Source organism: Dendropsophus ebraccatus, chromosome 9 (genome assembly GCF_027789765.1).
Source record: "Dendropsophus ebraccatus isolate aDenEbr1 chromosome 9, aDenEbr1.pat, whole genome shotgun sequence".
In the NCBI taxonomy this organism is placed as follows: Eukaryota; Metazoa; Chordata; class Amphibia; order Anura; family Hylidae; genus Dendropsophus; species Dendropsophus ebraccatus.
The window spans coordinates 78155833-78281508 of NC_091462.1; the positions used below are offsets into that span (position 1 = coordinate 78155833).

Genomic DNA, 125676 nt, shown 5'->3' on the forward strand with positions numbered 1-125676 from the left:
TCAATATAACAGCCGTTGTTTTAAAATAACAGCAAATATTTGCCATTAAATGGCGGCCATCCACTCAATTTCAACATTGTGTGAACAGATCCTTGCTGTGTTTTTAATCCACTCCTGGTTTTGGTTGCAATATGAGGACCACAATACTGACTGAAATATACGTAGTGTGAACCCAGCCTATAAAGATTTTTGTGCAAATTTGCAATATGCATGAATAACGCAATGAGGCCATGTAACATTTTTTGACACAAAAAAATAATTAAGTTTTTTATTTCTTTTTTTATTTGTTTATGAACAACCGTGTTCACATACAGTATTAGGCTATGTTCACACAATGTATTTTTTTGTATTTCTACGGCTGCTGTCGCCGATTGCAACAACGGCCGTGGTAAATACAAAAAAATACATTGGCTTGCCTTCTATGGGATCCCGGCTGGAGCGTATATACATAGTACACGCTTCGGCCGGGATCCCTTGCAGCGCCGCAAAGAACTGACATATCAGTTTTCTGCAAAAGCAAAAGCACATCCAGAAAGTTTTTTTTAACCCTTTAGGGAAGTCACAGAAATAAAAGCTAAGTGTGTAAGAAATTTGAAATTAGAAATTTTCTGTGCAGAGATTTTATTGTAATTCAATATTTTTCATAATTATAAACCCATTACCAGAGAAATGCACTGCAATACTGATTGCCCCGTTTCTGCAGTTTATAGAAATACCCCATATGTGGCCCTATTGCGCTGTTTGACGCAACCACAAGCCTCCGATACAAAGGAGCGCCTAGTGAATTTCAATGGCTCAGTTATATTTGGTCATTTTTGACTGTACCACTTCAGGTTGGCAGAGGCTCTGGGGTGCCAAAATACTGGAAACTCCCCACAAGGGACCTCATTCTGGAAACTACACCCCTCAAGGAATGTAACAAGGGGTGCGGTGAGCATCTGGACCCCACAGGTGTTTCACAGATTTTCAGAACAATGTGGCGTGAAAAAAGAAATTTTTTTTTTTTACACTGAAACGTTGTTCTAGCCTTCAATTTTTAATTTTCACAAAGGGATACAAGGAAAAAAAACACAAAAAAACGTGTAGCGCAGTTTCTCCCGAGTACAGAAATACCCCACATGTGGACATAAAGTGCCAAGCGGGCGCAGGACGAGCGTCCAAAGGGAAGGAGCGCCAATTGGCTTTTGGAAGCTGGATTTCACTGGAATGGATTTCAAGGGTCATGTCGCATTTACAGAGCCCTCATGCTGCCAAAACACTGGAAACCCCCCACAAGGGACCCCATTCTGGAAACTACACCCCTCAAGGAATCTAACAAGGGGTTCAGTGAGGATATGGACCCCACTGGTGACGGGCACAAATGTGGAACAATGTGACGTGAAAGTAAAAAAATTCATTTTTTCACTTTCACGGCACAAATGTGCCTGTTATCAAGGGGTCCATATCCTCACTGCACCCCTTGTTAGGTTCCTTGAGGGGTGTAGTTTCCAGAAGGGGGTCACTTGTGGGGGGGTTCCAGTGTTTTGGCAGCACGAGGGCTCTGTAAATGCGACATGGCCCATGAAATTCATTCCAGTGAAATCCAGCTTCCAAAATCCAAATGGCGCTCCTTCCCTTCGGAGGCTTGCCCTGCACCCACATGGCGCTTTATGTCCACATGTGGGGTATTTACGGACTCGGGGGAAATTGCTCTAAACATTTTGTGTGTTTTTTTCTCTTTTAACCCCTTGTGAAAATGAAAAATTCAAGGCTAAACCAACATTATAGTGTAAAAAAATGTAATATTTCATTTTCACGCCACATTGTTCCACATTTGTTCCCGTCACCAGTGGGGTCCATATGCTCACTACACCCCTTGTTACATTCCCTGAGGGGTGTATTTTTCATAATGGGGTCACTTTTTCTCGGACAGCACCAATCACCATTGATTTCCGGGGCCCCGGGTCACCGATGACCCGGGAACCGGAAAATCGCTGTAGTTGGCTGATTTGAATAAATCAGCCAATTACAGCGATCGTCAGCACGGGGGGTGTAATCCACCCCCCGTGCCGACAAGCTACGATGGTCTGCTGTGTATTACAGCAGCCATCGTTACCGGATCGCCGTGTGTTTACACACAGCGATCCGGTAGACATCGGGCGTAAGTGTACGCCCGTTTGAGTTAAGTACCACGCTGCGGGGGCGAACACTTACGCCCGATGTCGTTAAGGGGTTAAAGACACACCCAAAGGCCAATTACTCCATCTAAACTAAAATAATGTACCAACAGATGTTATTGCACTGACGGGTGGCCAAACAGCAAAATAATGGAAGTAATTTTTTCTTTTAAAAACCACATTGATTTTTTTTTCCATGACAAAGTCTGGAGTGCTGCAGTCATCTTTCGTATTTAGTGGGAACATAGCTATGCAGTGATTCCTTTTCTTAAGAATAATCCAAACTAATATATAAAACACATATTCAGTAACATACAATAAGTGTAATGTTATAAAGTAGCATTGACTTGAATGAATACAGTTAAAAAGAATAATTAAAAAAATATATTATAATAATTAAAAAAAATAACAGTAGGTTAAAAGAAGCTGGAATAGCTATTTCTGCATTAGTTATAGAACACATGCTGTGGAAAAATGAAGGCTTGCATTTCTCTGAAACAACCTTAAAAAAAGCATGACCTAAATGAGTGATGCCAAAATGAACATTTCTTGGAGGTTTGCTAGGCATTCCTGATTGGATGTAGACTGAGCTTAAAGAAGCAGTGTCACAAAAAAAATTTCCGACATGTCGGATAAACATTTTGATCGGCCGAGGTCTGGGTGTTCACACCATGACCAATTAGGAATACGAGTTAGGAGAAGTTTCTCTCCCGGTACTTTGTCCCATGACCACATAATGGAGCCTGTCTCTTCACACTGTCACAGAGCAGAGGGAGGATTGCCCGGTAGTGTGGTCGTCCCTATGCTAAATCTACTGACTGACCAATTAATAACTTTTTTTCTCTGACAATTTTTTTTTTGTGACTTTAAAATGTCTTAAAAATATGGGTTTAAATGTTTTGGAGACATAACTTTGGTAAAAGCAGCTAAAATGTCCCTTTCCGGGGATAAGCTTAATTTGAGTGCCTTATGTCTCTAGAATTTTTACAACACCTGGAGCCTATTAGAATAATTCTATTCCTGGAAAACGCCTTTAATCCTCCATCACTGCTCCGGTGTACTATGTGCTCTCCAAATAATTTTTTCCGTTCCATTCTCTGGTCACCCTGAAAGTTTATTATTAAAGTGTTTCCTCTCTATACAAGGTGCATTAGTTATAATTGACAGTAAAAAGGTTTCACCAAAGGTAAATCTCTACTCTATCCTTCTTAATGTACATAAAGATGTAGTAAATTGTCCCCTGCTTTGTATTCTTATGTCATGCAGAGGTCACATGCATGTTTTAATTACTCTGCTTTAATTATAAAGTGATTCATAAAAATGCTAAACAACAAAGGGAAGAGGCAGTTCACAGAAAGTGCTCCATTAGGGTGAACCTTCCCTTACTAGATACAAATGTTTAACTTTGTAATCCTTACTCAAATTCACAGCTTTTATTTGACAAAGTCTGAAGGATATTGACTTTTGTATATACACGGCAACATTTGTATTTACCAGTCTGTGATCTTTACTGTTTTTATCTTTTGGTAGACGATAGTATGTCAACAGAGAAGAAATATGGTACAAAAGAAGCAAAAAAGGCAGGCACCAGTGAGAATAAACATTGTTCTGGCTGGGACGAAAATATGTGGAGGTTTTATGTTGTTCTTTAGGCCATGTTCACACAATGTAAGTTGTGTATTAATCACGGCTGTGACTAACACACAACTTACATGCACTGCAGTTAGAGGAAATCCCGGCTGGAGTGTATACACAAAGGGGAGATTTATCAAACATGGTGTAAAGTGAAACTGGCTCATTTGTCCCTAGCAACCAATCAGATTACACATTTCTTTCCTCATAGATTCTTTGGAAAATGAAAGGTGATCGGTTGCAGGGGAAACTGAGGGGTTGCTAGGGGAAACTGGTCCAGTTTCACTTTACACCACCTTGATAAATGTCCCCCATAGTATAGACTCTTTCTGGGATTGCTAGCGGCCATACAAAAAACTGACATGTCAGTTTTGTGCGGCCGCTATTCATTAAATAGCGGCCGCACAAGCCTGACAGATCATGCAATGGAGAGTGCGGTCCCGTTGTGTTCAATGGTGAATTGGGATGCGGCGCACACAGATGTGCCCGCATCCCAATTCAGCACAAATAAAGATCATCTGGCCGGTACTGCAGTACCAGCGGGGATGATATTCACTAACACCGGCCGTTCTGTAACCTGGCCGGACACTCAAGTTTAGCTTGTGCCTAAAAACATTTAAACCCATATTATAAGAACAATTAAGGCTCAGCCTAGATCCAATCAGGAATGCCTAGAAAACCACCCGGAAATGTTCATTTTGGGCATCATTTATATACAGTAGGTCTTGCTTCTTTTACGATTGTTTTGAAAGAATACAAGCCTTCATTATTCATCAGCATGTATTCTATGACTAATGCATCAATAGCTTGTGTAATTTATAACATTATATAAGCTGTCTGTTCTTGAATATTTGTTATATATTGTAAGGGAAAGGTTTTAAATCTTAAAACATGTTGTCTTTGTACGAATAATTCTATTTTCAACTATACCATCTTAGGTCTAACCTCAAGGCATAATGACCAGGAAAAAAATTTGGCACCCCCGTATACCAGGTACCTTCCAAACGCTCTCTCCTTATACTATTCGTTGTTTGAATTACCAATCCACGGTTTTGGATATCAGCTCAATGGCAGCAGCATCCTATTCCTTTAAAAAGGCCATATCTGATGTTGTTCATGGAGCATCTTATTATTAATAATGGCACATTGTATGCACCCTATTGTCCTGTATTTTTTCAGAGTTTTACTGAACTTTCACCTACTGTGGCAGATTTACTAAAACTCGTGTTGCTTATAATAAGCAATGACAGCACAGCTTTAATTTTTTTCCCAAAGCAGAGGAAAGGGTAACTATCACATTTAAAAAAATTCCGACATATCATAGTAAAATGCAAGATGTTTGGATTGATTGGGCCCAGGTCCTGAGACTCTGAGACACACATTATGTGCATTTCTGTATGAGGAGTGCTGAGCAGTGTCGAGTAGACACCAAAAGGCACAGTCCTTAGGCCAGCGCCATGACAGAAGTTTTTCAAGGTGAAAGCTTATCTCTGATTTTTCATGCACCAAGGTCAGGTTTACTCTTAGTTTTGATAATTCATCCCTGAGTGTCTTGACCTTTAACCCTTTGAGGACCAGGCCCAAAATGACCCAGTGGACCGCGCAAATTTTGATCTTAGTGCTTTCGTTTTTCCCTCCTCCCCTTCTAAGAGCTCTAGCACTCTCAGTTTTCTATCTACAAGCCATGTAAGTGCTTGTTTTTTACAGGAATAGTTGTACTTTGTAATGGCGTCATTCATTTTACCATAACATGTATGATGGAATTCCAAATATATTATTTATGAAGATATAAATAGGTGAAATCGTAAGAAAGAATGCAATATGGTAACGTTTGGGGGGTTCCTGTGTCTACGTAATGCACTATATGGTAACAGCGACATGACACTATTACTCTATAGGTCAGTCCGAACACAACCATATGCAGGTTACACAGATTCTCTAATGTTATATATATTTTTTTTTATGAAATCCTTTTTTTTGGCAATTAAATATTAATAAAATGGGCCTATTGTGACGCTTATAACGGTTTTATTTTTTCACCTATGGGGCTGTATGGGGTGTCATTTTTTCCGCCATGATCTCTAGTTTTTATTAATACCATATTTGTGAAGATCGGACGTTTTGATCACTTTTTATTGATTTTTTTTAATATATAATGTAACATAAAATCGGTAATCTGCGCACTTTTTCCCCTCTTTTCGTGTACGCCGTTCACCGTTCGCAATGACGCTTGTTATATTTTAATAGATCGGACAATTACGCACGCTACGGTATATTATATGTTTATCTATTTATTTATTTTTATATGTTTTATTTATATAATGGGAAAGGGGGGTGATTTAGACTTTTATTGGGGGAGGGGTTTTGGGGTTGTGTGTTAGTGTTTTGAACTTTTTTTTTTTACACTTTTGAAGTCCCTTTGGGGGACTTGTACATACATTAGTTTGATTTATACACTGATGATTGCTATGCCATAGGTGCAGGCTCAGTGTAGCAGATCGCCGATCGGACCGCATGGAGGCAGGTAAGAGACCTCCAGCAGTCCGTTTCAACGATCGGGACCCCCGCAGTCACACTGCGGGGGTCCCGATCGGTAAGTGACAGGGGACTCCCCCTGTCACTTACACTTAAACGCTGCGGTCGCGCCACGATCGCGGCGTTTAAGGGGTTAATGACACGCGGCAGCGCGATCGCTGCAGCGTGTCATTACCGGTGAGGTCCCGGCTGCTCACTGCAGCCGGCCCCCACCTCCTATGAAGCGCGCTCCGCTCCGGAGCGCGCTTCATAGCGGGAATACCACCCATGACGTAAGGTTATGTCATGGGTCGTCTGGGGACAGACTTCCATGACGTAACCCTACGTCCAGGGTCGTCTAGGGGTTAAAGTGTCACTGTCGTGAATTTTTTTTTTGCAGAAATCAATAGTCCAGGCGATTTTAAGAAACTTTGTAATTGGGTTTATTATCCGAAAAATGCATTTTTATCATGAAAAAGCAGTTTGAAGCTCTCCCCCCTGTCTTCATTGTTCTCCTATGGAGAGAGCTAAACAAAAGACCAAAACAGGACAACAAAGAGTTAATCTACAAATCCCTCACCCATTATCTGTTCTGACCATCACCAGTGACCTGTCTGAGCTTGGATTACAGCTGTCACCCAGCTCCCTGCCTGTAATCCTCTGTTATCTGCTTTCTGCTGCCGGCTAACTCCCTCCTTCCTCCTCCCCCCTCCCCTCTCCCTAGAACAGACAGGGTACGTCTCCTGCAACAAGTCACAATTTTCTGATTTTTCAGAGTGGATGAAAAAGAGGAAGGAGGGGGGGACCTGGGAAAAGGCTTTTTACATGCAGATAATGGCAGATTTGGCTAATAAACCCAATTACAAAGTTTCTTAAAATCGCCTGGACTATTGATTTCTGCAAAAAAAAAAAAAATACGACAGTGACTCTTTAACTATATGCCCTTCCTGCCTTAAAGTGTCCCTGTCATTAGAAAAAAAACTTTTGACACATCGCAGAGACATACCAAAACATTTCTCCTTACCAGGCTACTGGCAGATATTTTAAAGGGTTATTCTGACCGCAACATGCTTATCAAGTTAAAGGAGAAGTCCGGAGAAAGTGTTTGTATTGTAATTGCCCCCCCCCCCCCAAAGTTATACAAATCACCGATATAAACTTATTATCAGCCAGACCACTGCTTTTAGAACAGAATGGTGGCCGGTAACCTAGACAATGAGCTGTCTACAATGGTAAGAAAAAAGCAGCATATCAGGAAAAGGAGGCAAGTTTGCTAAATTAATGCATCCAAAAAATATTTAAAGGAGAGGTCTGGCGAAAAATTTTATTAAAGCATTTTATTGCCCCCCAAAAGTTATATAAATCACCAATATACACCTATTAAGGAAAGTGCACATAAAGTGCTTTTTTCCCTGCACTTACTACTGCATCAAGGCTTCACTTCCTGGATAACATGGTGATGTCACTTCCTGGATAACATGGTGATGTCACTTCCTGGATAACATGGTGCCCCTCCCAGAGCTGTGCGGGCTGTGGCTGCTGGAGAGGATGATGGCAGGGGGACACTGAGGGACACAGGGCACTGGAGGGACACTGAGCATCCCTCTGCCATCATCCTCTCCAGCAGCCACAGCCCTCACAGCTCTAGGAGTCGGGTCGTGACATCGCCATTTTATCCAGGAAGTGAAGCCTTGATGCAGTAGTAAGTGCAGGGAAAAAAGCACTTTATGTGCACTTCCCTTAATAGGTGTATATTGGTGATTTATATAACTTTTGCGGGGCAATAAAATGCTTTAATAAAATTTTTCGCCAGACCTTTCCTTTAAATATTTTTATAAATGCATTAATTTAGCAAACTTGCCTCCTTCTCCTGATATGCTGCTTTTCTTACCATTGTGGACAGCTCATTGTCTATTTTTTTATAATATATATTAATATGTATACTATATCGATATATATACACCAGTTAGGCTACTGTTTTTAGAGCAGAGCGGTGGTCGGTATTCTAGACAATGAGCTGTCAACAATGGTAAGAAAAAGCATTTACAACAATATTTACCTTGACAAGTCCTAAAACTATAACTATATAAGTTTAGATGGGAATATCCCTTTAATGTGTCTGATGTAATTCTTCTGTAATGTTTCATTCTAATGCATCAACTGTTAAACCTGTTTCTTCCACATCCCTGTTAATAAATATACGTGTTTGATTCCACTATAAAAGAGTTGTGTTTTTTTTATTTGTTTAGTTTTAACACTGAGCAGGGATTTGGGTGAGAGAACACTCCTTTACTACTCAAGATATAGGTGCCAGCAATGAATGTGAGAATGTTCACATGGACATAGCTATTGGAGGCTGGAGTTACATAACTGGGATTTGTTAAAATTGAATAGGAAAAGCTGAACGCTGCTCAGTTTCACCAGAAATAAGTTAGCATGGCCTTCATAAATGGGTGTACCTGTAGGGGGTGCCGCAGAACCTGAGGTCATGGTGTCTCACTGAAGTCATGGTATTTGAGAGAGGATCACATGTGAAGATACTATTATAATAAACAATATTTGGGGGACCTTGAGCAGCTTTTACACTAGGAACCAATAGCTACAAGTTATACCAGACATATATAATTACTCACTGCCCAATGTAAATCACCTACACATGTGATACTGTGTTATAAATTATCAAGTGCTTTAGTAAAATAAAACTTTGACTGGTTCTGTGACATCATTTCCATCATTAAACACCTCCTAATTACTTTCAGATTGACAAAACTCAATGTTTTCTTACATACATAATATCACACTGTGCCGTGCTGAGCCCTGAGAAGGTGAAACACGTCGGCTCTAGCTTACCACCTCCTTCCTTCCAATCTTATCAGACAGCCTGTAGGCTGCTTTCTCTAGATCATTACAAAAGAAGATGGATATGATTTTCTCTAAAATATAAAATGTGCTGGACGGGAAACTTATTCTTTTGACATAATAACACAGCTAGAGAAATGTGGTGGAAAATGTGTGCATAGTTTTTTAACCTCTCAATTAGTTTTGCAAAAGTGTTGCCAAAAAGAATCATTTCCACCAGTGACTAGCTCAACATTGTATTTTACAACCAATTGCTTTCTAGACTCCCCCTGAAAGTCAAACATAATTGACCTCCCAAGTTGTGGTCCTGATGGGGTTGATCTGGCTCACGTTAGGCTGCTACTGACAATGCTTCTTACTGAGACATTACTGCAGGGGGCTGCAGCCAGCAGACGTGGTCTCTGGAAACTCATTTTTCTTATTATAAAATCAATATATTTGCAGTACAAACCTAAGGTATTCATTATAATACCAGCATAAAAAACCACAGCATTCTCATATCCATTTGTATAAACACTCATATGAATCATTTTTATCAGCAGCATAATATCCGGTAAAGCTAAAAGCAGATTTTTGTCAAACGCTCAGACTCCTAAGAGTTATAATGTAAAGTACTATCTACATAGCCTGTATACAATCATGTGAATGAGCTGTTAATGGAATACATAGAGCCCCATAACCTCTGTGTATTTACGTAACGGCTCATGCACACAGCTGCACTACAGATCCATGCTGTGCAAATCTATAGGTCTATGTTACGCCTCCATGTGGGGTTCCATTTTTTATAGAGGGACATAGATGTTTTTCTAGGATTCTGTGAGAAAAATGCCCCTCTGCAATAGACATTTCTAAGGAAGAAGATGGTGCCCATCCAGTGGCACAAAGAGTGTCTATGGGTATATATTCAGACCTATAGGATCTATGTGTCACTGTATACTGTCTGCATATAAGTTTAATAAAAGCTACGCTTGTCATAAAGTGTAAAGTTGATTATCTGTATTTTAGAGGTATGTCAATGTTTAACTTAATACACTACATATGGGACATCACAATTCATAAAATAAAATTACTTGGGATTGATATTGTATATAATTTCACCTCTGGAGGAACAATTTCAGTAAGACTGATGGAATGTGTTGTGCAGTGTCCTTGGGGGCGGATTCTTTCTTATTCTAAATAATTGTTTCATGCTCCGCCCCCTCATTCTCTGCACTTGGAGTAACATTGTCTATCAGGTTTTCCAAACAGTGTTTCCCTCTTGGGACAGCCAAATTGCTGGTTTAACACATGGCAGTTTTTTTTTTTAACTGCTATTGCCAAAACCAGAAAGATTCAAAGTAATGGGTAAAATAAAGGAAGCTCTTATATTTTTCTTACCTACTGAATCAACTTTTGGCTTTGCCTGAAAAACTGCAGTGGCAGTTAAAAACAAACAACCAAAAAACATTCCACGTGTGAAGCCAACACCGTATATTTTAGTCTTTTTAACAGGTCTAACCTTTTAATTGAGGGAAAATATTTTTTTGGGACAAGAAATGCTGCCACCTGCTACTTTTAGTCTAGACCAACCATTTACTTGGAATGTTGGTCATTATAAGAAATTATATAATCATATATCTATGGGTTTTGTATTCACATTTTGTTCTCTAGTCTTCTCTTAGTTATCAAGGTCACTAAGGCTACAATGATGTTTCTCAATGTAAGAAAGGTTGAGCATTATTTCCATTCCCACACCAGATTTATGGAAACTAAAAGTATATTTTAAAGTTTGGAACAAGATAAATGCCAGTTGCATCACATATTATAGGTATAAATAGAAATCAAAAAAATTTAATCTAATTTCTAACATGAAATCATTTGGTTGAAATGGTCCATAATCCCCCCCAAATTTGCAGACCTCAGCCTAACACTCCTACGCTACTACAATGATGTCACTTCCTCATTCTCCATAGCAGTATACTTGATACAATGAATTTACATCCTTTCAACAAAAGCTATAGTAATTACTCATTTCATAAGACAGGAACGTCTGACTTTCCTACAATTAGCCTAATGTCAGATAGGATTTCACAAGCTTAGTGTAAGTGCAATACTAAGGAGATCCTTAAATGTAACTGAGGTGAAGTCATTATTTCTGTAAAACTTAAACTTACCCAAGATTAGTGAAAATGTCATTTATGATGACGAATAAGTAGTAATAACAGGGACTTCCAGATATCTATCTTACCATAGCATTCTCATTTACTATAACCAACTTAGGAGTTTTTCAGATAAAAGCTTAAGAATAAGATATGGCTTCATGACCACCATGCTCTAAAGTCCTATGAAGAGAACAGTTAGGTTACTTGATATGACCAGATTCACAACTTGTTCATTCGATCCTTAAAGTGTCCCTGTCACTTAAAAATAAACTTTTGACATGTCACAACAACATGCCAAAAGTGCCAAAATGGTTAAATAAATAGAGTAAAAGGCTGTACGTTTCTCACCCCGACTCACTATGCTCTCCATTGAATAGAGACTGTTTCCTGTTGCAAGATGGAATAGGCAGCAAGCGGGGAAGTGTAAGACTTAGCCTCATGCTTCTTCTGGTTCTAACTAAGGATTGATACAGGAGCTAGAACACTAAGACCCCAACCTTGCTCCTTTCTCTGGAAAAAAGCTCAAGTCAACCTTGAGTTGAATCAACTCACTGAAGAAGCCTACAGTGAGTATTGTCACCTTGATTCACAATTTCCATTGATCAGTACTGCTCTACAATGTCCTCAATGCTGCTGCTTCTTGAGGTGTGTTACTGAGATATAAGTGGGTGGATAAACCCCTTTATGTGTGTGTGCATTATATGGGAGACATCAGAGAGGCTATGCTCCAATTACTAGCTTAGGAACAACTGAAAATCAGAAATGCAGTCTGCATTGCAGAAATATGATGAAAATGACCCTGAAGAAAAGGCTTGCTGTCTTGAACCACTGAGCACAACCTGGCACCCCGATCCACCATACCGCACTGATAAATCTGATGAAAATGCCATATTCTGCAACATACAATGGCCAGAATTAGTGCTGCTCCTCATGTTCAGACGCAATACAGCTTATCCTAAAAAAAAATTCCTGGAATGACAACTACTCTTACTCTTTCTCTCATTGGCTATTAATTGGGTAATCCTCGAAAAGGAAGGAAACAAGACAAGATAAATCTTAAATAAATCCTTCAGGAGACAGACAGAAAGATATCATTGTTCACAATTGTAATTGTTCACTGTAAGATTTATCATAGTAAAGAAATTTATATATTTTTATGTTTAGCCCAAATTTTTATTTGAGGAATTCAAAAAATCTAAACAGCATATCAAGAACCAGTTTATCAAGACTTATCACGAAAACTCTGGTGGCTAAAGCCAACTACTTTATAATCTCAGCTAATAAGGGGTTTACAATTCAGTAAGTCTATAATATACACTATTTTGGCTAAAAGAATGTGGACATCTGACCATTTTATCTACACAAGCTTGTTGAGCATCTGATTCTGAAAACCTTGAGTGTTAATAAGTGGTTGGGCTCACTTTTGCAGTTTTTCGGCTTCCATTATTCTGGGATGGTCTTTCTCAAGATTATGCAGAGTGTCTGGACATTTGTGCTCATTCAACAAAACTACCATTTAGAAGGTCAGTTAATTGTCTAAAATGTCTTTGTATGTATAAAGTCCAAACCATGAATACAGCCCAACAGCATTACCTCCACCAAATTTTACAATAGGCGCTATACATTTTGGAAGATTGGGTTCTCCAGGAATCCGCCAAACCCCGCTTTGCCCAGAATCCCTGGGCCGCCACACAGATATTTTACATATGCAGACCAAACATTATATTTTGGAGTATTACTATTATACAACATAGAAATAAGAAGACATAGGTCATGAATTAAATAAATTTAAATGAGAATTATCATATATTGACAATTGCTAATATAACAGGTGCTGCAATGCCATCATTTTATTAACATGGTTTGATGTATGTCCACAAATGTCTTTTGATGTATCATGTCAACAGACACATGTGAAATGTTTTGATCAGTTAGGATTTGGGTGCTGAGACCCATGTCAATTGCTAGAATAGGCAGGGAGAAATATTCCCCCTACCCATTCCATGAGATGGACTCCTTGGACTTTCTATGGACCAATCTCCTACAGTCAGAAGGAAGGCATTTGACATGTCAAAAGTTTTTGAAATAACAGTAACACTTTAAAGTTAACTGCAGGACAGAACTTTATAGATGCAGTTCTGGGACACAAGACCACAGTATGTAACGTTACAATTAGGGATGAGCAAACCGAAACGTTACGAACCAGATTCGTTACGAACTTTGCAAAAAGTTTGTGACGAAGTTCCTTAAAATCGCAACGGCGTCGCAAAACTGTACTTTAATCAGAGAATAGAACAGGCTACAAGGGATTATTACTCCTATAATCCTTTGTATCCTGTTATTATGTGAATATCAAGGTGTGTGACATCACTCCAGGAACAGGAAGTGCCTGAGCGTCCATGTTCTTTCTCATTGTGTGTCTAGACTGCAGAGAGAGAGGAGGTGTACGTTAGGCAGAGAGGGAAAACACATAGATTACATATCAAAACAACTGGATAAGTACAGGGAGAGATAGAGAAGGAGTATATATTGTTTGTGAGAGAAGCCGGAGAGAGGAAGATAAAAAAAATAAAAAAATCGCAAGATCCAGGGAAAGCTTGATAAGCTCATACATAGTGAAAGAGGCTGAGAAATCAAGAGTTAGGTAGAAAGAGGGAGAGATAGCCATCTAACTCAAAAATCGTGATATCTAGGGAGAGATAGGGAGATAAAAAAAAGAAATAGGGAGAGAAAAGTGAGAAGAGTCACTCAGGACACGTAGCATTGAACCAGCTACTGTTCCGTGACAGAGAGGAGATGCTAGACGTTTGTTTGTTTGTGATCAGCTGTTGTAGGTGACGCTAAGTCAGCGCCTCACAAAAGCTGTCCGTTTGTGCTCTGCTGGTTGCCGTTAACCCCGGCTAGCTGCCCGCAACAAAAAAGTTAAAAAAAAAACCTTTAAAAAAAAAATTGGTTTGTTTGTTATCAGCTGTTCTAGGTGACGCTAAGTCAGCGCCTTACAAAAGCTGTCCGTTTGTGCTCTGCTGGTTGCCGTCAAACCCCTCTAGCCACCCGCAACCAAAAAAGTTTAAAAAAAAAAACCTTAAAAAAAAAAAAAAAGTTTGTTTGTTTGTTTCTTTGTGATCAGCTGTTCTATTTGAGGCGAAGTCAGCGCCCCACAAAAGCTGTCCGTTTGTGCTCTGTTGGTTGCTGTCAAACCCCTCTAGCCACCCGCAACCAAAAAAGTAAAAAAAAAAACCTTAAAAAAAAAAAAAAGTTTGTTTGTTTGTGATCAGCTGTTCTATTTGAAGCGAAGTCAGCGCCCCACAAAAGCTATCCGTTTGTGCTCTGCTGGTTGCTGTCAAACCCCTCTAGCCACCCGCAACCAAAAAAGTAAAAAAAAAAAAAAAAACCTTCACAAAAAATAAAAAGTTTGTTTGTTTGTTTGTGATCAGCTGTTCTATTTAAGGCGAAGTCAGCGCCCCACAAAAGCTGTCCGTTTGTGCTCTGCTGGTTGCCGTCAAACCCCTCTAGCCACCCGCAACCAAAAAAGTAAAAAAAAAAACTTAAAAAAAAAACAAAACTTGTTTTATTTGTTTGTGATCAGCTGTTCTATTTGAGGCGAAGTCAGCGCCCCACAAAAGCTGTCCGTTTGTGCTCTGCTGGTTGCCGTCAAACCCCTCTAGCCACCCGCAACCAAAAAAGTAAAAAAAAAAAAACTTAAAAAAATAAATAAAAAAAAGTTGGTTTGTTTGTTTGTTTGTGATCAGCTGTTCTTGTTTAGGCGAAGTCAGCGCCCCACAAAAGCTGTCCATTTGTGCTCTGCTGGTTGCTGTCAAACCCCTCTAGCCACCCGCAACCAAAAAAGTTAAAAAAAAACCTTCAAAAAAATAAAATAAAAAAAAGTTGGTTTGTTTGTTTGTTTGTTTGTGATCAGCTGTTCTATTTGAGGCGAAGTCAGCGCCCCACAAAAGCTGTCCGTTTGTGCTCTGCTGGTTGCTGTCAAACCCCTCTAGCCACCCGCAACCAAAAAAGTAAAAAAAAAAAAAAAAAAAAAAAAAAAAAAAAAAAAATTAGTTTTTTTGAGATAACCTGTAAATTTCTGCTTTGCTGGGTGCCTCCAACCCACAAAGCAATAGTCACTGAAAATTTGTGCCTTCTGCCCAATAGATTATTTCTTTTTCAAAATTTACACAAACCAAAGAACCATGTCCAAGCGTCCTACTTCCAGCACTTCCCAGGCAAGGACTGCAATGGCAGGCGGTGAGGGTAGGAGAAGTGGCAGCACCAGGCCCGGCGGCAGCAGGGGCAACAGGCGTGGCAGCAGGGTGCAGCTACCCCAGACACCCAGTGGTTCTGTAAGAACCACACAGCCAGCGGTTCTAGATTGGCTTAGCCAATCCTCCACTTCCACCGCCCAAAGCTCCCAAACGAGGTCGGCTGGATCATCCGACACCACCCTTACATGGGACGGTCAGCGAAAGTCCTCTGCCCCGTCCCCTGTTATTACTATGCCACCCACCTCTGAGGCACCGTCTGCCAGGGAACTGTTGGCAAATCTTGATCTGCCTTTGGATTCTCTACCACTTTTTAGTGATGATGATGATGAGGAGGAGGTAGTCCACCAAAGGCAGCAGGTGGAACGTGCAGAGACTGCAGAGGAGGTGGTGGCTGTAAGCCAGGGAGGGGCTTGAGATCCTGTTCCAGCCAATGGAGGACAGTAGCAGTGGTGGGGATGATGATGTCGCCGATCGGACGTGGCGCCCCCAAGCACCATTATCCTCAGCCTCATCAGGGGAGTAAAGTGAGGTGCTACCGAAGCAGCAACATCCCACTGTTGCAAGGAAGCGAGGCACAAGAGGGAGGGGTAGAAGACAACCTACCAGGCAAAGTCCCTTACCTCCAAGCCTTGGTCCTGAGAGGGGACCCTCAGGCAGCAGTGGCAGCCAACAGGCCGCAAGACCCCCCGTGGCTAGCAGCAAACCACGGTCTTCTGTCGTCTGGCAGTTCTTTCGGCTGAGGACAGATAAGCACATCGCTCTGTGCCTGCTGTGCAACTAGAGGGTCAGTCGTGGCAGGGGTGATAATCTTGGGACAACATTCATGAGGAAGCACATGGAAAGGCAACACCAACAGGCCTGGAAAAAACGTGACCCCCAATACCACCTCCTGTCAGGATGCACCATACACTGCAGATCCCATCATGCAGCATCCTGTCACTGCAACTCAGGCCTCGTCAGCCTCAGATGCCAGCAGCTGCACAGTCTCACTGCCATGTACACCCCTAATAAGGCAGCAATCTCTGACCGAGTCCATTGGCAAACATAAGGTGTACTCCAGCAGCCATCCCATGGCACAGAAACTGGCCGGACACCTGGTTAAGCTGCTGGTGCTTCAGTCCCTGCAGCCCTCCACCACCACTGCAGTCCAACCTGACACAGTGTCTTACCACCGATGTCAGGCCCGCCGCTCTCAGGCTGTCCTCCATTTGGTGAACCTGGGTCAACGAAGCCACAGTGGGCAGGAGCTCCTCCGGACCATCAGGGAGGAGATAGCTGAATGGCTCACCCCACGTCGACTAACGGTGGGAAGTGTCGTAGCGGACAACGGGAGGAACATTGTCTCTGCAGTTCAGCGGGGAGGGCTGACTCATAGACCTTGTATGGCACATGTGATCAACCTCATAGTGCACAGGTTTCTCCGATCATTTCATGCACTACATGACCTTCTGAGGATGTGACGTAGAGTGTGCAAACATTTCAGCCACTCCTACGCTGCAAGGAACACCCTGCTCAGAATACAGAGACAGCGCGGCATGCCCCAACATCGGCTAATCTGCGACATGCCAACCCACTGGAATTCTGCCCTCCATATGCTCGACTGCCTGTACGAGCAAAGGTCAGCCGTAACAGACTACCTCATGGGGCAGCTTCACGCCACACTGCGACTTCCAAGTAACACACTGGCAGTTAATGCATGAAGTCTGCCAATTGTTGAGCAACATCATCAGCGGGATTCCCAGGCCACAACTCCAAGGCTGAACATCGCTTTGAGCCCAGAGCTGGATGAAGTGCAGATGGAGGTTGAGGAGGAGGAAGATGTCTACGCCCAGCCATTCCGCACACCGCCACCTGGCTTCTCTGCCTCTCCATCACAGGAGGAGATGGAGGATGAGGTGGTAGAGGAAGAGGAGGAAGACCCCAGCAGACCCTGGAACTACACCGAGGACAGTGGAGAGGAGAGGCGGTCATTGTCCTTGGTGCAGATGGCAACGTGTCTGCGGGAGTGTCTGCGGAATGACAGCCGGATTGTGGACATCCGCCAGAGGGACCAATACTGGCTGGCCACCCTGTTGGACCCTCGCTTCCGCCGCAAAATGGCAGAGTTATTCCCGCCATCACAGAGGGAGGCTAAAATGGTGTACTACAGGGACATGCTCACCAGTCAGTTGGTCTCAACTTACCTGCGAGACCAGCCAGGTTCCCAGACAACATCCTCTGGGGGGGAACCAGCGCGCTCCACTCCCACCACCACTAGTGGAGGCATCAGAAGTCGCTACCGCCTGCAAGCCCTCATGAGCGATTTCATGCAGCCAGCTGGTGAAGAAAGGACACAGCACTGGACTCATGGCATGGACCAGCATAAGCTCAGCCACCAGGTCACTGCCTACCTTGATTCTACCCTGCCCCAAAGTGTCACCGACCCCGTGCAGTACTGGGCAGAAAAACTCGAGATTTGGCCTCAACTGGCAGAGTTTGCCTTGGCTCTGCTGTCCTGCCCAGTCAGTAGTGTGGCGTCAGAGAGGGTATTTAGTGCGGCGGGTAACATCATAACACCTCAAAGAACGAGGCTCTCTTGCCACAGTGTGGAGATGCTCACTTTTGTTAAGATGAATCGTGCCTGGATTACATCGGATTATACCACCCCCCTGCCTGATGTGAATGACTAAGTCATCAGTCACCCGTCTTGCATGGCAATCCGTGTGTCCAAGAAATTGACCTTGATATCCTAAATATGTGCCCAACGTAAAAATCCGTAATTTAACTTATTAAGTAATGTTCCCCCCTTAGACCCCAAATTTTTTTTTTAAAAAAATCACCTTAAAAATTCACAACTTAATTCGGATACATTTGAAATAGCAGATCCCCATTTCCAAATTTGATGCCCATGGTGTGTTGGCCATTTAACATCTCCACACCAGATTAATGCCTTGCACCAGTGCACCGTCCAACCCATACCCCAAGAACAGTAGCAAGCCTAAAATAATCCCCATGACTATGCTTCAAAAAGTGTGGATTTCACCTTTTGTGAACTATAGCCGTGGGGTTCCATCCCTGACACCCGTGCCAAGGAACACTACTCATCGTTCTGTGAGTGGGTACTAACTGTTCTTGAGGTATTTTGTGGATATCATAAGAGTAGTGAAATCTTGCGCCGCAAATCCCGATGGGGTTTTTCTGTGTGCAAATTATTTCACGCCTGCAGTCACGCGTGGAATAAGGCTGTCTATGGGGTATATATCACGGAGGCTGCTGTCCTTCAACTGTGATATAAAAAAACCACCACAGTTAGTTACAGCAACAAAGAGTTGCTGAAAGGCAGCTTAACCTTATTTACGGGTGCCTTTACAATGGGAGGCTTTTTTGTGGTTCCCTGCTGGCTAAAATCCACAGCGCATCGTTGGCTGATTTTATGCCACCTTCAGTACTATGGGGCTGGGCGCAAATACCCAGTTCAGCGCAGAACTGCGTATGTCGGGCCGGCACCCTAGTACTGAATGCCATTTGGTGAACGGTATAAAAAGGCCCTGTGGATTTTACTCAGCAGACCCGCAGCCACATGTGAAGGTACCCATAGGGTGAGTTTTTTTGGGAGTGACAAAAGCGAGGGTGGGAGGTCACTCCCATACCCCATCAGGGGTTTTTCCCCTGCCCACTTTAAAAGATAAGTCCAGGCAATCAATAACTTTCTGTACCCTTACTTGACCCAGAAACTTATTAATTGACCGGACTTATCCTTTAAGCCAGCTGGTGACAGCACTTAAAAAACACAAAAGCATACATCCATTGTATTGGACGCTACACCCGGTTAGGACATCAAACTGGTGTTAAGAAAAAATAAATAAATACATGTGTATCGCCAACAGCCATAGGCCCAGATTCAACAGGTTTGACACCAGAGTAGTTGCGTCAATCTGTAAAGCAAGTGCCAGTGAGGTGTCAATTTAATGAAAATTTGACACGTATTTTTGGATAATGGAACTGGGGTAAAGCCTTCTTGAATCTGTACTTTTTTAAATGTCCTTTCTTCACCTCATGCATTCTGAGGGTAAGGTTCTTATTTTACCGTATCCGTATCCTGCTAGACTAGGTGTAATGTTAGAGGGGGTGTTTTTTAACGTTGACTGTCCTGTGCTGAACTCTACATTAACATGTTGTCATGTTTAAAGAATGATTTTTACACACATTCATATCCTTAGCTTCAAACTTTAGTTGTCTGTACTAGGTCCTTCTGGGTCCAAAAGAATACTACTCCTACTAATGCCCCCACAGTCAATTGTCTATTTGGAAACATACTGGGTGGAAGCTGCCTTCTCAACTTGTATGTTTGTAACAATACTAGCCTAAGAGCCATCAACTGCTGCCTTCTCCTGGTCCTCAACTGGTCTGTTTTAAATAATACTGACATGGAATCAATCAAATGCTGCCTCCTCCTCCTCCTCAAGTAGCCGCTCCTCAATAATACTGGCCTGGAATTGATCAACTGCTGCCTCCTCCAGCTGCTCAAGTAGTCTGTTTTTAATTATACTGGGCTGGAATCGATCAACTGCTGCCTCCTCGTCCTCAATTAGCCTCTCCTCCATAATCCTGGCCTGGAATAGATAAACTGCTGCTGCCTCCTCCTCAAGTAGCCTCTCCTCGATAATACTGGCCTGGAATCAATCAACCGCTGCCTACTCCTGCTGCTCAAGTTGTCTGTTTTTATGTATACTGGCCTGTAATCGATCAACTGCTGCCTCCTCCTGCTCTTCTATTAGTCTCTTTTTAATTAGACTGGCCTGGAATCGATCAACTGCTGCCTGCTCCTCATCAAGTAGCCTCTCCTTGATAATCCTGGCCTGGAATCGATCAACTTCTGCCTGCTCCGTCTCAAGTAGTCTCTCCTCGATAAGACTGGCCTGGAATCGATCAACTGCTGCCTGCTCTTCATCAAGTAGCCTCTCCTCGATAATACTGGCCTGGAATCAATCAACTGCTGACTCTTCCTGCTGCTCAAGTTGTCTGTTTTTAAGTATACTGGCCTGTAATCGATCAACTGCTGCCTCATCCTCCTCAAGTAGCCTCTCCTCGATTATACTGGCCTGGAATCAATCAACTGCTGCCTCCTCCTGCTCTTCTAGTAGTCTCTTTTTAATTATACTGGCCTGTAATCGATCAACTGCTGCCTCATCCTCCTCAAGTAGCCTCTCCTCGATTATACTGGCCTGGAATCAATCAACTGCTGCCTCCTCCTGCTCATCTAGTAGTCTCATTAGACTGGCCTGGAATCGATCAACTGCTGCCTGCTCCTCATTAAGTAGCCTCTCCTCGATAATACTGGCCTGGAATCGATCAACTGCTGCCTGCTCCTCCTCAAGTAGCCTCTCCTTAATAAGACTGTCCTGGAATCGATCAACTGCTGCCTGTTCCTCATCAAGTAGCCTCTCCTTGATAATCCTGGCTTGAAATCGATCAACTGCTGCCTGCTCCTCCTCAAGTAGCCTCTCCTCGATAAGACTGGCCTGGAATCGATCAACTGCTGCCTGCTCCTCATCAAGTAGTCTCTCCTTGATAATCCAGGCCTTGAATGGATCAACTGCTGCCTGCTCCTCATCAAGTAGCCTTTTCTTGATAATCCTTGCCTGGAATCGATCAACTGCTGCCTCATCCTCCTCAAGTAGCCTCTCCTCAATAATACTGGCCTGGAATCGATCAACTGCTGCCTCATCCTCCTCAAGTAGCCTCTCCTTGATAAGACTGGCCTGGAATCGATAAACTGCTGCTGCCTCCTCCTCCTCAAGTAGCCTCTCCTCAATAATACTGGCCTGGAATCGATCAACTGCTGCCTCCTCCGCAAGTAGCCTCTCCTCACTAATACTGGACTGGAATCAATCAACTGCTGCCTCCTCCTGCTGCTCAACTTGTCTCTTCTCAACAATACTGGACTGAGAGGCGAGCAATCTACTGCTGCCTCCTCCTGGTTCTCGACTTGTCTCTTATCAACAATACTGGCCTGGGTGCAATCAAGTGCTGCCGCATCCTCCTTGTAAACTTTTTTTTCCAATATTTTTTTTCACTATTTTGGCATTTTTATTCAGTATATTTTATTAATTTTATTCCTATTATTATTTTTTTTTTTTTTTTTTCCTCATTAGTTTTGGAATTTTTTTCCCCCACTTTTTTCATTGTAATAGCAACTGCAACTAAACGAAACTATACCCTATCACACTCCCACTATTGTAGCTGCAATTATTCAGCCGTAAGAGCAAGGTTCGTTTTCGGTTCGGTTCGGACTGATCCGAAATTCACGAAAGTTCGCCGGATCGAACCGAACCGAACTTTTCAAAAGTTAGCTCATCCCTAGTTACAATACTTAAATTGGTGAAAAAAATTTGGCCACAGTTCCCTTTGCTTTTAACCATTTTACTGAATATATATACACTTATACACTTTGACAAGTGCTTTAGGGTATTCCTTTCAGAGGAAACGATTCTTTTTCTTCTGTGCTCCCCTCCCACAGAAAGAATAAGTCATCAATATATCTCTTATAGAGCGTTATTTTTTTCTTATAGAGTAGGTGAATTTTATTGAAATTCTAGTTGAAATTTTCAGTTCGTAATCCATCTCTTTCTTTTTGTCGACCCTGACAGGGAAAATATAGTTGGTAATTTCTTGTCCATTGAGCTTTCATGGCCCTGGCAAACCCAAAAAGAAGAATTTGACAGAGAGGTTGAGGGTCGTTGGACATTGTTCTTAAGGAATCAGTTTTGTAGGAATGGGACACTCACTTTGTCCCCTGACTGGTTGGTGTTTCAAATCCCGTGTAGTTTAATGCAGCAATCAATGTAGTCTATATACATTTGTGCCCTACTTCTTGCTAAGCTGACAAATATATGTAGGGACAGATGGAAGGAAGCAAAGTGCCACAAAGTCCATTATAAAGCCTCTGGTTGTGTGTTATATTTGCCTTTGTACAGTGTGACTTTGTGTACTGTTTGTATACTGTGAATTATTTTTGTAAATAGATAGTGCTAGAGCTGAGAATTGGTTATCACATATACCCCAAACGCTTTCAGAACCCTCTGGGGGGAAGGTGAAGTTAACCTAGCACAGCCCCTAAACATAAAGGAATTCACAGTGAGTTGGGTTCAATTCTCTCTTTTGATCAGACCAAGTTTAAAGGAGAGGACTATGGGATGTTTAGCCAATGAGAAGTTGAAAGAAGGCTTCACAACTGCAATTTAGGAGCCACATAAACTTCTGACCTGGCCTAGTGCAGTTGTGTCTATTACATGAAGAATAAATAACACATCTGCATCCCACAGTTGGGAATTGCTACACCAAAAAAAGCGAGAGACAAGAAAGAAAAAAACTGTGAGCCAATAGAGATCTGAAAAGAGAAACATGACTACTACAAAAAGGCTAAAAAAGCAGAGAGAAGCAACTCCTTCAGCCTAAACCAAGCCTGCCTGAACCAGTGTTAAAGGTTTGTGTCTCTATTTTGGAAGTGCTACATCTTTCATGTGAACATAACTGTACATTATCATTATTTGAAGTTAACCCAAGGGCCCCAGGGGACAACTATAACCATCACAAGAAGTACATCCCCTTCTCTGCAATTGGGAGGTCTGATGGAAGCACTCCAGCTACCGTGACCACTGTGACCCAGACTGTGACAACTACCCTCATTGTTTCCCCTAAAAACATGTCCCCAGTATGCTTCTTAGAGCTGCTGCACATATATTAGTGCAAAAACGCAAAATCAGACTACATAGAGTTAATTTGTTGTCTGTAACCATGTAGACACATCAGTCTGCATAGGAAATACAAAACTAAAGGAAACGTCCACAATTTCCTATTGGATAACATAAGTTTGTCCAACTACCACATCATGCATTTCATATTGTCATTTTGGTAGTTTACAAATGCTTAAAATAAATCTTTATTAAATTATCACAATTTGCTTCTTAAAAATACATGTATTTTACATATATATGTAAAATACATATATAATATGTTATATTATTATCCAAATTAAAGAATTATATCAAACCTCAGAAATATTTGTTCTCAGCAATGTTCTGCAAGTTTCCATACTTTCATATCCAGGAAGAGCGCTTTACACGTATCCAAGTGAGAAACTCAGTCATTGTTTTTCCACAAAGGAAGTAGAAAGTTCCGGGCTCTAAAAGTCTGTTTTTTTTGATCGCTCATACAAAGGGATTATGCTAATACAGCTACATTAGATCCTTGAATTCTATCAATTAAAATGTAACCTACTTTAAAGTTGGCTGAACAAATGCAGGGCCAATGTTTAAGGGATTATTCATATAGTATAATTTTTCTATATACTGTTCCTATAATATGATGCAATAGCATAGGGTATCAAATGAATTGAGGTGTCAGAGGTCAGGCCCCCACTGATCATAAAGGAATGGCACATTCTAGGAATATGGCATCACTTTTTTAGATGGAATAACCCTGTATCTGAATCTAGTCCTTAGATGGTCAAGTATAATGGAACTACCGGCATTACTATGTGAGACAATTACATTTACTGAAAGATCATGACAAAAGATAGTTTTGATGTGGCATAGATGTTCCTGTAAGGGTATGTGCAAACTAAAGAACCCAGAGGGATCACCCACCGCAGATTCCGCAGCTCGCCCCCGCTCATGACCGCATGCATCTCCTTCTGTGCCATTGACTTCATTCTAAGCACAGACAGATTCCGCCGTCCACCCGAAGAATGAACCTGTTGATTCTTTGGGTGTATCTGCCTGACCATAGAATGGAGTCTATGGAACCAGGGGAGATGCGCATGGCTGCGAGCAGGGGCGAGCTGCAGAATCCGTGGTGGGTGATCCTCCCGTATTCATCAATGTGTACATACCCTTACAAAGGAGAAGTTAAGGTAGGAGCATCATAGGACCTTTGTATAGGAGAAATGCTCACTGGTCCTCTTTAAAAAGGATTTTCAAGTCTATATCATGGTGCATACCGTGTTTGTGCTATAAGTTGTCTGTAAGGCAGTCCAAGATGCACCAATTTTGTGAGTGTGCAATAATTTTACTTTGACTGAAATATGAAACAACATTCTTATTAAATCTCCATTTTCCCTTCCAAAAAGGAACTGGTGTACATGCCTTAGTACATTTACTCCATTATCTATATGACTAGCTCATCAGTGAGACGAAAACTAGCAGGAGCCAAAGTATTGCAAATGCCAAAAACAGCAGGCACTAACATGCCATGCCCTACATTACCAAGACGAAACATAGTATGCTATATAAAAACAGAATACAGGAGTGTTCACTAAAAAATTCAACAATGTTCCCTCATGTGCACATGTCAATTGCCATAGACAGAAGTTAGTGACTTGTGATGTACATCTTATTTTGAGGCTATGTACACACCATAAAATAAAGGTAACAAAATGTCCGTTTCTTCAATATAATAATTGAAGTCAATGAAAAATTGGCTGGCAGTGTACACACCATATAGAACAACGTCTGTAAGTGATTATGACCATCACAATAATGAACATGCTTGTTATTTACTACCAGCTTTTGCAAAATACAGCCGTATTTTATTTCACTTGTTCAAACATTGTTTTTTTTACCACTCAAAATTCTGGCCTTATTTTGATATTTTATTTTAGGGCCCTATTACACGTAAAGTTTATCCGCCGTACTTGGCTGATTACGGGTCGTTCCAGACGATAATTGTTTCGTGTAATAGCTCATGCTGAATAAAGTGGATCACGTTTGCTTAAGTGATCTCTAGATCATCCGGGCAGCCCATAGAAGATAGTGGCAGTCTGCTGCTGCCGCTTCTGTTGCACATATATATAGTTATACAATCTGCATGTATCCGCCATGGATTTTTCTTGCCCTTATATATACATCATCACAGGTTCCAGAAGATAACCGATCTGTTTGAATCTAGATTTATTTGTCACAGATTTTCAGTATGGAATGTGCTTCCAAAATCTACAACAAATCCACCATATCTGAGCATGATCCTACTCACAAGATCGACCGTTTGCATAACTATAACACACAACATGCCAAAGGAAAAGAAGCATATTTTAACCATGAGATGAAGAGCCGAACACAGCTTTAATTTTTATCAGATGTCTTAGATTAGATATGATTGGGGCTGAAGCATATGTTTGTCTGGTTGGCCAAGGTTCTGTAGCAGTGAAGCAAATGTTAAAGGGAATATCCAGCGAAAATCTTTTTCTTTCATATCAACTGGTTTCAGAAAGTTATATAGATTTGTTATTTACATCTACTTAAAAATATCAAATCTTCCAGTACTTATCTGCTGCTGTATGTCCTGCAGGAAGTGGTGTTTTCTTTTCAGTCTGACACAGTGCTCTCTGCTGACATCTCTGTCCGAGACAGGAACTGTCCAGAGCAGTAGCAAATCTCCACAGCAAACCTGTACTGGACAGTTCCTGTCATGGACAGAGGTTGCAGCAGAGAGCACAGTGTCAGACTGAAAAGAAAACATTTCCTGTAGGACAAACAGCAGCTGATAAGTATGGAAAGACTGGAGATTTTTAAATAGAAGTAAATTACAAATCTATATAACTTTCTGAAATCATTTGATCTGAAAGAAAAAGATTTATGCTGGATAACCCCTTTGACCTAGAGGAATACATTGAGACATGATCACATTTGATGCATATTTACAGTGCAGATTCTGCTTCATAAAACCAAAGAAAATTACAGTACAAAACACAAGGTTTTAAAGACAACAAACAAATCTAGTAGAAAATTTCCACATGGAAAAAGAACAGGTTGTGGATTTTTAGGTCTGCAGTAGGTTCATTCTGTTAAGGAAATTGCACAAATCTTCGCCGCGCTTTTCAACCTAATGTACAGGGCTTAAATCAGCAGTGAATCCAAAGATCTGCTTTCATTTGTCATATTGCTCTGATAAAATAAAACCTAAGCTCTGACTGGCTGCTATGGTCAAACCAGACAGTTTTTGTCTTCAGACCAATTGATAAATTTTCAGCTATTTTTAGGTTTGCAGGGGGGTTTTTTCAGCATTTTTTTTTTATTATTTTCGATCCATTTTCTGCCCTTTGAAGATAATAATACTCCAAAAAATCTTTGAATGTAGTCTAAAGGACTTTTTATATGCTTTAAAATATATTGTTATCATCCGCACATTTTCCTATGTACACAGATGTGTGGCCGATAGCAAAGAAAACTGACAGTACAAATATGCATACATCTGTGCTGTCAGTTTCACGTTACACAAGCAGTGCATACTTATCATCAGCACTGCTGTATGATTCAGCATCCTGCTCTCTGGCTCTACCATCCTGCTGTATCTTCAGGCCTCTGCCTTCTCCAGAATGATTGACAGCAGGAGGAGGTGGGGGGCCTTAAGATACAGCAGGACGGAGAGCATGATGCCAGATCACACAGCAGCACACCCAGTATGTATGCACTACTTGTGTGATATATGCATATCTGTGCAGTCAGTTTCCATAGCCACATTGACAATACAAGGATAGTTTGTAATAACTGTGCTGTAGAAAGGCACTGCAAACGAGCGCCAATCTCACTGATTGACAATCGGATGCATCCTTGCTCGGTCCCATGTGAAAGTTCTTCAAACTCAGTATTTTGGACCCACTCCTAGCTTTGGTAAAACTACTGAACAAAATAAGGCAGTTTTTTGCTGGACAGGTGTATTGTACAGTTTGACATTTTTTTTTCTTTTTTATTTACATAAAAAAAAAATTGTGCAATTAAATTACAGCTCAAAAATGGTGTGTGAGCTTCACTCGGTGTTTGTGGCAGTGTTTGTTGCAGATTTTTATTTTTGGGGGGCAGAATGGATTCTGCAAGGAGGATAACCATCCATCCTTCCTTTATTATTCTTCTTAAATTGAGATGAGCGAATTTACAATAAATTTGGCTTGTATCCTAGTTTTGTAGGCAGCTGCATCCATCTTCTTTAAGTGTACCCGTCTGTATAAAAAACTTTTGACATGGCATAGAGACATGTAAAAACTTTTGATTAGTCCGGGTCTGAGTGTTCAGACCTGTACCGATTAGGAGATAAGAGCAGGGAGAAGACCGGAGCTGCAGCACATCCTCTCCCCGTATTGAGTTTTTAAAAAAAAGTTGCGGGCTCCATAGGATCCCATTATAAGGCTGACTCTTTTTTTTTAACTCAGAATGAAGAGTGGACGCGCTGCAGCTCCGGTCTTCTCCCGGCTCAATCTCCCAATCGGTTTGGGTCTGAACACTTAGACCCGGGCCGATCAAAACTTTTGACATGTCTCAATGACAGGTACACTTTCAGCCACCAGTCAAATGCCAAGCATTTAGGGTTTCGCTTATCCAAACTTACTGTAAAATCCCTTATCTTTACTTTTAAATTGACTTTTGGCTTTGTCTCATAAAACTCAATGACAGGATATCTTCATATGTTGCTGCTGTGCCAGTTTTCTGGTGTACGGACCCGAAGCATATGGTTTTATTACATACCCTGTGCTGCGGTAATTTGTGCTAATACCACTTGCAGTATTTGTCATGTGGCACAAACACAGTACAACCACTACTGTCTCAATGTCCCCTTACTTTACCAGTAAATGTAATAACTTTTTACTTTTGACAATTTTTACTATTTTGTCCTCTATTTTAGCAGAAAACCAAATATTTCATTCATACCCCTGTACCATATTGTCCACAAGTTAGATGCTGTAATTCCTATTTTACAGATCCACATGACAACACCCTCCTATTCGCCATGTCACATTCCTCAGCAGCGCACTAGAAAGACATTTTCTTTGTGAAAGTTTATAGCTTCACTTTCCAGATTTTTCAGTAAAATGCGTCCTTTAGCTTCAACAGTGTAGAGGGAGGATACAGATGGCAAGCAGCCTGTGTCTTGGAGCAAATATCAGACATCCAAGCTCTTGTGAATATAATTGGAAGGAATTCTGTGCAACATGTGATTAGGAATAAAGCAGAAGAGATGGAAGGGCTCTATTCAGCAGTAGAATTATTTTCAAGGGTAAAATTGGGGTTATGTGTAACAATATTCTCTATTGATTGAGGACACAAATATTACTGGAAGTTTGTTATATTGGACTGCTGGTCTGGAATGGTATATGATAGCTACTTGGCTTGAGTTGCCTCCTAAAACACTAAATACATGCAGTGGCACTGCCAGTCTGTGAAGATTCTGATCTCCTAAATCTGCTCTGGTTACTTGTAAGTGTTAGTACTGAGAAGTGGATGCGCCTAGCAGTAACAATAGCAACAGACCACCCAATGTCAGAAAACGGAGCATGCGGCCGGCCTGACAGGGGAGCCGACAGCGTCCCTAGCTATCGGCTTGGTTGGTTGCTAGGGGCTTGGCTGATGGCATCTCTAGCAGCCGGTCTGGTTGCTGGGGCGAGGGGGCGCTTACTTTGTTGAAACCGCGGCCAGGGATTCACCGCCCCCGGCTGATCGGCAAAGGTGCAGTGCATTACAGTGATGGTAACTGACAGCTGTCAGAATGTTGCAGGACCTGGATGGCACCTGGGGCTCAGACTCCAGGCTCCCTAAGTATCCTCCCCTATGGTATATTCCTTGCCTGCGATAGTGCCTAGTTTAGTAGTGTATCTTGACCTAGCATTCGTATTCCGGTTACCTGACTTCTGCTATTGACCCTTTGACTACCCCTTGGACACGATTTTGTACTTCACTGCTCGGTTGGTTTTTGACTTACTCCACACTGACGAGGGGCAAAAACCCCGAAACGGCTGTCTGTGGATGGAAGCCTGCCTTGGCAAGCCCTTGTCATGATCGCAATACTCGCACCTTGAGTTAGACATTGACAAAAATGGGCCACCCTGGTGTTTCCCTGTTTATGTTCCAATACTCGCAACCGAGTGGGACTTAAGGGGCTATTTATCAGGGTGGTGTGGTGCTCTCCCTATCATGGAGGCACCCCGTGGCAACAGGCTAGTGATATCTGGCTATCCCGTGTTTTGAGACTCGCAACTGAGGCTCCACGGACTCCTGTTTTGCATATTTTAATTTTTTGGGGCATCAGTGGAGACTCTTGATTGAGTACTTCATTGGATTTTTTTTTTCCCTGTTCTCCTTGAGTTCAGTGATAACTGTGCTTTGTTGGTCGATTTGCTATTGCCCCAACTAGCCAGAATCCTACTCCACACTGACGAGGGGCAAAAACCCCGAAACGGCTGTCTGTGGATGGAAGCCTGCCTTGGCAAGCCCTTGTCATGGTCGCAATACTCGCACCTTGAGATAGACATTGACAAAAATGGGCCACCCTGGTGTTTCCCTGTTTATGTTCCAATACTCGCAACCGAGTGGGACTTAAGGGGCTATTTATCAGGGTGGTGTGGTGCTCTCCCTATCATGGAGGCACCCCGTGGCAACAGGCTAGTGATATCTGGCTATCCCGTGTTTTGAGACTCGCAACTGAGGCTCCACGGACTCCTGTTTTGCATGGTTTTTGACTTAGACTTCTGACTCTCCCTTTATTGTGTTGTGTATTGTCTTGTTTTGTTCTGTGTTGCACTTTAGTTAGATCAGGGACTGCCGTGCAGTTGTCCCTTGCTGCTTAGAGCATCTGAGGCAAGAAGGTAGGGACAGAAGGGTTGGGTGCCAGTGCCAGGGCTATCCTAACACCCAAACTCACAGATTGGAGCCACTAAATCCTGAACTAGGTGTTGGGTAGAAAATCAGTGGTTCTAATATGTCCAAAAAACCTGCACAGTCTACACAGCCACACATCTGCTTGCTGGACTACATGGTAGTATAGCCTGCATCTGCATAGTGTGAATACTGGTATTAGTTGTGCTGGCCATTTTCTTGTTTGTTTTTTGTCTAGTTTTTCTTGACAAATGCATGTAAATTAAGACTTTTTATGATGCGTGCAGAAACAGCTGTTTTTCAAAGAATTTATTGTGGAATCGATACATTGCACATGATAAGTGAATAAACAAGCCATATTTCACCATATCGAGGTGCAGCCTGCCTGTATCTTGATTGTATACTTCAGAGAGGATCCTTCAGCCCGGCTGCCCAGAAGTGGTGCACCCATGTAGGCTATAAGCTTTTTTTGGCTACAAGTCGTCACCAGGCCATTCAGGGGATTTCTAAGTTTTTATAACCATAGGTAGATGATTAGTCAGGGTATGTTTATTTTTCTGAACATCAGCTGACATCAATGACTACACAAAGTCAAATATATACCACTCCTTTAACTATGCAAATGTCATCTGGCAACTGTACTCAGAGCAAGCCAAGGAGCAAATTATTGTATGCCAGCAGACGCACTGACTAGAACACACATAAAGGAATTCTTCTTTTGAAGTTACCTTGTCATGTGTCAAGAACGTTTAGCGTACAATAAGAATATGTGAGCAAGGAAAGTGAATTTTCTATCGACAATAGGCTTTGTTTGCATACTTTGCTCTCCTACACCTGTGTATACTCAATTTATGCTCCAGTTATAATTTATCATTAGGTCTCTGTCTCACTCCAGAATTATGGACCTGCCTATATCAACCAATTACAGTGCAGGTTTCATTTTTCAGAAGCAAGATGTGAGATTGGTTGGTGTGGGGCAATTAATCAAGTCTCAGATCTGCCAGATGTACCAGATCTGGTATATTTTTGTTGCTATTTCCCATGAAGATGACCTGTGGTCAGTTAAAAAAAAAAACCCTAAACAAGTTTTTATATCACTTTGTAGTCTCTGGTACCCTGTTTTTAACGTTCATTTTATTTTGTTGCTATGCCCCTTCCAAGATATAGGGATTTTTCATATTTGGTGGTATATTTGCACCTTGTAGCCAAGTGGACATGAACTGTGTCTGATTTATGTCCACTCCACCTCATGCTCCCCCAGTCTATTTCAGACCCCACAACCTCATATCTCTTAAGTCTTATTCACACCCTAAGGCTATGTCCACACTACATAAAAGTACAGCCGTTGTTGCCGATGACAGTACTTTGTGCGGTGTGTAGCCTTATCTTCTGTGGGATCTCGGCCGGAGCGTATACACATCGCATACGCTCCGGCCGGGATCCCGTACGGGGCCGCAAAGAACTGACATGTCAGTTTTCTGCGGCCACAATTCAGTGAATTGTGGCCGTAGAAAACCCTGTCAGTTCACACAATGAAGCGAGCTGCTCCGGCCGCTTGCTTCATTGTGTGCAGTGGCAAATTCTGATGCAGGCGTGCGCTGATGCACTGCAGTACCGGCCGGCATGATCTTAGCAGAGACCGGCCGTTCCGTGACCGGTCCGATCAGTAGTGTGAACATAGCCTAAGGCTCATATTTTCCCCTCTGAGCCTGATTCACACCCTCTGCCTCATATTTACCCCTGAGCCTGATTAACACCTTTTTAGTAAAGTTTACACCTAACTGTCCTGGAGTTCTAGAAAACATGGATACAGCCGTATGATATATCCATGTTTTCCAGGCAGCCTTCTTCAGCCACCGGTAATCAAATGCTGCACACTTGTGTTTAGATAAACCAGAGCATGCTCAAGGTTCGTTCATCTCTATCCTTTACACATATAGAAACCAGTTTTCCAGAACTGGATCCAACTTTTTCCAGCACCCAGAGCGGCACTCCAGCGGCATTAAAAGGCAGCAGGACCGATAAGCTGACTGCAGAGCTAACAAAGTAATTCGATATTATTTCATTATTTCCTCAGGCCACAGACCTTCAGGATTTTACATTGGAATGATTAGAACATTATCCCGTTAATGTCCCTGTTCCATTGTTGATTAAAGGTAGAAAGGAGGTCAAGAGGCACCTTATGGGCTGTATATGGCCAACTGTGGAGGAATATCCTGAAGGAAACACTGACCACTGGTTTCTGTGAAGCTAACAGTGTGGGGTCAAAGTTTAGTATGAAATCTCTAAAAGGTCAAGTGTCCTTACCATCAGATGTCAACAGTAGCCATAAAACTTTACTGTGCAAACCATAACCACCACCCTTTTTGTGTCTTTTAAGGTAAACTGAAACTATAATGTTTTTTCTACTACTGTGAGTAAAGTAGCGGGACGAATAAGAGTATTTTTTATCTTGGGGAGAGCATCAAAAAGACATGTGGAGAAATAGAGGCCATTTATGCTTCACTGAGAGTTCTGGGGAAAAGCATATGCAAAGCAGCTCTCAGATTCCGCATTTAGGCCATGTTCACATGGGGTTTGAACATCTGCCATTGTTTGACACGGCTGTGTCGAATAACAGCCAATGTCTTACATGGTCACCCAGTTGATTGGCCGGATGAACATAATTTGTTTTTAATTGGAATATGGGCGCGTTCGAATGCGCCCACACTCCAATTTACCATTGACCACAGTGTAAAGTATGGCCGGGAGCTGTACTCTATACTGTGGGGGAGATTTATCAAACATGGTGTAAAGTGAAACTGGCTCTGTTGCCCCTAGCAACCAATCAGATTCCACCTTTCATTCCTTACAGACTCTTTGAAAAATGAAAGGTGGAATCTGATTGGTTGCTAGGGGCAACTGAGCCAGTTTCACTTTACACCATGTTTGATAAATCTTTGTGAGTGAGCCTATTTTCTACAGCCGCTGTTCACTGACCTGTCAATTATTTTCTGTGGCCGCAAAGAACAGCGGCCGTAGTATAGACAGCATTTTTAGAATACGACTGTTGTTCCATACACTTTAATGTAATCACACAGTTAATAAACAACAGCCGTTGATGCAACCTGCAACAACGGCCTTTGTTGATTGCAAAAATACAGTGTGTGAACATGGCCTTAAAGGGAAGTCATGATATCTGTTGAGCTGTCACAGTCTGTGACACATTCTTTAAAGGGGAGTCCACTAACCACTTGAAACATAATGTTACCAATATCTATCACTACATTCTATAACACTTTACCTCATTTGATCATAAGCACAAATTGTTAGTACATGATTCAGAATGCAATCGGGCTAGCTTAACAAGTTATAATCACATCATTACATTTACAACTAAAGATAAATCAAGGCACAAGTGTAACACGGTAAGTCATGCAATCTATAAACTCTTTCCGTCACTTTTTATTGCTGGCCCTGCTGTCATGTGTTACATTGATGAGTAGACGTGATACAGAGGTTCCTAAGGGCAAGAGGTAAAGGCTTTACACATGCGGAAATTGGATTACATATTCTCCCTTGTGAATTTAATCAAGTCAAAATAAACAGCAGCATTCACAAAGTGAGAATGAAGAAGTAGGGATGGGCACATCAGCTGTTACTAGAGTATATGTCCCTTGAGAACATAATAATTCTAAAGAAATGTTACTAATAATAATAATAATAATATAAAGTAGTATATCTTCTTTATAACTGTAAAAGCCTAATTCCCCATGCAGTGACTTTGAATGCAGTGAATTGTGGCTGTAGGAAACCCTGTCAGTTCACACAATGAAGCAAGCGGGTCAGACTATGGCAATTTCTGATGCGAGCGCGTGCTGATGCACCTGCATCAGAACACTACGGCTATAAAGATCATCTGGCCGGTACTGCAGTACCGGCCAGAATGATCTTTGCAGAGACTGGCCGTTCCATGACCCGGCCGGGTTACGGAACGGCCGGTCTCACACGTTGTGTGAACATAGCCTAAAGATGTTTTAGAAACATGTTTTGATCAGTTAATTGTCTGGGTGATCTAACCCCCACCAGTCATAGGATAAAGCCAGGGGATGCTCTTGGCTCATTACTTCAATGAAAATGAATTAAGACAGACTGGTGACGAAGTGGGGGGGAATAGAGAGAAAAGAACTATTTAAGGGTGGTAAGAAAAAGAAGAATGATGATTGTCCCATGTTTATCTCGACATACGATGCCCATTCCAGGATGGTTGAGAATGTGATCCGCCGCTATTGGAAAATGATGAAACGGGATAAGAAATATGGCCGGATCTTTGATAAACCTCCTAGGTTTGTGTACAGAAGAGGTAAGACCTTGGCCAATCATCTGGTTCGAGCTGACATGAAAAAACACAGGGTATCTAGACAGATGTTCCTGCGGACGGCTAAACAGGGGACGTTTCCATGTAGGAATCGTCAAAACTGTAGCTCCATTATACGGGGCAATGAGTTTCGACATCCTAGGAGGGGGACCCCTGTGCCTTTAAAAGGGAGACATTCGTGTGACAGTAAAAAGGTAATTTACTTACTAAAGTGTCCCTGCGGGATGGCATACGTAGGGCAGACCATGAGGACAGTGAAAATTAGACTCAACGAACACCGTGCGGCGATCAGGAGAGCATCAACTAATGGGGAGGCTATTACATGTAAATATGGTGAGACCGGTGTGGCTAGACACTTTGCCGAGTCCAGACATAGTGTCAGTGAACTTAAATGGACTATTTTAGAAGAGATACAGGGCGCCAATGACGAAGAGGTTAAGTTAAGACTACTAAAGAGAGAGGTGTATTGGATTCAGACACTGGAGACACTTAACCCTCTGGGACTAAATGAGCAATGTAATTTTAACATGTTCTTATGATATTTCCAACTTTTCTGTAAGTTTTTAGTCAGAGCTAAATCCAGACAGTTAGGGAACCACGAAATGTATCAAAATGTAATGATTATGTAAAGTTGATATCCCATGTGTCTGTATTTTGTTATAGTGGAAGTGATCTCGCGAGACTTCCCTTGTATTTCATGTGGTGGTGGGACTGCACAGTTCATGCTTGAAAAAGAGTGAATACACTCGAAACGTCGCAGCATGTGAACGCGGACGTCAAGACCCAGCTCCGAGAGGACCGTATGAGCTCCATGTGAGCCGTGGACTTTTATCTATTTATCTCTTCCCCGTTTACAAGCGACTTTTTGCACCAGAGGTGAAAATGTTTACAACATGTATGATATGAAAATTTGCACATAAAAAGCAAAGAAAAAGTCGCAATCGCATCTGTGTGTGTGTTTACATTGGACTTGGCTCATTACTTTACTTTTTGGCTTACAGAAGGAAATGCTCTCCTGCAAAGAGGTAGTCATCCGGGGAGAGTAGAACACACAGACTCTGACTAATCAAAATTTTTGACATGTCACTAAGTGTCAGTGCCTATTTAAGTTATGTACTAAACCCTTTTTGCACACATATAGCTCCCTGGAATTAATGGGGCTTTAAATAAACACTATTTGAACTAGGTTTCCTAGCAAACATTTCTGTTAGGGTGAGTAAGCACCATTGGAGTAACATGTGATTACTGATGTGGTCATAGGAACTTCTACCTGCTTTACAATGTGCCTTTAAGCCATAAGCAGCATGAGAAGACAGATGACGCTGTAAGACACTGTATACTGAGAGGGAGTCTTAACATTGTGTAGCAAATAAAGTGGGGAAAATAAATATTTCATAAAATGCCAATTTTAAGGTTTTTATATTAACAAAGAATAGAGAGGTCTGTAATTTTTATCGTAGGTACACTTGACCGGCGGTAGACAGAATCTATAAAATAATTCCAGAAAATAACATTGTATGATTTTGAAATTATTAATTTGCATTTTATTGCATGAAAGTATTTGATCCCCCACCATCAGCAAGAATCCTGGCTCTCACAGACCTGTTAATTTTTCTTTAAAAAGCTCCTCCTACTCTGCACTCATTACCTGTAATAATTGCCCCTGTTTGAACTCATTACTTGAGTAAAACACATGTCCAAACACACTCAATTACACTCCAGCCTTCTTACCATGGCCAAGATTAAAGAGATGTCTATGGGACAAAATTGTAGACCTGCCCAAGGCTGGGATGGGCTGCAGGACAATAGGTAAGCAGCTTGGTGTGATGGCAACAACTCTTGACACAATTATTAGAAAATGGAAGAAACACAAGATGATTATCAATCTTCCTCAGTCTGAGGCTCCATGCAAGATCTCACCTTGTGGGGTAAGGATGATTCTAAAAAAGGCTTAGGAATCAAACCAGAATTACGCAGGAAACCTGAAAGATCTGGAGAAGATCTGTATGGAGGAGTGGGACAAAATCTTTGCTGCAGTGTGTGCAAACTTGGTAAAGAACTACAGGAAATGTCTGACTTCTATAATTGCAAACAAAGGTTTCTGTACCAAATATTAAGTTCTATTTTCTTATTGTATCAAATATTTATTTCATGCAATAAAATGCAAAAGATTTATTTCTAAGTCATACATTTTTATAGACTCTGTCTCTCACGGGTGAAATGTTCCTGTATTAAAAATTATAGACCTCTCCATTCTCTGTAGGTGGGAAAATGTGCAAAATTAGCAGTGTACCAAATACAGTACTTATTTTCCCCACTGTATATATGAGCAACGAGTCAGCCGCTTGTTTGCTGAAAATTACAGATTGAAATGTTGATAGGTGCAGACATTGCAGGAGAGAATTGTGACGTGCACCACACCAGTAAAGGAAACTTGGAACAGGAATTTGATGATTATTAGATTTCTTTGTCTCTGTACATTTACTTATAGGCGCACCATAGGGGATTATTTTTACTATTGGGGACACCATTGACAATAGGACCACTTTGGAAGAGTATTATTACTATTGCAGACATAATCATTTAAGGAGAAGTCTGGCAAAAATTTTTATTAAAGTATTGTATTGCCCCCCAAAAGTTATACAAATCACCAATATACACTTATACACATAAAGTGCTTTTTTTCCCTGCACTTACTACTGCATCAAGGCTTCACTTCCTGGATAACATGGGGATGTCACTTCCTGGATAAAATGGCGATGTCACGACCCGACTCCCAGAGCTCTGCGGGCTGTGGCTGCTGGAGAGGATGATGGTAGTGGGACACTGAGGGACACAGGGCACTGGAGGGACACTGAGCATCCCTCTGCCACCATCCTCTCCAGCAGCCACAGCCCGCACAGCTCTGGAAGTCAGGTCGTGACATCTCAATTTTATCCAGGAAGTGACATCACCATGTTATCCAGGAAGTGAGACTGCCATGTTATCCAGGAAGTGAAGCCTTGATGCAGTAGTAAGTGCAGGGAAAAAAAGCACTTTATAAGCATTTACCGTAATAAGTGTATATTGGTGATTTATATAACTTTTGGGGGGCGATACAATACTTTAATAAAAACTTTTGCCAGACTTCTCCTTTAACCCCTTAAGGACAGAGCCTGAAATGGCCTTAAGGACAGAGACAAATTTTATGAATATGACCAGTGTCACTTTATTCATTAATAACTTGCTTTTACCTATCCGGCTGATTCTGAGATTGTTTTCTCGTGACATATTGTACTTTACATTTCTGGTAAAATGGAGTTGATACTCATAACGAATCTTTATGAAAAACACCAAAATAACGTGAAAAATTGTGAAAAAATGCATTTTTCCAATTTTGAAACCTTTCTGCTTATACAGAAAATGGTTAAGCCACATAAATTATATATTAAATAGCATTAGCAACATGTCTACTTTATGTTGGCGGCATTTATTAAACTATATTTAATTTTTTTTAGATAATAGGAAGCTTAAAACATTAGCAGCAATTTTTCAAATTTTCTGTAAAATTTCAAAATCAGATATTTTTAGGGACCTGTTCAGGTTCAAAGTGTATTTGAGGGGCCTGTATGTTAGAAAGCCTCACAAAGCACCCCATTTCAAAACTGCACCCCCCCAAACTCTGCAAATGCACATCCAGAAAGTTTTTTAACCCTTTAGGGGAGTCACAGAAATAAAAGCGAAGTGTGTAAGAAATTTGAAAATTTTTATTTTCTGTGCAGAGATTTTATTGTAATCCAATATCTTTCATAATGATAAACCTATTACCAGAGAAATGCACCCCAATAATTATTGCCCCGTTTCTGCAGTTTATAGAAATACCCCATATGTGGCCCTATTGTGCTATTTGACGCAACCACAAGCCTCAGATATAAGGGAGCGCCTAGTGAATTTCAAGGCCTCCGTTATATTTGGTCATTTTTGACCGTACCACTTCAGGTTGGCAGAGGCTCTGGGGTGCCAAAACCTAAAAAACACCCCTAAAGTGACACCATTTAGAAAACTGCACCCCTCAAGGAATGTAACAAGGGGTGCGGTGAGCATTTGGACCCCACAGGTGCTTCGCAGATTTTCAGAACATTGTGGTGTAAAAAAGGAAAAATTCTATTTTTTACACTAAAATGTTGTTCTAGCCTTCATTTTTCATTTTTACAAGGGGATAAAAGAAAATAAAACACCAAACATGTAGCGCAGTTTAACCCGAGTACAGAAATACCCCACATGTGGACATAAAGTGCCAAGCGGGCGCAGGACGGGCCTCCAAAGGGAAGGAGCGCCAATTGGCCTTTGCAAGCTGGATTTTACTGGAATGGATTTCAAGGGTCATGTCGCATTTACAGAGCCCTCGTGCTGCCAAAACACTGGAAACCCCCCACAAGTGACCCCATTCTGGAAACTACACCCCTCAAGGAATCTAACAAGGAGTTCAGTAAGCATATGGACCCCACTGGTGACGGGCACAAATGTGAAACAATGTGACGTGAAAGGGAAAAATTTCATTTTTTCCCTTTCACGGCACAAATGTGGCCATCATCAAGGGGTCCATATCCTCACTGCACCCCTTGTTAGATTCCTTGAGGGGTGTAGTTTCCAGAATGGGGTCACTTGTGGGGGGTTTCCAGTGTTTTGGCAGCACGAGGACTCTGTAAATGCGACATGGCGTTCATCATCCATTCTGGCCACATCCAGCCTGCAAAATCCAAATGGCGCTCTTTCCCTTCGGAGGCTTGCCCTGCACCCACATGGCGCTTTATGTCCACATGTGGGGTATTTACGGACTCAGGGGGAATTGCTCTACACATTTTGTGTGGTTTTTTCTCTTTTAACCCCTTGTGAAAATGAAAAATTTAAGGCTAAACCAACATTATAGTGTAAAAAATGTAATATTTCATTTTCACGCCATATTATTCCACATTTGTGCCCGTCACCAGTGGGGTCCATATGCTCACTACACCCCTTGTTACATTCCCTGCCGGGTGTAGTTTCCATAATGGGGTCACTTGTGGGGGGGTTCAACTGTCTTGGCAACACAGGGGCCTTTAAAATGCAACATGGCCCCTCGAAATCCATTCCAGCCAAATCCAGCCTCAAAAAGCCAAATGGCGCTCCTTCCCTTTGGAGGCTTACCCTGCACCCGCATGGCGCTTTATGTCCACATGTGGGGTATTTCCGTACTCAGGGGAAATTGCTCTACACATTTAGTGTTTTTTTTATCTTTTAACCCGTTGTGAAAATGAAAAAATCAGGACAAGATCAATGATTTAGTGTAAAAATTAAACATTTTTTACACTAAATGTTGGTCTAGCCTTGATTTTTTCCTTTTCCACAAGGGGTTAAAATAGAAAGTGAACACAAAACGTGTAGGGTAATTTCCCCTGAGTACGAAAATACCCCACATATGGATATAATGTGCTATATGCCCAGAGGGCAAGCCACCAAAGGGACAGAGCGCCATTTAGAGGCTGGAATGGAGGATGGAGGCCATGTCGCAATTAAAAAGCTCCTGTGCTGCCAGGACAGTAGAAACCCCCCACAAGTGACCCCATTATGGAAACTACACCCCATAAGGAATCCAACAAGGGGGTACAGTGAGCATATGGACCCCACTGGTGACGGGCACATAAGTGGAACATGTGCCATGAAAATAAAAAATACATTTTTTTCATTTTCACGGCCCAAATGTGGCCGTCATCAGGGGGCCATATCCCCACTGCCCCCCTCGTTAGATTCCTTATGGGGTGTAGTTTCAAGAATGGGGTCACTTGTGGGGGGTTTCTACTGTCCTGGCCGCACAGAGGCTTTGTAATTGCATCATGGTATCCTCTATTGGGAATGGCGGCCATACCTATTTAGTTGGGGAAAAGGGACAATTATTAATTTATTTGGGGGTATTAGGCCAATTATTAGTTTATAAGGTTGAAAATGACAGGTGTCCATCAAATTCAACCTGTGTTGATCCAGAGGAAGGCAAAAAACCCTCGTGAGGCAGACGACAGTAGCCTCATCACAGGGGAAAAATTCCTTCCTGACTCCATAATGGCAATTAGAATAGTCCCTGGATCAACGTGACCCCTGAAATAGGAATAATTGACAGAATTTAGATAATGTAGAACTCGGATGACGTGTGGTGCGCCTTGAAGCGATCCAGTATGCAGAGGCCGGGGGGATCAGGAAGGACACCATTTTCCAGTGTGACATCTGTCCTGATCCCCACGGCCTCTGCATACTGGATCGCTTCAAGGCGCACCTGTTACGCCACACTCTGCACTTCTTCTGGGGTCTCCTGTTTTCCAGTGTGGGGGACGTCACCTGGAAAATGTTGCCCTGGTGCGATACGGGGTCCTTCATATCCAGAAGCGCTGGGTTCGCTCCATGGCTGCTAAATATTAGGGCTTTATTACTGCTTCTGATATTTTCGGATTGTGCCGCAAGCTACAGTAGCTCGGGCAGCGAGGGACCGGAAGAAGGGGTGCTGGTATAAAAGTTATCCCCGTACAGGTGGTAAACTTTATCCAGCAGTGGGAAGATCAGTTCCCGATATCCACGATCTCCCCACTAACTCGGAGGATGGGGGGGGGGGCATCTGGGGGCTGGATTTGGGTGTCCCTTCCTTCATACACTCTAAGGGTACGTGCAAACTGCGGAATGGCGAAGGATAACCCTTTGTGCATTCCGCAGCTGGCACCCGCCGGTGGACGGATGGAGGCGCGCGTCTCCGCTCGTGTCACACTCCATTATATGCACGGGCGGATTCTGCCCTCTGTCCAAAGAATGAACGTGTTCATTCTTTGGACGGACGACGGAATCTGCCCGTGCATAGAATGGAGTCTTTAACACGGGTGGAGACTGCACAAAGGGTTATCCTTCGCCATTCCGCAGTGTGCATGTACCCTGGATCTGTAAGTGTACCCTGAGGTACGCTCAATGAGTTTGTAGAATTTCACGCCATACCGTGATCTCGTATTGGGACGGTACTGGCGGAAAAGACATGTCTGGGGGGCAGTGTACGCTACGCTACCCCCAGACACGTCACTGGATGATGAGGATGAATGAAGGAAAGAAGGATCCCCCCATTCATCCTCACATGGCTGTTTCGGTGTCGGAGGCAATAATAACGTATGCGTCCGACGCCGAAAACACCCTGTGGGCCATCTTTATACGGGGATTAGTATATGGGGTATGTAAATGTGTAGTGGTGTAGTGTAGTGTAAAACTTTATTCCATGTAGTGTGGTGTAGTGTAGTGTTTTTTACGTGTTTTTTTGACAGTAAGAAAAAATATCCCTACGCCAAGAAAGGAGCTGCTGATAAATGCCGCACTTATGTGCGGCACTTATCAGCAGACAGTGGCGGTAGGATATAGGGGGGAGAAACGCCCCTACGCCAAAAAGGAGGAGTTGCTGATCAGCGGCGCACTTACATGCGATGCTGATCAGCACTTAGCGGCGTTAGGGCGCAAAAAAAGAAAAAAAAATTGGGAAAAAAAAATATATATATCTTTTTAACCCAAAGCAACTGATCAGTGAATGATATTCACTGATCAGACGCTAGGGGGCAGTAGAGCGACGCTGCCGGAGATTGCCGAGGACCCGAGCGTTTCCGAAGATTTCCGACGCTGGACGACCGATCCCGGAAGTGAAGAGAAGAAGACGCGAGGACGGCGCGGACCGCAGAGGGGTGCAGAATCCGACAAAACTGTTTTTTTACAGTTTGATCGCCATGATGGGCCGGCCGGTACTTGCCGGCCTATCACGGCGATCGTGGGGGTGGCATCGGCGCCATCTTTCCCCAGTACACTAATGGCAATTGGTGCTATCTCGGACAGCACCAATCGCCATTGCTTTCCGGGTCACCGGGTCACCGATGACCCGGAAAGCTGTTTTTAGCTGCTATATGCTGATCTGTATTGATCAGCATATAGCAGCGATCGTCGGCATGGGAGGGGTTAATCACCCCCCGTGCCGACGAGCAGAGATGGCCTGCTATACATTATAGCAGGCCATCTTCCCTGACCGCTGTGTGTGAACACACAGCGATCGGGGAAACATCGGGCGTAATTATACACCCGTTTGCGTTAAAGCCCACCCTGCGGGGGCGTATACTTACGCCTGATGTCGTAAGGGGTTAATGGGGGAATTTATACTGTTAGGGAACTAGGGAACAAATATTGCTAATGGATCTCTCTGGGGCATTTTGCTTTAAGATAATAATTTGTCAGGTGCACATTTCTCCATGTAAATGGAATGTGCTGCCAACAGTGTTGACAAGCAACAATCCCCTAAATAACTGTAGATCATAACCATCTCTTGACCATCTATTATCACTCATCGTTCATATAGCACATCCCGACGGGGAGATTTAGTTGTGAATTTGGGGAGTATGATAGTATAGTGTGAAAACCATGATGTCTGCGGAGTAAACTCAACAGAGATGATTCTTCTCTAGAAGAAGCATCAATTGCAGTCTGGACCAGTAGAGAGGCTGAGCAGTAGATCGTAGGTCCAAAGACCTCTTGTCTGAAAATGTGTATATGTCCATGAAGGAGCTGGATGGGTTCTTTACCGACTCTTATTCATATCACGTGAACAACACTAAGGTGACTGCTCAGGGTTTCTCAATTTTTTTTTTTCGAAGTGACATAATTCTTATCCTCTCTTATTATATGTTCTTAAAACTTTCTGACATAATCTGGCACGCGTCATTGATGGTATCTGTGTGTTTAATGCTTCTGAATAAGTAGTAAGTTTTTCCATTCTTGTGTATTAAAGCTGTCATGAATGACAATTATGGAATTTTATTGCTAGAATTCATTTTGCTTTATTTGAATATCAGTAGTTGAAACCTTTTAAAATTTTTTCATTGATGTGTCTGTTGTTTATGTTTTATGCCTAAAAAGCAATTGGGCAAAAGACATTGCGGGAGAAAAATGAAAGGTGGAATCTGATTGGTTGCTAGGCGCAACTAAGACAATTCTACTTTACACCATTGTATTTTGGTCCTGTTTGGAGGTATATATGAATTACTGTGCAAAGAAGTTTTAGAGGGGTATGTATTATTTGCGCAATAATTTTTACAGTTGTGCACTTCTCAAGTGCTGGTGCGGTCCTTGCGCAATATTTATTATTAGGAGCATGGGCCTTGATAAATCTTGCACAATTATTTTCTTTTTGGCTAACAGCTTGACGGAAAAAACTAAGGTCTAACTGGAGTACAGCTGCGCAGCTACTTTTGAGCAAAACAAAAATATTGTACATGATTTAAAAAGTAGCTAACATAAAATTGTTCCCCCACCATGCTCCAAGCAAAAAAAAAAAGCCACAGCTAGCATAAACTGCTCAAAAATAACACAAACTGATTTATAAATGATGCGTAAAATTTTACGACCTTTGCAAAAAAAACAATATACACCAGAATAATCGTGTAAAAACAATGATACATGGGCCCCTTTGTTTTGTTTGTTTTTTGTCTTTTTTTTTTGCATTGAGAACACCAGTGAAAAAAACTGTGAAATGTATTTTTCAAGACATTGGTCATGTGGATATAATACATGAATAAGTGTAGGGCTGTTATGCAATAAAATTAATTTTATCCCAAATGATTGTGTTTTAGAATTCTTATATATGCTAACATATGATTTTTCTGACACAGTATGGCAATAGGGCAACGCTTTGTGTGCCCTAACACCAGGAGTATATTTTTTTATTATCCCTTTGATCAGTGCTCATTCACTGAACCTACAGTATTAGGCTGGGTTCACACTATGTATATTTCACACTTTTCAGTAATTGAATGGCCAGGACAGCATGAACAATCTCTAGATCATTCATGTGGCCCTTTGGTTTAAATACCCATTGGCCGCACAGACGTCACATGGGAATTTACTTGTTGGTCGGCCGATTGCTGGCCCTATTATACTGTTTGGGCCGATTATAGGCTTGTGTAAGAGGGTCTGTAAAATACAGATAACCTCTGGGTCTTTTCTAGTGCTGACTGCATAGCAGTCCCCAAGTCACTGAGCATGCTTCAAGGAGACCTGGCAGCCTAATCAATGAATGATTCCCCTTTGGTCATGTGGGCAAGGATACAGAGGAGCTCTTAGTGAAAAAAAAATGACGTAATAATTCTAGACACTGTGATATTCCAATGTTATTCCTCCCAGAAATATTTTTCCCTCTGCCAATGTAGTGTGTCCTTCCACACTTGTGTACTGACACATCCCAATGACAAATGAATGACAAACTCCGGCCGGGATTTACGCATGTTGCGACCGGCTACGGACGGTCCGCGAACTTACGCCCGTAAGCTACGTACGCTTCCCGAGCGGCGTACGTAGCGATCTGACAGCGGTATTTTACTTGGATATCTTCGGCTAGCCCCGGACACCCCACAGAAAGTGTAAAAAAGAAGAAATCACCACTCCGTACGGGACCGCATGTTACGCTACGGGCGTAAGTTACAGCATTTCCGTCCCGAAACAATAGTCTGGTTCATTTTTTACGGCGCCGAATACGATCCGGGCGTAAGTTCTTACTTAGTGTGAACTGTGCAGCCGTAGATCGTATACTTTCCATTGTACGCAAACTACGTAAATCTCCGGCCGCTTATTCAGGAACACACTACGGCCGGAAACTTACGTAGTGTGAACCTAGCCTTAAACATTGACACTTTAAGACAACGTTCACACAATGTATATTTTGAATTAATTATGGCCGTTGTTGCAATTTGCAACCACGGCCGTGATTAATTCAAAAGATACTATGCATTGAAAATTAACGAAATCCCGGCCAGAGTGTTTACACATTACTCATTGCACATTGCAAGTGGCCGCACGGAAAACTGACATGTCAGGGTCACAAAACGACCGGTGTCATACAGCGTGTGAACCCGGCTCAAAACTGTAAAGAACATTCAATAGGTATACATTATGAACCTCCTTCGATGCTATGGAACAGGCGTGACCACTTATGTTAATGTTATTACCCCACTTGAGTTCATCTTTTCATTCAAGTCACCTTCATTTCTGCCAGTGATAGGCCAGCTACAGCCAATACAATATATATGACAATATAGACGACTCCATTTCCTTTCCCATTCTTTCTTTATTGTTTGGAATATAGCAAACATTTCCAGCATTACAGTCATTTATGAATGGAAGCGGTTGTACATATAGCCATGGACAAAGCCTGTTTTGACATTGAAGTAGTATCATGTTTAACATGCTGCCAGCTAATCTCCATATTTCATGTATCAGGTTGTTTTTTCAGATATATAAAGGAAAGCTATGTAAAGTGATCTTTCAGTGACGGAGGAATCATCAAATCCCTTCAGGTCAGAAACGAGCGTGCATTATCATAACAGTACGGCACAGATCTGGAGTTTCTATAGTGAGGTGGGGCATGCTGAAGGTCATTTGTGCATTCAGTTTGCTAACTCTGCAGTTTCAGAAAAGTTTTCATTCAGTCATGGCGTTGAAATCTCAAGGCTATGGGGGACATTTATTAAGTCCGACGTTTTTTACACCAGACTTAAAAATGTCCTCGCATCTCCGGTGCTACGGGGATTTATGTAGAGGCGGACTGCCTCTACATAAATCCCGTGCGCTCCGGTGGGCACAGCCGAAAACCTACGCCAGCTGAGGACTGGAGTAGGTTTTCGGCATATCTTTAGGCGGAACGGATGGTGAATCGCGCGGACTCTGAGTCCGCCACCTCCGTTCCGCTGCCTTCACACCCCCTCCCTGCCCCCCGGCGTACCCAGCGGAAAGTGCCGATTTGTGAATATTTTATTCGCAAATCGGCCATTTGCGAACAAAATAATGTGCAAATCGGCACTTTCCGCCGAAAAACCCCTGTACGCCCGTTGATACATGTCCCCCTATGGCTTTATTCACATCTGAAGCAGATTCACATGACAGATTCTATTAGGTTTGATAGGTTGAATAGAACAGCTTGCATCATGTTTTAGTGGTAACTACTATGCAAAAGATCCAGCAACGTGTAGTTGTGTAAGTAAAACAACCTAATGGAAACCATGACATTGAGTGTGAACAAAGCCTAAACCATTGTATTGCGCTTCTCTCAAAATAAATTTCACAAACATTTAATGCATTGTTATGTCACCATTTTTGCCTTCCAATTTAGAAAAAAAGCTACACCTTTTAGGCCATGTTTAAACTAAGTATAACACCGGCCATTCTGTGACCCGGCCGGATCACAGAACAGAAACTGCAACAACGGCCGTGAGTTATACAACACATACGTTGTGAGAACATGGCCTTAATTTGCGCATCCTTAAAATTCAGAGCACAATACAAAGCACACTATAGATGCACTATGGATGATTTTTTTTGCAGATAAAAATTTGCAGATCATGAGTTTAAATCCTTGAAAAATACTGATGTGAGAATGTGGCCTCGACTTTGTTTTTGAGAGACTGAGGCTACATTCACACATTCTGAACGTTTGTCCTTAATTGCAGATCCACAATTAGGGACAAATTTAGGGCCCATTCATTTCAATTGGGCTGTTCCCACTGTCCATAGTTTTACGGATCTGTAATCCGCAAAAATTGCTGCTGCAAAAATGACTGAAAAGCTCTAGTATGGACCATAATTGTGGCATGAATTGTCCTATAAAAGTCTATGGAAGAGTCCTTAATTTTTGTACGTAAATCTGTAAAAAGATAGCCACTTTCCCCCTCCTCTAGATCCAGTGTGAAATTGACTCTGCCTTCAAAGTGTATAACCTCATAGTTAAAGTGTTGCTGTCTTTATAACTTTCAAAATCTAAAAAAAACTGTGGATGAGACATATAGCATGTTTGCAATTTACATAACTTATTTTTTGTTCACCTACAGTTATTTTGTGCTTCCTTGGATGCTTCCAATTGGGACCCCTGGTAATAAACATAACCTCAGGATACTCCACAGACTTCCTTCAACTTCCTTTAAGAAGATCCCTGCAGCTAAGCTTACTCTTGAGAAGCATAAAGGCTCTAGAAGTATCTAGAACATCTTATAGTTAGATATAGTTAGAGGAAATCCTTATATCAGAGCAAATATCAGTAGTGATGAGTAGCATGCTCGTCCGAGCTTGGTACTCGTTAGAGTATAAGGTACACAAAGGTGCTCGTTACTCGGACGAGCATTTTACGATACTCGAGAAAATGGCATCATCCTTTTCCTGCAAGTTTGGGCGCAATTTCTCAGCCAATCAACATGCAGGAGACTCTTTGGTACATCGTGCGATGACGTGGGACCCATACATGTCGAAAGCAGCGATTGGTTGGCCACATCAGATGACCCGGGCATAAAAAAATTTGGGGCGGCGGTGCTCTAATGCATGCTGGAAGAGATTAGGGACATAGCTGCTGATTGTCAGGGAGAGCGTTAGATTTAGTGTTCCTGTAGGCAGGGATACTAGTCAAAGAACCCAACAGCCCTTGTAAGGTCTTAAAATATTTATTTTTTTGAAGTACTCCAGACTGCTGGCTGGGACTTGCAGTGCAGCTACAATGATCTTAGCTGCATACTGTGGTGATCAACTGCTGGCAGAGAGTGTTAGGAAGGGAATTAGCGTTCCTGTAGGCAGGGATACTAGACAAAGAACGCAACAGCCCTTGTAAGGGCTTAAAATTTTTATTTTGTTTCGAGTACCCCAGACCGCTGGCTGGGACTTGCAGTGCAGCTACCATGATCTTAGCTGCACACTGTGGTGATCGACTGCTGGCAGAAAGGGGACAGCAGGTGCTGCATGAAGTTCATAAATCCATGTTTGGAGTCCATGGGGGACATGTATCATCTGGCGTATCTTTGATTTTCGTCTGAAAGTGCCGTTTTGCAAATATTTTATTCGCAAAAAGGCCATTTTGTGAATAAAATATTCGCAAAAACTGCACTTTCCGCCTGGTACGCCGGGGGGGGGGGGCAGGGAGGGGGTGTGGAGGGGGCGTGGAGGGGGCGGAACAGGGGCGCGGACTCAAAGATTCATTATTTTTTCTCTTAAAGTTACGCCGAAAACCTACTCCAGCCCTCAGCTAGCGTAGGTTTTCGGCCGTGCGCACTGGAGCGCACAGGATTTATGTAGAGGCAGTCCGCCTCTACATAAATCTTGGTAGCGCCGGAGATGCGGGGACATTTTTAAGTCCGGCGTAAAAAACGTCGGACTTAATAAATGTCCCCCCATGTCTTTGTGTGTTGCGTCTTCTATCCTCCAGTGCCGGTCACATGATCACATCACATGCTTCGTGGCGACCACATGACCGGATCGCGCGAGACTCGCTACGTAAACTGCGTAACTCCGGAGTTACGTCTATTCACAGAATCAGTTAGTTCAACCTGGCATACATCTATGTCTTAAAAGGACGTAGATACCAATCTCTGGGCTCGGATTACTCCTCAGAGTGACTTAGTCACAGCAAAGTGCGCAAGTGCATATTCACACACGACTTAGTATAAAAATCAACGTATGTACATGCATGGAATATATAACCATAATAATACATTTAAAACTCTATAATAATGTAAACATCTCTTGGTTGTTACTCTTATCTATCAAATGGAAACACATATACAAAAGAATATATATATAAATGTTAACAAGCAAAAAGAAGTATATTAAAAGCATTAGAAAACTACATACCTGTATTTCTGTGCATTCATACATTCATCTGTATGAAAAGAATACAATATATATTAGAAAATTACGAGAAATTAGATGTTTTACTTTCTTTCACAGGTGTTCTATCGTTTTGTTCAAACCTTACGGTATAAGTGTCTGCAATTTATCAATCCAGAAGGATTCTCGTTTGTTCAACCATGCTGTTCTGTCTATGGAGCCTTCTGGGATCTGTTCAATCGGGTATACTCAAATCTTATTAAAAATTTTTGCGTGTTCTGTCAGCAGGTGTCTAGACACACTATGTTTGATAAACCCTTTTTTGACATTACAACGATGGTTATTTAGTCTTTTGTGGAGGGGCTGTGTTGTTCTACCCATATACTGTAGCCCGCACTCACAGTGAAGTAGGTATATTACAAAGTCTGAAGAACAATCTAAATGATGTTTAATAGAAAATTCTTCCCCAGTCACAGATTATATAAATTTTCTCTCTCCATCTGCGATATTCGTGCAACACAACCACATTTTTTGTTGCAATTAAAGATACCTGCTTCTGTTTTAGTTTTTTGCTGTGTCAGAGTTTGCATATTTAAGGTGCTGACCCTGCTTGGTGCTATAATATTACGAATGGTAGTACCCCTGCGGAAGGTGCTTTTTGGTTTGGCAGGTAGCAATTTTTTTTAAAAAAAAAACAAACATCTGTTTTTAAAATATGCCAATGTCTTTCCAAAATTGCTCTAATAAAATGGTTGTTATCATTAAAACTAGTGAGAAAATTAATAAAAATTGTGCCTGATTCTTCTTGTTTCTTTTTAGATATCAGAAGTTCACTCTGCTGCTTCTTTATGTTTTTCTTGTAGGCCTCTTGGATCAGCTTTCTAGGATATCCTTTTTCCTTAAATTTATTTTCCAATAGTGAATAGAGGTGAGCGAACCGGGTTCGGGTTCGAGTCGATCTGAACACGAACGATCGGCATTTGATTAGCGGGGGCTGCTGAACTTCGATAAAGCTCTAAGGTTGTCTGGAAAACATGGATACAGCCAATGACTATATCCATGTTTTCCACATAGCCTTAGGGTTTTATCCAACTTCAGCAGCCACCGCTAATCAAATGCCGAAAGTTCGGGTTCAGATCGACTCGAGCATACTCCAGGTTCGCTCATCTCTAATAGTGAAGCTTGTTTTTTATAATCCTCCACTCTAGTGCAGTTCTTTTTAACACGATGGAATTGGCTATAGGGGATATTCCTCATCCATTTTCCATAATGGCCCCTGGTGTAGTCAAGAAAACTGTTGGAATCCACCTTCTTAAAATTTGTACTCGTATTAATACTACCATGTTCATGACTTATTACTAAATCTAAAAAAATAATATTCTGACTCAAAGCATGGAGAAAATAGGAGGCCCCAATCATTTATATTCAGATGTTCAATAAAATCTTCATAGCACTGGTGTCGCCCCTCCACAGGATAAAAAGATCATCAATATATCTCTTGTAATAAATAATGTGTTTAAAAAATCAGGGGGACCGCATAATGAATAGGGACTCGAACCGCACCATAAATAAATTTGCATAACTGGGCGCGGCCCGGGTCCCCATCGCGGTACCCCTGGTCTGATGATAGACACCTTCCTGAAAAGCAAAAAACATTGTGATTTAAAACAAAACGCATCCCTTTCACTAAGAATTGAATTTGAGTATCCTCCAAAGAACCATTCTTTTGCAGGTAAAATTCCATAGCTTCCAGCCCTCGGTCATGTTCTATATTTGAATATAGTGATGTAACATCAAGTGTAAGAAAAATAAAATCGCTCTCCCATTCGATCTCTACTAGGTCTTTGATCAATGCTGTAGAGTCCTTTAAAAAAGAAGGTCATTTTACCACTTCAGTTTGCAAAAATAGGTCCACATAATGAGATAAATTCCCTGTCAAACTACCTATCCCTGCTATTATGGGGCGTCCAGAAGGATTTTCTAACTTTTTGTAGACTTTGGGGAGGTGATAAAAAAATGGAATCTTAGGATTATTCACCATTAAAAAATTATTTTCTTGCTTGTTTAAAAGACCATTATTAAAACCCTCTTCAATTAGAGAGGTGTATTCCTTTTCAAATTCCTTGTGGGGATTAGCAGAGAGTCTTTTATAATATTTGTCATCCTCTAAAATTCTCAATGCTTTCCCAATATAATCATGACGATTCTGAATCACTATACTACCTCCCTTGTCCGCCTCCCGTATAGTTATTTGTTTCTTCTTACATAAATTTTTTAGAGCAATTTTTTCATCTTGTTTCAAATTCTCTTGTGATTGTGTTTGATACGAAACTTTTTTAAACATGTTTTTTTTTTTTTAAATTGCTACCGGGCAAATCAAAAATCACCTTCCGCAGGGGTACTACCATTTGTAATATTATAGCACCAAGCAGGGTCAGCACCTTAAATATGCAAACTCTGACACAGCAAAAAACTAAAACAGAAGCAGGTATCTTTAAGTGCAACAAAAAAATGTGTTTGTGTTGCACGAATATCGCAGATGGAGAGAGAAAATTTATATAATCTGTGACTGGGGAAGAATTTTCTATTAAACATCATTTAGATTTTTCTTCAGACTTTGTAATATACCTACTTCACTGTGATTACGGGCTACAGTATGTGGGTAGAACAACACAGCCCCTCCACAAAAGACTAAATAACCATCGTTGTAGACACCTGCTGACAGAACACGCAAATTTTTTTAATAAGATTTGAGTATACCCGATTGAACAGATCCCAGAAGGCTCCATAGACAGAACAGCACGGTTGAACAAACGAGAATCCTTCTGGATTGATAAATTGCAGACACTTATACCGGAAGGTTTGAATGAAACGATAAAACACCTGTGAAAGAAAGTAAAACATCTAATTTCTCGTAATTTTTTTAATATATATTGTATTTTTTTCATACAGATGAATGTATGAATGCACAGAAATACAGGTATGTAGTTTTTTTTTGCTCTAATTAATGCTTGTCCCAATTTACCTATAATAATTATATATTTTTTTAATTGATTTTTAATATATATATATATATATATATATATATATATATGTTTTCTAATGCTTTTAATATACTTTTTTTTGCTTGTTTAAATTTATATATATATTCTTTTGTATATGCGTTTCCATTTGATAGATAAGAGTAACAGCCGAAAGATGTTTACATTATTATAGAGTTTTAAGTGTATTATTATGGTTATATATTCCATGCATGTACATACGTTGTTTTTTATGCTAAGTCGTGTGTGAATATGCACTCTGAGGAGTAATCTGAGCCCAGAGATTGGTATGTACGTCCTTTTAAGACATAGATGTATGCCAGGTTGAACTAACTGATTCTGTGAATAGACGTAACTCCGGAGTTACGCAGTTTACGTAGCGAGTCTCACGCGATCCAGTCATGTGGTCGCCACGGAGCATGTGATGTGATCATGTGACCGGCACTGGAGGATAGACAGCACAACACACAAAGACATGGACTCCAAACATGGATTTATGAACTTCATGGTCATTTTCTGCAAGGTACCAATGTACTGTAGTCTTATTCCATTCTTTTCTGGCCTAGAGGACAATGAGACTTATTAGAGAACAGTTACTAATCATTTTGGACGGACATTTGACCTCACCCACCCGGAAGTGGTTGAGATCCATTAGAGTTATTATCTGTATATAAGAGTGCCTGTTGTGTATACCTACATGCCTGAGGAAGGCTCTGCCCTATTATAGAGCCGAAACGCGTTGCTCCTAATAAATTTTCCCCATAATATACCGCCTATAGTTATATACTAGGCGGCATCTGCTACCACTGTGTATGCCCCCGGACTCATCCAAGGGTTATCCAGTCCCAGACGGCTACTGCTGGGAAACCTCTACATTTATTCTGCATCTCCTGGCTTGACCTTGAGACACCCAGAGCTGGCAGCGGTGAGCTCCTTAAAGCCTACAATAGAGTTGTGTCTATGCTTAGCAGAACTCGCCCAGGTGAGCATATTGCTGTTCACCATTTGTAGCCTTCACTGACCTGTGCTTGGATACTACACTAGAAAGCGCCCCGATCTCTCCTTTTCTTTTACATTGTATTGCTGTGATTTGTATTACAGCTGCCTAGAACCTCACTGCTCATTGTCCCATGTAAAAGGTGGCGTACACCATATAGCACCACTTACACACATGCTCTATACGACAACCTCCAAAAACTAGTCTGACCAGTATCTGTTGTCATCCACAGCCAGTCTGCAGGGTTGCTTTCTTTTGTTAGTGCAGCCATGCCTCAGAGACATCCATGCATGCTGCCCCTGCTGTTTCCTGTTAATTTCCGTGGTGTTTACATCATTTTCTGAGGTTGACAGGTTTTCATGCAACCTTCCCTGGACCAAGCTTGGACCGTTACGGACGATAATCGTCCGGTGGAATAGAGTGCAACGATCAGCCGACATCGTTCATGTCGGCTGATCGTTGCAGTCGCTTGTTTTTCAACATGTTGAAAAACAAGCGACTGATATAGCAGCGATCTGCTGCCGTCGCTCCGTTGAATAGGAGCATCGGCAGCAGACGCTGCTGTATCCTATGGGCTGCCCGGACGATCAGCGATCCCCCGGGCAGCCCCCCCGCAGCTCCCCGCTCGCTGTAGTCGCGCTGAATAGCGGCGGCAGCGAGCGGGTAACGAGGAGCAAACGAGCGCTGAGAGCGCTCGTTTGCTCCTCTAAACGACCTGTGGAATAGGGGCATTAATATCAGACATTTATTCAATAGTGCTCTTTGTCCCCAAACTGTCTGGAGATTGAGGAATGATAATAGACCTCCAGTATCTTAACTGCTTCATATGAAGAAGAGATTCTGTATGGAGACCTTCTGCTGGACTTAAAGGATGACTATCCATATGTGTTACATGCACATAAAAATCCTGAAGATCACAGTCCATCTGGTAAACAGCAACAGTTTACTGACCATTCCCAATATCCCGTACATCTTTACAAAGGATATAGTGGCAGTTATGGAAGTTCTTAGACTAGACTAGAGGGTCTAGACTAGAGGATCTCCAGTACTACGGTATATCTAGACAATGGGCTCATAAAGGTTTCCTTAGAGGGCGTATATCACTTTGCTTGGTTACTTGGGTTCGGAGTAGACTCACTCCATCCAGATTACCCATACTCCATCCTCATAAAGGAGGGAAGGTGCGATAAAAGCTGCAAAATTTCTGTTATTTCAACAGACTTTAATCAGAGCCCTTATGAAGATGTTAGGTCTCATGTCAGAAACCACGGATCTGGATCCAAAGGCTCTGTGGCACCTTCTTCCTCTTCAGTCAGAAGTTTTAGGCATTGGTTGAAATGAGAACTATGTGGGGTTGGATAAGAAGCGCTCCCTGTCACCAAAGACTTGTCATTTCCTCAAATGGTTGAGGATGCTGAAAGAGAGGAAGTCCATGATTCAACACTGTTGTTAGATCTTGTTAACAATCAACACATCCCCTTTAGGCTTGGATACCCGTTAGAAGAAATACCAGTACAATGTGCTTAGAGTCTTCTGGAGAAGCTTCTACCTCCAAATCTGAGAGAAGTCAGAGCTATTTACCTTACTCTCCTCTTTTCACAACATTGGTAAGAGGCAAGGCAACCAAATTCTAGAAATGGGAATTTGGAGTCTTCAGAAGAACTGGCTTTCTTTGCCACCTTAGCACTGGAGCATAATTCTTTTTTTTTTTTACATTCTAAGGGCCCGTTCACACTACATAATCAGCACCGTAATTCCTATGCTATCTGTTTGAATGGGAGGGCTTGCGTGCCTCTGTTCTCCGCACCTCTCCGCTCAAAGAATTGACGTATCAAACAGACAGGATTCCGCATGGAATTTCGTTGCCAATTCCGTAGTGGGAAGGGGCCCTTAACGTGCAGACAGATATATGAAAGCTAATATTTGTTTGCTTGACCTAACAATGGTTAGGGGCATGAATTGCAATATACTACTTACTTTTACTCCCATGGTTCCTACATTCAAACCTATACTATCCTTCCTTGGAGGAGAAACAAACAATTCATTCTCTCAACCTTTCCAGATGCCTTGGAATTTACCTTGAGAAATATAGTGAGGTTTGAAAGGGATGAAATGTCTGCAATCTGTTTGCAGGGAAAAATAAGAGTCTTAAAGCAAATGTACCACTTAGATCATTAAAAGAAATCATACTACTTTTTCATACTAACTTGTCAGTGTCGGCACATACATCCTGGTGGTGGCAGTCCATTTTTCAAACTGCTGTTGTGTTCCTGCTGTTTGCGCCGGTTTCTGATATGCAAATCGGGCCATGGCACCTCCAGTGTACCAACATCACTCCCCTCTGTGATGAGGCCAGAATTGATTCTTGTGGTGGGAGGTCACAAAGGGGAGGGAATATGGGTACACTGGGGACACCGGGCCCACCTCCAGTGCAAAGAGTGGCCCCATATCCGAGACTAGCACAGAAGTAAGAACCGGGACAAGGTAGTATGACATTTTATTTTTCAATGATCTAAGTGGTACACTTGCTTTAAGGCTTTTAAACAAACTTTACAGAGATGTTTCTTTTTTTAATGCCCAGAAAACAGAAATAGTGAACACTATGGGGGGAATCTGTCAAGCACGCCAGTCTTAAATTAGGTCCTGCCCCTTTTTTCCTGGCTGGATAGTAGATTTGGGTCATGAAGGCCTAAATCATGGTAAATGAGGCGCCTCCTGCCCGCCTCAAAGTCCCCCCCGCCAGTCTATTGGGTGAGTAGGGTATACGGCAGGTGTACACCAGGGAGAAGGGGTGAATTTGCACCTTCACCCTGGCGTCTTGGGCGTGAATTCCGTAAATGTCCCCCTATAAGTGTACCCAGGAGCAACTCCATTGTTGCAAGAGTACAGTGCTCAAAGTCAGTAAAATGGGTATAGAAATATGGAAAAGTGGATGAACTTCATGTGACACATATGTAATCAATGGGTAGGCATAATAGGTAAGTATCATGGTACTATAGCAAGATCACAAATCTGGAGAACCACATCAAATATGCATCAACAGTATTTAATTAGCATTAATTATGTGTTTTTACTGCAATTTTGATGCAATTCTGCCATGAATTGTGCAAAAGCGGTAAAATAGCACTATTTTTGTCAAAATTTGGCAGAATCACATGAAAATGAAGAAGAATCTCTTGCTGCCCTTACGTTTATGTACATAAGACTAATTTTCTGGTGTATATATACCGCATATTGACCCTAAACATAGAATAAGCCTATGGAAATACACTAATTGCATTACATCCAGGTGTTTTCATGACCTATTACTGTAGGTTGTGCAAATGTGTAAAAAAAAATGAGTACAAGTTAGTACAAGACCCCCAAACCTTGATAGTACTAAAACCTGTTTTATTTTCTAGTTCATGAAAGTGCAGCAGCGGTGACATTTCTTTCCCAGATTGCCACATATGATACAAAGATGTTGCTTGAGGGAATGAACACTTTGGATGAACGTTTGAAAACTTACAGTTGAACTTCCAACCTGAAAGCACAACTAGCCCTCTATCTACTAACATTGCGTAGATTTCCAGCATAAAACTTTCAATATCTCTTTGTAGGTGGCAGCGCCAGAACAAAAACAAATACTCCAGCCTCCCGACTGGAGACTGGATATGTGTGTGTTTTTCTCCCCATCTGTTTTGCTTTGCTTGGGTGGAGTTTAGCTGAAGTCAATTGGATACATAGTGATCCTACGTGTTTAAGGTTGGAAGATTGGGCTGTGTGCATTTTTTGAATTTGAACTCTGCTGCGGGGTGGGAAATATATCCTCCAACAAGTTTTTTTGTAGCTTGCTTTATATAGACAGAGTGGAATCTATATTTTTTTCTCCACACCCATGTTACGTGTGATCTCATAATCCAGGCATAGGAGAGAAGGGGAGGGAACTAGTGTGGTGTGAGGGAGAGGTTCAAAACAAGTCCCAGATTCATACAAACTAGCAGCTGTACTCTACTTCTAGACTTGTCTCTTCTGCAAAATCTGCAAGGACCTATCCCCTCGCAAAAGAAGTTCCCAAAAGTAACAGGTGAGTAAAGCTTCATTTTTTTTTAAAGGACGGATAGCAGCAAAGAGCACCTGAGCTGCGAGTGGAGTCTGAGCAAACATCTGCTTGTTTGTTCCTGGTAGAATGTTTACTTAGAATGTTAGTAAAACCGCAGAACAAGGTGACCATAGAGACCTTTCTTATTCCTGTGACAATGTCATTTATAGTGACTTCTTATACTTTGTAGAAATATACTGTAACTACATGGGTAGAAAAAAGAGACACCTTCCAATATGCTGGCAAAAAGTTTGTTGCACGTCTACATTCTACATGCAAAGCTTTACAATGTACTGTAAGCAGGTATAAAAGTAACTTTGTAGGGACTAAATGTAAGCAGGGACGCGGCACATGCTGAGCTCTGAGGGTCTTTCTTTGTTATTCTTCCCGTTTACTTTCAGGGAACACTTTAGTAGCTTGGAGTTGTTGAAGTCCACATAATAACCTATCTCCTGCGATGCCTCAGGGGATGAGGGAGGGGCGTCAGCCTAATGAGGAATGTGCCTGAGGATGGATTTGGTCATTGCAATTGAAACCTTAAGTCAAACTCTTTTAACTCCTTAAGATACAGGTTTAAATAGTGACATGCTGGGAGGCTTAGACCTGGTGGAACAAACTGATCTTTGATTCTGTTTTCTATTAAAGAGTAAATCATTCTCCTGTAGTATCTAACACGGGACTCACAGCTACAGTTTATGTTTTAAACTTGTTCCAAGCTCCCTCCATCTTCGTCATATAGGTGTGGCTGTCCTTTTCTCCTTTTCTCTTTCTCTCTTTTTTTTTATTAATTGAGGAAAATGTTCCACCTAGTGGTGTAACTTTTTATTCATTGGTAGATTTTGGAAAGTGACAGGGTATTTACAAATATGTGACACATGGAAGGCTTAGATGTGATGTTTTAAGATTTCAAATATTTAACCCATTTGTGTTTTTCACCGCCCTGTACCAGTGATTTCCAATCATAATTCTGGTTAGGGGATCCATAGTAGTAAGCAGCGGCAAAAGCAGCCAAGGTTGTAGGATGCTACCTTCCCTCACACCTGGGGTTCTGCACAGAATACTTGTTAATGGCAGATGTATGCAACTGTATAGGCATGTTAGACACTTCAAACCTATATGCCAAGAGTATGCCCCAAATGCGATGTGAGCCTTCTGCTATTACTCCAGGATGACTGAAACTCAATGGAATATTGATTAAGAGATGCTTCACTACAAAGTTTCCATAAGGCAATGCTGGTGCACTGGTGGACATCTCCTTCTGCAAACCTTGGAGACAAAAGAAACTTTTTAGGAATTCCTTTTCTCTCTAAAGTTGCATGCAGGCTTTAGCACATTAGTAACCTGACTCCTGGGATATGCAAGGGCTACAGAATTGTTGTTTCAGCACAAGATGTTGAAAGGATCATTGATGATGGGAGATATATCTCAGTGACCTGACGCCTTATGCAGTGTTTTGCAGCTGGAGGGGATAGGAAAGGTGATAAATACATTAGGAAAGCTGTTTAGCAGTGTTATAGGTCATAATACATTACCTTGTTCTTCTTTATAGATGAACAGGGTTAATTGATGTCATATATTTCCTGATACACTGGTTGGGCTGGGTAGATGTTTGTTGGGTTTCCCTGTACAGACAAGTTTAAAACTACTCGTAGGTGGCTGAGAACTTTGCCACTTACTATTCTTTTATGTAGATGTATTGCATAAATCTTATAGACGTGACACATCATGTTTCTTTCTCACCAAGGCCTTGCTGAATGATGTTAGGAATGATAGGTGGATCTGAATTTATAGCCGGATTTTTTCCTTTATCACTGTAAGAATATAGCAATATTGTATTTTGTGACATCGGAATACCTGGATATTAGACTGGTCTCCTATGCATAGTATAGGATGGCATATATTGGCTCATTCTAAACCAGGGATGGGGAACCTTCAGCCCTCCAGCTGTTGCAAAACTACAATTCCCATCATGCCTGGACAGCCGAAGCTAAAGCTTCGGCTGTCCAGGCATGATGGGAATTGTAGTTTTGCTACAGCTTGAGGGGCGAAGGCTTTTAGATGTCTCTGGGATTTTCTGTTCCCTACAAAATACAAAAATACTGTATTATAAGTAGGTTTCCATATCATTTACCTTAGCTTTTCTGTGTGACTGTGCTGTATGCCTGGAGTTAGAAGGAGAGCTCTGCTGGGTGGGGCCTGAAGTGCATGAATACATTCTCTCTATAGAGCTGAATCATATTCCAGTACTGTATGAATAGATAAGGGCGCTAATAAGCCACTAGTTGTAACACATCAAAACCTGATTTGCTTGTCTTTATGAATGCCTTCTCTCATGTGAAATCTTGCTTTAAGCAGAATGAAGGGTTTACTGTCTCTATCATGTTAAACATACCATGCTTACCAAAAGAGTTTGGCTGCAATTCTGTACAATCCCTTTACACCCATCCTCCATCATCTACAGGCCACTGCAGTACAACAAATAGGGTTCCTGTCCCTAGATAGTTTAGTATTTTACATGGTAGTGAACATATGGTGCCAGTAAACATTGCCAAGACTTGTCGGTTATAGTTTTGTTGAGCAATCTGATCAGTAGAAAAGAGTGAACTAAACCTGTCACATCTGGATTTGGCCCAAACTTTACAAAAAGTTTGGTTTATCCTATACACGGATTTTGGGCAGTTTGTTTTGGCCAAACCTGTCAAAACATTGTTGCACCGTTGCATCCACATGGCAGAAAGGAGTAGTAGGATCACATGACCTTACGGTAATTCATAATGCCTTGCAAACAGCTCTCTCAGCCATAGGGGTCAACCACCCACTATAAAAGCTTATGCTCATAGCTTCACCAGCTATGTTATTTTTGCATCTATTTTCACTACAAAGTATTTTCTTGTAGTTCAAAAGTGGTTGTAAAAATGTAGTCCGCACAGGATATTTCACCACTTTTTTGCACTCTTTCAATTCAGTTGCTTTCTCCAATTGGATAATTTTTGGTCCACTTAGAAAAACATCAGCATCCGAAATCAAAATCCTTTTTGGAACGTTTTTATTTTTAAAAGCATCAAAAATCCAGTAGTGCAGTTTGTCTTTTACCTGAAGCGATAAATGTTGCTATAACTTTGATATTAGGTTTTCCAGGAAATATTCACTTTTCCCCTATACACAAGATAAGGGAAAAGTAGGAGGTCACGTGGGGGGGTCTGACTTCTGTACCCCTCGCTGGTCTCTGTATCTGGACCTGGCTTTTGTGTAATGAATACAGGTGCAAGTGACCCGCAGCACTATTTATTCCTATGGAGTGACGGGAAGAGCCCAGTTCGCCAGAAGAGCGCTGTACTTGGCTCTTTCCATTGGCTCTATAGGAAGGAATAAAGCCATGGGTCACACGCTATTCATAACAGAGCCAGCAGGACCCGATACGGACATAGTCGGGGGCTACAGAGGTCGGACCCCTTGTGATCTCCTAATTTTTCCCAGAATACCCCTTTGCCTTTGGCTTAGGTGTTACACATGAGTTTTAGAGCTATTGGTGAAGTTCAGTGAACCAGACAAATCAAAGTCGGCTTGCTGGATTTGAAATATATAGAAACTGGGGCCAAATAGCTTTGCATAGCGCTGTGAAATGGTGACCTCTCTTATGGCAGGAATGTGCACCTCAACAAGGTGAGACCTATAATTGTGGCTCTCTCTTGAAGGTCAAAGTTCATTCAAATGGAAAGTAAGTTGTCTGTTGACGCCACCAGGTATTAGTAGAAAGTGGTTTACTGGGTGGAGCTTAATTGGTCTATTAGCTCTTAAAGTAACAAGGAAAAGTAACAATAATTGCTGATGGCTTATACAGAGCTGCCCTTTAATCAGATTAAGTCCAGTTTTGCTAGGATTTGTGCAGATTCTTTAAATCAGGGTTGATGATATTTTGGGTAATACATGTGTAGTTATATAAGGCTCTGAGAAAACGGCTTCAGGGCTCATATATACAAGCGATTACAGCTATATATGAGCCCTGAGTTCTATAGAACTGTGCTATTACACCCATAGACATCATCTTGATCATTCTGCACCTGCAAATTCTTCTGAATTCATACAGAACTGTGGTAATGCTTTATATTACAGAGGTGTTCTCTGCAACAAAATGTATATCTAAGTGAGATAATCTTCATAATATGGTGCCATAGTGAGACACCATATAGTAATACTGAATGCTGTATAGTGTGCCTGGCACTTTAGACTCTGATCCAAAAAATAACACATTATAGTTTATTGGTGTCCACTGTGCAATGGATCCATCATTTAAATGTCTCCTATGCATCTACTGATTAAAGGAACAGAAAAATAGGACTCACAATGTCAAGGTAAAATCAACCTTAGGCTGGTATAGCTAGCACCTCCAGCAAGTTAAGCTGGACATCTTATGTGTGAATAAACACAGAGACTTCACTTGCTTCAAATACGTGAGTGCCGGGATTTATTTCTTCTATACATCTTATAGATAAAACACTGTAAGGCTATGTTCACACAACGTATATTTTTGTAAAACCACGGCCGTTGGTGTACATAGCAACAACGGCCGTGATTATTACGAAAATATATGTTACCTTGCCGTCTATGGGATCCCGGCCAGAGCGTATACACATAGTATACGCTCCGGACAGGATCCCTAGCAGTGCCGCAAACAACTGATGTCTTTTTTTGGGGGTCGCTATTCATTAAAAAGCGGCCGCAGAAAAACCTGTCAGTTCACACAATGGAGCGAGCGGCTCCGGACGCACGCTTAATAGTGTGCTGTTGGGAGTCCTGATGTGGGCGTGCACGCATCAGAACTCTATGGCGCTAAAAATCATCCGGCCAGTAGTGCAGTACCAGCCGGGATGATCTTTTTAGAGACCGGCCGGGTCACGGAACAGCCGGTCTCATACGTTGTGTGAACATAGCCTAACACTGTATTCTATTACAAAAAAAGGAACTATTCTCACTCCTTTAGTCCTCACAGCAATCAGGGGATGTAGCCATACTGTGCCCATATGCCCATGTTATTACTATAGCCAGTCCCATGCCTTGGCTAAGACTAAAGGGGTTAGCATAGCTTCTGTGTTTTCTTCATCTATACTTTATACTTTTTAGCATGTGTTTGCTAACATACCATGTAAGTAGTAGTACTATTAGTAGTAGTAGTAGTAGTAGTAGTGAGTCACAGCTGTCTATGAAGTTATGAATGAACAGTCATGAGCTCCAGTCATGAGCTTTAGATTTCCCCTTTGGCTTTGTAATGAATGTGGGCTTTTCCTTAGAGGTTAGTGGAATTTTATCACAATTCCTTTTGGCATCTGTTCAAGTATGAGTGATGATTCCCAGGCTCATTCATCACTACATTTTCCCTTGTGCTCAGATTTCCTAAAGCATGTATGCGATGCCCTGGCCCCTGGGGGCCACTTCCGCAGTGCTGGTGTTATGAGCGGGCAATGACCGGGGCAGCTGCAGGGGTTATACTGGTCACGGTATAGGCCTGAGGGCGGCACAGCTGTAGGACCGGTCTGTGGAATCTGCGGGTGATGATGGGCATGCGATTCTTCGCTGCACTTAGTCAGGGCACCAGTTAGTGGACACCAATGCCAGGGTTCAGTAACAGCGGTTTTATTATAGATGAGGTAACTAGTAGCAACAGTTCTGTCCGGATGCAACCGGGTATATAGCAGGCTTTGACAAATAAGGCAGGAGTGGTGCTGCATAGGCTGTGAGAATACGTGCCGGATGATGGGAGTAGGAGTATGAGAGGAATAGCGTTGCTGGGTGGATTAGCTTGAGAATAATACTTGCTGTGAATCCTTGCAGCGATGATGAGAGATAACGGAATGACACCCAGAAGAGAGAGAAGAATCCGGACACTTGAGCAGGCAGATACAGCCGAAGACTTGAATATAGCAGAGCATCTGATCCACACTTCTAGTGGTGAAGTGGGAGCTGCAGAGAAGAAGCCCAACTCCTCTGAGGCAGGAGAGGGACGACACACATCCTCCTTGCTTGGAAGCAGGGGGAAGACTCCCTTGTTAGGAGGAAGTGGGAGGTCACATGGTTGCTCCTGGCCAGAGCTAGTCGGCCATTGGAGGAACCATGGTTACAGGTCACGTGATCAACAGCCTTGCATACCACTGTACACTGTAATAATACACAGAAATACATGAGAATACACATGAAAATGCACAATACCAGAGAATACTAGGGGAAACCAGCAGCAGTTGCAGTGCAAACACTTACCAGAACAGGCATTGACACAGCAAGAGAAATGGCCATAATAGGAGTAGTAGTCTGCATGTTCTGGGACACTGCATACCTCCCTAGCAAATTTGAGCCGACCTCGGCGAATCTAGAAGGCAGCAAACATGAATAGACTGGACAATCAAACAACAGGAATGAATGATGAGAGTGAGTGTGAGGAGGTGTGTGTTTCCCACGCCCAAGGCACAGGTGTGAAGAGAGAGAGAATGAGAAACCCTAGTGGCAGGACTTCACCTAGGGGTGCCTAACGTACTCTGGCGACCAGGTAGCTAGTGCGTGAACCATCTGACGTGTAAGCCAGGACAACTTAACTGCTGGCGGGTGACCCTCCATATTCCAGCCAGTTAGACAGTAGGTTTTCTGTTAAATGTGTTACCCTACTGGAAGAGAACTGTGAAGACCTGTGTACTACCTTGGCGTGTTTGTGAAATGTCTTGGATACCTGGAAGAGAAAAGAACAAAATAATAAAAGCAAACATACATGGGGAGCTCCCTTTCATACCACTCAATCACACACACAAGCACTCCACAGGCCAAACACACGAAAAGATATCCAAGGTGCGATATGTATGGACCAGGGTGAAGGTTAGGTATGACTATGTGTGATAACTACTGTGTTGGGACAAGACAGAGGCGAACAAATACTGGAAACAAAAGGAAGGGAAACACAAAAGACAACAAATAATGCGAGGTCTTGAGGAGAACTGTCTCACATGAATCTGAATGAAACCTGAGAGAAATCTGAATGAAAATCTGAGGAAAATCTGAATGAAAATCTGAGAAAAATCTGCATACGAACTGGCTCAACTAAATCTTTCCAGCTATAGATATGATAATAATACACAATACTGAGACTGGATGAGAAAATACACTCCTACATAAACTGAACTTTCTCTGAGGTATATGTAACCTGACTTCTCTTACTCAGAGGAGGAGCTATCTGACTTAGACACTGGAAAATATACAGTTTTACAAAAGAGGCACTCTACTCTGAGGCAATCTATGTAACCTTTTGCTTACTCAGAGGAGGAAATACAAAGACTCCGATAACACTGGAATGCAATGGTAGAAAAAAGTGCAATAATGAAATAAGTGCAATAATACCCTGTGTGGAACACACAATCACAGGAAAGTGCATTAGGAAGGAATGGGTTAAGTGTCTCTGTTAGGTAGAGTCTCTTTTAGGCAATTAGACATCGTCCATGTAAAAGGCTCTGGGACAGGCACTAAAGAACCTTTTGTTATGGTAAGTGTCCATCAGCTCATGGCTGGTTAGTACAGGGAACTTGGTTAGGAGGACCAGGCACGAACCTTGAACGTTGCAGGAACTGGAACAAAATGGTGAAACAGCACACAAAAAAACAGTCATAGAACTCAGCCCTTGGGAGGATATTTAACAGAAATGTCCTGGAGGACCCCAAGTGGCACCCCTCTTTTTCTCCCAGGGATAATACCGGGAGGAAGCCGGAGCAGGAGCATCATCTGCTGCGGTGGTGACCACGAGGCTAGGGGTCACGGTGGTCACAGGAGACACAGTAGGGGCTACGGTGGTCACAGGAGAGACAGTAGGGGCCACATGGTAGGTAGTGGTGGTGGAGGAGACAGCGGCTTTAGCCACAGCAGCGGGGCGGTTCCCGGGAGTAGTGGACCCCGAGGGCTGTGATGAGGCCCGGATAGAGCCCAGGGGCTGAAAATCTTCCCAATCCTCCTCCCAGTCTTCAGAGGGAGTAGGAAGAAAAGGCCGTTGTACAGGGTTAATAGGCCGGGTGATGGCAGCGGCCCAGGGACCCTTCTTGGAGCCCACTAGGGTGTACTCCACGACTTCACCAGCCGAGAGTTTGTTCAACCATGCAGGGTTGTAGCCCCGACTGACGGCCCGTCGATTTACCAGGACCAGGAGGCCATTGAAGGCATCCATAATGAGACCGTATCCCCGCTTCTGATCGAACTTGGTGACTGTCCCCCTGCGCCGTTCCAGTGGTACCTCTCCAGGCCGGGGTCTTTCTAGCTTCCTAATGAAGACCCGCTCCGTCTCAGCACTGGATTCAGCATATGGGGTATAGGGATGGCCCCACAGGGAAGCATACTCGGGATACGGGACAGCAGGGGATCCTTCCGGCACTAGGCCAGACTTGGCAGGCATGGCCCCCTGGGTAGTAGGTGACTGAGCCGTAGTGGGAGTGGAGGCCTTGGTCACCGGAGGCAGGCGGGAGAGGGCTTGCTGAATCTCGTCCGCTATTTTCTTTATAATGGGGTCATCACCAAACACCCACCGCGGCAGGGAAGGCGTCTCTGGCCCGGGGAGTCGCCAGGGGCTGGAGAAACAGGAGGCCTTCGGGGCGATCCCTTTGCTAGGGCCTGGTAACGGGGTGTCCGGAGGCCCGGTACTCACTATCTCGTCGCCTTCAGGCGAAGTCGATCCTCCGGTGGAGAATGCTAGACTGGATCCGCTGGAACGATCCTGCTCCGGTGACAAGCTGCAGGCGGAGGATGCACCAGGCGCCGGATGACCGGGCTCGGAACAGGCAGACCGGTCAGACTCCGATATCACGGAACTCCAGCTGTCGTCGTCCGACGGTAGTGGCACTAGCAGACAGGCCGGGTCCAGCTCGGGCAAGCAGGACGGAAATTCCGGTAGCACCGCAGCGGCAGCTGTACACATGTCTTCCGTACTCGCCGCCATCTTGCTTTCCAGTGCCCGGATCTTGTAGCTGGAAGGGGAGGAGCGAGAGGGCAGAAAGCTCGACTCTCCAATCTGCCCAGCAACTGTGACGTCAGTGGAAGCGGCCGGCCAATCAGGAGAGACACAGTCATTATCAATGGCGCCAAGCAATTCCCGCTTCTCGGCCGCATGGCAGTTAACCCCCTCGTCACTGGGGGATGGCGCAGGTAGAAATAACAGCAAGAAGCGGCCATTTTGTGTACAGTCCCAGCCGTGCAGCGACTCAGTTATCAGAACTCCCATGGCAATTTTAGCACAGTCTCTGGAGACGATATTAAACTGTAGATCTGGTACACCGCGTGGCGGGTAGATCCTGTTCGTGACGCCAAAAATGCGATGCCCTGGCCCCTGGGGGCCACTTCCGCAGTGCTGGTGTTATGAGCGGGCAATGACCGGGGCAGCTGCAGGGGTTATACTGGTCACGGTATAGGCCTGAGGGCGGCACAGCTGTAGGACCGGTCTGTGGAATCTGCGGGTGATGATGGGCATGCGATTCTTCGCTGCACTTAGTCAGGGCACCAGTTAGTGGACACCAATGCCAGGGTTCAGTAACAGCGGTTTTATTATAGATGAGGTAACTAGTAGCAACAGTTCTGTCCGGATGCAACCGGGTATATAGCAGGCTTTGACAAATAAGGCAGGAGTGGTGCTGCATAGGCTGTGAGAATACGTGCCGGATGATGGGAGTAGGAGTATGAGAGGAATAGCGTTGCTGGGTGGATTAGCTTGAGAATAATACTTGCTGTGAATCCTTGCAGCGATGATGAGAGATAACGGAATGACACCCAGAAGAGAGAGAAGAATCCGGACACTTGAGCAGGCAGATACAGCCGAAGACTTGAATATAGCAGAGCATCTGATCCACACTTCTAGTGGTGAAGTGGGAGCTGCAGAGAAGAAGCCCAACTCCTCTGAGGCAGGAGAGGGACGACACACATCCTCCTTGCTTGGAAGCAGGGGGAAGACTCCCTTGTTAGGAGGAAGTGGGAGGTCACATGGTTGCTCCTGGCCAGAGCTAGTCGGCCATTGGAGGAACCATGGTTACAGGTCACGTGATCAACAGCCTTGCATACCACTGTACACTGTAATAATACACAGAAATACATGAGAATACACATGAAAATGCACAATACCAGAGAATACTAGGGGAAACCAGCAGCAGTTGCAGTGCAAACACTTACCAGAACAGGCATTGACACAGCAAGAGAAATGGCCATAATAGGAGTAGTAGTCTGCATGTTCTGGGACACTGCATGTAGATGTACCTTGCAAAAGGATTTAGCAAAATCATGGAAAGATGATATTGAGGTTTTTCCTTCCATGTTTTTTCTGCTTTGTTTTTCACCTGTCAAATTACATGATAAGGATCTGTTCATTGATGTTTTATTTATTGTGTGTGCCTGGTGAGGATCCTAAGGGGGCAGTATATGATATATGGGTCCTCTCGGTAAATCCTTGTGTCATGGACTATGTCATGGACTCTGTTGATCTTTTTTATGTGCTCAGCCTGGGGGAAAACATGAACAAACCATATACTTACCTTCCTCGCTGTCACCATTGCCATTCCTAGAGAGCTAGGCATGTCATACAGCGCCTCTTCTGTTTGCAAATACACGTGCATTGTCTGCCAATCAGCAGCTGAGGTGGGAAATCACAGAGGCCGCGTCTAAGTAGAAGAAATACTTCTCTGACAGACTTTACTGATAAAAAGTGTCCATAACGAATGGTCTTATACATGTAAAAAAAAAGTCACATTTTAATGCTCATTTGTGCAAAAACACCTGACTTTTTCTAAAGTGTTGAGCATAGCATTAAAAAGGATGTGGTCAAGATGGGCCACTAGTATTACTGTAATATACACCAGCATCCTAGCACAAATCATAATGAAAAATGGACGTTCAGACGTTGGACGTTCAGTTCAGACCTAACGTTGACTTCCCTGCAGTATGCACTGCCTGTGCTGCATGGGGCCAGCACCCCTTAAAAAATCTGTGTAAATGATGATCAGTTGAGAGTTCTTAGACTGGCCTGAGATAGGCCAGTCTTGGCAAATTCACCCTATTTTTATATTAGATTTTTGGCTTTTTGGGGGTTTTATTACCCCCACCACACCATTATGTTACCTAGCATCCTTGTGGGAGAAGTCTGGCAGATTATAAAGCCTGGCAGCCGGCAGGGGGAAATTGATAGCAAGTATTAATTTACCTTTCCCTGTGCCTGTGGTGAGCTGTGGGACCGGCCCCGGGACCCCGCTGGGATTTGGAATCTTCGGTGCCAACATGTCACAACCCAGCTGATGGACTAGGCGGGACGCTGCTCCAGTCACTGATTGTCTGGGCGGACAGTCCATCAGCCGTGGGTATGGGGAGAGGTAAGTAAGTACTTGTAATCAATTTCCCCCCTGCCCCGCTGGCTGTATTTATAGTCCGCTGGACTTCTCCTTTAACCAAATTAACTTTGAGCATATCTGTTAGCAACTGAGAAAAGTTAAGATTATTTCCCACTTATATATCTCACAAATCCATAATAATGTACAGTACGTGCAAAGATGTGCTTGGTAGACAACTATGATCAAAGTTTACTATAGAAATTAGAAAGCCGCATTCGGTCAAGTAAATCTGTAAAACCCTTGATCAGAACAGAAAGAGCGTCTACTTGACCTTTCTCAATGACATATTTGTGCTGTCATAGAGTTCAGGATTGTTATTCTGGCGTTATGTAATATGATAAAATGTTTATATGAGCCCAGCTAAGTAATGGGAAGCTAATGACAGCTACAGTTGTTCTTGGAAACCGGTAGTTAGCGTTTCCATTATGGCTTTGTATTTTGATTTAAGGCTTCTTAAAAGTGTAATGCTTTCCGCATATTGTTCTGATTGGTTTGTTCACTTTCACTCCACAGGAAGGAAATATGGCGAACACTTGCGGATAGATTTGTTTAGGATAAATGAAATAGGCTACATCCTGCTTTTTTAATCTTGTAAGAAAACATCAGAGCTGTGCTTGTATTCCACTTGAAGGGTCACTCTACGTAATAGACTTCACCTGTGAAAATAACGTGCTGCTTGAGAATGATGGCTGCTACGAGTCTCTAGAGCGGGCTGGGAATTGAAAATATAATTGCCATGTCTATTATGTTCCCACATGGGTTATGAAATGGATACTGGTGTTTAGAAGGCATGTCAGGGCCGGAATGTGATGACCTTTGAAGACATTTGACATTGATGATAATATTTATAGAATCTTGCACTATAATTTTGATTTTTGAAGCTTAGAGTTACTTGACAGTATGCAGATGTTTCTATCATTTTATTTTCTGTCTGTCATCCATTGACCTCAATAGCAAAGAAAAAGGGATCATAATGAAATAGATTCACTGGCCGTCTTTGTTTCCGCTTCTGCAATGATGATGTATTGTTCTGACTGTGGCAACCAGTCGCCGGCTGCAGACGTGATCTCAATAGGGCTAAATAGTCCCCGCCGTGTCCAGAGATTGGCTGCTTCTATCACACGTCATCCCTGCAGCTGTGTAAATAATCACCATCTAGGGATCAGAGGAGGATTGGAAGGAGGAGGAAGATGACTTTATTATTTTTTTGTAATGCATATACATTTCTTCAGGAATTTTTTTTACAAGCCTTGAAAACCCATTTAAGAGTTTACTGTCATTGTAGTTGCTTTCTTGGGCTCACTATGATGGGGCTAAAACATCTGTTCAGAGTTAACCAAAGGTGCCAACTTATGAAAGCGAGATGTAGAAGACTTTATCATTACTCCTGGCCTCCACATACTGAGCATGTACTGTATGGGCATTTCTAAACAATGGTTTGGTGCCAGGGGCGGATTAACTTTACCATAGGCCCCGGGCTGTTGACCAAGCTTGGGCCCCCCCACCCCACTGTAACTATGGCAGCACTAGCCTGGTGTGCATAGTACAAGATAGATAATGTCATGATGCCCTGATTTGTGCAAAATTGCGGTAAAAAGACAATCATGGCAGAACTGTAGCCAGGAGACAATACACCCCTGAAAGTATAGGTCTTTTTGGGTGGCCATGGGCCCCCCAAGAGCTCAGGGCCCCAGGTTCCGCCAGAAAAGGACCTATTATAATCTTCTACTGTTTGGTGCAAGAACAGTGCAAACTATCTTACCCCAGTGGGTTTCAGAATCCCATTAAAGTGGTTTTCTGGTGCCTCATAATTTTTCAGTATGGTGTTAGGCTAGTATAAGAAAAAAAAATTGTGCTCACCTACCCCAGTCCCCACCACACCCATCAAGACAATGTCCATACTCTGTTTAACATCACTTCCTGCTTTAGTTTCAACATGAAGAAAAAGCCAGCCATTTAGAAATCAATAAAGGAAACACTACAATTCTGAACTGTATCCCATGTTACAAAATGGTAAATGAGCAGCGTTGTCATCAGTCACCCTGGTAGTTGTAAGGAAAAACTCCATCGGGTGACCATGAAAATACAGGCAGTGTGGCCTCTGATACAGGAAGTCTTTACAGAAAGGCAAAATGCACAACACAAGGAGGCAGGTACTGGATTATTTTTAGACTAGAAGATGGAAGGTTGTGTCTATATAATCTATATAGAACCATGAATGCCTATATAAGCATGCATAAGGATCCAATTATAGATCATCTGTACATTATTTCTTAAAGGTAAAAATAGCTAGTTGTCTTCTTTTTTCTAGAAAGAAGAAAAGCAGTAAAGCAGTTCCAATTTTTTTTATGCAATTGCTTTAATCAAACGCATAGAACGACCATACTTTATTCCTTTAAGGATACAAATGCACTAAACCTGTCTCTTATAGTCTAACTCATTTAAAGTAAAAGTACCATTTTTTATACTACCTTGTCGGTGCCAGCGCATACATCCTGGTGGCATAATACGTTTTTAAAACTGCCGCCGGTTCTCGTCAGTTTCTGATGTGCTAATCGAGCCACTCTATGAACTGGAGCCTGGACCAGCGCCCCTAGTGAACTGATATCCATTCCGCTCTCAGAGGCGGCCAGACTTGATTCTTATAAGGGCGTGTCACAGAGGGGATATCGGTGTATGGAGGCACCAGGCCTATGGTGCATAGAGCGGCCTTTTTAGCATATTAGAAAGCGTCGCCACTGGGATGTACAGTATACGCCGGTGCCAAGGTAGTACATTCACTTTAAGTATATTGTAGCTATCAGATGCTATTTGCCTTTTTATCTTAATTGCAGTCACAGAGGTAAAGATTAGGGATGAGTGCGACTTGAGCATGTTCGATCGCATTTCAACACCGGTGGGTGAAGAATTTGGAAGTCCAAGAAAACTTGAATACAGCCATATGCTGAACAATTGCACAGCATAACAGCATAATATAAAATACAGTTTTTAATTTAATTTTATAAAAATCCTTAAGATCTGGGTGTGTCTGTTTCAGACTATCCCCAGTGGCCCACTGACCACAAGGCTTGTTTTGTTTCTTGTGATTCAATATAGCACAGCTGGAATCTGTAGAAATGAACAGAGATGTCTGTTAAACACATGAACTTAATCTGTTTCTCAGATGTCTGGAGTTGGAGACCAGAGGCGGGCAGGAAACACAATCACTGCTTTTGTGATTTAACTATATAGAACTTTCTCAGACAACTTTGTGCTTTGTGAGAAAATAGTTTTTGGGTAATTTGCTGCTCTAGGGAATCGACATCGCAAGCCAATGTCTTGAACTATGGACTCTGCCAAACTAATATATGTATACATTATTATGTATGATTATTCTATGCAATAACAGGTTTAAAATGTATATATTACATATGATTGCTTGACAGTCAATTTAAGTAATAGCGCAGGTGTACAAACTATCGACGAACTATAGACAACCACTGCAGCTGCTACGGAGCCCATGGAGGAATAAGTTTAGGAGAAATACGGTTAGTCTCATCCCAAGCACCTATGGGCAGTGGGAAACTTTTCATCTAAACAGGACAATTTATCTGTTTTATTTCTCCTAATGCTACTTACACATTATTGCCCCCTTTGTGCCTAACACACTACAAATAGCCCCCTTTGTTCTTTCTAAATATAATTGCCTATGCTTTTACCCCCACACAGTAGTTATTCTCCAGTTTGTGCCCACACACAATAATAATTTCCCCCCTGTGTGACCCATATAGCAGCTCCCACATTGAGCAGCTTGGTCCTCTTTCAGCTTCTGATGCTGACATCCTTAGCTGCTCCTGACTTCTTCCCAGGGACTATAAATAGTGTTGAGCCAACGTTCCCTGAACCTGAGCTCTTGGCATTTGCTCTTGGCAACTCTAAGGCGGCATCCAACTTCTCCAGATGCCGAAGTCACATGCATATGTTCAGGTTTGGAGAACACTGCCAAACCCGAACAGTCCACTCAACACTAGTTATAAGAATAAGTGATGGGACAGGAAGCTAATAGTTCTATGCCCTGCCACGTATTTGAACTAGATTTATGTCCAAGGATGTGGATACATTTAAAAGTTGATCTTGGGGTCCTGGGCATGTGCACTAGATTTCCAGCACTAGCAATTCCTCTAGCAGCTAACTATAGCTGGCGATTCATGCACCCTCTGTGATCAATACATCCCTGATAATCAATATGGCTTTGTGTTGCAGAGTCGTACATGCTTTATGTGCTGCCATATGCTGCCTACATGCAGTGCCTTGTTACTCTAGTTATATAACAGTATACATGAGCCTTGAAATTGTAGATCCAAGTTACTGTATTATAAAAAAAAAAAATAACAGGTTGGAAAAATTGTACACATTAAACACTATAATTTCAAGCAATATAGGCTTGTGTTTGGCTGAGCAGAAATGTGATGCTTTATATTTCGCAATGAAGTTTCTGTTCTATTTCAAGAGGTCCTTGATGCATCAGCTAATAAAGAAGCCTGTAAAAGCTGGCACAATACAAGGTTTCAGCTATGCAGTAAACTTGTGGTTACAAAGATAGCTCTGCGGCATACTCACCTGCAGGTTCCAGTCATCTGTTCCTGACATATAGATTAATCATTTCGTTGTATCTAGAATAAAAAAAAGCTTGATATTAGCATACCTGTAAGAACAGAGTTGTAGTATAAGGAACCCTGTACATAGCAGGTCTCATCACTACAGAGCTGGTTATGTAGATGAAATAGTTGTCACTAGGTGTCAGCTGGACTGTGTATCTGGAACGCCAATAAAATGCACATGAATCGGACTACAAAGAGATGTCTTTTATGGGGAGAAAATGCTGCTTAAAATGTCAAGGGCAGGAATACCAAAATGTGTACAAATGGCTCTTTCATAGATGTTTCTGCCATTCCAGGCCTGGCATTTCCATTATACTGTGCAATTTAGAAATAGTGTGATTTGAAAATATCATACAAGGAGAGGTACATAAAGCTGATACTATTCCAGAGGCTCTTTGAAGGTCTGTGTCTGGAGAAGTTTTGTAGACACAAATGAATAGTAAAAAGAGTAGAATAATGACTGTCTGAGGGATGAGGACCTGCCATAGTCTGATTATTTTTATATACAGTACAGTTAATTTTAAGACAACTGTATATACCTATTTGCCTTGCAGTACTTGTGCTGATCATCACTGGTATACATCTAACCCTAAAACATGGGTCACCAACTGCGGCCCTCCTGCTGTTGCAATACTACATTTCCCATCATGCTTAGATAGCCAAATGCAAAGCTTTAGCTGTCCGGGCATGATGGGAATTGTGGTTTTGCAACAGCTGGAGGGCCGCAGTTTGGAGACCCATGCCCTAAAACAATGATAGAAACAGATTGCTGAACTCAGGCAGAACAGCCAAATGACAACACTGCCGGCTGCTAATGAAAGCGCTCAATGCAGTGAAGTCCTAGGTGCATTGCCCCCTGGGAAACATGAGTATGCAAAAGAGGAGTCCGTGGAGCCTCATTGAAGAGTCTCAAAACACAGGACTAGCCAGATATCCCTCCGGGAAGGACCCAGCCAAGTGGCAGCTCCTGTTAGGAAACCACCAAATCCACCATATTAAGTGGCCCTATAATAGTCCTGTGTTTTGAGACTCTTCAATGAGGCTCCACGGACTCCTCTTTTGCTAAAACAATGATGACCTATCCTAATAAGTACTGAATAAGTAATAAGTAATAAGTACTGAATAAGTAATGAAAGGGCTGCATCTTTGCCTGGTACTGCAGCTTGTTCAAGTCACTTCAACTACCACTAAATTGTCCAAGCTGCATTACCCTATACAAAGAAGAGGCCCTATATACATTGAAGGGAATATGATACCCACAGAAGCATGGATCTATTATTGGGCTAATGGTAGTTCCTTGGAGGTTGGAGTCAATGAATCAAACATTGCTGGCCTTACCTAAGGATCTTACCTAAAAACTCTTCAAATGTCCATTTGGACCACATAATGATAACCACTACATTGTGAAAATGAAGCCATTCAAAGTCATTGCACGGTTATGAAACCTAGAATAGTATCCATAGAGTCTAACTTTTGCTGAAAAATGGCTGCCTGAAGAGACATCCCTGAATTCTGGGCTCACACATTATATTTTTGGGTGCAGTAATATTTTTGGGCTCATTTTGATAAACATTCTTAGCCAAAACCAAGACTGGAATCAACGGAAAAAGGTGTACATCTGTCCATTATAGTTTTTTCTTTACTGATTCCATTCCTAGTTGTGGCTAAAAAGTCTGACAAAAATGAGATACGAAATGATGACCAAATAATGACGAACATACCGCGGACTTTAGCTTAAGGCTATGTTTACACAAATTTTTTTACCTGCCTTTTGTACCAAAAACTGCAATTATTTGCCTATTTGAGGCTGCACAAATGCCCTCTTTTTCATGGTAAAAAGATAAGACCAAACACTGTGTGTGAACCTAGTCTAATACTGTAATAAATTGTGAGAGCATCTCCAAAAATGAATGGAGTTTGTAAATTAGGCGTTTTATGGTGTGTATGGGTTTTTGTGCATTGCAATTAAATATTGTTAGGAGCCATCCATCATACCCAGCTCCCAGAACTGCCGGACGCTGATGGTATTCCTGGCAACCGGCCTGGCCAAGCGCCCTAGCTACTGGCCGGCTGGGTTTCTAGGGGCGCGCAATGTCCTTTGATCTTGCCGTGGCTTCACCTCCCCCGGGCACAGGTGCCCATCATTGTGTATTACTGACTGGCGGTCGGCACTGCAGGTCAGCTTGAAGTGTGTTATCTGGGGCTGGAGTCTCAGCCCCAATCACGCCCTGGGACTGGGACTCCATAAATATACTCCCCTATGTGTCCTATTTGCCTGCGATAGAGCCTTGGTTACTGAGAGTTACTTGACCTAGCATTTCTTCTAAATGTTATTCTGGTTCTTAGATTTTGGCATTGGCTTTTTGACTACTCTTCTGACTATGTTTTTGTACTGCGCTGACCGACTGTTGCCGACCTTGCTATTCTCACCACAAGTTTTGTGTTTGTCTGTCTTGTCCGCGTTTTGTGTAACACCTGTGAAGGCCTGTTTCCCAGTTATCTTCTGCCATTTATGGTTGCGGTAAGCAGGCAGGGACAGGCGGGTGTCAGTGCTAGGGAATCACATGTCTTGTGTCATCCAGTCCCCAATTCCTGACAAATATGTTTTATAATCTTGGAGGGGCTGGGTTCTAGCTCGAGATTCCATTTTCTGTAGAGTTTATTTTAAATTAATACTTTAATATAGGCAACTGTTATTTTCTTCTAGAAGAATATCGTCAGACACTTTGGGCAATTTCAGTTAATTGAGGTTAGCTTTCCCATTTTCCTATCAATCTAGACATGAAAAATGGCAGCAGGATATATCCATGAATAACCATCATAACAGATATAACCACAGCACATACTAGGAAACACAGCGAGTGAAGATAGCTGAAGGCCTTCAAAATGCAATTGCCATGCTTTGTGTCCCTTACATATCTTTCACTCTACCAGTCTAACCACATATGAGTAATGAATACAGGACCCCACCCATTTACTCATTGTGGAGACTGCTTATGATTTCCTTAGGGCAGTATTTAGTTTGTTAGTTTACTTTCTTAATATACTCTTAAATAAGTTACGACTTGATTTTTCCTGTTTTTACAATTTAACAAATAGTTTTGCAGCTTCAAACATAAGAATTCGAGGATAACCATGTATTAAATTTAGTTTAAGTAGCAAGTTTATCGACTGTTCGGAGACAGGTAGGAACTCAACCTTAAATGTGCACTTTCTAGTCAAAGTATGTAAATTGGTTGAACTAGCTGACTTTGACAGGATCAGCAAACCATCAAATGGGAATGACGGCATCTGTAACTTCATCTGATAGCAGAATAAAGGATCAGCATGTTGGATCGCCAGATTGCTGATCCTTTGTTCTCCAAAGATAGGTCAATGCCAGTAGTGTTTGGAAGCAGGTTATTCCCATACATACTTGGCCTATCCCATTGTACATGCTGATTATGAGATATGGAAGGATAGCTATCTACCAAACCAGCAATTTACTAACAGCTATATAATGTATATGGTAAGCTTGTGGTGTGGTGTTGCTGATAATACCGACAACATTGTACAGTAATTGGCCTCGGCATGCAGCTCTGGTGTCGGATGTATGTGGCAGCTGCAGTATTAGAACTTACCTTTATTACTAAATGATCTTGTCTACATGAAAGAGGGCCGAGGACTGGGCCTACAGGTTCAGCAGGTACACGATGCCACACTGACACAAACAGCGTTTTTGTTCCCAGTAAAAAGATTTAATAAGTGAAGTGATAAGAAAAGACTGGGAATCTATGCAATACAGTAATAATAGAAACAACTGCACAGTAATATAACACTGCATATAAGAACAAACAAACAATTTTACCCTTATGTTCCCAAAGTCTCTTAAACAGATAACCAAAGCAAGTCTTCTTATAACAATCTCTTCCAGACAGATCTCTTGTTGGGGTGCACCCTAAGTATTGCGCAATACTATTTGTAATCCAACAGTGAACTTGTTGGATTCAACTGAAAACAATATTTACATTCACATACAGTACTACATATATACAGTGTATGGGCAGTTTACTAGTTCGCTGCCACCTACTGACCAAAGTATTTACTGCAGAATATATGACACATAGCAAATAACTGCACAATCTTACATACACACGGCATTTTCTTTTTTTATTTTTTAAATGTTTATTTCCCGAGAAGACTTCACTATGTATTCTCTCCATAGCTTGTACAATACACTGCAATATTAATACTAAATTGCAGTGAAGTGTCAAATTGCTGATCTTGTGCTACACTCTGCCTTCAGCACAATCATGGCAGCCACAGAAGCCTTTGCATCAGTGAAAGTAGGTTGATGTCAAGTTTAAAAATCATCAGCCGCCGACCACACATCACTACACGTAATAGCACGGATGACATCTGATGATAGTGTATATAAAATAAAGCTATTACTTACCTGTCCAGGCTCCCCCAGCGTCCTCCATCCTTGTCTGTGGGATTCCCTGATCACCGCAGCTGCAATTATTTTTGGTTAAAAAGAAGCACTTGGGGAAATTTGTACTGGGAAATTATTTTCTGGTACAATGAAAATGTAATGACTGTTTTCCTCAATGGCTGCCATTTGGGGACTGTTAAGCTACTCCATACATATTTGCTGATTCCCTTGAAATCGCGTATGGCCAACGTAACTTAATGAGGGTGCAGTTTTAGGGAACTATTGGCGAGTGTTACTCACACAAGGCTGTGGCTGGTAGTAGCAGATTGCACAGCTACAAGGGTGAATGCATTATGAGATACACTTGAATTTATTCCGCACCTGAATACAAAAATGCAATAAAATAGGGAAACAATTTAGCTATAGCGTTCAGAAACCTCACAAAAAGAAAATCACAATACTGACGTATGCCAGCATAATTCATATGTCAATAACAATTGGGAAAAGTGTAAACTGACAACCGTTATATATTGATTATACATATCTTTTTCCAGGGACATTTTGTTCCAGGGGTGTGGCCTATCATGGGTGTAGTCTCCTAGGGCGTGGTCTATTATGGATTGATTTTATGCTGGGAAAGCTAGGTTACCGTCATCATGCTGACTACAATATAAGATGCTGGGAAACTGGGGTTTCTGTATTTTCACCATAGTTTGTCAAAATCGCCCCTGTAGGTATAGGTAATCCCCTACCTATGGTTCTTACCTCCTTTAGAATATTCCCCTTATTCCCCTCTTTCTTCAGATTCCTCTAGCCGAGAGGTATGAGTGACAGCTGGGAGGAGAGAGCTGCCTCTAGTGGCAGGAGGAAGAATACTGCCTGCAGCTAATACAGTGACTGGTGAAGCAGTTTGATTTTAACTATAAGCCTCAAAGGCTTACAGTTAAAAGCATACAGTAGAGGTCAGAAAAGGGGTCATGGCTTGACGTTACAGGGGCAGGCCTTCTCAGGACATACCCAGGACTGTCCGTTCAAAACCAGGACTGTTGACAACTATGCATACTGTGTTTCTAAATTCCTACAGCGATGATGAAGCATGGATGTTTTTATTTGATCAGATTTCTTATGAATCCAATAGATAAAGATCTCTCTACATCTCCATATACAAACATGGGGTGAGGTATGGCCGCATATATTTCTATAATCCGTTTCATAGGGTATTCTGCACAATAGTCCACTCTAATAGGTATAAGCCCAGTCCCTAGTGTCTGCAGAGGTGTAACTCTTTAGTACCAGACCTAATTGTCACTTGCTGTTTATTGTACAGTTACAGTATGTGTTGGGGACCCCGGGGCCAACTCAGACCCTGCACCCAAGAGCAGCTACTTCTTCTGTTGTTATGCCCACAGCATTAATTCTCTGTTATTCAGTAGTTTACTACCCAGGGTGCTGGAATCTAGTGACTACCTGCCTGCCTGCTACTTTCCTATCATTCCTGAATATATTACTACTAGTCAGGAAACCTTAATTTGATAAGACGTGCATAGAGTTAGCTGCATGAAGGTATGTAAAGCGTTAAATGTAAACGTTTGCTCCATCTAAATCTTGCAATTGAATTTGCTTTACCTTTACAGGTCAATAGAGAGAACACTGCAGGTCAGGCATTGTGTCAAAAGCAAGAAGGGTGGTGTTAAGCATATTTGACGTGAAAATATTCCTTCTTGTTTGTAAAGCAGGTGTTACTGGCAGAAAAAAAGATGGTACGGTGTTACACATTCAATTATTCATCTTAAGTCCCTAGAATAGCTTCTTCCTGGTATAGTCATGTACAGTATTTATGAGCATACACATTTGGTGGCAGAAATGAAGAGATGGTACAGGTGACAGAGATCTTGCAATGGAAAACTGATGCAATGTATTAAAGCAATGAGCACTATACATACTCCAATACTCTGTTATTATTATTATTATTATTATTATTATTATTATTATTCTCTGCTTCATAATAACCTGCTCAGATATAATAACCTGTACCATAGTAATTGGAGCCCATATTAAAGTTTTTGTTTTAGAAAAGTTCTGTTTGCTAGGGGCAGCAAGGGCAAGTTTCATCCAAAACATTTTAGATATTCGAATCATCAAAATAATACAGAGATATGTAAATCTTGTCCCTAATGAAATGAAAATTAAAAGGATTTATATAGTAGTAATAGTGATATAAAAAAACGTCTCTAACACTATCTATTGTCCAACACACACTGTATATACAAAGCGGCCTTATATTTTATTATTTCTTTTATTATCTTAGATAGATATATGTGTATCCAAGGCAGGTTTACATTCAGTTACCACATCTGCTGGAAGTTTGTTCCAAGCATCTACTACTCTTTTCCTCTTCGCCTTCTAACAGCCATAATACTTTTATTTTCTTATCTACAGTGCTGGTTGGGGCGTCATTTTTTTGTGCCATGATCTCTAGTTTACGCCGTTTACTGTGCGGAAATATTATTGGTATATTTTACTAGATCAGATAATTACGAGCGCTACAATTTATAATATGTTTATTTACCTTTATGTTTTTATTTTTGAAATGGGAAAAGGGGGTGATTTAAACATTTATTAGGGGAGGGGCTATGTCATATTTAAAAAATGTTAAACATTTTTTCTTTTACACTTTTTAAGTCATATTACTTAAATTGCTTATACTGATCAATGCTATGCAAGTGCAAGCTAGACTCAATTCAATGGAATTGAGTTGCAAAACTTCACCCTAACTGGAGACAAGTGTGGTGTTGTCTCTAGAAGAAAATGGCCATATTTTTCTAATGTTCGATAGCCCCTTTAATAATAATCCTATTTTACTGGTTATAAATCTAGCTATACAGCCCAGCATTTTATAAGCTTTCCCTACCACCTGGCTGCACTGGTGACTCAGAAATCACTACCCCTAAATCCTTCTCCTCCAAAGTCTTTGCTAACACAAAACTGCCAATATGTTACTTAGCTAGAGGATTTCTTCTCCCCAAGTACATTATTTTATATTTGAAAAATGAACTTAACTGGAACTGAGCTGCAAAACTACACCCAAACTGAGAGCAAGAGTGGCGCTGTTTCTGAAAACAGACATGTTTTTATAAGCCTAACAACATCCCTCTAATATCCATCCTTCAGCCAACCATAAATCCACTTAACTAACCAGGGATTAAATCCAATCCTCACTAACCTTTCTATTATAGTTTGGAAAAATTTAGATTTTTTTTCACCATTTTCCAGTTTGAAATTTTATCAAAACACACAGCACAATGTTACCTTTAAATAAAATGAATATATTTAGGATGTTACGCATTCTATTTATCACTGCCTCTAGTCAGGAGTCATCCCCTAATCTCTAATAGGTTGGATGCCACACAAAAATATTTTAGCGCTTCTATGTATTTTTAATTTTGACTTACAAATGTACATGCTAAATAAAGCTGAGGTTTGGGGCCCACAGTGTCCCATCTATATTGGGAATAGTATTAGCATAGTAAATATTATGATGCCTGGAACCTAATTTAGAAACCTACGTGATGGGGCAAATATCAGACAGATTACATTGGAAAACACAAGTCTCTACTCTACTCTACTGAGATCTATGCTCTACAGAATTTTTAGTTAGTAAAGAGAAAAATTATGTATATATATATATATATATATATATATATACAGTAATACCTCGGTTTTCGAACGCTTTGGAACTCAAACTGCTCGGTATTCTAACGAAAATTTACCCAGTAGTGTTTGGAATTCGAACTTTGCTCGGTTTTCGAACGTTTTTCAAACGTTTTTGCGAGCGTGGATGGTGGGTTGTACCTGGCGAGTTAAGCAGTGGTGAGGCTTCACATACAGTACAGTGCTGTATAAGACTGCTGGAGTGCATATACAGTGCAGTAGTAGTACAGTCAGTGCACCACCATCTCCCATACATTACAGTGCTTGGATGGGGGGGACGCTATACAGTAAAGGATGGATGAGGAGTTGGTGACTACTGTACTATAATTGCTGGTTCTGATGAACATTTCTTATGTTTAATGTCCTGTATAGTATAGTGCTGTTCTGTACTGCAGTGATTTTCAACCTTTTTTGAGCCACGGCACACTTTTTATACTTAAAAAATCCCGGGGCACACCACCAACCAAAATGGCACAAAATGACACTAGAACAGTATATATTATACATATAGTTAATAATATAGATTCTAAATGTATTTATACTCACTCAGTGTGAAACCTGGGCCTGTTTTCTTCTCCCCCCTGTGCTTCTCTCCACCATACTTCTCTCCCCGATGCTTCTCTCCACCATACTTCTCCCCCCTGTTTCTCTCCTGTGCTTCTCTCCCCTATGCTTCTCTCCTGTGCTTCTCTCCACCATACTTCTCCCCCGTTTCTCTCCTGTGCTTCTCTCCCCCACGCTTCTCTCCTGTGCTTCTCTCCACCATACTTCTCCCCCCTGCTGCTCTCCTGTGCTTCTCTCCACCATACTTCTCCCCCCTGCTCCTCTCCACCATACTTATCCCCCCTGCTTCTCTCCTGTGCTTCTCTCCACCATACTTCTCCTCCGTTTCTCTCCTGTGCTTCTCTCCCCCACGCTTCTCTCCTGTGCTTCTCTCCACCATACTTCTCCCCCCTGCTGCTCTCCTGTGCTTCTCTCCACCATACTTCTCCCCCCTGCTCCTCTCTACCATACTTATCCCCCCTGCTTCTCTCCTGTGCTTCTCTCCCCCCTGCTTCTCTCCACCATACTTCTCCCCCTGCTTCTCTCCCCCCTGCTTCTCTCCCTCGTGCTTCTCTCCCCCGTGCTTCTCTCCCCCGTGCTTCTCTCCTGTGCTTTTCTCCACCATACTTCTCTCCCCCCTGCTTCTCGCCACCATACTTCTCCCCCTGCTTCTCTCCTGTTCTTCTCTCCACCTTACTTCTCACCCCCCTGCTTCTCTCCACCAAACTTCTCTCCCCCCTGCTTCTCTCTGCTGGGTCTCTCCCCCATCCCCAGGTTTCTCTCCCCCCTTCCTCCTCACCTCCTTGGAGATGGTCGCCGCTGCTGTCCGCCTCACCTACTGGCCGCCCGTAGGGCCCAGACGTGCTCCTCCAATCAGCGGAGACCGGGACACGTTGATTGGATGTGTGCATCACGGCCCGCCGCAGCGCACCATGCAACCGCCCACATTATAATCCGCCACTGATCGCTGCGCATTGCCAGGGAACAAAACACAGGGGCACCATAGTTTAGGGAACTTTCCCCGCAGCACACCCGACCAGTGTGGCACACTGGTTGAAAATCACTGCTGTACTGTACTGTAGTGATTATACTGAGCACTTATCAGTGTAATAAATGAGTATTGTAGGTAATTATTGGTGGCTGCTGGAACCAATTAATCACATTTACATTATTTCCTATGGGAAGACACTGCTCGGTTTTCAAACTGCTTGGTTCTCAAACTGCCTTCCAGAACCAATTAAGTTCGAGGACCGAGGTACCACTGTATATATATATATATATATATATATATATACATAGAGAGAGAGATAGATAGATAGATAGATAGATAGATAGATAGATAAATAAATAAAGTTTTTATTATATACATATTGTTGGTACTAAATGGAGTTCTAGTGTATTGTACTTTTGCACTTTGCTAGGCAGTCCCTATGTAGGGGGTCAGGGTATATCTACTTTTAAGAGGTTTTCATTGTATACATGAAAAGGTTGAGTTCCTTCCTGTCTCCGAACGGTCGACAAACTTGCTACTTAAACTAAATTTAATATATGATTATCTTCGAATTTTGATGTTTGAAGCTGCAAAAACTATTTGTTAAATTGTAAAAACAGGAAAAATCAAGTTGTAACTTTATTTTAAGAGTATATTTAATAATAAAGATATACTTACCTGCCCATGTTTCCCACATGTCCATGCGTTGTCCATGGCATTCTCCAGTCACCACGGCCTCAGAACACATCTGCTCTTGTCCCTGAAGTTGCAGGCCACTTAGCTAATCACTAGCTGAGACAGGACAGTGCCACAGCCACGGCCACCGATTGGCTGAGCAGCCTGTCACTTCAGAGACAGGTTTAGCAGTGCTGGAGTCAGCTGCTGTGAGCGGAGCGTCACAGAAACCAGGCACGACCCTGGGACAGGTAGGTAATAAGTTTATTATTTTATATACACTATCATCTTCCGACCGGCCTGATTTTGCCAATTATCGCTCCATGTAATAGGGCCCAAAGAGTAGCGCTGGGCAGCGACCACCATCCACGTTGGGCAGTAACCACTATTGCCCATAGAGGAAGTGACTCAATGGACCGCCACTGCTGCCAGACCAACCATTGGGTCATAGAATGACTACCGCACAGCATCACACCAGTATAAATACGTATATGATTAACTCAACTTCCAGCCAGCCGAGTGGCGCTCTGCTGGAACTAAGGTAATATAACAAAAAAAATTAAGGAACAGAATATACAAATGTAATTCTATAAAGATAAGAACAGACAAGGCTTCACATCCATCTGCCACACACTGACCCACAGCTTCTCAGCACAATCAAAACTAACATCAGGAGTTATTTAGTATACATTTTGACTATAGTATATAGGGTTGTGTGCACACATTCACTGCGGTACTCCACTCATATCTGGGAAGACGCTGCAGTAGCACGACAGTACTGCAATGTGTGTGAACACAGCCTAAGCCTTGCTTCCAGCACTCTTCCTACACAAGGTGTTTTAAATGAGCGATAGTCTATATAAGGGTCAGTAGCTAGTTCCTCTCAGTGTGCTTGCTGGGAGCATAAGCCACTGGGACACTCTTTTAATGGGGTTATCCAGCTCTACAAAAACATGGCCACTTTCTTCCAGAGACAGCACCACTCTTGTCTCCAGTTCAGGTGGAGTTTACAAGTTAACTCTATTAACTTCAACAGAATTGAATTACAAAACCCAAACCGGAAAGAAGAGTGGTGCTGTCTCATGTTTTTGTAGCGCTGGATAACCCCTTTAACCTAAGTTGGGTTAATAGACCCTAACACCCTTGTTTAAGTTTACAGTGATGCATATGGCCCAGGTGAAGAGTGCTTTAAGAGTTTACCCTGGTAGAACTTTCATGTGTCTGGTTGTAGTAGTAGTAAGTTACACAGAAGGGATTCAGCTGTGTGTGGGCTGGGCTCTGTAGGAAGGTGGTAATTACGTTTGGGGCTTGGCTCCTTGTTTCTTGAGGCTTGTGAAGTTCCTTGTGTGATTGGATGTGTCATAACCTGACATATGTCTAATGGCCTCGGGGATTGCACACTTGACTTTGCAGATGCTTTTAAGAGACACCTGAAACAGTCAGGATAGCACAGAACTCAGAGTTGTTTCTGAAAATAGCTGCTTAGAGCCTGTGAGTAGATCTTTAGTTTAATATGTAGGAGTGGAGTTATTAAATTGTAAACGCCTATATTTTGGAGGGTGCTTCCATGTTAATGGTATGTAACCAATAACATTGCTATGTGATGCCTCATACTTATACCACGTTCATAAGGCTGTAACTATTATGTCTGAATTTATCCATTGTTAGTAAAGTAGTTATTATTATAAGCAGGAGGAGCCAAGGGCAAGGACAACTCTTAACTTCTGGAAGCCTATTAAAGGAGAAGTGCCATGGAAGAACAAAAACTGCAGGCAGGCTGGTGGGGGCAGGAAAATAATAAGCAACTGAACTGACTTGTCCTCGTGCCTCCGATTCACTGTTCCAGGGTACCATTCACATCAACCAGTGACTAGCAGCTGAGTGTTTGCCCGCACAGCCAATCAGTGACTGAGGTGGGACACCGCCCCAGTCACTGACTGGCTGAGCGGGTAATTACTCAGCTGGACTGTGATGTTTCAGCTGGAGAAGCTGGATACGTGAAGTACCCGGTCTTAAGCTGAAGATGACAGACGGCCAATGAGCCCCCACCAGCAGGACTGCTTTGTACTTTTGTGGGACTTCTGGGCTGGAGTGATTTAAGGCAGAAAGCTGGGGAGGGGATAGATGATGTGTTAAGCTCACTGTTTCAGTCAGACGTGTTAGGCTAGCTCAGCTAGTCAGAGGCCGTAGTGGGGTCCTGCCTTGGCCACTGACTGGCAGAGGGAGCCTAACACGTCATGTCCTAGGTCCCCACTCAGACCTAGAAGCATCCGGGACTGGAAGATGGGAACTGCGGGATACTGGCACCAGCGCTGGAGTGGGGGAAATGAGACCATGTTACTTCTTTCATCCTCCCAAGCACTCTGCCAAAAATAATCAAAGCCTGGAGTTCTACTTTAAGAACCCGTATACTTATGTTTATGGCAGTGGAATATGTTGTATTAGGTCTATATTTGTTTTGAGCTTTCTAATGTTTCTATTCATATCTGCATACATACATTTACAAAATAGTGAGAATTTGATATCCATAGTAAAGTGAGTGTGTTAAAAAGGCATACCCTTTAATACCCTGTTCCCTGATTGGCTGGGAGAGCTTCCTGCAAAGGCTTTCTGGTCATGTGATCTTTCCTTCCTCTTCTTTCAGCCATGTGGCTGAGACTCCTTTACCTGGTTCAGGGTTTTAGTTTGTATTAAACCAAACTTTTTAAAAAGATCAGACTGAACCCACGGTTGGCGAGTCTGCTTTACCCTTAGTAAACTGTAGTAATATGCTGGCCTTTTATACAAGGTGTAAATGTACAACACACAGCAAATATAGAAGTAGTAGTAGCCACCTGCAGCAGTACTGTGGTGTCCGGAAAAAGCTGTTTGTGGAGGTAATTGTCATCGGACGCAGCATTCCAGCACTTACCTACAAGCCTGAGTTATGGGTTATGTTATGGTGAAAACAAAATGACAGCTCAGTGCAAACCAGACAGGGTGGAGAATGCCCTGAGAGCTGTGCACCTGATGCTGCGATAAAGCTATAGTATACCTGAGAACTGTGCCCCTGATGCTGCGATGAAGCTACAGTATACCTGAGAGTTGTGCCCCTGATACTGCGATGAAGCTACAGTACACCTGAGAGCTGTGCCCCTGATGCTCTGATGAAGCTACAGTATACCTGAGAGCTGTGCACCTGATGCTGCGATAAAGCTACAGTATACCTGAGAACTGTGCCCCTGATGCTGCGATGAAGCTACAGTATACCTGAGAGTTGTGCCCCTGATACTACGATGAAGCTACAGTATACCTGAGAGCTGTGCACCTGATGCTGCGATGAAGCTACAGTATACCTGAGAGCTGTGCCCCTGATGCTACGATGAAGCTACAGTATACCTGAGAGCTGTGCACCTGATGCTGCGATAAAGCTACAGTATACCTGAGAGTTGTGCCCCTGATACTGAGATGAAGCTACAGTATATCTGAGAGCTGTGCCCCTGATGCTGCGATGAAGCTACAGTATACCTGAGAGCTGTGCAACTGATGCTCTGATGAAACTACAGTATACCTGAGAGCTGTGCCCCTGATGCTCAGATGAAGCTACAGTATACCTGAGAGCTGTGCCCCTGATGCTGCGATGAAGCTACAGTATACCTAAGAGTTGCGCACTTGATGCTACAATGAAGCTACAGTATACCTAAGAGCGGTGCCCCTGATGCTACGATGAAGCTACAGTATACCTGAGAGCTGTGCACCTGATGCTCTGATGAAGCTACAGTATACCTGAGAGCTGTGCCCCTGATGCTGCGATGAAGCTACAGTATTCCTGACAGCTGTGCACCTGATGCTCTGATGAAGCTACAGTATACCTGAGAGCTGTGCACCTGATGCTGCGATGAAGCTACAGTATACCTGAGAGCTGTGCACCTGATGCTGCGATGAAGCTACAGTATACCTGAGAGCTGTGCACCTGATACTGTGATGAAGCTACAGTATACCTGAGAGCTGTGCCCCTGATGCTCTGATGAAGCTACAGTATACCTGAGAGCTGTGCACCTGATGCTGCGATGAAGCTACAGTATACCTGAGAGCTGTGCCCCCAATGCTCTGATGAAGCTACAGTATACCTAAGAGCTGTGCCCCTGATGCTACGATGAAGCTACAGTATACCTAAGAGCTGTGCCCCTGATGCTACGATGAAGCTACAGTATACCTGAGAGCTGTGCCCCTGATGCTACGATGAAGCTACAGTATACCTAAGAGCTGTGCCACTGATGCTACGATGAAGCTACAGTATACCTGAGAGCTGTGCCCCTGATGCTACGATGAAGCTACAGTATACCTGAGAGCTGTGCCCCTGATGCTACGATGAAGCTACAGTATACCTGAGAGCTGTGCCCCTGATGCTACGATGAAGCTACAGTATACCTAAGAACTGTGCCCGTGATGCTGCGATAAAACAACAGTATACCTGAGAGCTGTGCACCTGATGCTCTGATGAAACTACAGTATTCCTGACAGCTGTGCACCTGATGCTCTGATGAAACTACAGTATACCTGACAGCTGTGCACCTGATGCTCTGATGAAGCTATATGCTCACACAGTATTCAGGTGTGGGTCAAACACCCAGAAAAAGGAGCAATCCGATTAGTTTTTCTCTCTTCTCTAATTTTTATATTTATCTTAGAAATGACCCAGCATCCTGTATACTTTAGATAAGAGACCATGGTGTGTTTCAGATTTCTTCAGATTTCTGTGTTTTCTTGATGATTGTAGTGGCAATCCTATGACGCCTCTGCATGTCTTTGTCTGATGGCTATGCCTGCAGAGGACAGAGTTATTATCCTCCCCTTATTATCAGTATAGAGCCAAGGAGGCAGAACTGTGATCTTCTTTATTATACTGTATGTGACAGAAATCTGTCATAACATCATCAGTAAATGTAACGGGAGTCTTGCTAAGAAGCCGTTTTACTTCTATGTATGCCCTTGGCTTAGTCGGTGGAAATCTTTATTTTTTTTTTTTTATGTAGAAATGTAAATTAGTTTTGAGAAGTAACTATTTAGTTTCTCTTACAGGTTGTTCTTTAGGTGACAGTTGTAGGTTATGATGGATATTCTATTCTACAATCTCATTAAAGGGGAACTACAGCGAAAATCGTGTTCTTTCAAATCAACTGGTTTTAAGAAAATTATATAGATTTTTAATTTACTTCTATTTAAAAATCGAAAATTTTCCAGTATTTATCAGCTGCTGTATGTCCTAGAGGAAGTGGTGTTTTCTTTTCAATCTGACACACAGGAACTGTGCAGAGAAGAAGAGATTTTCTTTGGGGATTTGCTACTGCTCTGGACAGTTCCTGTCTCAGCCAGAGATGTCAGCAGAGAGTACTGTGTCAGACTGAAAAGAGATGTGCACACTACGGAATATTGGCGGATCACCCGTCGCGGATTCCGCAGCTCGCCCCTGCTCATGGCCGCACGCATATCTGCCTGTGCCATAGACTCCATTCAATGGCACAGGCAGATATGCGTGCGGCCATGAGCAGCGTCAAGCAGCAGAATTGCGGAGGGTGATCTGCCCTTTAGGACAATGTTTATTTGCTGATTTAATCCAATAGTGAAAAAACAGTGCAGACTGACACCCTGTCTATTTGAGAACAAGCTGTGGACTGGTGGTCAGACTGGCATCACATGACAGCTGTCACACTGAAAGAGTCTGGAAAGGTTACAGCAAAGCTGGGATGGTACAGTTTACACTGCAGGAATATAGCTGGTTAATTAACTTTATATATCTATAGATAATTTGTTGGAGTGCTTCTTTAATGAAGATTCGCTGACAAACCAATGGGAGATGCAGTGACACTGTAAGGGATTTGAGTGCTAAAGGTTGTTTGCCTCCTGGGCCCAGAATATAAATCCAGCCTTGTTCATATTACTTATAATCTGAATATTTAGCATTTTCCATTGTTCCCTTGTACTGTCGTCTACAGCTCTGTGCCCTTAGCAATCTTTTGAGTACGCTCACACTAGACTCACTGCAATGTTCAGAATTTGCATTGAACAACGAGATTGACAAGATAATAGTCTGATGCAGTTTCCTTTAGGGCAAAGGATATGAGATGAAACAAGAAAAACCCTTCTTGACATCCCAAGCTCTAGACAATAATACCTTCATACTATACTATATACTTGGAGTTTGGAATTCAACAACTTTCTGGGAACAAGACGTTTCTTCACTCCCAATCCCACACCTTCCCTCTAGCGGCATGGCACGTTCATTTTTGTTCATCTGTTGGCCTCACAATTTTCCCTCTTTCTACCTTTATACATCCCACCACCAGTCTATTTCTGGCACATGGATGTCACCACCATTACCAGTCCAAAGACTCGATGAGTGACATACCACCAGACTAGGCAAAGCTTTGGAGACCCAGCATTGTTACCTAAGGCCCATGGGTAAATATCACTACTTTATTATGTTCCCCACCACCCGCTGACCTCCCTGTGTTTTTTTATTTTTTACCTTTTCCCAAATTTTGACGTATTTGACGTATATATGGGGGTCTAGGGTGGTTTAGGTGTTAGTAGTAAATGTTACTGTATGAACCACTTAATATAGATAACATGGAGTACCAGACTCTTGTTAGAGAACAGTTGATCAGCAATGACTGCGGCTCATTCAGCAAGAAGCGCTGCAGCCACCCACTTCATACTTGGTATAATACCCTTCTGAGCAGACATCTTAGGGGAGGCTGAAGTATTGAACATTTTGAATTGAGGTTTAAAGCTCATGATGCACAGACAAACCTTGGCGTCCTTCCCTTGTGATCATTAACATTATGTCTTCAGGCCATATGAGAGGGATGGTGGTTAAATATAGTATAACTCCAACCACTTATAACAAGTAACATCTGAATCTATTAAAACCATGTGTGACCAGGTGAGATGTATAGAAATCTGCATCAGTTGACATCTCTTGTATTGTTGGGATGGAGACCACATTAGTCTGGTATCACATACCACATTAATGTTGACACATATATAGGCCAGCAGTATGTAGATGTTGATGTGTAATCGTGTCAATGCTGCACCTGAAAGAACAGGAAATGCTGTGATCAAAGACACTAGCATAGACGTAAGGGATCAAAATATCCCATTTGTAATATACTGTATATTATATTTGTAAGGGACTTCTGATAGAACTGGGCACTATACATGCAAGCCATCAGTAAGTAATTTACTCCATTTGTAAAACATGCATTGGGTTCTTCCTGGGATCAACCCAGTCAACCAGTACAAGCTGATTTACATCAAGTCATACAACTGGTTTTGCGCTATCCTGAGGCTCATTGTCGTAGGTGTGTAAGGGCTTCTTCTATCTCATTTCATAGCAGTGTTACTTTGTTATAACATGCAAATGGTGATGCAGGTAATATACTGATTATGTAAAGTAGGTATATAAATGGTTATTTACATATGAGGAACATACATGGACTGTCAGAGCCCAAACAAATAATGACAGACTCATAGTTGGACAGTATTACTTTTCTAGATGTTATATTTATCTAGAGTAAAGCACATAGGTTTCTTTATCTGGCCTACTATCTGTTTTCAGTGTGGGTATAACATGAACCTATGAAGACAAGGATGCTTTCACTGATTCAGATTTTGTGATTTCATTTTTAAAACCAAAATTAAAGGATAAATCGGGAGAATTATAAAACTTACCTCTCCCTGTGCCTGCAGTGAGCACAGGGACTGGCTGCGGGACCCCCGTCAGGCTCCAGGAACTCCGAGGTGTCCACACCACGACCTGACACTGATGGACTGGCCACTCAGCTAGTCAGTGACATCAGTCGGGAAAGGCCTCCCCCCATCATCACAACTTGGGGGGAAATGCCTTCCAGAGGTGGTCCCGCGGCCGATCCCTCCGTTCACTGCTGGGGACCATCATGGGAGAGACAGTATAGAAAGATACTCTTTTTTTTTTTTATCAACTGCAGATTTTAGCTTCAGAAGCTGCATAAAAACCTGGGCAAGACTTGATCAATACTTGCACTGGAAGCAGACTTCCAAGAATAGGTGAATAGACTGATACTTCTCTTTTTAAATAAACTCTTGGCCTTTGGTTCAAAACCTGCATCAAGGACTACAACAACTGCAGGTGTCTTTCCAGCCTAAGGCCGCAGTCACACATTCTGTGTTCTGCACAGAGCATGGACGTGAAATGCATGTAACAGACTTCTCCCCTGCCCGAGCCGCATCTAACTTCAAAATGGCAATCAGAATAATCCCTGGATCAGGGGCGTAGCTAGGATTCACGGGGGCCCCATAGCAAAAAAATGTTAAGGCCCCCCCCTCCTCCCCTACACACAATACAAAGCACTCAGTATATATACATATATGCAGTATATGCTTTGTGCTTTACTGGTGGTGCACTGATAACCCCTGACCTCTGCACATTTTCCTACTTGACTCCCAGCTGGAGAACAGAGGTCAGAGGTTATCAGTGCAGTGAAGCAGAGATCTCTGTCTTCTGCTTGTTAACCCTTTTTTGTGTTGCAGCATGTAAGTAAACATTGGGTCACTTACACACTGCAGTACATAAGGGGTAAAGCAGAAGGACACATGCTCTTACCTTCTTCCCGGGCCCCCTTTCCCATAGCAACTGCCTACCCTGCCTCTATGGTTGCTACATCACTGGGATCAGTGTCCTATCATATGTAATCTAGTGCCCATAGCTTGTAATGTTATATTTTTCAAGAAAAGCATCCAGGCCTCCCTTGAACTTATTTGATGAATCAGCCATGATAACATCATGTGGCAGAGAGTTCCACAGTCTTACCGCTCGTACAGTAAAGAACCTGTGTCTGTGCTGATGGTAAAACCTTCCTTCCTCTAGACGTAGAGGATGCCCCCTTGTCATGGTTACAGACCTAGGAGTAAAATAACCAATACAAAGTTCTCTGTACTGTCCATATATTTGTACATTTTGATCAGATATTTTTTTCTAAACTAAATACCCCAAGCTTAATAACCTGTCCTGGTACTGTAACCCACCCATTCCCTTAATGACCTTTGTTGCCCTCCTCTGCACCCGCTCCAGTTCAGCTGTGTCCTTCTTATATACTGGTGCCCAAAACTGTACACAGTATTCCATATGTGGTCTGACCAGTGATTTTTAAAGAGGCAAAACTATGTTCTCATCTTTAGCATCTATGCCTCTTTTGATGCATCCCATTATTTTATTAGCCTTGGCAGCTGCTGCCTGGCACTGATCACTAAAGTTAATTTTACTTTCCATCAATACCCCCAGGTCCTTTTAGGAAGCAGTTTAACCCAGTGTTTTATTATTTAGCACATAACTGTACTTATTATTTCTACGGCTCATGTGCCATTTTTCTGCCCTAGCCTCCAGCTTCACCAAATCTCCCTGTAATATGATATTATTCTCCTCATGTCAATCCTTTGAGTGGAGGGCAACGGAAGGGCGGGATTCTGCGGGTGGGGAGCTCCACAGTGGAATTCTACCCATTTTGCTCAGTGTGAACGGGCCCTAAGGGTAGATCTTTTCACCACAATAACCTTATGTATTCACTTTGCTCCACAACAACCTGATCATTAAGTTATGGGTTTGACATTTTAATTTGACCTTTACTCTAGTTCCCACCAGGTAAGTCATCTTCCTGCACATTCCTTGCTGTCTTGGCCTGATGGATCACAGTGGTTGTGGGATACTGTATCACAAGCAACACATACCTTTTAGTTGTATCCAATGTATTGTTTGTCTGGAGAAAGTATAAGTGGGTTTTATTGCTCTGCAGTAAGGTACAGGAAAGGAGTGGCGGTCAGTTGGAGATTTGGACAGGAAAATGCATTTTCTGTGTTGAAGTTGATTCCATTGTGAGTTTTGTGGACATGGTTGTAACATGTATTCATGGAAATTGTGGAAATCATGGAAACAGTCAAAAAAGAAAGCATTTTTATGTTATTTATCGCCTGTGGGACTGCTGGAGCTAGGTGATCAGCAATGAATGGACCAGGAGTATGTAATGGCTTCTACATTCTGACTGGAGAACCCCAGTGGTCACACATTTATCCCTTATGCTGTGTATAGGGAATTAGTGGTGTTGGTTGGACAATTTTTTTAAAGGGAATATGTCAGCATTTAAAGGAGAAGTCCGGTGGATTATAAAATCCTACAGCTGGAAGGAGCGGGGGGAGGGGGGGGGAATTGATTTTAAAGTACTAACTTACCTCTCCCCATGCCTGCGTTGACCCCCACCAGAAGGCATTTCTTCCTGAGTTGTGATGACATCACAATGACGCCATGAGGGAAAAGGCCTGTCCCGGCTGAGTGACTGTCCGCTTAGCCAATCAGTGACCTAAGTGGCATCCCATCTCAGTCACTGACTGGCTGGGCAGCCAGTCCATCAGCTGGATTCTGACAGCTCTGAAGATCCTGAAGTCTGTCGTGGTCCCACGGCTGGCCGCACCACTCACCACAGGCATGGGAAGTGGTAAGTTAGTACTTGTACTGCCCCTGCCGGATTTTATAATCCACCGGACTTCTCCTTTAAAGCGACTCTGTACCCACAATCTGACCCCCCAAACCGTTTGTAACTTCGGATAGCTGCTTTTAATCCAAGATCTGTCCTGGGGTCCGTTCGGCAGGTGATGCAGTTATTGTCATAAAAAACAACTTTTAAACTTGCAACCCTTTGCCCAACGGCCATGGCCTAGAGTGTGTGTGCATTAGGCTGGCACACCCTCTGTCCCTCCTCCCCACCTTCCTCATCATCAGGAATGCCCCTGGCAGATTTTCTCCTATTCCTCACCTGTGTAAGCTCGGCACATGGGCTGGATCATTAAAGGGGTTATCCAGCACTACAAAAACATGGCCACTTTCTTCCAGAGACAGCCTCACTCTTGTCTCCAGCTTGGGTGGGGTTTTGCTGCTCAGTCGTGTTGTCTCTGAAAGAAAGTGGCCATGTTTTTGTAGCACTGGATAACCCCTTTAAGGCACTTGTGCAGTGTTCACTGCAGAGGAATAGGAAATATCATGCCAGTGGCATTCCTAATGATGAGGAGGATGGGGAGGAGGAGCAAGGTTAGGGCACGGATACTCTAGGCCACAGACGTTTGGCACAGGGCTGCAAGTTTAAAAGTTGTTTTTTAGGACAATAACTGCATCACCTGCCGAACGGACCGCAGGACAGATCTTGGAGTAAAAGCAGCTATCCGAAGGTACAAGTGGTTTGGGGGGGGGGGGGGGGACAGATTGTGGGTACAGAGTTTCTTTAAATCAAGTTTTTATGTTAAACCCATTTTATTTAATATTGGTATTTTCAAAGTTTCCAGTTTACTATATAGAATGTGGAAATCTTGCCGTTTTAATTCTTCCCATTAAGCTTAATAATAAGCAGACACATCCGATTAACGTGAAAGGTGACACCACAATATAGATAAGACCACCATCCTAGTATGGCCACTGTACTCCTTGTACTGTTCATATAGAGTTACAATCTTGAGTGCTCATGTCCAGTATTTCTTATGGAATAACCCCAATCTAGACACTGGATGATCATGTATTGCTGGATACAATTGTGTTAGCATGTTCTCCTCTATATAAATAAGGACAGTAAGATATAAAGAGATATGTGATTAGTGCTGCCAAGCTCCATGCCCCTACTCGCTATTCAGCTGATATTGCCAGGGATAATGCTTACATTCTCCATGTGCTTTCAAAGGCTTCCTGCATTGTAAATAATATAGCATATCACACTAAACTTAAAGTGCCACCCAGACACCATACTGAGGAACAGCTATATAGTTATAAACTAATCCTGCGCCACCCTCAGCTGTAGTCCTACAGAGCCAAATGTCAAGCTGGTATACAAAATGTCAATTTCAACAGATGCAGCTAAATTAAATCATTTTCCAATATCACATGTTTCTAAATGATATCTGTCCTAAATTCACCTCCTAAATAATCATATTATATAAATCACATTTCCTCTAAGTCAATAGTAACAAACAAATATCATATACAGAGCTCCACTGCCACCTTGTGTTAGATAGTTGAAGTGCAAAAAGTTTTCAATTTTCAGACAAATACCTGTAAAATAAATGATAAGAGTATGAGTGAAACACAAGCTGGACATGTATATATGGTCACATGGCATAAATGTAGCATTAGGGGAATAACAGCCATTCCAAAATGTTTTCATTAGATGTCTTCTTTACCTTAAGGGTATGTTCTCACATGTTAGTATTTGTAGCCAAAATCAGGAGTGGAAATTAAAGAGAAAAGTTTGCACAGTTTCTGGATTTTCCAACGATTCCTGGTTTTGGATGAAAAAATACTGACAAAAATACTATGTGTGAACATGGTACAACTGCAGTCGTTTTAAAATAAATTATTTGCCATCAAATGGCTGCCATCCTCTAAATTTCAACAGTGTGTGAACATAGCCCTGTGTTTTCAATTTACTCCTGGTTTTGGTTGCAAAAAAAATACTGTATGGGAACATAGGCTAAGGCCCTATTCACACATCCTGTTCCTGTCCGCAATTGCGGATCCGCAGAAAGATAGGACCAATGTATTTCAATGGACCCATACACACATCCGTGTTGTGTACTGGGCTGCAATCCGTTCCGCAAAAAAAAAAAGGACAGACCCTAGTACGGACAGTAACTGACACATCCAATACAACTCTATGGGGTCCGTATTTTACGGATGCAATACGGATGCAATACGGATGCAATACGGATGAAAATTTGCGGATTGCTTACGGATTCAAAATTGCGGATTGGAAAATATACTGACGTGTGAATAGACCCTAAGGCCACGTTCACACAGTGTATTTGGCCATTAAACAATGGCTGTTGCTGCACTCTGCAACAATGGCTGTTGTTTAATAGCACTGCTTTATTGAATAGCAGTCTATGGAATCACGGCTGTAGTGTATACATGCTGTATACACTCTGTGGTTCAAAATAAATGCCAGATTCCGTGTTCTATGTTAGGGTGCGTGCACACTACGGAATTGCCGCGTATAACCCGCGGCGTATTCCGTCGCTCGTCCCCGCAAGCGGCGGTGTGCATTTCTGCCCGTGCCATAGACACTATTCTATGCACGGGCAGATTACGCATTCCGCCGAAAGAAGTGACATGTCAATTCGTTTACACAGAGAGATTTATCTGACAGATTTTTGAAGCCAAAGCCAGGAATGGCTTTAATAAGAGGTGAAATATCAGTTTTTCCTTTATGACCTGTTCTCTGTTTATAGTCTGTTCCTGGCTTTGGATTCAAAAATCTGTCATATAAATCTCTCTGTGTAAACGCAGCATTAGGTAACAGCAGAACCTCTCACCTGCTGGCAATAAATGAAGGCGATCTGGGGGCGGATATTTAAGAGGGCAGGGCAGAGCTAGGAGGACTATTGTCAAGCCAGTCTGTGTGAGAGTCCTGTGAGTAGAAAGGTTGCCCACAGTGGTTTGTAAGTTGGCAGGGAGAAGTGCTCTTTTGGTTGATTGTGAGGGATTTTGCATATATACCATGTGCTAGACTAGCAAAGATTTTTTTTTTTTTTTAACTTTCAGCCTTTAGGGTATATTCACATGGGCGGGCTCGCAGCCAGATTCTCGCTGTGAGCCCGGCAGGTCCTGGCAGTTCCCATACACTACATACTTGCTGCAGTCTAAACGACCGCAGCGAGTATGTAACTATACCGCCCTTAACCCCTTCTGCTCCCGCCGGCTCCCCCGCTGTAAGCAGCATACATTACCTGTGCTTGCTGCATGGGTCTGGTGTCCTGCTCTCCCGCCCGGCCAATCGGTGGCTGCGGCTGGGCAACACACTAATTGGCCGGACGGGAGAGCAGGACGCCGGACCCGTGCAGCAAGGACAGGTAATGTATGCTGCTTACAGCGGGGGAGCCTGCGGGAGTAGAAGGGGTTAAGGGCGGTATAATTACATACTCGCTGCGGTCGTTTAGACCGCAGCAAGTATGTAGTGTATGGGAACTGCCAGGACCTGCCGGGCTCGCAGCGAGAATCTCGCTGCGAGCCCGCCCGTGTGAATATACCCTTACAATACACCTGACTACATGTCAGGTTGCACCTGTTACTTGCTGTTGGCCTGGCTTTGATGGAGATGTGTGACCTTTCTTTGACCCCAGCAAAGGTGATCCTGGCACATATACCATTAATATATATTTGCAGTTACAGTATACACATGTATTTTAAGTATAAGTTTATATGGGTGCTCTCACAAATGCTTGCAAATTGTAAAAAAAATTATATTGTTATATGACTAATCTATTGCCTGTGTTATATCTTTCAGTTTCCTTTTAGACTGCAAGTAGAGACGAGTGAAGATGTTGGTGGTCCTGGCTTTTATTATCATTTTCCACATAACCTCCATAGCATTGCTATTCATCGCTACAATAGATAATGTGAGTCACCGCACACCGCCACCGTAATGTCCTCATTCTGTACAAGCATTTTACCATGAAAAATCATTGTTAAAGTACATCTATTCAATGTGTTTTCCAGAGCAATGAGGGAAATGGTGAACTAAAAACAATATTAAAGGTCACTGCTACTACTGATGGGTCTGGTTTACCTAATATGTGCTTCTCAATTCTCATAAAAGCTTAAAATCTGTAGCTGTGGTTACACACTCATCTGTTATATAGAAATCCACTGAGGCAGAACAGGGCAGGCCGGTATGTTGTACCATGCTTTAGGGTACAAACACACACACTGTATATGCAGCGTATTTACTGCTGCGATATGCAGCAGATTACATCTAAATAACTGAACACAGCATCAAATCTGTTGCGTATACGGTGTGTTTGTACCCTTAAGCGTGTGGGGAAAGGTGCTGCTATGTCTGACAATATTGGGTTGTTAGGCAATGTATCCATAGCAACCTGTCCTTTCATTGGGGCAGGCAGTGATCAAAATATGGCTGACAGTCTTAAATTATAATCTGTTAGCTGTCTGTAGCTCACTGGAGTGAAGCTGAAGAAGGCATAAAGGAGCTAAAGCAATTGTGTACTCCAATGAGTGCCCTTAGAGGGGGAGCACCTCTAAAAAGTCAGTCATAGGTTATCAGTCAGGGTTTAAGTGCTCAGAACGTGTGCCTCTTCCCTGTTTGTTCTCCAGCTCGGTCACTAAACACAGACCCCAAACTAAAATTTGTGTAAAGTGTTTTTTTTTTTTTTGTTTTTTTTTTTTGTGATGGATACACTTAAACATGTATCTATATAGTAATGTTTAAAGTTAATTTATTAGCACTGTACAAAGCTGTTGTGCACACTGGTAAAGATCTAAAATAGAGTTTGCATGTCACTTCGGCTGCTTTCACATTATCTTTGCTCGCTCTGTGAAGCATGGACATGGGATCCCTGTCCTGGAGCGTTTTCCTACCCGGCATGATGTATCAATATCATGCCAGGAGCGAAGAAACTGTCTGATTCTCTGCGGCACTGTAATGACAGAGCCGCAGAGATTCTTAGTTTCCCCTCTCTCAGCATGATATTGATACATTGTGCTGGCTGAGGAAAGTCTCGGACAGGGATTCCACACGTGTTATCTGAGCTTCACTGAAGATGTGAATCCTGCCTTACTTGACTACTATCTTGGGGATTCTTTAATATCTTATGACTAGGTTACTGACTTTTCTGACCAACATCTATCATACAGGGTATGATATTACTATCAGAGTTGTGGCATATTACTCTAAGTTTCTTAGTTAGCATCTCACTCCAAGGAGGGTGTTTTTTTTTTTAAAATCTCCCTAGCACTTGATCTAGCAGTGGTGACCTGTAACTGCAGCTCAGCACCTGTTCACTTAAATGGGACTTGAGCTGCAGTTACAGGTCACCACCACAACAGTGAACAGTGAGATCAACTGTAGGCTGGAAGCAGTTTAACAGGGGTTCAATGTGTCAGCATCCTGCCAATCAATGGCTGATGTGTTATCCTGTCCATAGCTGCTTAGTATTTTGGCTGAAAATACCTTTTAATGTTACTCTTTGTAAATGTACATAGAAACTAGGCCAGGTGCATGTACAGTAACAAGACAACCCATACCCCTCTATCCAACTACAGCAAACTTTATTCGTAGCATTGATATTCAATGTTTTGCCACCCAGCAGCTGATTGCTGACAGTTTTGGGGTGCGTTCACACGTACAGGATCTGCAGAAGATTTTCTGCTGTGGATCCGCAGCAGATTTTATCTAAACTGAACACTGCATCAAATCTGCTGCAGATCCTGTATGTGTGAACACACCCTTATGCTGGATGGTTGGTATCTGAGTTTCTAGGCACGCTCATAGCCAATAATGGCAAGTTTAAAAAGTTCACAAGTTTAAGTGAAATAACTGAAGTGTGACTAACATGTAGTATCATTCTAATCTTCAGGCATGGTGGGTTGGAAATAACTTCTACGTTGACATCTGGAAGACCTGTTTGAACTCTACTACACGTACAGTCTGTACAGGGATTGTAAGCAACAACAACTGTAAGTTCTAGAACTAATTTAAGGTAATCAAGGGTGGACATATAAGAGCACAATCCTAATTGTGACCTGACGGGTTAGGTCAGCACAGCCCATTAGGGGATACCCATCCAGGACACTTATGGCATACCCAAAGACCTGCCACCTGTCCCCTGAATCTGGGATTTACATCTATCTTGGCTTCTTCTGGCCTGTTTACAGCTGTCAGAGGTGCCTGGAAAGCGGGGAGTTACGCAGTTTGCCTAATTTCTTTTGACTTTGTTGCGTTACGCCACAAAGGCATAGCCCGCACTCTAATAGGGTTGGGTGTCAGAGATGGGCCCACTTCTAGGTGACACATGGCATGTCCTGTGGATGTCATTAATGTCATAGGGAATATGTCTCCAAAAAACTACTGTTTAATGTTTTACATTGAGTCCCCTGAAATAAAATGAGTGCAAGAATATAATACCAGTATACTTGCACGTCCCCATGCCTCAGTTGTGCTGCTTCTAGGTCTCACTGACTGCTGCCAGCTGTCATTCTTGGCCAGCATCCTGGTACATCACGTACCTGGCTCCTCCTGCAGTCAGTGCCCAGCTGACTGCCTGCTCAGCCAGTCAACAATTGGGTGAGCAGGCAATCAATCGGCCAGGTACGTGACTCTGCAGCTGGAGGAGCTGCAGAAGGCCGTGGGCTGTCAACAGGACCCAGGAGCAGCGCTACAGGGTACAATGGGAAAGTATACTTTTGTTTAACCTCTTAAGGACGCATGACGTACCAGTACGTCATGCGCCCATAAGAGGTGTTCAGAGCGGGGCCGCGCAGCGACCCAGCTCTGAACCGAAGCGGTCCCGGGTGCTGTTTGTAGCCCGGGACCGCGGGTCTTAGCGGGCACGGTGCGATCACCGTGCCTGCTAATACAGTAATCGGATGCAGCTGTCAAACATGACAGCTGCGTCCGATTACCGGCTGCAGCACTTCCCTGGTATCTAGTGGGGAGATCGCTCCTCCGGGACATTGTCCCGGAGGAGCGATCTCCGTTACTGCTGCCAGCCAGGGGACCGCTCCAAGGTGGCGCTGTCCCCGGCTCGGCACCTATTTGCTTTCGGCTGCAGTAGCCGAAAGCAAACGAGTGCCGATCTCATTGATCTTTGCTGTATAACTATACAGCAAAGATCTCAATGAGAGGTCAAAGTGTATATACTAGAAGTCCCCCAGGGGGGCTTCTAGTATGTGTAAAAAAAAAAAAAGTATTAAAGCCCCTCCCCTAAAGTATGAATCACCCCCCTTTTTGCCAGGTTTTAAATAAAAGTAAATAAACATGTTTGCTATTGCTGCGTGTGTAATTGCCCGAACTATTAATTAATCACATTACTGATCTCGCACGGTAAACGGCGTAAGCGCCAAAAAATGCCAAAATGCAAAATTTTTGGTCGTATCAAATCCAGAACAAAAATGTAATAAAAAGCGATCAAAAAGTCATATGTGCAATCAAGGTACCGATAGAAAGTAAACATCATGGCGCAAAAAATGACACCTGACACAGCCCCATGGACAAAAGATAAAAGCGTTATAAGCCTGGGAATCTGAACGCGGTGCTAAAAATGAGTGCCATCCTTAAATTGTCATAAAAGTGCAAAAGTAATTTATTTGTGGCAACGTGTTTCTACCCTCTCCCCATCAATGATCAGTATATTGGGGAAGGTAAACCAAGAGTACCTGGAGGAAACCCTCACATCTACAAAGTTTCTACACCCTGTTTCTTGGTGGGACTTGAATCCAGGACCTTAGCACTAACCATGGAGCCCCTCTTATGCTTTCAACTACTAGGCCCTTGTGCACCTGCACAGGTGGTACATAAATTTCTGTCCCTGCACATGATGTATTCTCTAGCTTCCCCAAAAATGTGAAATTAAGTTTCCTTTGTTAGCCCAAAAGTAATTGAACATAATCATATGTCTTATTTCTTAGCTTTTCAGGCAATCCAGACTATTCAGGCAACTATGATCCTGTCCACCATTCTGTGCTGCATTGGACTGCTGAGCTTTGTTCTCCAACTATTTCGGCTTAAACAAGGAGAGCGATTCGTGTTTACTGCTATTATCCAGTTTTTGTCATGTGAGTATTGCAATATGTTGTAGCATGAGAGCAAGTTGCTTCTATCCTTGCTGCCATGTACCCAAATAACACATTGTGCATGGGGCTTTAGTAATTCAGCCGTAGCCCATTTTATCATATTGATCCATTTGTTAAGGTAATTGTAGCCGGTTGCTGTCTTGAATTGCCTAATTAAGGAGATGAATGAAACCTTAGCTTTGTCCTGATATTTTTCTTTCTCTTTTTGTACATATAGGTATGTGCGTGATCTACACTGGGGTTAGGGATTTCTAACCTGTACAGCAGTTTCTCCCAACCTGTGGCTTAAAAACTACTACAAAATGTCATTTTCTTTTAGTTAACTTAATATTAGGCATTTAAACTAGGCTTTATTTGTTGACAACCACTTATGTAATGACCCTTTACACATCCCAGTTATTGGCCAAATAAGGGGTTTACACCCAATAAATGACCCCTGTGAAAGGACCAGTGATCAGTGAGTGCTCAGTCTGTCTGGCTGTGATTAGTGTGCTCATCTATAGTCTGATTCGCCATTTGAATACCAGGGGCTGAAGTTGTATGCAAGGGAGTCTGGGAAAACATGGAGACAGCCTACAGTTTAAATGCTGAACAATTAGATTCAAATGTGGGAATTTGGGCATGTATCTGCTGTTCTAAAAGGGCTCTTACACTGAGCTGATCATGTATCCTGTTCTCTCCTTTAAAAGTCGTGGGTCCTCCAAAACTGCCCCGTGTTTTTTTTTTTTTGCATGTGTTGGCTTTGTGTCAAACATATTAGAATTGAGGCTTTTTTCCCTCTTGGTTAAGACATGTGTTTTTCCCTATACTTTTGACAGAGCTTCCATTTTGCCACCCTGCCTCACAGCCCAGACATATGAAGGAGACAGGAGTCACATGCAGTCCACAACCAGTACTTGCCAGAAATTCCTGCATTTCTTCAATGTTGCTGTAGGCCTATTGGCAGGGTACCAGACTAATTTTCTTGTCTGCTCAGTAACTTTTGAGGGGTGTTTCTAGGTAATTTGTGACAAGCTTCCCCCCCCCCCCCCCCCCCCCCCCCCACACACACTTGAGTCTTCACTGTGCTCTATGGTATATTGAAAGCCTTGTCATTTTATTTCTTTTTTTAAATCCTTCTAATGTTGTAGGCTCTCTACTGACCATGGCTTATGGTGTAAAACAAGTTTAAATGTGATTGGCTTTCTGAACCGAATCACATCCCTAATGGATCATTCTACAGGTGCCGTTACACAGATTTATCTGATAAACCGGGAACCGGTCATAAAGGAAACAGATCTCCACTTTTCAAATCCATTCCTGGCTTTGGCTTCAAAAATCTGTTAGATCTGTGTAAAGGCACTCTCATGCTACCAAATTAGTCTTGTTCTTTAAACCCTTTAAATATGGGTCACATTGAAGTCCATCTGTACAATTCTGTTAAACTGAAGGTGAAAAAAGTGCCAGGTTTTTATCAAATGATTAAACAGGCATGTTAAATACTCTTCATATCCACTGAACATCCACCTACGCATCTTAAATACAATTTTCTAGCTTATCCATTCATCCAATGTTGGCAGTAAGCAGACTATAACACTATCCTATACCTCTACAATATTTCTTACCATGTTTCCTTTGTTCTTTGATTTCATTTGTCCTTATGAATTAAGAATTAAGAAGAAAAATTTGACATGCAGGAAATGAGCATGATCTCGGCATCTGCTGCCCGCAGGCTTGGGTCTCTGTGCTTAATTATACATCTAGCCCTATGTGCTTAATTATACATCTAGCCCTATAGAAGTATATGTTTACCTCTATATAATTATTTTTTTTTCTTAACCTTCTAGGTCTGTGTGTTATGGTCGCTGCCTCAATCTACTCTTCCATGCATGAAGACTTCCATCCGAACCTGAACTTGAAAGACGGCACATTCGGCTACTCCTTCATTCTAGCTTGGATTGCCTTCGCTTTCACCTTAATTAACAGCATCATGTACTTGATACTAAGAAAGCGTAAATAGGCCGTGAGATCAGCTAGATGAATTCTATCTCTACACAAACCAAATGCAGATAACCATTTTGTATATAATCATTTTGATGTGGTTGTGTAGTAAATGGTAATGTTTCTAAACATGTACTGTTTTCTTAGCATGTTTAACGCTAAGAATATGACACATTATACAGGTATCCTGGAACATTGGCCTGTTTTTGGCTAATGGGAAAGAATTAGACTTTTACAATACATGTATAATGTTTTACAACTTGAATTTTTTTGTTAATTTTATATAAAAATATTTTTTCTGGTTGGTAGTTATAGATTTAACAAGTTTATGTTGTCTGAGGGAGGGGGTTGTGGGTTGTGAAATAACATTCAACATTCATAAGACAACTCAATTACCATGTGGGGAACTTTTATCTTGGGATAATTTTTTACAAAATGTTAAAATCAGAACTATTAAAGATTTTTGTTGCATACTGATCTTGGTGTAGTCAGAACCCCTCTTCTCTGGAGTGCAGTGGAATGTTCTATAATGACAGCTGTAGGGCAGACCATTAAATACAAATACAAGGGATTCTGACTACATAATAGGTTCCCTGTTTCCGCCATAAAATATTTAAAAAATCACTAACATGGTACAAAACTTTTTTTAGAATTCTCTGAAGGGTTAAATGTACACTTTCACCAGTTCATTAAAAATAGAGCAGCAGGAATGATTTTATATTTCCCATAATGCATTAAAGGAAGATTAAAAAATGAACTAGCCATGCTGCAACTTATTGGACATTCCAGGACTTCAACTTTGTCTTGCAATTTACAGATATGTATTATAATTTTAGAAGTTTTGCTTATTTACCCCCTATAACTTTGAACTGTACATATAAAAATGCAGATTTCCCCGTTACATATGTTTTGCATGTAGTTTTTAAATCTAGGTATGGAAATTCGTCATATTATAAAAGAGAACAATTGCTTTTAAAAGTCTGTGTTGGTTTTTTTTTTTTTTTCTTTAACGCACCATTATAGAGAATATTCAGTTTTTGGTTGACAAAGTTTAACCATAGGGAAAAGGTGTTAGGGGCGGTATGGTTGGCTCAGCAAAGAAGTTCTTACGTTAGAGTATGGGTCCTTCTAGATGGCCTGATACCAGAGCGACGCTCGCGTGCATTGCCTTTACGAGGTATTACTAATTGTGTGGCCGGGCCGCACAAATGATCACTAACATTTATTGCTATCAGCCGCACACTTCCTGTTTACTCAGATGTATGTCTGACAACAGTACACGTTAACTCAAGCACAAAAGATGCAATCAGCCGACGAGTGGGCACTTACAAAAACATGGCCACTTTCAGAGACTACACAACTGTCCCCAGTTCAGGTGTGGTTTGCAATTAAGCTCCATTCACTTCAATGGAACTGAGCAGCAAAACCCCACCCAAACTGGAGACGAGAGTGGTGCTGTCTCTGGAAGAAAGTGGCAATTTTTTTTTTAAACTCTGGATAACCCCTTTAATCAGCCTTTGTAAAAGTGACAAAAAACAGCGGGTATTGGCTGAATTATTATTTTAAGGAACACTTATTGCTGCTGATCAGACTGTGTATAAAAATGCATTTATAGGCGAAGTTCAAGTTTTCTTCAATTTGTTCCAGAGATTTGTAATTAACTAGTCTTCCAGTACTTATCAGCTGCTGTATATGCTGCAGGAAGTGGTATATTTTTTCCAGTCTGCATAGCAGTTTCTATGAGATTTGCTACTGCTCTGGACAGTTTCTAACCTGGCCAGAGGTGGCATCAGAGAGCATTATGGCAGACTGGAAAGAAAATACACCACTTCATTTCCTTCTTGAGATTTGTTTTTACTAAATTTACAAATCTCAAGACAGTCAGGGAGCCGGGAACTAGTCATCAAGGCTGTGAATAGTCACAGCTCTCTGCCTGTCAGCGTGCTCTGCGGAATGATTGACTGGAAAAGAGGCCAGTTGGAAGCTGCTTTTCCTGTCAATCAACCTGTAGAGTGCACAGACAGGCAGAGAGCCATGACTAGTTTCTAGCTCCTCTCTGTCTTGCATGCTGGAATAAAAGACTGTTTCAGCACCTAAAGTTTCTACAGAAGACACAACATATGGTAAGGCAGCGTTTTAGCACATCTTCCGGGCTGGTGCCTCTGTCGGGAGCCCTAAAGCTAGCCAGAATGTACCCTAAAGGTCGCCTGTCCAACTCAGCAGTTAGAGTAGATGACCAGAATCAGATGACAATTGCCCCTGTTCTCCAAGTTAATGTGTGATTGTTATAACTTTCAAAATCAACAGTAGATGTGCTATAAAGTATGTTTGCAATATGCATTATAATTTATGCTGTAAAAAAAAAGCAGCATCTTAGTGCTTGAAAAGAAAGAGACTAAACGCATGAAGTCCCAGCAATACAGCGAGTCACAGCTCAATGTGTCCATTAATCACATGACTGCCTTCTCTGTGAGCACAGAAGACCTGCAAAACACGGGACTTCCTGTGATTAGACTCTTTGGAGAAAAAAAAAAAGTAAACACAGGAAGTTTTTTCCAAGATAACTAAAAAAAAATAATAAATGTAAATTACAGCATATTACAGACATGCTTTATATCATGTTTACTGTTGATTTAGAAAGTTATAAAAGCAGTGACACTTTAAGTCATGTTATAGACAGACCTTAATTTCTAATATTTCAAGGGGTGGTGTCACAAAGCAAAGTTGGTGAAATCAGATGTGTAACACATACGAATATGTAAAGGAGAACAAATGTGCTGTTTTTAGTAACTTACATCCCTGTATCATTTTCTTCCCTATGCATTCATTCACTCCTTGGTTGAACTGTGACCCTGCGGTTGCCATGCAACAGTGCAGACACTTTCCCACAATCCCCCTAGGCTGTATATGAAGTGAAAGCCAACTGCCAGTACTAATGGGACAGATCATGTGACAGTGATGCAAACAATGCAGGCACATGGGGGATTAGTGAAACTTCATTTCTCAAATAATAGATTTTAAGAAATGCATCAGTATAGACCTAGTTTTGTTCCTGCTCTGCAGGAAATAGTATATTACATGACAGGAACTGTTCAAAGTAGGAGACCGTTTCTGTCACAGGCAGAAGTGGCAGTAGAGAGCACTTTGGGAGGCTGGAAAGAATACATCACTTCTTGCAGGATATATATTTACATACACACACACCGGTACCTTGGTTTAAGAGTAAATTTGATTGGGAGCGTTTTGCAAGAAGAGATCACCGTTTTTTTTTAGAACTGTCACTTGGTTTAAGAGCATTGCTTTGGTGAAGAGCTTCCGGGAGTGGGAGAGTGGGGGGGGGAGGGGCATGGTCTGCATAGCGGGGTCTACAGCCCTGTACTCTGAGCCAGGAAGTGAAGGGGATTTTTCATTCTCGCAGCGCACTGATTAGCTGAGCGGGATGTAAGCTGAGCTGGGAGCCTGAGAAGCAAGCAGGAGTGCGGCCAGGTAACTTAGGAGCTGGGCAGCGCTGGGTTACAAGGGAAGGGGTTGGAAGAAATTTCTTCACTAGTATGAAGAAAATTGGCTTCTACGACTTTTTTTCTGTGGATCAACCCTGCAGGACAATGGACTGAACCTGATGGGCAAATATTCTCCCCCCCCCCATCACTACGACAGCACCTAGAAGTAGGGATGGTCCGAACCTGCCGAGGTTCGGGTTCGTATGAACCCGAACGCTCGGCAGCAGATCCCCGCTGTCTGCCCGCTCCGTGGAGCGGGCGGATCCAGCGGGAGTAACGCCCTGAAAACTGGGATACAGCCTATGGCTATGGCTGTATCCTAGTTTTCCAGGCGGTCCTCCCGCTCCACGGAGCGGGCAGACAGCGGGAATCATTACAGAGGGTTCGGGTTCATACGAACCCGAACCGAACTCGGTTTGGACCATCCCTACCTAGAAGCAATCTTATCCATGCAGTCAAAAGTGTTATCGCCATCACTATGACAGCACCCAGGAAGGGTTGTCTCCCCTTAATTCTTTGTCGTTGCTGTCATAAATAGAGGGGGAAACTGTAATTACATTTATCGGCAAGTTTGAATTTTTGAACTATGACACCATGATGCACCAAATGTCACAGTTTTTATACCGTACAAACTATGTTAATAACATATCTGAACAGTTCCATCATAAATAAACTACAAAAACAAATGAGAAAACTGGCCACTTGCCTATGTTCATAGAAAATGATAGTCAATATGTCAATGAATACAATATAGATATGCACATAATAAAGCAAGCCAAGGAATCCCACGTTTCGGCCTTTATTGACAAAGAAACAAATCAGAAACATAAAATTTACAAAAAATATGCATAATAAAAGAAAATGTAAAACATTACTTCAAAACTCTTCTGAGAGGAACCTGTCAGATAGGTTAAGCTATCATCACTGAGGGCACCATAATATAAGGCCAGAGATGCTGGTCCCAGCAGTCTGCCCCCTATTGTGCAGTGTACCGTACAGCAGGTTAGGAGAACCTACAAGTAAAAGCAGCCAGCGAGGAGTCACGCCTGGCCTGCCCTCCCTGGGATTCAGACTAATCTACATGCACAATAATAGGGAGAATCCTGTCAATTATTGGCAGGGGGCAGCAGTAACCTCTTTAGTCCATATGTTTCCTGCTTTTGGGCGCAGGTTCTCCAAAAAATACAAGTACACTGCTGTGCAAAGGATGGACTGGTGTAAACATGACAGTGGATTCCTAGTCTGGTACTGGCCTCACTGTCCATAATTACGGGCACTTCATTGATGAACCTCCATGGGCTCTCCGGGAAGTAGGGATCCATTGTTTTGGGGACCATAAAACCACAACATGTGCAAAAAGCCTTTTTTTTAAAGGTTGCCACGAAAGAGAATGACAGCCATGACTTGCATCAGACATGTATACAAGCAGATGATCAGGGAACAGAGCTTTTAACTAATATGCTTTCTAATTGTGCTGAACAGGCTATAATACCATACAAAACCTACTAAATATTTCTACAGAAGCTGTGGCACGTTGGCCACATAAAGCAACAAAGTTACAATTTGATGTATACAGTATGTGTTCTCCCTTTAAACGACGCTCTTGGGATTTGGTTACCAAATGCTGCGTGAATCTGGCCTTAGGCTGCTGTCACACACGACCGCCTTTTTTAGGCTACAGTCACTGCAGATTATGAGCCAGAGCCAGAAGTGGATCCAGCAGGAGGCAGACGGCCGTTCCCTTCGAATCCACTCCTGGTTGTGTGCTGTGTGTGACAGCCAGCTTGAGCTGGTGTTTTACATAACATTTTCAGAAGAATGCCATGTTTTTTTATGATGTTTTTACCAGTTTCTTTGATTAAAAACCTTTTTTTGTGCATTTTATATATCCCTACCAACATGTGACCACAAAGTTTTTTCGGTGGCTTTTTTTTTTTCATTTTGAATGGGTTGTTGGGTTACTGGTGTTTTGGAGTGAAATCACAGCATGACCTGGGTGTTTCTTTTCAGGCAGTTTGCTAATTTTTTCTCCCGTGGAAATTTGTTTCCAGATTGAAGAAGAAACATAAAGATGCCTTCATATGTACTGAATCACAGCGGATTTCATGCTGCGATTCCTTAAAGGGGTTGTCCATCGAAAATCTTTTTCTTTCAAATCAACTGATATCAGAAAGTTATACAGATTTGTATACAGAATTTACTTCTATTAAAAAATCTCAAGTCTTCCCATACTTATCAGATGCTGTATGTCCTGCAGAAAGTGGTGTTTTATTTTCAGTCTGACACAGTGCTCTCTGCTGACACCTCTGGCCGAGACAGGAACTCTGTCTTGATTTTCTATGAATCCCCATAGAAAACCTCTCCAAATCTAAATAACTTACAAATCTATATAACCTTCTGACACCGGTTGATTTAAAAGAAAAAGATTTTTGCTGGACAACCCCTTTAGGGTATGTTCACACTTACCGGATCCACAGCAGATTTCATTTAAATAACTGAACACAGCATCAAATCTGCATAATCAAATATCCACATACACACATCAAAGAATGAGCACAGAGTGATCGAAATGTACTTGTATTCCCATCTTAACTAACAGTTATACTTGAAGGGTCGTCAATTTAACCCTTTGAGGACCAGGCCCAAAATGACCCAGTGGACCGCACAAATTTTCATTTTTGCATTTTTGTTTTTCCCTCCTCCCCTTCTAAGAGCTCTAGCACTTTCAGTTTTCTATCTACAAGCCATGTAAAGTGATGTTTTTTTCAGGAGTAGTTGTACTTTGTAATGGCGTCATTCATTCTACCATAACATGTATGATGGAATTCCAAATATATTATTTATGAAGATATAAATTGGTGAAATAGTAAAATAGAATGCAATATGGTAACTTTTGGGGGGTTCCTGTGTCTACGTAATGCACTATATGGTAAAAGCGACATGATACCATTAATCAATAGGTCAGTCCGAACACAACCATATGCAGGTTACACAGATTCTCTAATGTTATATATTTTTTTTAATGAAATCCTTTTTTTTTATTTTTATAAACATTTTATATGTTTTATTTATATCTAGGAAAGGCGGGTGATTTGAACTTTTATTAGCCATAGCACACACTGCAGCGTGTCATTAACTGTGAGGTGCCAGCTGCTCACTGCAGCCGGCCCCCACCTCCTATGTCAGGGCGTACAGGTACGCCCACGGTCATCTGGGCACAGACTTCCAGGGCGTACCTGTACGCCCTAGGTCGTCTAGGGGTTAAAGGGCAACTCCAGTGAATTTTTTTTTCTCTCCAAATCAACTGGAGTTAGAAAGTGCCAGAATTTAATTCCATTAAAAAGTCTCAAGCCTTCCAGTACTTATCAGCTGCTGCATAGATATAGATATGCAGGACATAAAGCAGCTGATAAGTACTGAAGACACAAGATTTTTTAAATGGAAGTAAATTACAAATCTCTGGTACCAGTTGATTTGAAAGAAAAAAAAAATTCACTGGACTTGCTCTTTAAATATTTTTCAAACATATTCGTTTAGCAAGCTTGCTGCCTCTTCTTGATATGCTGCCCTTTCTCTCTCATTGTTGACAGCTTGTTGTCTAGGCTACAGATCCCCACTCTGCTCTAAAAGCAGTGGTCTGGCCGTCGTATATATAGCTATAATGTGGATGTATACAGATTAGGCATAAGCAGAACTTGAGCATGCTCGAGTCTGATCGTTTGGCATTTGAATATCGGTGGCTGAAGTTGGATGCAACCCTAGGAATTCCGGGAATACATGGATACAGCCTATGGCCGTGTTACCACATGGCGAAACAGCGGCCATTCTGTGACATCTGTGATGTTCACCTGGCCGGGTGAACATCACTTTATTTGAATTAAAATGCGGGCACATTCATCAGTGCCTGCACTCCAATTAGCCATAGCACACAATGTAAAGTACAGCCGGGAGCCATACTTTACATTGTGTGCATAGTCTATTTTGTGTGGCCGCTGTACACGAGTGTATACATATAGGGGGACATGTATGAAAAGGCGTAAATGCCTTTTTTAGGCGCAGATGGGGCAAATCAGCGTAAAAATATTCTCAAATGGTATTTTTGTGAATATTCTTTCGTATCTGCCCCACCTTCAACAGTGGGGCGGAGAGGGGGCGTTATGGGGGTGCGGCAGAACACAGAGGGGGCGCGGCCCCGGATTTATCATTTTACCAGTAGAAAAAGGATTCTGAAACCTATGCAAGCTATGAGCTGGCGTAGGTTTCAAAGTTTTTGCACGGACAGGCTCCGTGCGATCGGGATTTAAGTAGAGGCAATGTGCCTCTACATAAATCCCCTGAGCTCCGGAGCTGCGGGGACATTTGTAAGCCCGGCGTAAAAAATGCCGGACTTCATAAATGTCCCCCATAGAGTGTATATGCTGCGGCCATTGTTCTATACAAATTAATGTGATTTCACACTGCTAATAAACAGCAGCTATTGTTTATTCTAAAAATAGTGTGTGAACTTGGCCTATGGTTGTATTCACGTTTTTCAAGCAGCCTTAGGGCCCTATTCCACAGGAATGATAATTGGCCGAATCGGCCCCATTCGGCCGATTATCACTCGGTGGAATAGAGAGAACGATCAGCCGATGATTGTGTCATCGGCTGATCGTTCATTTAGGGCCAGACCTAAAATCATCGTTTCCCCACCGCGCACCGCTACGGTGGAATAGCGGTGCGCGGGGGGCGACCGACAATTTGAGAAGCACAATACATTACCTGCAGGGCTTCTCCTCCACTCTGTCTTCCTCCCCGGGTGCCGCGCGCTCTAGCTTCAGAGTGGCCTGTCAGCTGATCCGAGACCGCCGTGGCCTGTGATTGGCTGAGTGGTCTGTCAGCTGACATGCTATTCTGAAGCTAGAGCGCACGGGACCCGGGGAGGAAGACAGAGTGGAGGAGAAGCCCTGCAGGTAATGTATGCTGCAAGGACATCGGTAAAGATGTCCCTGCAGCCCTCGCTCAACGATCATCGGGCTGTGGAATAGGCCCAGTTATGAGCGGCGATCTAGCAGATCGGTGCTCGTTTACATCGTTGATCGGGCCCTGCTCGGCCCGTGGAGTAGGTCCCTTAGGGTGCCTTTACACAGAGAGTTTTATCTGACACATTTTTTAAATCAAAGCCAGGAACAGACTATAAAGAGAGAACAGGTCATAAATAGAGATGAGCGAACCTCGAGCATGCTCAAGTCGATCCGAACCCGAACTTTCAGCATTTGATTAGCGGTGGCTGCTGAACTTGGATAAAGCCCTGAGGCTATGTGGAAAACATGGATATAGTCATTGGCTGTATCCATGTTTTCCAGACAACCTTAGAGCTTTATCCAAGTTCAGCAGCCACCACTAATCAAATACCGAACGTTCGGGTTCGGATCGACTCGAACCCGAACCCGGTTCGCTCATCTCTAGTCATAAAGGAAAGACTGATATTTCTCCTCTTTTCAAATCCATTCCTGGCTTTGGCTTCAAAAATCTGTCAAATAAATCTCTCTTTGTAAAGGCACCCTTAGTGCTGCATTTAACTTCTCCAGCCACCAGTAATCTAGTGGCAAACGATCGAACTTGAACATGCTCCAGTTTCGCTCATCTCTAATAGAGATATAATGTATATAATTCACACATCAGTCAGAACACTGCTTTTAGGGCAGAGTGGTGATCTGTAACCTAGTCAACAATGGGAGGGAAAAATAGTAGCACATCAGGAGAAGGAGGCAAGTTTCCTAAGTGAATGTACAGTGGTTTGCAATAAATTAGAACAAGAATTTTTTTTTTTAGTAATTCAATTCAAAAAGTGACCTCATATTTTCTATCGAGTCATTACATACAGAGTGAACTTTTTCAAGTGTTTATTTCTGTTAAAGTTAATGATTATGGATTACAGCCAAGAAAACCCCAAAAGTCAGTATGTAAAAAAATTTGAATAATTAACCCAAAACACCTGCAGTGGTTTCCTAATGGTACTTTTACATGGTGCGATAATTCGCCCGATCGCACGATTAATGATTTTGAATGAACAATGTTTTTTTTTATAACGATCAGCGTTTAGACGGAATGATACATCATACGGAAAATTAGCTATGCGATCGTTTAAGCCTATCTCACACATGGGGGAAATCGTTGAAAGACTGTTTACACTGAACGATCTGCAAATTTTTTGCGAACGATCAACGATGATTTGTGAACATGTTGAAAGATCAAAATGAACGATTTTTTGCTCATCGTTTCATCGTTCGCTGCGTTTAAACGTACGATTATCGTTCGAACTCGACCGTTATCGTGCAAAAAGGAACGATCAATCGTTCCGTGTAAAAGGACCATTAGTGTTATAAAAGGTCCCTTAGTCTGGTTCAGTATGCAACACAATCACGGGGAAGACTGCTGACTTGACACAAAAGTTCATTGCTAAAGAAGCTGGCTGTTCTGAGTGCTGTATCAAAGTATATTAATGGAAAGCTGAGTGGAAGAAAAAGTGTGGTAGAAAAAGGTGCACAAGCAACCGGGAGAACCTCAGTCTTAACAGGATTGTAATGAAAATGTAATTCAAAAATTTAGGAGAGATTCAGTGCAGTGGACTGCTGCTGGAGTCAGTGCTTCAAAAGCCACCACATACAGACGTTTGCAGGACATGGGCTACAAGTGTTGCATTCCATGTGTCAAGCCATTCCTGACCAATAAACAATGCCAGAAGTGTCTTATCTGGGCCAAGGAAAAAAAGAACTGGACTGTTGATCAGTGGTCCAAGCAGCTGATTTCAGATGAAAGTCAAATTTTGCATTTAATTTGGAAATCAAGGTCCCAGAGTCTGGAGGAAGAGTGGAGAGGCTGTACACAATCCAAGCTGCTTGAGGACTAGTGTGAAGTTTCCACAACCAGTGCTGGTTTGGAGAGTCATGTCATCTGCTGGTGTGGGTTCACTGTGTTTCATCAACACCAAAGTCAACGCTGCTGTTTACCAGGAAATTTTAGAGCACTTCATGCTTCCCTGTGCTGAAAACATTTTTGGAGATTGAATTTTCATCTTCCAGCAGGATTTGGCACCTGTCCACACTGCCAAAAGTACCAATACCTGGTTTACTAACCACAGCATCACTGTGCTTGTTTGGCCAGCAAACTTGCCAGACCTTAAAGGGGTACTCCAGTGTGGGAGCACTTTTTGGGGGGGACGGGGGAGGAGGTGGCTGAAATAAAAGACGTCCACTCACCTCCCCGGTTCCGGCGGCAGGTCACTCATCGCGGCGCTCCGGTCCCCGGACGCTTCCTGGTGTCTGACACCACCCGAGACGCTACGTCTCAGGGCCGCTCAGCCACTCAGTGAAGGAGGCGGGATCCCTTTGAAGTCCGCTCGGATCCCGCCTCCTTCACTGACTGGCCGAGCGGCCCGAGACTTAGCGTCTCGGGCGGCGTCAGACACCAGGAAGCGGCCGGGAACCGGGTACCGGAGCGCCGCGATGAGTGACCCGCCGGTCCCCCCCAGAAAGTGCCCCCATGCTGGAGCACCCCTTTAACCCCATAGAGAATTTATGAGGTATTGTCAAGAATAAACTGAACCAGATCCAACAATAAAGACGAGCTAAAGGCCGCTATCAAAGCAACCTAGGCTTCAATAACACCTCTGCAGTGCCATCAGCTGATCGCCTCCATGCCACACCGCATTGATGCAGTCATTCATGCAAAAGGTGCCCCGACCAAGTATTGAGGGCATTTACTGTACAAACTTTTCATTTGGTCGACATTTGTGTGTTAAAAACATTTTTTTTTCAGTTGGTTTTATATAATATTCAAATTTTCTGAAATACTGACTTTTGGGTTTCTCTTTGCTGTAATCCATAATCATTAACTTTAACAGAAATAAACGTTTGAAAAAGTTCACTCTGTATGTAATGACTCAGCATCACATCACTCTGTCCTGACCTCTACAATGTAGCAGTGTAGACAGAAGGCATATGCCTGAGGTCAACTGTATTTGACTCAGTTTTTGGCATGTTTTATTCACTGAGAGCAAGCAGGAATATTGGAAAAGTATAAGGATAACATTGTATGGATATTTATTCTGTCTTGTTCTTTATTTTATATGTTTCTATTTTAATGAACAGAAATAAAGTTTATTTAATACAAGTATATAAAAGATAATGTAAAGATAGACTGAACTCAGTATTAAAATGCATTACCCATTAGAGAAGCTATGGCTACAATATGACTTGCCAGTAATACTATACATACACAGTGGTGCTAAATCATAATCTTCTATACTGCACACGTACATACCACTACTACTACTACATCTCAAGCATACTGTAACGCCTGGAGTAGTGGATCCACTGGACCGTCACCCGGAACCCGCCGCGGCCGTGACAGTACCCCCCCCCCTTTGGCCTCCCCCTCTTTCTTGCCTGCAGAAGGAGGCATCAGGCAAATCTTGGTATTCCGCCGGTAGGCCGGACAAAGGCTTGGCGGGCTCGGGTGACAACATAGAATGCTTGGGCTGAGGTGACCTCAGACACTGGTTGGAACAGTCCTGACCCCAACTGAGAATCTTCCCGATTCTCCAGTCCAGTTTAGGGGCATGTAATTGCAGCCAAGGGAGTCCCAGGAGGATGGTGGAAGAAGAATGGGGCAGGACGTAGAAGGAGATCTTTTCCAGATGTGAAGTGCCCACCTGGAGGACTAGAGGCGTGGTCTGGTAGTGCACATGGTCGGTAAGAATCTCGCCCGTGACCGAGGAGATAGTCAGGGGTCTGGCTAGTGGGGTCACGGGTAGCCGCCATCTCTGGACCAATGTAGCTGCAATAAAATTGCCTGCTGACCCAGAATCGAGAAAGGCAGTAGTCTGGTGAGTTTGTCCTGAGGGTGTCTGGATGGAAACTGGCACAGACAAACTTGGAGAGGTGGCATTCACACTCAGGGAGACCTCTCCCACCGGACCTAGGTGCTGGAGTTTCCCGGACGCTTGAGGACGTTGGGGACATCTCAGCCGAAAGTGATCCGAACCACCGCAGTAGAGGCAGAGATTCAGCTCCAGACGACAAAGTCTTTCATCAGGCGTCAGGTGAGCCCGTTCCACCTGCATAGGAATCTCAGGAGTCGACTGGGACTCCGGAACGTCAGGATTCTGGAAGAACTGGATGGCGTAGTCACCAACAGAGGAGCTCCCTTGAGAGAGGTTGAGGAGAGCAGTTTCAGCTGAAGAGGCACGGGCAGGTTCCTCAAAGACGGAGCGAAACTCGACTAGGAAGGTTCGGAGATTGGCAGCAACAGGATCATCTCGGTCCCACAGCGGCGTGGCCCAGGCCAGAGCTCTACCCTCCAATAGGCTGATGATAACAGCCACTTTAGAGTGCTCGGTGGGAAACTGACTACTTAAAAGTTCAATATGCATGGTGCACTGAGTCAAGAATCCTCTGCACAACTTGGAGTCACCAGAGTATTTGCTTGGGAGAGCCAGTCGGAGTGTAGAAAAAGCAGCAGGAGGTGGTGTGCGCTGGGCTGTAATATGCTGCTGTAAGGCGGCAGTGAGTTGCTGGATCTGCTGCGACTGTTTCTGGATTTGTTGCGCCTCTAGGGCGACCACTCGGGCTACTTCGCGGATATCAGGCACCTCGCCGGGATCCATGGTTGGAGCCTACTGTAACGCCTGGAGTAGTGGATCCACTGGACCGTCACCAGCGATAGCACTGACCTCACCAGGGAGCGGAGTCTAAGGGGCCGCTGGTTATCACCAGAGCCCGCCGCAAGGCGGGATGGACTTGCTGCGGCAGGCGACCCCCAGGTTGCTACCCCTGGATTGGTTGCTAGTGACGGCAGGCGAGGCGTGGCAGGAGCAGTAGGCAGGAGATGGTGCTGGCAGAGGTCTGTAGGCGTAACCGCAGGTGACAGGCTGAACACAGGAGCAATGAAGTGACAGGGGAGCAGGAACCAGGAACAAGGACTAGGGACCAGGTAGCGGATAGGAATCAGGAACAAGGACTTGGGACCAGGTAGCGGATAGGAAACAGGAACAACAGGGGGCTGGGCCAAACGCTATGGGAAGCATGTAGAGGCTCCAACACAAGGGACAGGGCATGCTGGGATTTATAGGGAGTGATTGGTGCAACTAACCAATTAAGGGCGGACTGGCCCTTTAATTCTGAGACAGCCGCCGCGCGCGCGCCCTAGGAGGCCGGCACAGATGGAGACAGGAGCGGAGGAGAGGTGAGGCGCCCCCAGGGGCCGAACTAGCAGCAGCGCCGGGTCCCTGCACAAGGACCCCGGCGGCTGCATGGGGCAGGAGGAGGTCGCGGCGGCGGCCCGGAACACGGGACGCCGCCGCGGCCGTGATACATACATAGTGCTGCCACACACATAGTACCACTGTAATAATGCTATGATAGACCCATAGAGTGCTAAATCATAAACACGAACAGTACCAATATACTGCACATCTACACTGCACCCATGTATAGTACTGCTAAATGATACACACACATAGCTTGCACACAAATACACATATACTCAATATACGCATTTTATTCTTACCAGCCTCTCCTGCAGGATTTAATTTCAACATTTCAATTGGACATGGACTTGCATAGATTTTACAGGAACATGCGCTTGAAGACGCACTTTGCCTCAATGGACAGTGTGAATGAGGCACCTATAGAGAGCCAGGCTCTCAGTCCGAGTATGTTTGGTTTGAGACTGAAAAGTACATACAATCCACCTAGATTCTACCACCCTGCTGAGACGTATATACATCTTGTCCGTAGCCAGGTTGAGAACATTATGGACAAGATAGGTAAAAATGAGTTTGAAGTTAACCATAATCTGTCTAAGAAAGGTAGGTTTAACCCTCCGTGAACTGGCAAATGACACTGAGATCATAATCAAGCCCGCGGATAAAGGCAGCTCCATAGTCGTTATGGATGCCGTAGCATATGATAGGGAAGTCATGCGCCAGCTCATGGATGCGGATACCTATGAAAGATTACCAGGTAATCCACTTTTGGATACACAAAGGAACAGAGAGGATCTAGTGAAAACTAATGTGGAGAAAGGGGTTATCGATGTGAAAATGGTTATTATCTGAGAAAGGAAAATCCTATCACACCGGTGATTTATATTTTACCTAAAGTCCATAAGACTCTCGTTGATCCCCCAGGAAGACCCATAGTGGCATCAGTAGACTCTGTCCTGATGCCACTATCAAAGACTCTTGATAGAGTGTTGACGCCATTGGTTAAAACCACAAGATCATATTTGGTTGACACATCAGATTTTTTAGCAGTGGTAAAAAATTTGAGGGAAGATTAGAGAGGAAGAGTTGCTGGTAACTATTGATGTTACAAGTTTATATACCTCCATAGAACACAACAAGGGGTACAGGTCAACTGAGTGGTTGCTCAACCAAAGTACATATAATGTGGAGCAAAAAACTTTTTTTCTTGATCTTTGAGGCTGGTCCTGTATCAAAGTTATTTTATGTACAAGGATGAATATTATCTGCAGAAGAGAGGTTCGGCCATGGGCTCGAATGTGCCCCCCCCCCCATACGCAACTGGCTATATGGCATTTTTTGAGGATTTTTTTTATTTATGGTCATCGGTTGTTTCAGACACACACCAAAATATGGTGCAGATTTATAGATGATATTTTTTGCATATGGAGGTATGGGGTGGGCCACATAAGAGCCTGATGGAGTTTGTTGAACATCTAAAGTCAGTCTGGAGGGAGCTACAGTTTACGGTAACGGTGGATAAAAACATGGTGAGTTTTCTTGATGTCCTGCTCAAAAAGAACAGTAAGGGTGGCCTGGACACTGACCTGTTCAGAAAAGGGACAGACAAATAGTATTCTGCATTTTAGAAGTGCCCATCCAACATCGACAAAAAGATCCATCCCTAGATCCCAATTTCAACGGGTGAGAAGAATTGTGAACAACCCAGAGATATGTGAAAGTAAGATAGAGGAGATGAAACTGAGATTTAGAGACAGGGGATACCCCGATAGGATCCTAGAGGAAGCTAGTTGTGTTCAGACCACCAGCAGTGTAGTGAGAAGAGAGGAGTCAGGAAACAGGATACCATTTGTAAGAGTGTTCCACCCTTTAAGTTACAAGGTTGACCAGGTTGTCAGACGACATTGGCATATACTCACACAAGCCTACCCACAAATCCTCCACAGATTTGTAATAAGAGAGCAACTAACCTACGTAGTACTCTGGTGAGAGCAGAGAGTAGTGTGAGAGGGAGTTGGAGCATACAGACTACATTAGCCCCAGGTAAACAGGCCCATGTTTGCGCTGCACTCAATGCAGTAATGTAATTAAAGGCAGATTTTTCTTTCATCCACAAACAGGAAAATCGTACGAGATTAGAGGTTACCACATGTGTGACACAAAGAGTGTAATTTATCTAATTAGGTGTCCATGTGGTAAGCTCTATGTGGGGGAGACAATGCAACCCAAGAGTAGGATATCGAAACATAAATCCACTATTAGATGTGGCAATATACTACTCCCCCTTCTACAGCATTTTAGGGACTGTAATCATAATATATCTCAACTACAGTTTCAAGTGATCGAGAAAATATATCCACCTAAGCAAGGAGGTGATATAAAAAAAAACTCTTCCGTTGCAGAGAGGCTTATTTGATTCATACTTTGCGGACCCTGGAGCCTCGAGGGTTAAACCACGAATATAAACTTTCAGCATTGATGTGAAGAATGTTTCTGGATACTATGCATATTTATTACACTTGTTTGATACCCATGGTAAATATTTAGCAATTTAGTATTTTTGTACTTTCATATTCATATTTATATAGTGGTTTTTAAAAAAAATCTCTTCTATCTGATTATTACAGGTTACTATAAGAGACTGAAGTATATGTGGGGTAGGCAATTATTTATGTCACTGTATACTAATGTTGTATGTATTATGTTACTTATATTGTCAGTTATGGCTATGATCCAATCTCTGATGGAATCGCGCTCATGGACTTGTTTATGTGTTGTCAAGACGTTTGACGTCATCTTGGAGGGCCGCACGACAGGCGAGGTGCGTCATCATTATGCGTGGAATTCCACATAAGCAGAGATAGCGCTCCAGTGTGTATTAGGCAGTTGAGAAAGGCAGTAACGCCGAAACGCGTCCTGATCTTGTATGTATGTGCACCTTGTGTTATGAATAAATCACTTTGCAATTGAAGTGCTGGTTGAGTGCCGGGAATTTATTCTTGTGGAATTGTACTTACATCCACAAGCACCAAGCCACAGAGTGCCGACTGCTTGGCTAAGTCAGGCCTCATTCACACACCCGTAGTGCAGTCCGCGACCACGGCCCGTACTACGAATGTGCATCCGTAGTGCTCCGTGCTTCACAGAGCACTACGTTCCCACTTCATTACCCTAGCAATCCGTTCCGCGAAAAGCAGGATTACTTACGGGTAATCTTGTTTTCGGGAGCCCATGACAGCACCCCTGGAGAGCAGCTCCCACCGCAGGACAGGAAACCTGGGAACATAAAAGCTTGACACACCTCTCAAACCTCAGTTCAAACATAAGTACTCCAGCGGAGGTATATATATAATTGATAAACAAATAACTTGAAGAAAATAACTTCTGGCTAATACAATATAAGCGAATAACTTTAAGAATAGGGTAGGGTATTAATGAGGGGTGCTGTCATGGGCTCCCGAAAACAAGATTACTCGTAAGTAATCCTGCTTTTACCGCCCATGACAGCACCCCTAGAGGACTAGAATAGGAGAACTTTTTAGGGGGGGGGGGGGACTACGGCCGACAATACTTTGCGGCCAAAGGCGAGATCGGTAACTGGTCTCAACTGAACCCTATAATGTTTAAAGAAGGTGTGAGCCGATTTCCAGGTGGCTGCTCTGCAGATCTGATCTAGTGTGGCTTCAGCCCTTTCTGCCCAAGACGTCGCCAAAAACCTAGTGGAATGTGCTGTAAAGAAAGTAGTGGGGTCACTACCTTTACTAGAGTAAGCTAGGGCTATTGTCTGTTTAATCCATCTGCTGACCGTGGCCCTAGTAGCTGCTTTACCTCTATTGGGACCTGAGAACTGAAGCAATAGATTTTCGGCTGACCTGAACTCTAGTTTTATCTAGATATTTCAACAAACACCTCCTGACATCAAGTGTGTGAAAGGTGGCCTCTTTCTGATTCTTTGGATTGTTACAAAAAGATGGTAAGATGATGTCCTGGTTCTTATGGAACTCTGATACCACTTTAGGCAAAAAGTTTGGCAGGGTCTTCATGATTACCCTATCCTCCAACACTTGAGTATAGGGGGGGATGGGCAGACAAGGCTTGAATTTCGCTCACTTTCCGTGCAGTAGTAAAAGCTAGAAGGAAAGTCATTTTGATAGTAAGCATTTTAATGGATAAGTCATCTATTGGTTCAAAGGGATCTGCTGTTAAGGCATTCAAGACCAAGTTCAAGTCCCACTGCGGCACCATCACTTTTTTAGGAGGATTGAGACGTGTGGCTGCTGTTATAAACCTTTTTACCAACGAGTTCTCTGCTAGTTTGTAGTTTAGGAAAGAGCTTAATGCTGAGATCTGAACTTTTAGGCTACAAACCCACTTGGCGGGTCTGCAGCGAGTCCCCTTGCTACGTATTTGCAGAGACTCTCTGCAGATCCCGGCCCTATACTTTTAATGGCAGACAAACACGCAGCAGGGATGTACATCCCTGCTGCGAGTTTGTCTGCAGCCCACCCCATTAACCCCGCCGGAGCTGATACTTCACCTGATCCCGGCTCTGGCGGTTCCCGATGTCTTCAGCAAGCGGGAGTGGGGACCAGGTGAAGTATATGCTCCAGCCAGCCGCCCGCAGCCCCTTCAACACCTCCCGCAGCCCAGGCCGCCCGATCGCCCCCCCCCCCCCCCGCAGCACCGATCACACACCCCCAATCGCCCCCCTGCACCCCCCCTATGGTCTTCACTGGTACTGGACTGGAAGGCCTGGAGCTTCTCTTATCGCTCCCTCTTTCACCACGATCATGGCGTCCTTTATCCCCTCCTGAGGGTTCAGACATGCTGCAGGAGGTGTACCAGCAGAAATCCTTGAATTAGGTGTCGACTGGTGGGAGTCTCGTGCCTGTGGACGCTACAGGCTGTGGACACTGTACTGTGGCTTCTGGGGCTTTTTAAAATGACGCCGGAAGTGACGCGCGGCGTCTGACGTCATTACGTGCGCACTATAGACGCCTGGGGAAACCGGAAGCCGACGTCTCCCCACGAGTTGCGGACCCCAACGGAGCCACACTCCCCGCGGCCAGAGCCAGGTCAGATGTCCGGGGAGACTCCCATCAGGCTTCCAGGCTGCTCCATTAGCGGAGTCTCATGCCTGCAGGGAGCCCCACAGTGCGGAACAGCAGACGGGGGACCTGCGACCACCAGGTGTGCTTGCTTCTTTCTTCACTCTCACAGGAGTGTCTTCCCAGACCTCCCATCCGCTAGGACAGGAAACCTGAACTGAGGTCTGGGAGGTGTGTCAAGATTTTATGTTCCCAGGTTTCCTGTCCTGCAGTGGGAGGTGCTCTCCAGGGGTGCTGTCATGGGCGTTAGGGTAAAAAACAGTTCGCATTACAACATGTCCAGATTTGTCTAAGAATCTGTACCTGTATACATGTACGGACGTGTGAACGAGGCCATTGAATAACATTGGTTTTATGTTCTGCCCGCAATTGCGGACAGAAGGGACATGTAAATTAGGCCTCAGATGCATGACTCCTCTCTTCCTTGATAGATATATACAGCTCCTATTTCAGCTGTGAACCATGCACTTAAATCACTCCAAGCAGGTAGGAGGCTTGCAGCCCAAGGAAGAACACAGCCTCCTTGACCCTTCAACTCTGTGCATGATCTAAAGCAGATTTTCCTTTTAATGGAAATGTGAAGCCCTCCTCTCTTCTCCCTGACCTAACATCATGGAGTGATGCCGCTGCAGGTTGGACAGGTAAGTTTCTGGGCACACATCCAATACCCATCAGGTACCGTGCACTAGTCCTATAAATTGGAACTGAAAATGTGCATTAAACTTCTATGTAGGGATGCACGATGCACCGAAAAATCGATTCTACTATCGATTTTCGGGGCATATTTTCGGTTCGATACCAGGATTTCCTGGTATTCGATACTTTATGATAAGCCGTGCAGCAGTGCGGCTTATCATAAAGTACACAGCAGAAGACATGGCAGGCAGTGAGCTGAGTGCCTGCCATGTGCTCTGCGTGGCCCCCCTGGTGTCACCTCCTCTGTCCACCCGCCCTCACTCTCTCCGCTCCCGGCGGCGCTAACTTCCAATAGCCGGCACACAGTGATCGTATGTGCCAGCTATTTAACTGTATAGATGCCGCTGTCACACTGACAGTGGCATTATCCCCCTCTCCTAACCTCCCATCATCCACCCGATAGCTGGTGTTTGTGTGTGTTACATGACTACAGCTCCCATCATCCCCCCTGATAGCTGGTGTGTGTGTGTGTTACATGACTACAGCTCCCATCATCCCCCCTGACAGCTGGTGTGTGTGTTACATGACTACAGCTCCCATCATCCCCCCCTGATAGCTGGTGTGTGTGTGTGTTACATGACTACAGCTCCCATCATCCCCCTGATAGCTGGTGTGTGTATTACATGACTACAGCTCCCATCATCCGCCCGATAGCTGGTGTGTGTGTGTGTGTGTTACATGACTACAGCTCCCATCATCCCCCCCTGATAGCTGGTGTGGGTGTTACATGACTACAGCTCCCATCATCCCCCTGATAGCTGGTGTGTGTTACATGCCTACAGCTCCCATCATCCCCCTGATAACTGGTGTGCTACATGACTACAGCTCCCATCATCACCCTGACAGCTGGTGTGTGTGTTACATGACTACAGCTCCCATCATCCCCCTGATAGCTGGTGTGTTACATGACTACAGCTCCCATCATCCCCCTGATAGCTGGTATGTTACATGACTACAGCTCCCATCATCCCCCTGATAGCTGGTATGTGTTACATGACTACAGCTCCCATCATCCCCCTGATAACTGGTGTGTTACATGACTACAGCTCCCATCATCCCCCTGATAACTGGTGTGTTACATGACTACAGCTCCCATCATCACCCTGACAGCTGGTGTGTGTGTTACATGACCACAGCCCCCATCATCTCCCTGATAGATGAAGTGTTAGGCCTCTTTCACACTATCCGTGCCGTGACCTGGCACGGATTCCCCCCCCCCCCCTGCCACCCAGCTGCAGAGATGACAGGAGAGCATGATGTGCTCTCCTGTCATCTCATCTACTACTCACCTACTGACCGGCTACACGCGCTCCCTGGAAGTGGCCGGGACTACGCTGCCAGGAGAAGGCATCATAGTCCAGGCCACTTCTGGGGAAGATGAAGCTGGTCAGCACAGGGAGTAGGTGAGTAGTAGATGAGATGACAGGAGAGCACATCATGCTCTCCTGGCATCTCTGGCGGCTGGGGGGTGGTGGTGGTGGGGATCCGTGCCGCGATCCGCACTACGACGTCCTATTTTTTTCGCGGCGCGGGTCGCGGCACGGATCATTGTGTTAATGGCCACATTCACTTTAATGGGCCGTAAAATTGTCCGTGGTTGCTGATCCACGACCACGGACAATTTTATGGGACGTGTGAAAGAGCCCTTAATGTAATGTCCCTTAATGTAAATAATGTCAACTTTATTTTTAAAGTTAAAAAATTAAAGGAACATAAATTGGTTCCATTGGACCTGACAGTTGGGGTGGGTGGGTGGGTGGGTGGGTGGGTGGGTGGGGGGGGCATTTCTAATATTGAGGTTTTTTTTGTGTTTTTTTTTTTTTAAATATAATTTATTA

General features: G+C 42.9%; 1 protein-coding gene across 1 annotated transcript; it reads left to right on the plus strand.

The window, feature by feature from the left end:
* Nucleotides 1–57013: 57013 nt before the first annotated feature.
* EMP2 (epithelial membrane protein 2) lies at nucleotides 57014–105263 on the plus strand. Its single transcript, XM_069983671.1, has 5 exons — nucleotides 57014–57295; nucleotides 98002–98113; nucleotides 100091–100190; nucleotides 102141–102287; nucleotides 104132–105263. The coding sequence occupies exons 2-5, from the start codon at nucleotides 98036–98038 to the stop codon at nucleotides 104302–104304; spliced, it is 498 nt and encodes a 165-aa protein (XP_069839772.1). The 5' UTR covers nucleotides 57014–57295; nucleotides 98002–98035; the 3' UTR covers nucleotides 104305–105263.
* Nucleotides 105264–125676: the final 20413 nt, after the last annotated feature.

What these genes read in the sequence shown, in the direction of transcription:
- EMP2 (XM_069983671.1), top strand. Translation starts at nt 98,036, where the DNA reads ATGTTGGTGGTCCTGGCTTTTATTATCATTTTCCACATAACCTCCATA. An exon ending in TCATCGCTACAATAGATAAT is followed by an intron (nt 98,114 to 100,090) that starts GTGAGTCACCGC and finishes TCTAATCTTCAG; the next exon opens with GCATGGTGGGTTGGAAATAA. An exon ending in GATTGTAAGCAACAACAACT is followed by an intron (nt 100,191 to 102,140) that starts GTAAGTTCTAGA and finishes CTTATTTCTTAG; the next exon opens with CTTTTCAGGCAATCCAGACT.